The 144,179-nt window shown below is 45.2% G+C and overlaps 1 protein-coding gene across 1 annotated transcript; it reads right to left on the reverse strand.

Annotated features, from left to right (window-relative positions):
- Nucleotides 1-47,678: 47,678 nt before the first annotated feature.
- WNT9A (Wnt family member 9A) lies at nt 47,679-106,760 on the reverse strand. Its single transcript, XM_069859195.1, has 4 exons — nt 106,632-106,760; nt 65,702-65,961; nt 61,413-61,675; nt 47,679-48,618 (listed from the first exon to the last, which is right to left on the reverse strand). Exons 1-4 carry the CDS (start codon nt 106,724-106,726, stop codon nt 48,145-48,147), a joined length of 1,092 nt encoding a protein of 363 aa, XP_069715296.1. The 5' UTR covers nt 106,727-106,760; the 3' UTR covers nt 47,679-48,144.
- Between the last annotated feature and the right edge of the window lie 37,419 nt (nt 106,761-144,179).

Below are 144,179 nucleotides of genomic sequence, written 5' to 3' on the forward strand. Positions count from 1 at the left end.
GGAAGGGAGGAAGGGAGGAAGGAAGGAAGGAAGGAAGGAAGGAAGGAAGGAAGGAAGGAAGGAAGGAAGGAAGGAAGGAAGGAAGGAAGGAAGGAAGGAAGGAAGGAAGGAAGGAAGGAAGGAAGGAAGGAAGGAAGGAAGGAAGGAAGGAAGGAAGGAAGGAAGGAAGGAAGGAAGGAAGGGGGGAAAAGTTTTGTGGAGTCCTTATTACAGGAAAAGACAAAATCACCTCTTGCAAACTCAAGAACCCACAACAGCTCCTACCAAAAACTCAGTACTGCTGTTCAGTGCATCACAGTGGCCTCAGGAGTAACTCAGCTCTTTACAGAGGTGATAGAAACCAAATGTACCCTCTTAAATAGTGGTTCTCATTGAACGCTCTCTCCACTACTACTTTGCCCAAAGCTCCCTAGGACAACTTTTTTCCTTTGTCCCCAGCCTATTTCCTCACATTTTTGTACCCATTCATCAACCAAACATTAGTTACTGCTCTTATTTCACTTTCAAATATCATCACGCTTTAATCAAACAAGAGTCACTAATAGTTATTTTTATGAATGTGGAGCAATTCCACTCTTTGTTCACTGTAATAGGTGAGCAATGAGCTTGCTTATTTTAGGGGTTCAAACTACAAATTTGACAGATTGACAGGTAGATAGATAGATAGATAGATAGATAGATAGATCAATAGATAGATAGATAGACAGACAGACAGAGAGTCTTTGTTTACCAAAAGCTGGTGAGGGGGCTGGAGAACAAGTCTTACGAGGAGTGGCTGAGAGAGCTGGGGTTGTTTAGCCTGGAGAAGAGGAGGCTGAGGGGAGACCTCATTGCTCTCTACAACTACCTGAGAGGAGGTTATGGAGAGGAGGGAGCTGGGCTCTTCTCCCAAATGACAGGGGACAGGACAAGAGGGAATGGCCTCAAGCTCCTCCAGGGGAGATTTAGGCTGAACATTAGGAAGAAATTCTTCACAGAAAGGGTCACTGGGCACTGGAACAGGCTGCCCAGGGAGGTGGTTGATTCACCTTTCCTGGAGGTGTTTAAGGCATGGGTAGACGAGTTGCTGAGAGACATGGTTTAGTGTTTGATAGGAATGGTTGGACTCAATGATCCGGTGGGTCTCTTCCAACCTGGTTATTCTATGATTCTATCATTGCAATACTACATCTTCTGCCACAGATCCATGAAGCCAGCTTGTTCCAAGCAGTGCTGAGCAAAGCCCTACAAAATAAGTAGAAATGACCACAACTATGCCTATGTTTTAAATTGTAGATGAGTTGGCACTGCCTGCTAGTCTGCTGGTTGGAAAGGGATCAGCTAAACCTAAGCAACTGCAGCAAGGGGGGTGGATTTGCCAAGCAGTGCCTGGCACCCAAGCTAGTGCTGCAAAAAGCCATTTTCAAAAGTGGTCTTCATTCTACAAAGTGGCTTGGAGAAGCTGTATACTTCAAAGAACAGACACTGCTACTGTGTGACCTTTACATCCAACCAAAGCAGCTCACTAGGAGGGACCAGCCACTCACTAGCAAGTGATTCTCCTCCCCATCCTCTGCACTGGTGAGGCTGCACCTTCAATATTGTGTTCAGTTTTGGGCCCCTCACTATAAGAAAGACATTGAGGTCCTGGAGCGAGTCCAGAGAAGAGCAACAAAGCTTGTGAAGGGGCTGGAGAACAAGCCTTATGAGAAGCAGCTGAGAGAATTGGCATTATTTACCCTGAAAAAGAGAAGGTTGAGAGGAGAACTTATCTCTACAGCTACCTAAAAGGAGGTTGTAGAGAGGTGGCTGTCAGTCTCTTCTGCCAAGTGATAGGTGACAGGATGAGAGGGAATGGCCTTAATCTGTGTCAGGGGACGTTTAGATTGGACATTAGGAAAAATTCCTTCACAGAAAGGGTTATCAAGCACTGGCAGAGGCTCCTTAGGGAGGTGGTTGAGTCACCATCCCTGGAGGTTTTTAAAAGGTGGGTAGATGAGGTGCTTGGGGACATAATTAAGTAGTGGAGAGATATAGTTGTAGCTGATGATCTCAAAGGTCTTTTCCAGCCTAATGATTCTATGATTCTATGTGCTCACTCTCACTGTCTTCAGAGTCAAATTTGGGGCATTAGTTCAAGAAAATTATAACCCATAAAGGAAAGTGATGAAAGGCAGCCACAAGGTTATTCACAGCAGAGTGTTTACCCAGATCTAATCTCTTACCTTCTCTTTAAATACAAAGAGTTTGGGAAAATACACAGCACTTTTCTTGTGCATTTAACTCTGAGGTTGACAACCAGGACACCGGGGGCAGATCTGCACAGCACTGAGGACTATTATTTTTCTTTAGTAGGGATGTTTGCACATAGAGAACAAATGGTCATATTCCAGCCACTAGCTGCAGAAAGTAAGGCAGACACAGGCACCATAAACTCAGGATAGGGATTTCCTGCTCCTTTAGTTGTCTATCATTCCTCAGAATTTGGAGTTGATTCCCAAAAAGAGTAGCAAAGCCCTTAGATGTCAATTTAGAGACACCATTCTTAAATGAATGTAAGGTCTTTTTTCAACTATTTTAACACTGCAAGAAGCACCTACCACACCGTTTTCTGGCTGAGGAGTGAGAGGACACACTGATGCTTCCTGCTTCCACACTACAGAGTTGGTATCTTCAGTGGTTGCCCAAATTTAGAGAAATACTCTTTATTCCTGGCCGAACACAGAAAGATAACGTGGTAGCATTGATCAGGCTGAACTTTCTGATTCCACCAACACTGAAAGACATGAAGAAACTGGAGGTCTTTGATGGACTCTTTGAATATTCAACATCCATCTTTGCTCTGGTATTTCCATGGCAAAACTGCAGTCTTCACCAATGGGGAACATCTTCATATGCCTGTTACTCAATTTGGGAATTAGGCATTTTAGTCGTGACTAATATTTTTACTTCTCTCTGCTTCCTGTCTCCTAACCTCAAGAACATCAACCTTTTACACACCACTTGTGTGGACAGAGCTGAAAACCCATTTGTACTAGATAAAATATTTTGGATTGTTTGATACTACATTGCTGTGTTTCCAATTATGTTTCCTTGCTTTTATCTCCTTTGTGTAATCTATTCAGTCCCTCCCACTAATTAGAACCTTATTTGCCTTTTTTCTCCCTTTCAACAGTGTTTATCCTTCACATTGTTCCTTGCATCTCTGCTTAGCAAGATTGACTTCTGTTATCTTTGGTTTTTAAATATATGTTTAGATTTTATTGGCACAGATGCTGGTTAAGGCTATCCAACTATTCATTACAGACCTCATGATTTTCCATAGTAAATTTTCTAGACAATCAACTCAGATCAACATTATTTTTTGTCTCATTCTACATTTTCACAGAGTTATGTTTTATGAAAAGCCCAATACTTCAGATTGTTACATTTCATATACAACATTCCCTCAGAACCAGTGGATATCTGATGATTTTCTGATGGCTAGACCTCCAGATGTTTTATTTTATTTATCGCACTTGGCTTGTTTTCTAGGACCACATCCAAAATAGCCTCTAATCTCAGGGTTTGCTCAACAAATTCTGTGAGGGGTTGTGAAAAGATACTAAGGGGGTGAAAAATACTTCTGGAAATCCTAGTGTTGTCCTCATGCACTTAAAATATATGTTGATCAATAATGACCTTGTAGCAAGATTAATAAGGAATTTTAAAATGTACTTTTAGGAGGGCATTGATAAACTCTCAAAATAAACAGATTCCTTGCTGAAACAAGTCACGAAAAACTTTCCAAGTACAGCTTTTTGTATTTGTTGATTAGGAGTGTTTTGTGCTTATTTTCTGTAGCAGATGGCACTTGCCACTGCTCGAGATTCAGAACAGCTTCTGGATCTGTAGTCTGGGCCAGGATTGCTGTCTTCATGTCCAGAGACAAAAAAAAAGAATAATGACGAGAAGAACCAAATGTGTGACATGCTGCAAAGCTTTCCTGCCTGCATGGAGTTTCACAAGGCTCAGAACCAAAGAGAATCTTTCTGGAAGGACAGATCGCAGCCACCTGAGCTAAGGGGCATGCCTAGAGTGAAAAAAAAACAAAGGTAAGTGAAGACCCAGTGTCTCAAAATTAGAATAAATGAGCCAGTAAGTTTGCAATTAACAATTTCAGTGAGTAAAGATGTTTATCTTTCTGACAGTCAGGATGTGTGTTTCCATAGTAAAATGGTGTCTAGGAAGAAGCCATTTCACTCCACCCTATTTTCCCTCTAGTTCCAATCTTGGTTTGTATCAGAGATAGATAAGAGAACACAGAGGCAGGGAATTAAACATTTGGAGTTAGGTGGAAGGTGCTCATATCTATAGAAACATTAAGACTTCTTCCGCCAAATAAATCAGCCAACTCTACTAATGCCTGACACCATAAAAAGAACTTAGTGTTGTGGTTATCCTGAGAGAACTTGTTCTGCTTGGCAGTGCTATCAAGGCACCATCCCATTCTTTGGACCTAATGCTACCTGCACCACGAGCTGTGAACCTGCCGAGATAGTGCCTCTCCTTCTCCTGCCCATGACAGGGGAAAGGACAAGAGGGAATGGCCTCAAGCTCTGCCAGAGGAGGTTTAGGCTTGACATCAGAAAACAATTTTTCCTGGAAAGGGTCATTGGGCACTGGAACAGGCTGCCCAGGGATGTGGTTGAGTCACCTTCCCTGGAAGGGTTTGAAAGACGGGTGGATGATGAGCTGAGGGGCATGGTTTAGTGTTTGATAGGAATGGTTGGACTCAATGATCCGGTGGGTCTTTTCCAACCTAGTGATTCTGTGATTCTGACAATGCTAGAAGAGAATAAGTACAAGGCTAGGAGGAGTCTGGGTTGGTGCAGGTTATCAGTTGTCCAGACCCAGGCAGGAGGGAAACAAAAAAAGGTTTCATAGCTCCCAGTGTCATCTCACACCAATGCCACCACTATGAGACGAAAGCTGCTCTGAACAGGTTCCCATACTTTAGGTGAGGTCAGAGAAAGAGAACAAAAGAGAGATTTCCTAGTCTAATTTTACCCAAGCAATGTATTAAGCTTCTTTTTTCATGAGATCTCTATGTTAGTGAAGCAAATAAGTTTTACAGCAAGATGCTCTGTATGGCAGAACAATCATAAGCTGTTCTGTTCAATTTGTTTTACACAAAAGCAGAAATAGATGAGATTTCACTTTTCCAGTTCTTAATATAATCTTTTACTAGACCCAGTTAGGCCACTATTTTTTTAATTTGTCTTCTCTTCTACTCTGTTTCTTTCCATAACTATGATTTACTCATTTACTCACACACCAGGAATGCTCAATGTCCAAGTGGAGACCAGTGATGAGTAGGTCAGTAATGGGACTGGTGTTGTTTAACATATTTGTCACAGATATGGAGCAATCCTGAGCTCACCCTCAGCAGGTTTGTGGGTTACATCAAGCTCTGTGGCATGGTTGACATGCTGGAGGGAAGGGATGCCATGCAGATGAACCTTGACAGGCTTGATAAGAGGGCTTGTGCTAACTTCACAAAATTCAACAAGATCAAGCGCGAAGTCCTACACCTGGGTCAGGGCAGTCCCAAGCACAATTACAGGCTGGGAAGAGAAGGGAGAAGCCCCAAAGAGAAGAACTTGGGGTGCTGGTGGATGAGAAGTTCAATATGAGGCAGCAATGTGCATTTGTAGCTCAGAAAGCCAAGCGTATCCTGGGCTGCAACAGAAGAAGTGTGACCAGCAGGGTGAGGGAGGGGATTCTGCCCCCCTGCTCTGCTCTCCTGAGAGCTCCTCCAGAATCCTGCATCAGGAAGGACATGGATCTGTTGATTCTATGATTTCTGTGGAAATTACAAGTTCAGTGTCACAGACAAATCTCTGTTCAGCTGCAGGTAGGTACCTGCATGCTCCCTTCTTGATTCCTATGGGTCTTCAGCTGAAATCCCCAAGCATGAAGAGAAGCCAGACTAACCACATAACTAAGCACATAGTCTAATCTTGTCAACTTGTGCTGAGATGCTTCTTGTCAGTTTTATTATCCTTGGTTTCTTACAGCCAGGCTCTCCAATATCAGCAGTGCTCTTGGGAAAGGCAGTAACAAGACAAATGACACAAAACCAAAGAGAATTCTTTTGAGATTTCAAGGAACCTTTGAAACTTTATTTTTATATTAAGATTCCCTCCAAATCTCATTTAAATTTCTTTCTTTTCTTTCAAACTAAATTAAAAACTGACATGCTGAAATTCAGAATACAAAAAAAAAAAGTAGGAAATTTGAGCATTTTCCCACCCCACCCCATTTTCAACAGTTTCCAAACCTTTTTACTACGATGGCCTGAGAGGGCTCTTTATTTTTACAGCTGCTGCATACCTAGTTCTCCTCGCTGGAAGACGCACACGCAGCTCCAGTGATTCTAATCTTTTCATTCCAGGAAAGGAACCAGCTGTAAATCCACTGAAGTAAGATCAGGATACAGCACCAGGACTGTTGTTTTGGCCTCCTGCTGGTTAAGACTTCCCTTGAACTGCTCTCACACTCAGCCCTGTCGTGGGTCCAGGAGCCTCTGTTTTAAGAATCCCTCCCCACCTCCCAGATCTGACCTCAGTAAGCCTCTAAAGGCAGTGGTATTATGATTTTCATGATCTGATCAGACACCTCTGCAAAGCAACAGTTGAGTCAGATTTGGATCACCTGGGGGTGCTTGGTTTCTTCCACCCTTAAAGCACCTGAGAGAGGTGCTATGTTTGCATCCATTTCCAATTTCCAAACAAATGGTAGGGATTAAATTACTCCACGCACACGCCCTGTCCCTGGGTGATGCCGTAAATGAATTTGTGTGATGATGTTGTAGTACTCACTAGCACAGCTCTTTACCTCTTTCACTCCAAGCAGGGCAGCCACAATCCTTTCTGACATCATATCAGCCTTCCCCTGTATGGTAGGCCATAAGAACAACAAAAAAATCAACGTTGTTTGAAAAAAACCCAGATCAATATCTGCAAAGAGTGACTATTTCCCTTCACCCATGGAAAACTGTTCATGGAGTCACCCCAGGGTGGTGAGAACATCACCTCCAGGTTGGGTCTTTCCCAAATCTTTACGGTAACCTGGTGCCGAGTGTGTACAAACACTCACAATGACTGCTTAGCAACATCTCCTGCCAACCCAGGCAGTGGCAGAGCAAACAAAAAATGTATGCTGCACTCTCCAGCTATTTCTGCAATGAAAATATATCATCAAGGAACAGTAAAACTTGTGTTGGGCTGAAGGGGATGAAGTGGACCTGGACCTCCCACCCCTCTTTCCGCAACACTAACACAAGTCTTACTTTGTCTTCTTGGACTTGGCAACTCTCATTTGGGCTCCACAGAGCCTCATGTCCTCCATAAAAGCTGGCACATGTGAAAGCTATATATATTGTGTGTGTGTGTATATATATATAGTATGTAAATATATATATATAGTGTATATATATATGTTGTGTGAGGAAGAAGTTCTGCAGTGGAAGCCAGCAGTAGTTCCTACCACCTGAAGATCAAAAGATCTGCAAGATTTTTCTAGACATGGGCTGTCCCCTCTTGTTCTGTTTAGATCAAAGGTGGCCCACCAGGGGACACTATGGCTATTTGCCATGGAAGGAGACTGTTGCTCTCAAAGCCATGGAATGAACAGATTCTGAGACCAAAGGCCACAATACACCCCCATTAAATACACCCTATAATCTTCTGCAGGGTGTCCTTCAGTATTGTTCAGTGTATGGCAGGACAGGTCATAGAATCATTAGGTTGGAAAAGACCTTATAGATCATCACCTCCAGCGGTCAATATATCCCCACCTATGCCATGACTCATCTCAGGTTTTTCACCTTTGGGACATCCATTGCTCTTGATTTTGGTGGCAGCTTTGAAGATGAGAATGCCTGTGCCAGCCAGAGAATAACAACCCACAGGGTTCTGAGCTAACACGAGCATGAGCTAAGTGCATCCATGTAGTACAGTCCTTCGTGATGCAAAGGTGTTGACTCCAGCCTAAAAGCATACCGGCCACTTTGTGGGTAGGAGTAGGCTACTGATCAACTGCATTAAAAGGAAATAAAGTGTCTTGCTCCTAATGCTAACATTGTCATATTATAACTAGCTTGGGAGCAACTCTGTGCATTGCTGAGTCCTTCATTCTCACACCAAACCTCACCATAAAAAGCTTTTTCTTTTGTTTTCTGAGAGGCCAAGCAGAAGTTTCCTCACTGGAGGACAGTTTTGGGAGGTGGGCACATGCATCAATAGGATAGTCTCCGTTCGTTACCAGCTTAGCTGACACCAGACCTCTTTTTTTCCTGGACTCCCCTGACTATATTAAACTGGCTTAAAATCCAGCATTCAGTATGTAAAACCCTACTGAGTGGGTGTTAACGATTCCTAGTCAAAACTCAAAGACCTTGCAGTTTCTCAACAAGGATTTAATAAGCATAGAAACCCTTGTACACCATGTTTGGAAAAAGTCCTGAAATTTTTGGGACTTACAATAAATGACTGATGACTACTATTGGATAACTCTTCCTCTTTCTATTATTGTTAAATATATACCACTGATATTCTTTCACAGGTAACTTCTCCATGTCAAGATTGTGACCATAACACACCTCCAGAGCTAGAGAAGAATGGCAGGATCTCAGATATTCACCAGTTGAAAGGTGGAAACCTGTGGCAGAGCCTGTAATAGTGAAAATGTCTTCTTAACTGAAGTCATTTACATTTACTCCCATTCCCAGCAGTGTTTCAGCCTTGGGATTAATGTCTGCCTTAGCTTCAAGTGGCTAACATAACATAAGTCTATAAGAAGTGAATCTGGACCACACAATACATACTTTCTGGTCCTGAATAGACCAAACCTTTGCCCACAGTTTTTATTCCCTGCTCCTGCCTATGTTGTATGCGTTTCAGTTGTAAGAGCATCAGCTAAAAGCGACACCAGCTGCTTTACAAGCTTCAGAGGCAGTTTCCAAGCACAGCTCATAAATACTGTTTCTTATATTTGGCTTCATCTGAGTCTTTCTCACCATGATGCACTGTCCTGCTCTCCACGTCTGCAAGAATTCAAGTTCCCCAAAATGCCTGCCCCTCCCTATGTTCTTGATCCTTTTGTATGGACTGAAAAAATCCAAGCTGATATATAAAGCACGTGTGATACGTCAGCCTGGTAGAAGGCTCCTGCGCGTGTTAGCCCTCTTCTGGAGGGGTGAGATTTTTGTGGTATGATGCACAGAGCCAAACCTGCCAGCATTCCCTGAAAAGCAGGAATAAGGAGGAAAAAATCTGAGCTCATTATTTGAGATCTGATCATACAATTATTATAGATCTTAATTATTATATATATATCTTAATTATTATATATATATCTTAATTATTAAACAAAACATCCACCCAGCTAATTTCCCAGCTGCCACCCTGCAAAAAGGGCCCTGGGAACTGTATATTGGATTCAGGGAATATTGATCCACTTGAAGGGTAGGGGCTGGGTTTGTCCGTGCCGGTGAGCAGAAACATCTGGAGGAGAAGGAGGGTGCGTTCCAGAGCAGAGCAACAGCTGGCTGCCCGATGTGTCCACACCAGCCACATCTGGCACAGGCACAGCATCACAGCCACAGAGCTTCAGCCTCCCTCCACCAGCAGCGCTTCCACATGTTATTGCCCTCACATCATGTTCCCAGTTGTCTCATGAGCTGCTTATCACTTTAGACCATTCCCGCAGTGGCATAGCGTGGCCCTGGCCTCTGGCCCTTTGCAGCGTAAGGATACAGGGTGGTGGGGAGCCAGGAGTTGTATCATTTGCATCCCTGAGCCATGAGTAAAACCGTTTCCAAATACAGCAGCAACCTGCTCTCAAGGGTTGCAGGACCATTCATACCAGGAGCAGATGATTTGTGTATACTGTCATATGACATTATTAATTCTCCCTCCCAAGTGGAATACCCAGCCCAGCTGATATTTAACCGCACAAAGGATCCCTGTCAACTATCCCTCCTACTAAAGCTCTGACAAATCACTTTCCTCTCCCCAAGTTACAATAGGCTTGTCAATGCCCCCTTCCCAATACCAACCCAGAAACTCTTCTTTCCCAGTCAACCACTAATGGTCAGAACTAGCCCATAAAACCAGCTCCCCAGGGATGTGCAGATGACTTCTCTCTGAAAAAAATGCCCTTCTCACCACCACGCCACAGAGGAGGGGGTCAAGTCTCCAGTCCATGAATCAAGAGCCTCTTATACTTGCTGCAAAGCCACAGGGCTTCTGGATGATCTAAAGATTTCCTTAATTAAAACTAGAATTTCTTAAACTAACTATGATTCTATTTGGAACCAAATACCAGGTTGGATTTTGATCTTTCTAGTCAAACTGCCTCCTTCTCTTCCACTGAAAATCACATCTAGAAGCCTTTGGCACCCAGTGGAGCAGGCTTCTTATTAAAGTGCTGAAGAGCAGAACAATAATTCCTGAAAACTGAAATCATGGGACAGGAGTCAGTTAACTTGCTAGAATTTTAGTGCTTTTTGCCCGGCTTGCTAGATATGTTTATCAACATGAAGTGTAGAAAACTGGGGTGTCTCTGAAGTGCTAAAGCATTTCAGGCTCTCTGCCACAACATGCAAGTTCTAGTGACAATAAAGCAAAAACCAATAAAGTCATAGACAATATTATAAAGCAAAGGGGACTGTGCATGCCTGTTTTTTCATGTTGGGGAAGACAATTGACTTATCAGGAGGGTGTGGTGCCAGCTGGAGAAGATAAAAATGTCTCCAGTGGACTAAATCCCTCAGTTTCATTATAAACAAAATGATAAATGAATGAGTGGGAATGTTACTAACATTTACTTCTTCTCATTTCACCATTGGAACAGCCCCTAGGAAAATCTGGGCCAAAGAAAAGATGTTCCCAATCTCTGCCTTTACAAGATAGTAGGTAGAGGAGCTCAAAGACCTCCGATATATGTGCAATACAGATTATGTTGCCCTAACAACTGCAGTCTGAGAGTGGCCTGGGCATATTAGCTGTTAACTAAATCACCCATGCAAAGAACCAGGGCCTGAAGTCTAAACTCATCTGTCTTGGGGATAAATGTAGTGCACACCTTATTGATGACAGAAGTCTGAGAACAAAGGCTGGGCTTTAACAGCTACATTCCATCTCTACAGCCACCCCAACCTTAGAGTGGAAGGTCAGTGGAAGAGTCAAGGAAGTAATCAGGATGCTGACCATCTCTTAGCATGACATCCAGGTTAGTAGCTCCCTACTCCAACCTCCTAGTGCCAGTGTTAAATTCAGATGGGAATGGGAAAAGGGGAAAGGAAAGGCACTTAGGCCTTGGTGTAGGTATAAAAAAGACATCACAAGACAATAAACATCTTTTTCCATTCTTTGTGTTAACTCTCAAGTACCCTTAGATCCTCCTCCATCAAAGGAGCTCCTCTTGCTTAGGGATCCTAGGCCACAAATGGCTTTCTAACTCCACAGCATCTGACATATCTGGAGAACTGCTCATTGACTCTATTGAGCTTCACTGAAAATATTTGAAGTGCCAAGTGTTCATGGGCTTCCATGGACGTAGCACACATGTTGAGCTGATGGTTGTCAGACAACCAGAAACTGAGTTCTGAGTTAGTGACTGCCTTATCTTGGGAAGCATTTCCAGAATCTGATGGCAAATTCTGCATTCTACAAATTTCTCTTACAGAGGTTACTTCAAACTTTAAAGCAGTGACTTATCCCATGGCTTCCTGTTGCTTTCTTTAATTCAATTTGCTTTGGTTTTGCTAGAGGTTTAGAAATGAAGATGGCTTTATCCACAAACCAACACTTAATCAGGGTCAGAGCATCGTCCTTCTTCCCACTTCCCAACCACTGCATCTTCCTTTGCAACGAGTGTTAATTATCCCCCTACGCAGAGCAGGGTTTGGCTTCTCTGCTGAATACTCTGAGTATTAGTGCCAGCTGTTAAGGATGACACAGCCCCTGAGTGTACTGAGAAATGGGCTGAAACCACAAATTCATTTCATGTCAGTCACTGCTAGCACACTAGAGCCTTTGACCACTGCAGCCAAAATAGACTACACTCAGACTAGCCATCTAGAAGAAACAGGAGAGGGGTATTTTACATCATATTTTCCATAAGACAAGTGAATCCAACTTCTTAGGTGGTAGGGATTGGATGTCAATATTGGGACCCTTTCTCAGAAGCTCTATGAATGGGATAAAAGCAAATGCTGACCTTTATTTTCCGCTCAATTATATTCCAGACAGATGACAGGACGTATCATAGAATCATGGAAGGTACGCACAAGGATCATTGAGTCCAATTCCTGTCCCTGCACAGGACAACCCCAACATTCACACTGTGCGTCTGAGGGTGTTGTCCAAATGCTTCTGCAATATTGTCAGTCTTGGCACCATTACTGCTTCCCTGGGGAGCTGTTCCAGTGTTCCACCACACTCTAGGTGAAGAACCTTTTTCTAATATCCAGCCTAAACCTCCCCTGGCACATCATCCTGCTATTTCCCATTTAGCATTTAGCTGCTGAGCTCCATGCGTTGCCTGCACAGCCGTCTCTCCAAGGCAAATGCAGCAGGTTAGAGGGCATTGTCCTAGTGGCCAGCTCCAGCCCTCAAATCTCCAGCTGGGTCACTGGCTCACTGGCTCACTGGCACTGCACCGATGATCAAGCCAAGTTATCCAAGTTAGTAGCCAGTCCCCTGGAGATGTGAAAAAATCCCAAAGATGATCCTTTCTTTTTGTCTAATACGATGGAGCAAACAATATAACAAAGGGGTAAAATGAGAAATCCAGACGAAAGGTTAAGACTAGACTTAGGGCTGGTTCTTAAGAGCTGGTTCTTAAATTCCATGTGTTATGGGAAGCAGGAGACCGATCAGGATGAAAGTGGAGGTTTCACCTCACTCTTTCCATTATCCACAATGACTGCTTGGACTGTGGCAAGATCTATGTAAACTGATCAGAGAACGATGTAAGTTAATTTATGCAATTGCTCTGTGCGTTGATGTACACAGCTGTACTTGGGAACTGCAGTTATACCAAAGATATGTGGAGTTTGGGTGTGATCTGGAGAATTTTGAAGCAGAAGAGGCCTTTGATGGAAGCTGTGCCTGATGAACCATTTCTACTCACATTCTTGGATATTTCATTTTGACCCTCCTTTCCTTCTCTACTCAGGATCTTCTCATAGCCTTTCTTTTCAGATTCAGACATTCCATGCACAAAATCATCCCAGACAAAGAGTATCAATCATCATCAGGATGTGCTGTGCAAAGTCGTCTTTGCCTCAGATCCTGAGTTACGAACACTGGTAACTCCCTAACACATACAATGTACTCTTTTATCTTCTTTTTAACTCCTATAAAATTCCTACATGCTGAAGTTTTGTGGGAATCAGTTCCAGATTCCAGTAGCTAAAAGGGGACCTACAGGAATGATGGGGGGGCGGATCTTTATCAGAGAGTGCAGTGATAGGACGAGAGGTACCAGTTTTAAGCTGAAGGAGCAGAGATTTAGATTAGACTTTAGGAAGAAATATTTTACTCTCTGGGTGGTAAGGAACAGGCCCAGATCACCCAGAGAAGTCCTGGATGCCCCATCTCTGGAGGTGTTCAAGACCAGGTTGGATGAGGCTTTGAGCAACCTGATCCAGTGGGATGTGTCCCTGCCCATGGCAGGGTGGTTGGAACTGGATGATCTTGAAGGTCCCTTCCAATCCAATCCAAACCATTCTATGGTTCTCTGATTCTATGAAATGTCCTCTAAATATGCATGAACAACATTGCCATAGTTTACCAACACTACAAAATTTGCTGCAAAGACAAAACCTGTTGTCTTTTGTCTTCTCCCTTTTAAAGTACTCACCTTGGTCCATCACAGCTGAAACTGTTTGTCTTCGGTAGCCCCTGTCAAATTCCAAAGGAGATAGATAACCTAAATCATGCCTTATGTCAAATCTAGGACCCAGGTAGATGATATATATGGGGGATACTTCTGCTCTCTCTAGATAAGTAGTAACCTTTCAGTTACAAGTGGCCCAGTTAATAACCCTGACAGAATCTGAGTAGTAACCTTGAGAGGGAATCCAAGTAGACAGGCGATGGTAGCAAAAATTGAGAAAATTAACATGTTTTTTTGCCTGCAGTTCAGGTGTCCCTGCACCTGGACTGAATCAACCACAGTAGGGGAGAATGGAGGAGAGGTCCTTTGCTGTTGCTATGGTCTCTTAGTCATGTAGCTAATCAGAGAGTTTAATGTCTCCATACCATCAATACAGGACAATAATCTCACATTACAAATACATCAAACCCACGAACGTACACTGTACGCAAAATTCATAGAAAAACGAATGTCTCCCACACTAATAACTATTCCGTCATTCCTTCGGGTCTTGACATGCCATGGCCCGAGGCTCAGGTTATTTCATGTTCATTTGGCTTCTTTGTGGCCCTGTGTGAGGTCTTTCTGGAGTTTAAGCTGGAGGACAGCCAAGGTGTCAAAGGGACACCTTTCCTCTGAGCTGTTGAGTGGAATGTCTTCAGTTTATGAACACTGGAGTAATTCTAGGTATATGGCCCTCATGAGCACCGTCAATCATAGATTTTCATTTCAAACTCTCCTTGCTGTTTATAGCACTTCTCATGGCTGGGGAGGAGAAATGCTGTCACTCCCACCAGATCACTGCAGCTTACTGAAGTTGCTGAGCTGGGTGCTAAGTTATTTTTAATACCCTACTGAAGCCTGCAGCAGATTCCTGATGAGGATTGCGGAAATCTGAGAATGAAAAAAAAAACCTTTCAAACATTCCATCTCAATCCAACTGTAGGGTAAAACTAACTGTCCTTGTGCCTGTTGGGACAGGACTCATGTAACTAAGTGGAACTATGGACTGTTTCTCATGGAGGAATGTATGTATACATTCTGTAAAATCCCAGGGCAGTGATAGATTGGAGTCTGTGGGACATGGTGCTAACACCTCAGGCACTTTTGAATATACAGATTTCTCTCTTTACTGATTTATCTATCACTCACACGGCTCTAGAAATCACTATTGAGGTTACTGATTATCTCAGGGAACATTCTTATGTTAAAATACTGTAACCAAGAAAATAAACAGGCAAAAAACCTGAAATATCAGTTTAAGATTGTTCCAAACACCTACAGTTACTCATTCCCACACTTTAATGAACATGTTCAGATAGAAATGAATCACATACTTAGACACATCTCTCTGAGCATGTTATAGGAATTTGAATACCCAAACAGGCATGAGAGCTATCTAGTCCAGAGTAGGAGTAAGGATTGTTCTTTTTCCATGAAATTATTCATGGAATAACCAGAGCAGACTGAAATATTATTAAGGTTTGGAGGTATTATCATATATCAGATATTTTTGCCTTAAAAAAGTTCTGACCTCATGGAATCAAAGCATCTCAGTAGTACACGTCAATCATGCTCCAACTCAGTGGCAATTAACAAGACAGGTAGACAATATGTAAGTGTTTGTTGTCCACTCACGTAGAATTCCTTGGGAACTTGCTGGTGGGACACATCTTGGTTTCTAAGGGCTGCTTGATTACGTTTTTAATGTGAATAATGGCACAGAATCATAAAATATCCTATGCTGGATCACCAAGTCCAATTCCTGTCCCTGCAGAGGACAACCACAACATTCATACCATGTGTCTAAGAATGTTGTCCAAAAGCTTTTTGAATATTGTCACACTTGGCACCACGACTGCTTCCCTGGGGAGCTGTTCCAGTTCTTCACCACCTTGTGGATGAAGAACCTTTCCCTAATGCCCAACTTAACCCTCCTTTGGCACATTTTCCTGCCATTCCCTCAGGTCCTATAACAGATCACGAGAGAGAAGAGATCAGCGCCTGCTCCTCCTCCTTCCCTTGTGAGGAAGCTGTGACTTGTGATGAAGTCACCCCACGGTCTCTCCTTCTCCAGGACTTCCCCCAGGGAACAAGAAAATGAACCTTACCAGCTTAGCCTCCTCCCCATGCCAAGACTATCCTTGTCAGTCCAGAATCAAGTCCCAGAGTTACTGTGCAAAGTGGCATCAACAGCGTGGCATCTCAGGTTTTTCCTACCCTTCTCTTTTACACCAGCTCCTTCCTCTCCCTGCCTTCTGCTTAAACGTGCCTCGAACGATGACAGATGATGGATGAAATGGCAGAGGACAAGTTTTCCCACAACAAAGAGGGGCCCACTGCGGCGCCAAGGTACAGACAAGAATTTTCCCCAAAAGTGTTGTTACTCCTCCATCCTTCCCAGACATCCAGAGGTTCAGCAGTCTCCGTCTCCCAAGGCTACAGCCCAAGGAGCCAGCAACTTTGTCCAGCTACTCTGCTGCCTTGATGGAAACAAGGCGGGTATTTTCTTTACTTGTCCCTTAATTCAGTCAGCAAACATTCTCCACACAAAAAAAACTGGGCTGGGAAGAATTGATCAATGCACCATCTTGCATTTGCCAAATGGATTAGCTAGTAATTGCTGGGTGTCTCGAATGCAAAAGGGTTCCTGACTCCTGTGTATGGTAGGTCTTTATTTGATTTATTTATCATTATTACTTCCCTCCTCCTTTCTCACCCTTGACAAGACCCGGACCTGTTTCCTAAATCCCTTTTTTGGGGGGAGGACTGTGGAGCAGGGGAGGGGTATAAGACTCTTTCATTAGTGAGCCTAAAAGTGACTTTGGAAGACAGGATATTAACCTTTACAGCTCCTAAAGCTGCTTTACAATGGCTAATCCTGCATTCCAGGGAAGGCTGAAAAACAAGGAAAGGATGGGTAGAAGAGAAAATATCACTCATTTTGCAAAATGCATTCACTCCAGAGAAAACAGAAATCATTGCAAGGTATGTAAAGAAACAGGACAAAGAAAGAACCAAAATTTTAGCCTTGAGAAGAGGAGGCTGAGGGGAGACCTTATTGCTCTCTACAATTACCTGAAAGGAGGTTGTAGAAAGGAGGGAGCTGGCTTCTTATCCCAAGTAACAGGGGACAGGACAAGGGGGAATGGCCTCAAGCTCCACCAGGGGAGGTTTAAGCTGGACATTAGGAAAAAAAAATTCACAGAAAGGGTCACTGAGCATTGGCAAAGGCTGCCCAGGGAGGTGGTTGAGTCTTGATTGCTGGAGGTATTTAAAAGACAGGTGGATAAGGTACTCAGGGACATGGTTTAGTGGTCGATAGGAATGGTTGGACCCAATGATCCTGGAGGTCTTTTCCAACCTAGTGATTCTGTGATTCTGTGAAATAGACTTGAGTGGATTTTTCTGGGGACGCATAGAAACTTCCAAAGAGCAGAGGGGCCCAGGAATGATTCATTGAAATGATAATTTTACCTCCTTTCCTTGGCTTCACACTATTCCACGTGCCCTCCCAAAAGTTATCTGCTCATGATTGGTATTGAGCATTTATGACACTGGTGGTGGGGCCAGGGTAATAGCTGTCCTCACCAGAGATGGAAACGTGGATATCAGTACAGTTATGTGGTTGAGTGGGAAAGTATCACAATATAGAGGGGCTTAACAACGGCTCTCAGCAGCCATCCCTTCTGGACAAAATGTGGAATGACCAAAACTATTTCTCACTGCGGGATGAGTAATAATTCCATGAGACAAGCAAATCTCTTCCTCTGTCCATGTTAACTTGCCAGCAGGCTCAACCCGCCAGTCCATCTCAAACTGTGACAGCAGCTAGGATAAGCCAGCCCTAGGATAAGCCAGCTCTATCCCCATAGTCTCCCTGCTCAAATATTTCGCTCTTTATATATTGTAGTGATCATAGAATCATAGAATGGTTTGGATTGGAAGGGACCTTAAAGATCATCCTGTTCCAACTCCCCTGCCAAGGGCCAGGACACCTTCCACCGGGTCAGGTTGCTCAAAGCCCCATCCAACCTGCCCATGAACACCTCTGGGGATGGGGCATCCACCACTTCTCTAGGCAACCTGGGCTAGTGCTTCACCACCCTCACAGGAAATTATTTCTTCCTAATATCTCATCTAAATCTCCCCCTTTTCACCTTAAATGATTACACTTCATCCCATCCCTGCACCCCCTGATAAAGAGCCCCTCCCCAGCTTTCCTGTAGCCCTTTTAAGTACTGAAAGGCTGCTGTAGGTTCTCCCCAGAGTCTTCTCTTCTTTAGGCTGAACAACCCCAACTCTCTCAGCCTGTCCTCATATGGGAGCTGCTTCCTCTGGACTCATTCAAACAGTTCTGTGTCTTGTGTTGAGGGCTCCAGAACTGGATGTGGGATTCCAAGTGAGATCTCATGAGAGCAGAGTAGAGGGACAGAATGACTTCCCTCAGCCTGCTGATGCAGCCCTTGATACAGCTGGATGTCAGTCTGATTTCACAAGCAGACATGACAGAGATATAAGGTCATTAGACAATAGAAGTCTTACTTCAAGCTGCTGCTTTGCATACACACAATGAAGTGGGGAGAATAGGGACTTGGAGAGAGGAAGGAGAAATAGGTACTGAATAAACAATAAAACATCAGCCACAAAAGGAAAAAGAGAGAAGAAAGGAGGGTCAACACTTGAAAATACCTGCATTTGAACGTTAACTTCGATAGCTGTGACCTAAAGACCATTTTGAGGTTTTGATGTCTAATAAAACAGAACCTGAGCTTTAGCCAGTGATGTCTTCAACACCACTTTTTCTTTCCCCTGTGATGCAGAGGGAGTCACTACAGCATTGTCTGATGAGGGTTTGATTGGTTTTATCTGTGCTTTTTAACCAGCAGCATTGAAAAAGCAAGGAGCAGTGTAAAAATATGTTAGGATCTGGATAGTTGTTGAGCCCCTGGGAGGTTTTACTCTGGAATAGACTTTCAGGAAAAAGGGATGGAAATATCACATGGGAATAAATTTACTTTGATAACTTTTTTTTCCAGGAAAAGAAAAAAGAAAATAAAATTAATGCTTTAAGATGAAAATTTCCTTCTCTGACAAGTACAGGGTGGAATGATTCATGTTATTCAAGCAATCTGGAGGAGAGGGGGTAAGGAAGGGGATTAGCTTCTTGGTAAAGTTTACAGTGTTTTTTAAATTACAGAATTCTCTTCAAAGCCAAAACCAGATCCCACACATTTTGCATGCCTTCCAGTCTGCCCCTCTGCAGATGAATGCACCGATACATACCCATCTATAAACCCAGGCATCTACCTAATCATTAGATTTCATTACTACAGTCTCAAGAAAGTTCCTCGCAACTTGCTTAGAGACCTGACTCCCCATCAAGTCTGACAGCAAGTGAGAAAACAGAGGTCCTGGCTTGAGATCTGAGAGCCAGGGTACAAACACGTATTGAACTATCACTGCCAGCTGCTGTAAAATTATTCTCTATTCATGCTCCTTGATCACATCCTTCTTTTTTCAGACACCCCACTTTTAAACCACATTTCTCTTGGTTTATGTTCATGCAAATTAAACAACATAAACCAAAGCAAATCAGCCCTGTCAAGCCTTGGGTTTGCTTCCTTTCTGCAAGGCACACAGTAGGGCTTTGCTTACTGCATAGCCAAAACCCAAAGACAATTAGACTCCAGGTTCCCTTTTCAACTAAACATTCTCATCCAGGTCGCGGGTTCTGCTCCAAACCAGACAGTGAATCCACCAAGGGGTAGGTGAAAGAGTTCAGCGTTGTGGCACTCAGTCCCACAGCTCCTTGCAAACCACCATCATGCTACAGACTTCAGGGGCACTGACCTGATGAACCTCTGGGTCAGCATCTGAACATCTTACTTTTTCATCTAGGTCTGTAGATAGGGGAAGCATATTTGTTATTCTTGAGGACAGATTTTATTTATCTTTTTTTCCTGGATTCACAACAGCTAGCGAGGAGGAAAGAGGGTTGGAGAAGCTCGTTGCCTTGCTAATGTGTGGTTTGCAACAAGAGCTGCGGAAAGGCTTCTTGAAGGAAAACCAAACTGGCTTCAGGAATGAGCCAAACCGAAGTGTTTGGGAGGGATCTGGGGAAGAGGATGAAGAGTGGAGAGGGGAAGAGGTAAAGGAGGATAATAGGAGCTGTGTGTGGTACTGCTACATAGAAAATAAAGGTCTTGAGGAATGGATTTGGGATTCCTCCCTTTGGAAACAGTTGAAAAAAGGGAGCAGAAGCCTGCATTTAAGAAGGGGTTAGAAATGTTTAAAAAACAAATAGACCAAAAACCCAAAACCATGTCCTTGAGGGTTTTGCTCCCATCAGCCCTCCCAAGCCAGGAGAGCACACTGGGTAAGGCTACGTGACCAATGAATGCATCCTGACCTGAAACACACCACAAGAATAATAGATCTTATATATTCCTTCGGTAGAGTTCAGAACATTTTATGGGAAAAATTGTGTTTTCCACAAAATCTGATTTCCAACAGGAACTGGAACTAAAAGATAAAAACAAACTTTTTAGAAATTTTCCATCTAAAATATAAAATCTAGAGGGAAAAACCATTTGCGAGGGGGAGGGTAAGTTTTGTTTAAAACCAAAACATTTCACTTCTAAGAGGAAAGCCAAGGCATGGGGAGGTTAAAGTGGCTTGTCCAGAAACCCACTCAGGACTTACACCTAGATCTCCTAAGCCACAAGCCAGTCTGCCTTCAGTTAAACTGTAATGTCAACAGAGATTTTAGGCAAACATCGGAAAAAAAAAAGAGTGCAGTATTACTGGTAAAGTCGCCGGGCTATAAACCAGCCTCTTTAGAGATCTCTGTGCCCACACACGTACTATTCATCACTGATGTGTAACAGAAAAGTAAGGCAAGCTTTTCCCAGAGAGACCATTTACCCCTCTTATCCCCCTGTAATAACCAACCCACTAAAAGTGCGTAAAGCATTCTTTGCGCAATCTGCTCATCTGCTGTGTGTAATATCACACATACTATGTACATAAGGTCAAGCTGTACATGCACAAGCCATTCCCAAGGCTCTGAAATTCCTGCGTGCTCCACACGGGCAACTTCTGTGAGTGAATTCCGCTGAACGACACCAAGTTTCAGCCTCTCCAAGACCTCAAGATTTTCTCCTAAGCAAACAGCACGTTAATCCTGCATGGAGTTTTTACAGAGCACACGGATCATGTCACGTATGGAGACTCTCAAGATGTCATCTGCCACTTAAGAGGTACTAAGAGAGCCAAGAATAGCAGAAACCCAGAGCAGCACATACCCTTGGGTGCTCTACAGCTGTGCTCGAGTCTGGAAGACATGTAATTTTCACACCATTTCTCACCAACCTACATTCAGTCAACTCCATTTTCCCAGCTTTGTGGTCTAAACACACAGATCTCCAATTTTCACTTTGTCTTCTCAGTCTAAAGAGTTGGCAGTGCCTAGAGAGAAAATGCTTTCAGTCCACTGCGTTTCTGTGCTCTGATTTATGTTGGTTTCTGGAATTGGCTCCTCTAATAATTATTTAATTAAGAAGAGAGTGGTGAAAAAAAATCCAAACAAACAGACCTACCTGGATAGATTGATCAACATTAGTTGAGGGTTTTACTGCACAACATCTTGGAGTGAGAATGAGGTGAGACACTGAGAACTGAGATGGAAGAAACCACAACACAGTGAAGCAGAAGATGTGGCATTCTACCTCCCTCCCAGCTCCTCTTTTTGTGGGTGATGAAGTTTTTTCAACTGTCAGCCCTAGACTTATCCATCTCTTCAAGAAGCGTACACAATTCTCCAGCTAATAGAGGTAGAGAGGCTTTACCAGGGAGGTCTTTCATGTCACCAAAAAAAAAAGATTAAGAAAGGAAGAATTCATAATTTGGGGGGGAAATTTGTAAATTGACCGTTGTTAGTCATTGGTCAGTATCTCCATGATGACTAGATCAACAGGTTTTTCTTTCAGCTGGAACCAGTCACATACTATCAATACCCTGTCCAGAAATGAAGGAGGTCTTTTCCAAATGGATGGAGATGGATTTTATTAATTTTACACTTAAAACTAGCACCAGGTGCATCCAATCTGAACTGTCATCAAATTTGACAGTAGAGGCTGCAGAGAAACACCTTATAAGGTGGGTTTCTTTGCCTGATTTTGAGGGAATTGGAATGGAAATGTTGGATCTACAACACAACTCAGACACAAATCCAAGACTTGGTTTCCAGAGGGACGTATTGCACTGGTCTGAGGATGTGTTGTATAGCTGTAACAGCACTGCGTGATGCTGCCTGTAGGTTCAATATCCAAGGCTTTTAAACCCAACCAGATTTAGATATTTCAGATTGACTTTTTTTCTTGGGACTTAAGCAAGTTAGGCACTGAGCTCTCACTGAAAGCCCTTTCTACACCTCTTGGGGACCTCTGGAAGTTCCAGCTTTCTACTGCTCTACTCTCCAACTAGCTAGTGTCCAGCTTCATGGACATGCTGAAATACAGCCTGATAACAAAAGGGTTAACTCTATACCTAAGGCATGCTTTAAACATACTAAGAGATTAAAACTTAGGCTGCTGTATCATTTATTGGTAGATACAGTACTCAGAAAATATCATCCTTTACCAGTCCCAGTGGTCAATAACTCATTACACTCAAATCCTCTCAGATTCAAGAATTTCATGTATCGGACTTTTTGTTCATTTTCTTTTTTTTTTTTTTAAAGGATGGATCTACTACATAAGCCTTAAGACAACCTCCACACAAGGGAGAAAGCTGCCAGGAAATGACAACAAAGGGCAAACTGCAGATTAGTCTCTGACAGTCACCACATCTGTCAGATGTGCTCTCCAAACACCAGGTGATCAGGGTTAAGAGAATCTCTGTCTCCCATGATAAACCTGGCTCAAAACAGAGGGCCACACTCAAATCTATCCTCTGGCTCACAGCCCCCGTGTGGCATGAGGGATGACAGTCAAGTCCAAGGACCCCCGTATCAGAGGAGGAACATGTTGATGCCACTCAGGCAGCCCAACTGCTTACTGCTGCTGGTGCCCTCTCTGCAGACATGGGGCAAGGATCTGCTGTGGATCTGTTGTCTCCTTCCTTTCTTCTGCTTTTGGAGTAGAAGAGCTGGTTGAGCATCTGTTGAGCCAGTAGATGTTGGGTTGGGATCTAAAACAAATGGACTTCGCTCTTTAAGATCTTATATCTATCCACAAAGCACTGCTGTATGTGTCAGCTACCAAGAGAATGTATGGGGTAGATATGAAGAATAACAACTCATGAGAGAAGGTCCCACTGATTGGAATAAAAAAAAATATTTGAGTAATTAAAATAGGATCAGACCTGCTCAGAAAAAGCAACAAAAACAATCTATCCACATATGTACTTTTCTCTAAACCTTAAAAAAAGAGATAAAAAAAAATTCCTAGTTTGGCTTGGATTGAACTGAGTTGAGTATGAAGACCAAACCCAGTCACTAATTAACGGTGTCTGGTTTTCTGGTATTTACGCACCATAAAAATTAATAAGGGACTTCTCTGGGAAAATAAATGGTTAGCTAGAAAGCCAGATTTGGCTTTTGTTTTTTTCTGTTAGTCATAAGCTCTCAGTGAGATTCCTTGAAACTTCGAGCTGGTTACTTCCCAGGAACTTTTAGTGATTTCCCAAAGCTAACATTTCACATGAGGAACAGATGCAGTCTCCCAATATCAGCATACAGAGAGTGGGTGTAAAATTTAAATGTTCATGGTGGTTCCCAGACCTCATATTCTCAAGGTACACATATGCAGGAAGAGCAGGCACAAATTTTTTTAAAGTTGCATGTATTTTCAGACATAATTTCCTGGATGTCAAGATTTAGGCACCAAATGCTCCATTCTTAAGCAGTGGCCACCCCCTGTAGTGGTCATGTGGAGGTCAGTGGGTTAGGGTTCTACACAAAAAATTCCAAAGCTAGGGAGAGACTGACCAGTGGATTATGGAGCAGAGTTTTCAACTAAGCTCCATCTAGTCTCCTCATATAATCCAGTCAGGCACCATGTAGAGAAACTACCTTAATACTTTAAACAACATAGTGCATGAGTATGGTATGAAATACTGCATCTGAGCAGAAAATTTCTCCTTTCCAGTAGGGTCAGCTGGTGCAGAGCTGTGAAAATGACAGGAAAATGCTACTCAGACAGCAAATAGCAAATGTTGAGCACAAGCAAATTCTTGGCCTCACCAAAGCCTTGGCTATCTGGTATCACCCACTCTCCTCGTGGAGTTCCATACTTCTTATCAGCCTCCCAGTTTCTCAAGAGGTAAATCCATTGCACCATTAACATCCATGGAAGCAACATCTAGCAGCTTGTGTGGTCTGGAAAAGGATGAGCGAGCGCATTGCTTTCTGCTAAGCAGACCTTGGTGCAGATCAGCAGAGCTTAGTGGACATGGAGAATATGAACCCAAGAGCCCATTTTTAGGCTCTCATGAGAAAAAGCAGTGCTGACACTACCTCCTCACATAGCCACTGGCACCCTGAGATTGAAGGTTACAAGACAAATTTTCAGCTGGAGTAAATCAGGACAGCGTTTGACATTGACAGAGCACCCCTAATTGACATCAGCTGAGGATCTGGCCCTCCTCTTTGTTTTTGTGCTGTGGGTTTTATTTTTCTCTCTTTGCAACTCTTCTGGAATCTGTGACTTGAGCTTTCCACCCTTAATCAATCCATTTCTTGCACAGCGCAGCTTCAGAGGAGTCTTGTTTGGGCAGTTCTAGTCAGCAAGGTCTTCTTTAAGGCCTGTGGAGAGCTGCAGGTGTTTGGCTTTGGATGAAAGGAGAATCTAACAATGCTGGTTTATTCCTGACATTAGTCCTGATATTTTGATGAAGTATTTCAGTGATGTCAGAGCCAAACTTTAGGAAAAAAAACATATATAGTACACAGGGTTGGGACTGGTGGATGGATTAAAAGAACATGATTATTTTGATTACCTTGATTTAGAGCACCAGCGGTGCTGAATCATGTTCAGCCAAAGAAATATCACGGAGACAAAATTTACTTCTCTATATGCAGAAAAGCAGAAGAGGAGGAAGGCAGGGAGGAAAGAAAAATTACTCTGACTCAAAGGATGAAAATACACACCAGTTCAACATTTTCTTCTTGTAATGATTTTCTTTCTTAAGAAGGCAACCGCAAAACACAGAGATGTTTAATCCATTAAAAATGTAGTTTTCTGGACAGAATAATACGTGTCTAGTCAACCCACCAGCCTGCTTCTCACTGGGTGGGCTCTGGCTGGGGAGGGGGTACGTTCTCACTTGATTCCCTCAGAGCAGGTTGATGTGTCACAGGCTTTATGGATGGTATCTAACAGCCTTTGCTGGAAGTTTGTCAACATTAGCACATGGGAAAATAGATTTTTTTCAGACAGTAGCACAGATCTGATTGTCATCTGGTACCACGGTGGTGGAGGGGAGGATGACTTTTTGTATGAGTATGTACTTTGGGGAAGATTGAAAATATGGTTCTCTTTCAATGGTTTCCTTCACCAGTCATTGAGCTCTTCCGATTTTCCTCAAAGAATGGAAAGGAAGAAAGATCCCTCACTTTTTACAATGCATGGATGAATGGAGAGAGGTTTTGGAAACCTAGCTTGAGCCAGAGCAACATAAAACATTTATTTCATGAAGTATTAGCACAGGCAAGGGCAGTGAATGGATGAAGATCTCTCCTTCCCTTGCTCTTCTCCTCCGAAAGGCGGAGGAACATCAACAGGACCATTAGCATTACAGCACTTACATAAAAACAGTGGAAAATAGCTTGAGAAGATGAAGCAAAGGTCTCAGCATGAGCACAATCAAACTGTAACCCTCCCTCCAGCAGCTCTTGTGTGGGGCTGCAGCTCATCTTGAACACGAAATGTTTAAATCCAAATTTCAATATATCCTTAGTCACTCTTAAAGTTACAAAGGCTTTGGCTATTCTGTCAGGGGCCTTCATGTCTCTGTTATTTTGTGACGTGTGCCCAGGGAGCTCAGCTTTGACTCGATGTAAGAAAAATATGTGAAAGCTCACCAAAAAAGGTGGCACTTCTATTGTACTTGAAAAAAAAAAATAGTTTATTGCTCATGTTCTTTATACTCACTCTTTGCTTGCATTTGCACACTAGCTCACACAAATGTACAAGAAAGGTCTTGATGACACAGAGCTCAAAGACAGGTTGTCTCTGCTCCTGTTTCTGCTGAGCTTTCTGTGCATGGAGCAGAGCTCAGTCCATATGGGTTATTTTTACATCAGAAAGCTGAGCTACTGTAATATCACTGACAAAGCATAAGCAAACCTAGCTGTGATAATACTAGTCTAAGTACCTTCTTCTTTAAAGTTTTGTTTTCTTGCTTGTTTTAATGAGAAGAATGGGCTATAGAGTCAGAGGAATATGCACAGCCTCTCTTTTTAATTCACGCACTTAAAGAAGTGTTTGGTCTAGGTCTTTACAAAAGCAAAAAGATTTTGCCTCTCCCTCTCCTCTGGCCAAAAAAAAAAACCAGGAAACACACTTTTTCATCTTTTCAGTTAAAATTTCAGTTAAAGATTATTTTCTGATTAAAAATTAATGTGTTTCCGTCAAAATGACCATTTGGACTTGATCATCATGGAATCATAGAATAGATAGTGTTAGAAGGGACCTTCAAGATCACCTAGTTCCAACCCCCCTACCATGGGCAGGGACATCCATTAGACCAGGTTACCCAAGGCCCCATCTAACCTGGCCTTAAAACCCTCCAGGGATGGGGCAGCCACATCCTCCCTTGGTAACCTGTTCCAGTGTCTCACTACTCTCATGATCTCAAGAGTCTTTTCCAACCAAAAAATTATCATACAGTCTTAGAGTCATGGAATAGTTTAGGTTGGAATGGACCTTACAGATCATCTAATTCCAACCCTCCTGCTGGACCAGGCTGCTCAAGGCCCCATCCAACCTGGCCTTGAACACTTCCAGGGATGGGGCAAGCACAACTTCCCTGGGCAACCTGGGCCAGGGCCTCACCACCCTCATTATGAAGAAATTCTATGGTTTATATTCAATCAAGCGGCAAAAGCAACCCTTATATACGCCAAGCCCTGAATACAGCAGGTAGCTGAGGAATTGTGGGCCAATATGTGCTACATCTATAGGTCCCAAGAGATCTCCACGCTGAATCCAGTCCTGATATCTTCAAGTTAGCAGACACCCAGCAAAGCCCCTATGCTGATGCATCTCACTCTAGAAAAGGTGATGGATTAAGGAGTAAAGTAGAAAGGATCAACTGACAGAGGGTGAAGGCAGGGATTCCCTGGAAGGAAACTCAAGGAAAATCTCTTGCATGAATCTCACCCTGGTCCCAGACATCTGGTTGTGTGTCCTGCCCCATCAAAGTCATCCTAATCCTCTGCCCTGCATTTCTGCTTTCCTTTGGATGTGAGAGATACCAGGTTCATCCCACGCTGGAACGAGAACAGAAAAACAGACAATTCCTCCTGTTTTCAAGGGTTGGGGGTTCAAAATTGTCCCTCATCTTAGCTGTAATAATGCTCTGAACTAAATAAACACCTTACTGGACTTAGCAAACTATTACTGGTGACTCAAACATGCAGGCTTAGGACCACCATGTACAGGCACAAACCTGCGAGATGGTCCCAAAACCACATTTGAACACGGGGCTTTTCAAATATGGATCATATCTTGAATTATCCACTCAGTACCATGAGAAAGAGGTCTTCTTCTCCGAGGATTTTCCCAGAAAAGCTTCAACTGGCCCCAAAGCCCCATGCATTACCCAGGCACTAAACCACACACAAATTGAGGCCCAGAGTACATGGAGCTAACGGCTCATTTCCCAGAACCCTTAGGCAGTTTGTCGTAGGCTAATAAAAAGAATAATGGATCATGGGGGAAAATCATAATTAGGCTTACAAAACATACCCTAGGCTTCTGGTTCTCTTTCAAATATCAGTCCCACCAAAGTAGTATTTTGTGTTTCTAGGATTTCCTGAGTAAAATTGTGAGGAAATCGTAAAATGCAAAAAACACCCACAAATGGAAAGTCCTTATCTTGACATGAAAATATTATTCAGAATCTCTGCAGAGTGCTTTGCTAATTTCCAAAATGAATGATCAAATACCGAGTGATCCTTCTTTGACTGCCAATATTTTTAATAGGCATCTTAGTCAATGTTAGTACAGCTGTCCTTTCAAATCAACTCATCTGATGACTCACACTTGGATTCAGAGATTTCCCGAGGTTTTATCTGCTCTTGGTGGACCCGTCCTTGAATCCCGTCACATGAGAGAGCAGGAGGTGCCTCCTCATCCAAAACACACAACCCACTGGACAGTGAAAAGGACACACACAATTAAAAGTGGCAGGAAAGGAAGGGAAAAAAAAAAAGAGGGAGGCAGGAGGAAAAAAAATACAGGCCAGCAGGGTCATTTCATGGTCCAGCAGATTGGCATTTATATATAAAAAGCTCTTGGAAAGCCATCCTTCTGCAGCCTTACTTATGGCGAGCTCACATCACCTGTTTCCCCTTTGAGTCGACATTTCCAAGGACTTTGGCTTCTTGACATGGAGTTGGAAAACTAAAAGGCAAGAAAGTCTTCACATTCAGAAGAAAATATAGCTTCTTGCAAAGCCCCAAGGAAAGGTCAACAGCCAACAGAAATGAAGAAGGGGAAGCCATGAGGCACTATCCCTACTGTAGAAAATAACTGATGAATAAATATGAATTTAAGTAATATTATTTCTCTTCGATAAAGTTTTCCTATGTCAATTTGACTAAATAATGAAGGAGATTCAATAGTGCAGGGGAGAAAACATTCCCCTCTTAAAGGTTGTTGTTCAGGTAGAAAATTGATTTGTGGCCCAAAGTGTAACATAAGAATGGATTTTGTGTAGGTAACAGCAGTTTTACTACTGCCCAGATTGCTTTTGGTGCTCCTGGAAAATAAAAAATATAAAAAAAAAATGGAGAAGTCTCTGGGCTGAATACTTTAATTTTGAAGACTCCAGTAGCTTGAAATATCTCCAAACCTATTAAACCCTGAAACCAAAATAAACATTTTGTCCTCCCTTCATGGAAGCATGAAGAATGTCTTAAGTCAACCCGTCCACTCGCCTGCCAATACCAAATTGCCCTCAAGAACATATTCTCCAGGGCTTTGTCAAATCAGCTTTAGCATTCCTCAAGCAACAGGGGGTTCTACCACGTTCCTGGAAAGTCTATTCCACAACTTGTTCCTGTATCCTTTTTAAAAAGCAGCATAAAGTGCCTGTTACCTGCAAACATCCATAGCTGGAGAGGACTTGAATTTTCCATTCTGTGGTAAATCCCATGCTTTCAGATATCTTTCCAGTTTGGATCCAAAGGAAAGCAAAATATATTCAAAATTTCCTACTAAACACAGTTCTCAGAGAAAAGGATACTTGCAGTTGATAGAAATACTCATGTCAATTAAGACAAATTTTTTGATTGAGCTTGAGGTTTACTGCTTCTATAGAACCAATATACTATAGGAATTAAACTAAGAAATAGAAATGAAAACATGTTCCAAAATTAAAAGCCAAAACTCTTTTCTTAATGAAAGCTCATCAGAATTAACATTCGCAAAACATTTCAATTTTAACAAATTGGCTTTCTCCAACATGAAAAAGAGTCCTGCAGAAAATTTCTCATTGGCTCTCAGACAGATCTTTGCAATATCAAGGTCAGAAAGAGTGCTTTTTGTTTCTGTTCTCCAAGAATTTAAACTGCCCGACTATTCATTTCCAAGAAGATGCATTTCCTAGAAAATTGTTATAGGGCAATTTAAGGATGCCTTTAAATTGAAGAACTTTAAATATTTTAATCAGCATATTTAGAAGCAGTAGAAGACTTATGGTTAAATTCAAACAGGGCTTAGGTAGAGCCAATTCTTTTTATAGTCTCAGAATTTTGATTCTTGCACCCTTTGTTTATCCAATTAAGAACCTAAATGTTTCTTAAACTGAAGAAAGTGTCAACACACAACTAGAGGTGCTGCAGAACACAAATTTATGTCTGGGTTTGATGTGGATTGGCAAATATTGGAGAAGGAATCCACAGCATAAGAAGGTTGTGGAGCTGTTGGGATGGGTCCAGAGGAGGGCTACAAAGATGATCAGAGGGCTGGGGCACCTCTGGTATGAGGACAGGCTGAAAGCGTTGGGCTTGTTCAGCCTAGAGAAGAAAGGGCTCAGAGGAGATCTTATAGAGATTTTCCAATACCTGAAGGAGACCTACAAGAAAGCTGGGGAGGGACTGTTTACAAAGGCTTGTGGTGATAGGACTAGGGGCAATGGGTATAAACTTAAGAGGGGCAGATTTAGGCTAGATATAAGGAAGAATTTATTTACGATGAGAGGTGTGAGGCACTGGCACAGGTTTTGCAGGGAGGTTGTGGCTGCCCCATCCCTGGACGTGTTCAAGGCCAGCTTGGACGGGGCCTTGGGCAGCCTGATCTAGTAGGAGGTGTCCCTGCCCATTGCATTGGGATCTTGAAGGTCCCTTCTGACCCAAACTATTCTATGATTCTATGAAGGAGGGGGGGGAGGAAACAAAAAAAAAAACCTAAACAAAACCCAAAAAGCCTGACAAAATAAAATAAAACAAAACATACACACACACACACAAAAAACCTCAAATGGAAGGAATCTTTCCCATTAAACCTTGGCATAAGTAACATCAAGTCCTGGGTACGAACACAGGGCAGCGTTCATCCCTCTGCTCTTGAGATCATGTGTGAGCAAATACCTGACATAAACACATACCCCTCTGCAAAGCCCAATAACCCTTTTTCTCCCATCTTAAGGGTTTATTGCACACCCCTCACCACCAACCCCCCCAACATTGATTAATAATTGTTTGCAGAGGGAAGCTGCTTGCACTGTCAGCCTTTTAGTATTGATTAAGAAACGCTCTGCAAGGAAAGACAGGGTGGCTCCTGCTCTGGGAAGTGCCAACGAAAATAAGGCTGGTATTAGTGGTCCTCAGCTTCTTTGCTGGGGCTGAGAAAAAGGCAGTATTGTGGGCTGGGGGACTGCTCACCAAGGTGTCAGTCTTTGCCAGTTACCTAACAACAATAACAAGCATTGGATAAATAGGTGGGATACTCACAAGGGGAATCAGCAGAGGGAATTAAAAATGAGTAAAGGAAGAAAAAGGAGAGGAAAAAAAGGAGGGTGTTAGACTTTCCAGCATTCTAAGAGAACAAGGTTTTATCCTCAGTCGGGGGAAAAACAGATTTACTAAACACGGTGACCTCACTTGTTTGCTTAGCATTCGGTAACGTGTATTTTATTACCTATGATACCTCCATGCTTGCAAAGCCTTTCCAGCAGCCCTGTGAAGGATGCCGAGCGTATGGAAAAGAAATAAACCAGCTTGAGGAAGGAATGGCACAGCTGGGTGAAAAAAAAAAAATACAGGCTAGAACTAGTTGGGTGTAAATAACACTGAGTGAACACCCTGATATAAAACATTTCTCTCCTCTGCCCAGTGTCAGCTCAACAATCAGGGTCACTTGAACTTGATGATGAGGTGCAGATGATGGTGAGAAGAGACCTCTTACTTATCCTGCCTTACAATGTGCTCCCTGGACTTGTTGGGCAGATGAAGGAGACATGTTACTGGGAAGAGGCCAGAAAGTAGGGTAAGAAAGTCATAGAATGGTTTGGCTTGGAAGGGGCCGTAAAGATTATAGCGCTCCTTGCCATGAGCAGAGACACTGGATCAGGTTGCTGAAAGCCTCATCCAACCTAGTCTTATACACCTCCAGGGATGGAAAATCCATGACTCCTCTGAGCAACCTGTGCCAGTACCTTATCACCCTCACAGGAAACAATTACTTCCTAGTATCTAATCTAAATAAAAAATAAAAAAAAATAAAATCAAGCCATCAAATGACTTGTCTTACTCCTTACATTAGGAGAGCAGAGGCTCTGCCTGTTCTGTAGCAAAGATCATCCAGGAGTCACTTCAGGCAAGAAATCACCTTTGCTGTTATTTCAAATTTAGCCCAAATGGCATTTGGTCAGGTTGGACTCTCCTCTCCAACCTGACCAAGGGGTTGGGCACCAAATAATCTAGGACCTGCGTAGACCAGATCCATGCAACTGTGCATCACTTCTGCATCAGCTGATGAACTTGCTACTGCTTTACTAGACAGGAATGGAGGTTTGCCTGAACAGAACATGAATTGGAGAAGAATGGCTCTTTGAATGGCCTCCACTACCTGAGCTTCCCTCAGCCACCCTTGCTAAGTGTCCTGGCCCTGATGTTGTTCAATGTATTTTCTGAACTTGGGTCTCTCCCAGGATCCCACTTTTTCTTTGCCTTCCCTTTTGATATCTCTTTCCCTTCCCCTTTGATATCTCTTTCCCTTACTTCCTGGGGTTTGCTTTAACACGAGAGCCAACCTCCTGCCCTGAACCTTAGTTTGATATCACCCTCAGTTTCTCCATCTCCTGACCAGGAGCCTCCTTGAACACAGCATCACAATCTTGGCTCCAAACAGTAATCCAAGCTGCTGATCTGCTTCTCCTCATCCATCCTATGAACCCCTAACATCACATACAAGCCACAGGACCCCAGACTGACCTGTTGCAGGTAAATCGAGTCCTTTCTGGGGTGGCAAGTAGTCATGTTACAGCAGATATGGGTCTCATGGGATAAGCCCTGTCCAGAGGCAGATGACATTGATGCAGATATAGTACCGTGTTCACCTGTTCAAATCGTTTTCAGCTCACAATCCATTATCATCTGACCTCCCAAGCATGTTACTAGGGCAGACAGAAATGAGTTGACTTCATTTGTGGAGTCCTGGCAAACCTCAAGCAATATAACTCCACTGCTAACAATGCGTATTAATATCAAGTCTCATTAACGTTCATCAACACCAGGGTGAAAGTCACAAAGCAGCAGCTCACCAGGCAAAAAGAGAATGGCCACATCTGATTTTATTCATGCAAATCAGGCCTCTGTGTGACCATCAGACTGGGCACATGCAGTGTGGTGTAAGCGAGGGTGAGGGTAAAATATATAAGCTAGAGAAAGGAGAGGCACGAACAGGGTACTTTTAAGTGGCTCCTATAAGCTGTCAAGTGGTAGAAGCTGTCTCAGTGCCTACTCTGGTTAAGAGCCTCTTATAGATGGAAGAAGTGCGTCAGCACAGTGTTTCCATGCACTTTGGCTCAGGGATGAAATAGCAGAAGCAGTCAGCAATGCTGCAGCCATCACCTGAGCAGCTACTGAAGGAAAAGGGTAGAAGCTCCATGAGACTAGCTCGTACCTTGTTCCTGGCAAGCCTGGAGAGGCAGTTCCAAGCTGCAAGGTGACCACAGGCAGGAGCAAGGAACTAACCGAGGAGTCATGCATGAAATAAACAGTTACAACAGCATTCCATTAGCTGTTCCTCCCAGCCAATGGTCAGCCATGCCAAGGAGTGGTTGCAATGGCCAGATTTACGTCTCAGCAGGAGTTTGTTCTTTGAAAACGAAACCACACACGATTCCCCCCTTCTTTGATTTTTTTGGGGAGGAAATTTCTCAGTAAGAAAGACATGAATTTCCTGGGCTGGGATGAGTGGAACAAAAACAACCAAACAAAAATTCATCTTTTTGGTTAGCCACAGGGATTGCACAATCGCACCAAGGTGGTGTTAGTTGTCCTATTCCGAGGAGCTCTCTCCCAGCTCCACCTGGTGGCATAAAGGATGTTTGGGCTGTTTCTCTGGGCATTGGATGGGGCTCCAAGGGGACACAGACTGAGTTTCTGCTGCTGCCATCAGTCCCCCTTGTTCTGCATGGCACTGGTTTGCCTCCTTCCATGAGGTAGGAGCAGCCCTTCACTGCATAGGTGAGTAAAATTAGTCTCCTAGACGTGTGGTGGGGAAATCACAGCTAGGGGGAAGGCACCTAGCAAGAAAGCAAAGGGAGACTTGGGCTGGCAGCCAGGTGTAGCTGACACCTGTTTGTGGCATTTGCTTAGGGGCTGAATCACTCCTGACTATCAAAGATAACAAAGGACCATCTTGAGTCTTCTCTGAATGTGGTTAGAGCAGTGGTATCTTCTAGTTTGGTGGATGAGAGGTCCAAGGCTGAACTCAATTGCCAAGACAAAGGTAACTCATGTCCTTTAAGATGACCTAAAATGCCTCACCCGTCTTGCTCTCCTCCTCACATGAAGGAGTGCCAGTTGCATTGCTACCTTATGCTGGTGAAGGTATCTTCAACTCTATCAGTATATTTGATATGACTGTAATGATAATGAGTTTTAAAAAGACGAGATACAGATACAGACATACCCACATATTGCTGCATTATTTCAGGGCCCTTCAAAGCCTTGTTACCCTTTGAATAAATCTGATAACAAATCTTGATCAAGATAGCGCAAGGATTTGGTCATCTCCTGTTCTTACCACAAATTTCTCCAGCTACATCAATTAGAACAGCAAACACGATATCATTGTCTGTGTTAACTTTTGAGAGAAGGAAAGTAAAAGAGAACTGAATGGGGTAAGAGAAAGAAAGAAACCAAGAAGAAAGAAAAGTAAATCCCCGTATTTCCAGATGAGAAACAGAGCATCCCTCCCCTCAAAGCAGAAAATAATCACAGTTCTTTTTCAAAAGCTATATCAGGTATTTTAAAAGGTATAACAGAATATGTTTCCTAAGAAAACAGAGAGTAACAAAGAATAATGGAGTCTCAATTTTTTCTGAAATATTAAATATCTAATTTCTAAGCATTAAAAAGTATCAAAAATCATGAACTGGCAAGAAGTCCTGGGACTTACTTATAACTAATTAAGATGCCACAGATATGAGCATGTAATAGTGTGACTTCTAACATAAAGCTGATTACAAATATGGCTATTTATTATTGCTGAAAATACTCCTAGGAAGGCTGTGTGTATCCTTTGAGGATCTTCCACTGGCTTACAAGTAACAGGCCTGGCTTATACATGCCAGGAGCTGAGGTCACTGGTACGAGAAACATCAGGGTGTGAGAAGCAAAGCCTTTGCAGGAATTTATAGAAGCTATAGAGGGTTAATACTGAGTTCAGAAACACTGATGAAGTTGTATAGAGACAATACAGCATAAGGAAAGGGGGGATGGAAGGGGGAGGCAAAGCCATGCTGCCAATGCTTCCAAAAGGTCTGTATCCCGCTAAAATCCTGCTTATTACGTAAACTGCCCAAGTATATATTAAGCTAAACTTGTATGGAGACCAGCAAAGCAGATGTCCCAACCTAACCTCCACCCATCAGGATCTACAGGGCAGTTCACTGTGGCTTGGTGTCCTCCACCCATTCAGGCACATCCCTTTGGGAAGGGAGGGGTGCCAATATGAGCAGCAGCAAGGATGCAGCATGAAATCTGTATTTGGCGCTCTCCTAGGACAGAGGACAGCGTAGAGGACACTTCCAACCCAAGAAAAAGAAGTACAAGAGCTACGCTGTCTCCCCTAACTCCAGAATCACTTGGTATGTTTGGAAATAACTAAGGTGAATTCAGTAAATGCTTGTTAATTCCAAAGCATCTTTGATAGCTGTCATAATACAGAAAATCATAGAATGGTTTGGGTTGGAAGGGACCTTAAAGCGCACCCAGTTCCACCCACCCTGCTATGGGTGGAGCACTTTCCTCATGATCAGGTTGCTTAAAGCCTCATCCAGCCTGGCTTTGAACAAAACAAATTTCACAGAAAGGGTCATTGGGCACTGGAACAGGCTGCCCAGGGAGGTGGTTGAGTCACCTTCCCTGGAGGTGTTTAAGGCACGGGTGGACGAGGTGCTGAGGGGCATGGTTTAGGGTTTGATAGGAATGATTGGACTCGATGATCCAGTGGGTCTCTTCCAACCTGGATATTCTGTGATTCTATAATCTCCAGGGATGGGACACCCACAGCTTCTCTGGGCAACCTGAGCCAGTGCCCCACCACCCTCACAGTGAAAAATTTCTTCTTAATACCTCATCTCAATCTCCCCTCTTTCAGCTTAAAACCGTTGCCCCTCATCCTGTCCCTGCATTCCCTGATAAAAAGCCCCTCCCCAGCTTTCCTGTAGGCCCTCTTTGCCTGGTGGTAGAAATATTTTTTTTAAAAGAGGGCAAATTCCAAGTTCCAATGGCAAATTCCAGCCAATGCAATCCAGAAATAAAACTCAGTTATAAATATGCTCCCTCCTCACTACGCCCTTGTACAGCCACCCTGTGCTTCTGAGCTGGATACATATCCCAGTCATCTGTCAGAAGGAATAAAGGAAAGTTAACAGGCATAAGTGAGCTCATTCACACCTTGGGAAGGGTAAACTTTGGTTTTGTTGAGGTTTCCTTGCCTCAAGAGACAATAAACAGAAGAAAAAGAGAGAGGTTGCTCACAGAAAACATGATAGCAGACCAGCCTTGATGTTCAGGACATTTTGCCAGTCTAAAATTAACCAAGACACCAGATCAGGTAAAGGACCCCCACTAGTGCCTCAAGGTCTCCTTTATGCTTTTTTATTCTTGAAGACTTAGGTCCAATACTTCAATGTAATTGCTACCTTGTTAGAAGTAACTAACCCCACGTTTTCACCCTTAATACTTAAATAAAGCAGTAAAATCTCAGGCACACGCGGTCTTCTTAGACATCAGGAAAAAATTCTTCATCGGAAGGGTTATTGGGCACTGGAACAGATTACCCAGGGAGGTGGTTAATTCACCATCCCTGAAGGTGTTTAGAAGACAGGCAGATGAAGTGCTGAGGGATATGATTTGCTAGTGGACAGGTACAGTTGGACTTGATGATCTCAAAGGTCTTTTCCAACGAAGCGATTCTATGATTCTCCAATTCCATCCTTCTGTCTGAATTATCAAGTAGGGTTGGCTGATAGACTTTCCCAACAAACGCTGGGGGCTTGCCCAGGGCTGGGGGTTCTCTCCAGTTTACACCTCAGTGCTCAACCACCTTTGTTTTCTTTTTATAGCCTCAGCCTTCCCAGCGGGCTGCCCGGTTCTCCTGGGACATTGCTCACAGAGAGCCTGGTCCTGCTTTAACAAGTATAATCCCTTAAGGGATTCTTCCATGCAAGTGAGGGGGAGAAATCAGTGCTAATTCATGATGAGTGCCCTTGCAATTAGCACCTTGGAAAGTAATGCTGTCTAGGGAAGCTGAGAAGGCCATAAATGAAAACATAGCCAGAACAGAAGTGTCATTCTGATGCTAAGTCTAAATTCTTCATAAAGTCAGTGGGAGCTGGAGGTGGTGAAGGAGAGGAATAGCATAGCCTAGAGATTTGGACAAGGCCCCAGGCAACTAGGGGTCTGACACAGAGAGTGGACTGAAACAGATGCTCTGGACTTGAATTCTAATATTTATAACTGGTATTCTAATATCAGTTATGTGGATGTGGAATTTCACACACTGATCAGAGCCCTCTAGGGTCTTTCTGTTGGCTCCATAGGGTTTTATATCAGTCCTTGGGTTTGGCATTTTTGCAGTGCATGCTGCCAACCATTAAGCTTACATGATATCTGAATGTAAATACGAACACATATACACACACATACAGATAACCCAAGACGTGAACAGTCAAGAGAGAGAGAGTATATGAGAGGGACCACTTACCTTTTCTCTTATTCTATAGGTGTCATTACCTTTCCATTAACTACAAGTGGAAATTACATTCCTTATATAAGTACCTTATTAAATAATTAAAGGCTGCAAAGTCCTTGAGCCTGCTGAAGAGGCAGCAGAAAGCTATTCAGGGCCCACAAATAGTGATAGGTACACAGATTGATGACCCTTGCCTTGGCTTTTTTTTGGCATGAAGTCTTTTTCAAGGTCTGGTCATGTCTTATCCAAAAAAGTTACAAGTTTTGTGAGGTTTCGTTATAGTTACACTGCAGGAATCATTTCAGGAGCATCTGGAGATGTGCTGGAGCAGCTGTGATGGACTTGAGTCTCACTTTAGTCCTTGTCAACCAGGAAAGCCAGCCTTCCCCAAAATGTGCTTTCCCTAACAGCAGAATGAGAGAGCTGACCAACAAATACTCTGGGCGTAGCATGCGAGGACTATTTGTAGAGCACTTGAATTTCTGCATCTATTTTAGCAGATTTAAAGAGTGTTGAGGAACATTCCTGGGCACTGGAACTTGGTCAAATATATTGTTAGAATATTAGAAAATCCCAGGCGTGCTTTTGGCTCAGGTAAAAGCACACTCCCAAGCAATTCTTGGGCATGGTTCAAGAGTCAGCATGGGCCAATGACCATTCCTAGGAGACATTTTGCACAGAGCCACCTTGTTCTGGAAGGCAAGAGCATTTAACAGGTTGGATGTGGGCTGTTTTATGCCAGGTGGCATCAGCATCAGAGCTATGTTTAATTAACTAGGGGAGATGTAGCCAGAAAACTTAATCTGTTCCCTAAACTGACACTGTGACTCTTGGCAGTAGGAGCAGAGATGACTTGGGAGAGGACATAGACAGTGAAATGTCTGCTTCTCTTTTCTGAGCAACTGGAAGTATCTTCTCTCACTACCTGTATGTACCAGGTCCTGAGGGAAAAGCTCCATTTTGCATTTGACAGCATGTCTACCTTTTATTAGCCTGGCTACAGCCCACCAGCACTGTAGCCAACAGCACACAAGGGAGTAATAGTTATAGCATCATCTCCAGCCTGCTTTGATTCCCACTACAAGACTGGTAGTTGGCAGAAGTGGAGGAGACAGCTTCTAGTATAAGCATGGAGAGCCAGGCTTGAAGCAAATCCATAGGGAAACACGTGGATCATGCCACTATCCCATCTGCTTCCCATTGCTGAAAGGCAGGATACAAACTCTAAAGTGTAGCATGATTTGTGTATTTTTCCTGGCCACTGGTGGTACCCCCACATCTCAAATAGTGTTGAGGGCACTTACCCACTACGTGGTGGTAGTTCCAGTTCTCAGAATGACCAAGGTATCAGTTTGGGCAAGTCACATCTCCTTTTTAGCCCTCTTTCACCTCTCTGACTCCGTGCCTGTACTTCTATTTAGACTGAAAGAGAGTAGGCATAGCACCTGCCTCCTAAATAACTCACTTAAGACCTCTACAATGAGATGTTCAAAAGCACCTACGCAGCTTGATTATGTTAATGGCGAAGAAGAATCCATATGTGAGAGTTGACTTCCCCATCTCATCACTTGGTGATTAGATTTGAATTCTTTCTGTCCAAATAATGGTCAGATGTTCGTCTTTCACACCTAGTATTTCAAAGGAAGCTCTGTATAAAATTTGTCCCCTTGGGCTTTTTTTCTCTATCTCTCTCCTCATTCTGTTTTATGCTTTGCTCACAAAGGCACGTTCCTCTACACTCATCTGAGCGCAGTCATTATATTCATAGCTGGGTTACACTCACACAGTTCACACAAATCACATGGAATGGTTTAGGTTGGAAGGGACCTTAAAGATCATGACATTTCAACCCCCCTGCCCCAACCGTGGGCAGGGACACCTCCCACTGGATGAGGTTGCTCATAGGCTCATCCAACCTGGTCTTGAACACCTCCAGGGATGGGACATCCATGACTTCTCTGGGAAACATGTGCCAGTTCCTCACAGGAAAACATTTCTTCCTAAGATCTCATCTCAACCTTCGCTTTTTCAGCTTTCCTCAGATGCGTAGCGAGCAGCTTGTAACAGGTTCAGGCAAGTCCCCACTTCTTTCTAAGCTAAAGACACCGCTTTTTTTTTACTGGGTTTTACTTTTGTTCTTATGTTCCCCTCTGTTCAACACATCCACAGGTGCAGGCTGAAGCCACCTTATTGCAAAGACCTAGCAGTGGCCTTAGGAAAGCAATGAGAGAGAAAGGGGAAGGAAACCTTTCTATTTTTCTGAAGGTGAAGTCTCTCATCTGATACCCCTTTTTTCTTCCTTTATTTTTTAATCCCGGATTCTTACAATACACATACTAGCTTCACCCACTTCCTCTGTGGGAACAGCTGTCAAAACGCTGTTACATCCTAGGCTACTGCGGCTTTACGACTCACATTAGCAGCTCTTTAAGGGTCTGGCTGAGGCTGGCTGTGAGGTTTCAAGCCTGTGATTTCTCATTACCCAACTGCCAGGAAGTGTAAGGCAAGGTCAGATGGGAAGCTGAAGAAGGCAGGGAGGTACACTGCAGGGTTTGGTGGGAGGTAGACCAGATGTAGCTCCATGGATCCCTCATCCTCAATCCCATCATCTCCAATCATCCCCTCTTCTTGCTTAAAACTAGCTGGACCAAACGTCAACCGAAGCATCTGCCTAGTTCCTCAGAACTTCGTGCTAATCATTCTCATCACAAGAAGGGTCAAAGCAAAGCAAAAAGAAGAAAGTGCATTGGTTGTGCAAGTTTCTCACTGATTTACTGAGCATTTCCTGGGGTGGATGCTGTAGACAACAAGATGTGAGGAGTGTGACAGTGAGATAGGATAGCAACATCAGCATGATACTGGAGAAAAATACCACCATCTTTGTTTGAGGATGGACAGTGCTGATTCTGTGCTAAGCACTGAGGAGCTGTCTCTTAAGGAGCTGGTTAAAGGCCTGGATGTGATTGCTGCACCACAGCAGAAAATGAGATTGGAAGGTAAAATAAATGCAAGAATTTTGCTTGCCTGGGAAGGAAAGAAATGGACAACCAAATCTGACTTTGTGAAGCACCTTGGAGACACAAGCCAGAGTTTTTTAAGTGCTCCAGCTACATCAAGAACACAGTAGCCCTTGTTCAATAGTCTAGCTTGGGTTGTACAGCAGTCTATCAAGGGTACACTGAAAGGACAGCTGTGGCTAAAGCTCCTTCCAAGCTCAGATTTTCTATTACATGCCCAGTCAGCCTGCCAAGAAAGTTGGGTTGTCTGGCTGCTTGTTTGAATCATCTGGACTGCACTTAGCTGCCTGGACAGGGTGCCAAACCCTGAGAAGGAGTACCTGGACACATGCATGAAAGCCATTAAGTTATTCCAGGGTAGGAAGTTACTTCCTGCCAGCTGAAGTACCTTTACTGATTGTGTGCTTTTTCCTACCCCACCCTATGCAGATATTTTATGCTAACATGATTGCCTGGCCATTGAGATGGAGATGACAAGGATGCCTGTGCCTGGTTGCTTGCCTCAACAGATAGTGGCCCAGTAACCTAAATAGTCTCTTACTTAATAGTCCACCACATGCTATCACAATAGAGTCTTTCCTGACACAAGTTTTGTCTACCCCAGGGTTAGGTTTCGGGTTGGTTGGTTGTGTGTGTGTGTTTGTTTGCTTTAAACATCTTGAGCAGTTGGACCTTGGGTGGCTGCTGGTTGATTTCTCAGCTCTCTCTTCATCCACATGAAAAAGTAGCATCTGTGAACCCTCCCACTTCTGTGGTCCAGAGGAGGAGCATCTCACTGAATGCACCCATGAATAGAGTCACTGTGTTGTTGCTCAGAGGCCTTGCAAACCCAAGCCAGCCATGTTTGAGTCCTTATTAGGTTGTAATATGAAAAGCAACAGCCTCTGGTTATTTGAAGCTCAGCCGAAATTATTTTTTTCAGCTCATGGTAATACTATCAGGACACCGATGTTTAAACTTCTGCAACACTACATTCACTGTGATTGGAAAACCAGCACAAGGAGCTAAGATGAACAGATCTCAGAGTTCGCTTGGCAAAGGGTTAATTGTTGCCAAGGCTGGGCTTGTTAAGAACCTGTTTCCTGAGCCCTTGACTCTGCTTTCTGTAGGCACAACTACTGCAGAGAGAAAAGGAGAAGGCTTGCTCTGAAGGCTGCGAGCATCCCTTCCCCTGAAAGCCTAGGGCTTTCAAAGGGGAGAAGGTTGCGATGGGACCCAGTACATGAGCATCTCCACCACCCAACCACATAATGGGGATCATTTCCTCTCCCAAAGCATGGAGCAATCTCAGGCTGGAAATACACGAATCTACTCATGTAGGCAGCACACTTGCGACCCTACTAGGCTTGACAGCCTCTCAAAGACTAATATGAGCCACTAGTAGTCTGGCTCCAGTTCCAGAGGTCAGGAGTGGTGCTGAGGGAGACATAAGGGATCCCACGACCACTGAAATCAGAGTTTTTCAGTAGATGTTTAAAAAAGAGGAGGAGGCTTCAAGTATAATTTAAAATACATTTATTGTTTCATTTGTTCTGGCATTTTTTGTTATACAAAGATGTTAAATAACTTAAATACATTCTCAACAGTCACTCAGAATCAGATTTATACCTACAAGCTGTACATATGAGGTAGAGAAAAATAACTTAGGCTCCCATAAGACACTGGAGAAAAAAAAAAAAAGAAAAATACTAGTCCTTCATGTTAGTATTCCCACCTCCCTTTAAAAGGAAATGCCATCCCAAGTGTGCAAAACAAATCCTAAACTTTACATTCAGACCTCAAAGGGAATTGTTAGAGAGGTGGGGAGGAATGAGGTGAAATTCTGATGCTAGTTTTGCAATCACTGTTTCAGATGGACCTATGCCCAAGGGGATCTGGCAGGGTTATCCACACAGAGCCTTCCTTAGTCCCGAATTCATCACTAGCTCTATTAAGCTAGGTATCTATGTTTTTATCCCCTTGGTCTTGTCAGATTTTCCTACCTACCCACCAATACTAGAGATTCCCCCCATCACCACCTTTTTTTTTTTTTTTCCTCAGGAAAAATATATTTAAAAGCTATTCAATGGTAACAACCATGGCCATAAGACTTGACTGCTTTAGCCATGGACAGATTTCTACAGGCCTGATCTTGTGCTATACTGAGCCTCCTTCAAGTTATATAGGCAGTACTGGTCATAAAAGGCACTATTTCTCTTGCAGGAGAACTTTGCTTTCCAAAAATCATCTCCTAGTTAGCATCCTGGTAGCCAAACTCAACATAACTCAGAGCTGAATAAGCTAGGAACAAAGAGCATTGCTGCATTTGTTTTATCAAGTATAGAACTGACCCAATTTTACTGAGGAATTTTTCACAGGCACTATAATCCACCAGAAAATTACCTTAAGCAGTACCTTCTCCATGAAAGTACCCTTGAGAAACCTGTCCCTTCATCTGGGTTCTCATCCAACCCTCCTACAGTCCAATCAACCCCATTTCTCCTCACGTGTTGGCTAAAATAGCGCAGCTGAAAAATGATTAACAATGAAATTCAAGACCTGGGCTGAAGGAAGGTAGATGCGTACAAGCTGGCTGACCACAAATGGTCCTCAGAAATTATTTCACCCCTGCTCAGGTCTCCAAACCAGCAACCCCAAAAGCTCTTTTGAGAACAGATGGTCCATAACACATCCCCTGTTCCCAAGGTGAATGACAAGCTTCCTGAACCACAGCAGACCAAGTTCCTAGCTCCATAGTTTTACAATGCCCCATTCAAATAGTTTAAACTTGATTTTGTTAGATCAAGCCTGGAATTTGGTCCTTTTCATGTAACCTTCCCATATACTCAGATTATTTTCTTGTTCCCAAAAATATTTTTAAGAGTCGTTCTTCCCATGCCAACTGAGATCAACGGCAAATATCTAGTTATTGTAAATAGGTTTTGGATTTCTTCCATCCAGAACCATCTCAAGATCAGGATGCACAACTGAAAAGGGTAAGCTTGAGGTTTTGGGGTAGGTTTTTTTGATTTTTATTACAAGCTACTGATTCTTCATAAGTCATTTTTAATGTCAGGTATAATAATAGAAAAAAGTCTGTTGGATTAAAAATTGTTCCACCAATTGGAAGCTTTTTCAGAGCTGGAAGACAATGAGAACATAATGTTTAGGACTTGTTTTGCATGTCTCTACATCCGGCATATATGAATCAGTCACACAGAATAGAAGCTTGTTAAAAAAACAGATGACGGGTGCAACAATTATTTGTGTGGGTTTTTATTTCTTTTAATAGAAAATTCTAATATAAAACAGCAAACATTTTCAGTTTGCCTTGTTTACAAAAATATTATATATATTTTTTTATATTTCTGACATAACTAAATGCACTATTCAATAAAAATATTCTTCCATCAGCTAACTTCTCTTTTAAAAAAATTAATAAAAAAGTTATATAAATAATGGTTGCACCCCCCCACCCCAAAACTGATCTCGCAAGTCTTGCTTGATCAGCTTAGGAGAACCAACACTTTGACACTTTTGGGGGGACAGAGGGTGAAAGGGGGATCCAAAACCAGAGATCACCCCTACACCCATCCATCCTTCTCCACTTACATCTGCTGCAAAAAACTGTTCCTCTGGGGGGAAGAAAAAGGGAAAAAAGTTGCTTTGCGCTTTTTTTTTTAATATGAAATGATACCATGAAGGATTCAGGTACCCAAATCCACTCCTGTAGTAATTTTACAAAAACAAGCAATTTCTTTGAATTGCTCTGGAGATTCAATGGTGTGGTGGTAGAATTAGCCTCTCTGGAAAAATCCAGTTTCATAAAGCTGGAACAAAAAGGCTTCTACAAGACACGATTCAGTGTTTTGTAGAGGACTTGAGGGTCTCTTATCTATGGTTTTCTGAACTTGTGTATGGAGTATCACAAGCAGAAGCTCCTGCTTCATGGGTTAATTCAATTCCAACATGCATCTATCACGAGCAGAAAACTCAGGTCAAGCATTTGAGACAGTTTGACATCTTTTCTACCAGCTGCTACTTACAATCATAGAATATTTTGGGTTGGAAGGGACGTTGATGATCACCTAGTCCAACCCCCTTGCAGTGAGCTGGGTTATCTTCAACTAGATCAGGTCACTCAGGTAGCTATTTGTTTCATTCAAGCTCCACTGGATTTTTCCAAAAGGAGGCTTTTCCCCCCATTCTTTCTTCAAAGATAAGGCAAACATTGGAAAATGCTGGAACTAAATACCCCCACACACTCAAAACACACACAATGTGGGGGGGGGGCAGAAGAAAACCCACATAGTTTTACCACCCTAGGTCAAAAGGCCAAGAAGACAAGTTCTCCTGATTTCAGAGTGTTAGTATATTTTATACACTGCCTATACATTTAACACATGTGCCTCGCTACTATTTAGTTATTTATATTTTTTTTAACCACAGGAGAATAAACCTTGCTATTTACAATATATAACAGGCAAGTAATATATCCACATTAACATAAATACAATTTGTTTTTTGCGTGTTTTTCTTTTCTTTTTTTTTTTTTTTTAAATACTTACAGAAAGCATCCAGGCTTCAGTGCGTGAGTTATAATACACAGAAGAGCTCTTTCACTCAGTAGTTCATTCACTCTTTGCCTCTTTCTTCTAATCAAGCTTCGACAGTCTGCCTTATTGCCCACCCATCTCTCTCTCAATCTCTCTCTCTCCCCGCTGCCAAACACACCAAGCAACCCTATCCCACCTGACCCAGGCATTTTCTCTGCAATGATATCGATGCCACCACCGCCCTCTCTTCTGCATCTAGGGACTCATTCTCCTCTCACACCAGTGCAATGTGGGCTTACTCCAGCGAGGTCAACGGAGACAGAGACACCAGTGAAAAGGAGGAAAATGAGGCCCTTGGTTTAAATATAACAACAACAATAATTAATAATAATAATAATGCACATAAATTGTGTCCCATTCTCAAATTAAGAACAACTTAAAAAAAAAAAAAAGAATGGGGCCAAAAATATTAATTCAGACCCAAAAATCCTCATATTCTGAGCGGGTTTGATCCGGCCTTACTTTGGAGGGGAAGAGCTATTCTAGCAAACACATAAAAATGTAACAGTGAGTTTGCACATACACGTGAGAGAGAGAGAGAGAGACAGAGACAGAGGAAGAAAGAATTTAACATAATACCACATTGAAACCATAAGAAGGTCCTTCTGAAGGGCTTTACAATAAATAAATGTTTGTTCAATATTTATACATATATATTTATGTGTCAGCATGTGTGTATGTATATATACACACATGCACACAGTGAATAATAGGTTTCTAGTCAGTTTATTTTTTAAACCATTAGATAAACTGCTCATGGGTGAATTTCAAGGCGGTGCATCTCCCAGAAGCTACGAGACCTTCCTGCAAACTTTCTGTGCAGAATGCACCACCACACCTTTGCTGTGGTGGAAGGGATAAACACCATGTGTGGATTCTTTCTTCTCCAGCACTACCACAGTCTCCAGAATTGTACAGCAAATATCAAAAAAAGAGACAGTATGCTTCACCTTGCAGGGCCATAGCACTGTTAACAGTAACATCCTGCTCCTCCCCATACCTCCAACTCAAGATTTGATGCCAACAAGCCAGGCTGGACTACAGGTATTAATTACCAAGAAAAATATATATATATCTTTTCTCCTCCCAGTAGATGCACATGAACAGCTTAAATATTAGTGGCTATTATTTGGGGGGAGAGGTGGGAAAGAAAAAAAAAATAAAGAGAAAAATAAAGGTACAAAAGAAAAACACCTTAAAAAATAATGGTCCATCTTGGAAAACTGCTCTCTTTTTGCTTGGCTAACATCTACTACTAGAAAAACTCCAGCCAGCTTTCCTCTTTTGAGAACCAGAACAATGGCTTATACAAAATTGATGGAAATTGCTACTACTGGACAATCAAAAATTGCTACCAAAAAAAAAATAAAATGCCCGCCGCTCTCCAGTATTTCCTTAGAAAGCTTTGTTGAGGCATTCACTGGCTGTTTCCAATCCACTTCTGTATGACTGAAGGATATTGCCACATCAAGTCCTGGATTGTAAGTATCCTCTTCAAAGGAAAAAAGAAATGCTGAAGGTTGTCCTCTATTTCACAGCGTCAGAGCGGTCTACCACTGCAGTCAATTTCTGGCTTCCCTGGCCACTTTATATTTTGTCTCTGCATCGATTGGTTGTTCCGAATCCAATAGTTGGTTACTATTTAACAGTTGTATTTTTAAAATACAGTTTTCGATCTAGTGGTTAAAAAAACATCTTAAGGTCATAGGGTTTACATACAGCTTGTGTCATGTACCATTGCCATGGTTTAGAGTAAATGGAATGATGACCTAATAAAAGCAAAGTCAACTCCTCCAGAGGTCTGATCTAGTCCAAAACAGCTGCTTTACAATGCAAGATAGAACTGTGTTCCAAGATGCACTGGAATTTCTCTTGTCCTACTCAGAAATTCACGTTCAAATTCTGGCATAAGCTGGCATAAGAACTAAAAAAGTTCCAGTTCAGATATCTGAAGAAGTTACCACAGGGTGAATTCGATTAACAAGAGGTGGGAAGAGGAGAGAAAAATAAATCATGAGTAAAGTGAAAATAAAACAAAAGTATCTAGTGGTTTTTTTTAAAAAAAAAAGAAAATTAAGACAGCAATAGTGCTAAAAAACTGCATGTCAAGAAATTGCTTTTAAAAAGGAACATTTGATGGACTGAAGGGGACAGGGATGCCTGGTTTTCTATTGTCTTCCCAACCTCTCTCTTGAATATATTTCTGTTGGCAACATAGTGGACTCAACATTTTTTGAGCTGTATTTAGTGATAAAAGCATGCGGATATTGAGCTGTTGTTAAAAATCTTACCCTCCCAGTGGGTCTCTTTGTCAGAGCCTTGTTTGCTCGATGTGCAGAAACTCCACTAGAGGAACCATCAGGGCCGTTCCTGCTTACCCCTACGCACTCCTCTCCAGTTTCAGAGAGGGAAAACAAAAATTGGCCAGTTCCCGTACCATAATAGTTGGACTCGATGATCCGATGGGTCTTTTCCAACCTGGTGATTCTATGATCTCATTCAAAGCAGAAAGATTGCTCTTTCTTATCTTTCTCTCTAAACAGTTGGGTAAGCTTCAGGAATAAAGTAGTATAAGTTATTTACGCCAAAGAGAATATACTAGGAGTTAATGGAGAATTGGTGAAATGATTAAGATGTTCCAAGGACAAATGGTCCATCAAACTGCATGGATGACTAAGGTGAAGGTCAGCTGGTGTCTAACACCAGTGTGACAGGCACATATTTCCACATGGTTGGACCTCATTAAAATTCAGTCTACATGAAAATAAAACAAAAACAAAACAAAAAAAAAAATCCCAAAACAAAACAGCAACACAGCTGGGTCACCTGTACCCTACAAAGTGCTTATGTCTCAACATAGCTTTCAGATACCAGAAGGTCAATCAAACCCTGTTTGTCTCCATATGTAGTTCTCATAGATCTCCACTGCCCATCACCGAGGGTTGCCATCAAGCAGAAGATGCGTCAGTCTTTGCAGGTGTAAACCTCTTCTCTCTGGGTGCACTGCTTGCATTCCACATAGCAGCACCAACGGACCTGGCACTGGCACGGACGGGTGACCACCCGGCTTTGTGTATTGTGCCCTCGCCCACAGCAGATGCTATCACAGTTCTTGTCTTTGTAACATTTCCTTCCCGAAGTCCCAGGTGAGTATCTACTCATCATACAGAAGCTTGGGGAATCGTCAATGTAGACAAGATCCGTAGTCCTTGGGATTTGATCACTGTGACCAGGGATGGACTTCTTGGGTGGGGAGATGTCTCCTTCCCCTGTAGCCTCATTCGTAGTGCTGCCCACTTTGAGCGATGTCTCGTACTTCTGCTTCAGCTGCTTCCCTATTTCATGGAATGGAGAGAGCTGCCTCCAACATGTTCGGACGGTACAGGATCCAGATACTCCATGGCATTTACAGGTTGTCTCCACTCCAGCTTTGATGACCTGCAGACACACATGGCCCCAAAAGAAAATCAGTTACGGGGGAAGAAATCAAGGCACGGAGCAAAAAAACTGCCTAGAAGACACTCCTGGAACACAAAGTTGGTGATAACACAAAAACTATCATTTGGAAGAGTACAGAAAACACACTACAGGAAATACTTTGTTTAGTATGGTTCCAGTTTCCGTAAAGGTGACATTTATCTGCAATAATATTGCTTTATTGACTGGGCAATGATATGAGTGAAGTATACAAAGGCTGTTTGGTGCTGACACTCATCTCTGTAGACAGAGGTCTGAAGCTGAAATACAGCTAGGAGTTACAGAGATATAGATATTTTAGATATATATATATGGCTATTTTAACACCTATTTACATATTTTAAAAGAACAATATGGTAAAATATAACAGAAGTGGTTTAGTGGAGAGAAGATGAAGGGTGGTGTTGTAACACACAAACACACAGGTGGGATGGCACATACTCCAGTGGCCAGTTGGAACTTTTCTCCATGCCACAACACATAGAATACCATCTTAAACTCATGCAGTTCCCAGTTAGCGACACAGACCCAGTAGAAACATGGTTAAGCCATGCTGTTTCCACCAGTAGCAACTAGGCATAGATAGCATCCCACCCAGTTCTCTTTATGACTCAGGAAAAACCTTCATGTAGCTGAAGTACATACATATGAGCCTTCGAGAACAACAGCCTGAATCACCACCACTGAAACCAGCAGCTCCAAAAAAATCCAGATAGCTTCTACTTCTCTAGCCTGCATTCAAGATCCTCTTCTGGAGTGTAGTGGAATGTTCAAAAGGATCTGCCTATTTCTTTCAGCTAGGAGTGAAGAAGCCTACATGTGCCGCTAAAAACAAAGGGCTTGCTGGTCAAACACATGTTTAGTGAAGAACATTTTCACACGAGGTGAAGCCCAAAGTTGCCTTGGTTTCCTCTGTGCCCTCCCTTTCTATGAAAAATGAAGACGTGAAGAAATGGAAAAGAGCCCCATGTGTGAAGGGCTTCGTAATCCCAGGTGCTTTAATGCAGCCTGCAGGATTTACTCTGTCTGTGGCACCAGCTGTAGACAGCTTGGAAGGTTGGCTTCTCACCCAGAGGGTTTCAAGAAGAAACAAGTGTAATCTGGGTTGATGCTGCAGTGAGGAGAGTCCATCTCAGTGGGTACAGTCCTCAGACCATTAGGCAGTGGGAGACTACAACAGGGCTTATGGCTGCAGAGAGGACTAGGGGAGCAGTTTTCAGTTTTCAAGCTGAGAAAGGATGTGGGGCAGCCACTCTTCAAGAGGACAATCGGCCTCTGAATTTTCAGTTCTGGCCATGGAAACAGATTTCCAGCACTATGTGCTGCACCATCTCCTCATCATGAGCAAGCAGGAGCTGCCCCATATCAGGATGGAGAACCTCAACTACTGTCTTCATGCTCCAGCAGCACCTTGGGGTGAGCAGGTCTTGTGATTTGATCAGGCAAGACAATGTGCAAGACCACAGGCATTCAGGAGCTGCTGCATCCAAATGTTGTTGACATAAGCCACCACCCAGGGAGGAACAGGCTGCAAGTTTCAAGTCCCAGGCCAGCATAACTTCTATAAAGTATTGACAGAACCATCTATAAGGTATTTTCAACTAGGATGGAAATGTATATTTTATTCACTCCACAAAAAAACCCCAAAGTACTTACGACCAAAGTTTTCAAAGTCAAGTGAAAAAAAAAGGAAGACATTTAAACCCTTCAAAAAAAACATCCCTGGAGGTGTTCGAGGCCAGGTTGGACGGGACCTTGGGCAGCCTGATCCAATGGGACGTGTCCCTGCCCATCACAGGGGGGTTGGAAATAGATGTTCTTTAAGGTCCCTTCCAATCTAAACTATCCTATGATTCTATGACTCTGTCCCCTCCACACCAGGACTCTTATGTTAAACTTTGTGCCTGGTTATGCCTCTTGATTACAATTATCAAGGGCAAGGCTTGGTTTCAAATCCTTTTTTTAATTATGCTTTTACTGTTATTGTTTTAAAACTTAAAACCTTGCAGTAGGTGTTGCAATGACAAATAAATTTCATCTTGCAATTGACTAAAGTAGTGAGAAGATAACTTGTTCAAGATAACAGAAAGTAAATGTGCACGTTTGACTTTCATCTGCTTTGGGAATAAATCAATCTCCACACAGGAAAGCACACAAATCTTGCTTGGGGATAGTTTGCATGGAAATAGTTCTCTTCAGACCACCACAAAGCATAAATACAGAAAGAAGAGCAGAGCCAGTGGAACTACAACATCAATATAAAAGATGGAAAGAAAAGAAAGAGAAAGTTACTTTCAACAGAAGCAGCAGCATGGAAAGGAGAAGCTGTATCAGGAAGGGAAGAGAAGAAAGCAAAGAGTCAATGGTTATTCATCTTGAAGAGAAGCAAAGATGGTAACAGCTCCTCAGGTGCTGTAGAGGATCCCATGCCCGTCAACAGACTGATGCTAAACAAAGATTTCAACCTTTTCGAATCAGACTGTGATAAAGATACTTCATAGCACAAAAGCATATCCATCTCCTTATAAACAGCATCTGAATGTTCTCCCCCACCTTTTCCAGAGGTAAGTTTACACTTCAGACTCCTCCACAGGCAAGATGAGAGCAGACACATTATTTGAGCAGTCACAGATAACCTGTGTTTTGTCAACAGATTATAAACAGATATTTATAGCTCTAGTTCTCCCTCTCCCCTGCCCCCTTCCCCCAAAACAAGCTCATCTTGACATTAAATGGGAAAGGTATAACCACCCCTTATGAATAGCAAGTAAGAACAGAGTCTGTTTTACAGAGCTGCCTCCTGTCAAGCTACTACTGAAAGTGCCCTTCCCCTGGGCATCTACGGTATCTAACAAAAAAAAAAATCAAAAAAAAATCTCCCCATTATGGCATCTGCCAACATTATGGCCTCATGACAGCAGAAGACTGGCTCCGGTCCATTTCCCGACCATCCGGTTCTTAATTATTTGGCTGTATGACTCCTGCTGAGCACCATGAGCAAATGTGCAATAGGTCATGGACTCAGAAACTGGGGTCTGGCCCAATCCTGATATTACAGAGACATTTTTAGAAAGGCACTATGCATAATACGGCCTTCAGCAAAGCCTGGCCAATGGTCACACTTCATTCCTGTGACAGCCAAGACCTTTTCAAATGCAATCCAATAATACACAGTAGCATTCAAACAAGTGATGGGTTACAGAGAGAGATGTGTTACTGCTTATAGTACTCAGCTGGACGGGTTTGGTTAGGGGCTGTCACGCTTTGCGTGCCAAAGTGTCTAGCCAACTCTGCAAGAAATCCCACAATATTAGACAAGAGCGTACAGAACACATTTCAACACCAAGGCGGGGGGAAAAAACCCCTCACTCATACTGTCCCTCATGTAAAGTCACATTTCACTGGCTGTCCACAAGTGAGAGTTGAGTTCATGTGTAACAAAGCTCCTATACCTGATTTCACGCCCAGACCATCAGTAAACTGGGCAAAATTGCTGAGATACTTGCAGAAGACCTACACACTACAGTCATTCATCAGTTTAAGTTTTTCTCAACCCTTCCACCTCCCCCAACCCGTCCGCATCTGCTCCACCTGGAAATGAGACGACCACCATCGTACAGTAGATGGGAAAGCAAGATACCAACAGGAATTGGCTTGGCTGGTAGGCACACTCCTGTGCACAGGCTTGACTGCATTTAGAGCTGGTTGAACCAGGCACAATCGAGAAATGGAGCCTGGACACAGGGTTGTTCTCATCAGAAGCCACCTCTCCAGAGCTTAGTGGGAGAGCTGATGTTGCAGGTGAATTCTATCCAATGCAATCGCATGGGGCTGGTAGACATGGCAAAATGCACGTCAGAAATCCAGACCCAGATGGACTGGCAGCTAGCAGATGGCAGCAGACATTCAGCCAGGAATATGCATGTAGTTTTAGGCACCTGAATCACCCCACCCAGTCAGGGTTGACCTCGCTGAGGCAGACTTGAGTTTAAATGCTTACATTCGAGAAAAACCTCTAAACTCCCATCTGATTCATTGCAGCCACAGCAGGCAGGGGATCCTGCAGCGAAGTAGACTCCTGCAAATGCTCAGCTGAACAGCTCTCCAGGCTCCACCAGCCACGCTGACCACAAGTCCACCCACAAACAGCTCATGATGAGGCACTTCAGTTTAATTATCTTAACCTGTAAGCAGAATGCCACCCCCTAGGCAGAATTCTGATATCTAATATCATCATCCAGCATTGTTTAAGGTACAGTGAAAGATTTCACCAGCTGCCCCTCCAAGGAGCATAAAGGCCTCTCAAAGGGTACTAATGTGTATATTTATGTGATTGAATCCTACTCCTCTTGTCTGTGTTTAAAAAGCAATGAACAAAACACTCCAGTCTTCTTTTATTTTCCTGAACCACTTCTAGCTCCTTACTAAGCAGTGGCTAGGAAAGCTTAGATGTCAGGCAGTGGTAGACCAAAGCATAAAAGGTTTCCATTGTCCCTGTTCTCATGAATGCACCAGTTCATGAAATCGAGCATGTTGATTTTCATATGGCCACTGTGCAAGCGTGGTGCATCCCAACAGCCCCATAAACCTTCTCCTTGAAGGGCCGGGAAGGGTTCAAGAATGTTATAAGGCAGTTATAGTGAAAATCCTAGAAAAACTTCTTCCCCAGCCAGCCTCCCCTGCTGCTGTCAGTCACAATGCAGCTACTCAAGGCAACGTATGATGGAAAACTGCTGCCTACATGCTTCTAACCACCCACGAGCCAAAATGAATCTTGGCGAAGCTCTTCTGTTTCCCATCTCATTCCCCAGCTTCCACAAAGACCTTCCTCTTTATGTTTCAGGCTCTTGTCAGAGACTCTTAAATCCACTTCATTCTTCCAGGAAGCAGAACAAGAACTACCCAAGTCAGCAGGTTGCTTGGAACAATGTTGGAGAAACCTTTCCTGGCTGCGCCCTGAGACAAATGGATAAATGTCTAGCTCATGCTTTCAAATGTGGAAGAACTTCCAAGACAGAATAACTTTGCTTTTATTGCCAAAAGTCTAGGGTACATGAGACAGGACAAGACTTAACACAAGTTTCTCATTCCAAGAGCCATAGGTAGCTTCTATTTTCTTTGCAAGTCACATCACAGTTCAGAGCCCCATCTCACACAGTCTTGAATCTCTTTGGAACACAAGCCCTCCTACATTTAATAACCGTATTTCATCTATACCACGGCAAGTGATCACATGAACGGTTTTGCCTTATCACAGATGTGAAGCAAAATGCATTAGCTTAAATCCAAACCATAAAACTCTTCATGCCCCCTGTGGCTTAAATACCCTCAGCAGAGTGGTAGTAACTCAGGAATAACAACTCAAGGGTGCATTTGAATGCTTATTGTGTTATATGCTGCAGAGAGCTACTACTACAAAAGCAAAGTTGAAGACAACTATACAGTCTAGGATACCATCACCCATTGAAATTACGTCTTCCCACTGTCCTCTGAACAAGCGCCTGGTTGAGCAGCCTCATAAATAGGCGAGCAGTTTGGGAGGAAAATAGTTTTTTGAACAAATTAGTTTGTTTGACTTAGGAACAAAGTCCCATTGATTTAGTTGTGAGAATACCAAATACTGACAAAGGCACAATGAGGAAAACTATCATGATCGAGAAAGACTGAACCGCCTTTATTGGTGCTCGCTGCTAAGAGGAAATTAGATAGCACGGCAGGACCGCCTGCCCAAATGGCTTTACAAGAGCCATGGGGAAAAGGGATCACAGCAGAGCATTGCTATGCAACATGTAATCCTTCCTCACAACAATGGTTTGCTACGAAGCTCAGACTAAGTGCCCCCGTAATGATCAGTCTCAGACATGCTGCAACACACAATTTCTCAGTGTTTTAGCTGAAACACTGAGGACAGATTCCCATTCATTCCCAGCTGGGTCACGGGGCTCTGGCAGTGGTTTTTCAGACAACTCTTGTCTGGGCAGCAGCAGTCCGAAGCGGACACGCAGCCGTGGGAATTCCTCGGTTAGAGCTCCGCTGTCGTCATGGCTAGTCTGCGGCTTCAAGGCTTCAAACCATTCGCTATGGTTTGGGAGAGATGGAGCAGATGAACCTCCTTAGAGTTAAGCTTATCCAGGAAAAAGCCTGCCCTAGCCTACTTCAGAAAGGGCTTTGGGATGCTTCGTTACAAATCAAATCTCTTCCATCCTCTATATACATATCCTCCTTCAATTTAAATAGGCTTAGTTATTCTCTCAGCTCAAGTATTGATGTTTGTTTGGACAGCAGCCACAGTCTCAATTTCATCACAGTGCCCACATGACGAGGAACCAAGCTTTTCTCTTAACATTGGCCATCGTCATTGGTTGAATTATAAGTTTCACACATTATTAGAAGTTTTATTTTTCCTTCTCTATTTTCTTTTATCTCATTAAAAAAGCCTCTTCTCATTTTCTTTTTTCACTACTCTTCCTTCTTTAAAAATATGATCATTTTAGTGAAATATGCATTAAAAAAACCAAACACTTAAACACAGAATAACATAATGCAACTTTAAATTGAGAACTTTAAGAGTACTTTTTTCCCCTTTGGTATTTTTAGTGTGCTTCACATGTTAAGAGCACTCTACATAAACAACTAACTGCAATTAATTACGGGACACAGCAAGCAATTTTTTCCAGAGTGTTGATTTCCAGGCCTTAGAAAGACTTTGGCTTAGCCAATCTCAGGCTGAAATAAGGAGGGGAAAATTCAGAGAGTATGTGTATGCATTCCTACCTGTCATAACCTGGAGTAATTAATATTAGTGGTGGCTCTACAAACTGATCTGTGTGTACAAAGTCAAGGTCTCATCTCAGAAAGGCTACTATTAGATAGATTTGGTAAAAGTGAAAGTGTGATGTTAGATTTCTCAATGCAAGTTTTCTTCTCTAAAGAAACTATCTAAAGGATGCATTTTGTCTGGTTTGTTTTTTTTTTCCCATGCACCAACTGTAAGCTCATATAGATTTGTCTCATCAAAAAGATGAATGTACAGAAAAACAGAAATTAGCATTTAAACTTTCTGTTTGCTAGTAGGAACCATGAGGTAGGACGGCCAGTGCTTGTAAACACTGTTTCTGCAACAGGAGACCAGGGTGCAAGTCTGTGCTTTGCTACGCCTGTGTGTGACCTTTAGTAAGTCACTTAATCTTTCTGGGTCTCAATTTTCCCCTCTGTAAAATGGAGACACAGAAATGAAGAGGGTGGCATGCTCTGATAACATGCTATGTGATAGCTTGTGAAGTTCCTCAGACAGATGATAGCTGGGCAAACATCTACCTGATATGGAGAGTCCGTCTCCAGCACAGGAGGCATGATCAGCCCTTGAGACAGAACTCTGCCAGCACTGCCTAAGTGGAAAAGCCATTCCCTGCTTGGACTTCCAAAACAAGCAAGTCAACAGCAAGGAATAGTCCACGCACCTCCCACTATCCTCTCCAGAGCATCCCATACGGTTTCAGGGATGCAGGCTTAACGTGTCTCAGGGTGGGTCTGTAACCCTACAGCCACAAGGGTGACGAGGATCCTTCAGAAACATGTAAATTGTTTGCGCAGACCAAAATGCCGTTGATATTGTGCAAAAACAATTTAGGAAACCTCATGAAGGGAATCAGTTCAAAGGGGGATATTGCCTAAAGAGAGACTTTTCAAAAAGAGAGAAATTTTCCCGTTCTCCATTTCTGCCCTCCCACAGTTTTACACTAAATACTCTTGGCTCATATTAAGGAGACTGTGGTTATATCCCTCACTTCAGGGTCCTGAAGGTAAAAGCTTGCTTGTGTCCCTCCTTTTGGAAGGATAAAGGGAAAAGGGAATGAGAACATGACAATTTTTGCTTGGGTAACAGCAGCCCCCTTTAATAGCGCCCCTTGGATCTGTAAGACATGCTTGACCAGACATACCTCTGGAAGAGGTCAGCACTCCTGGGATTAAGAAACTTAGCAACGCTCCAGAGAGGGAGTTGGAAAGTCATGTTTAATGATACTTTGCTGAGAAACTGGGCAAATTTAATTAAAACATCACTTACTCGAGCCCAGTGGAACTAATTGAGTGCTCTAATATTCCGACTTTTCATTAATGGGTTACAAAAGAGGGCTGCACTTGTGTGTACAAGAGGGGGGAAAAAAGAGGGGGGGTTATAGAGGAGAAGAGAGCTTTAGCAAAGCTGCCTCTGCTTCATTTAATATAACCAAGAAACTTCATTGCTGGCAACGGAGCTTTAATACAGTTGACTTCTCTCAGCACCACCGCCCCCATCCCCTTGACGCATAGACATCTCCCCCCAACACACACCCTCTCCACCCAAGACCCCTCTGAAAGAATAGCTGAATGAGCAAGAGTAGATTTGGCAAAGGAAGGGAAATTGCTTTTTTAATAAGTGGTCTATTCAGAGCTCCTACTTTTCAATAAAGAGAAGGCTGGAGAAGTCCTGGTCTAATTACCTCATCCTCACACTAGACAAGCTCGCCCTTTCATTAGCGATTGAGGTCATATCATATAACTTTGTGAGCCATCACAGGCACAACATGTTCAGTGATTATTTCATTGGTGGTGGCAAAATTACAGTCGGCCCATCAAGGTTGTTAAAAAACAGAAGTAAAATAATAATTAAATGAGAACGTCTACCAAGAGACACTAAAACTAGGCGGGATAGGATAATGTCACCCTCGTAGAAATACACAGATTGTTTGCTAGTGTGACACCATGGAGAAATAGCCACGTTGACCAGGAGGGCACAGCGTTGGTTGCCAAATCAGTCAAATAAACACACGTCCTTTTTTCGCTGGGTCTCCTGGGACTATTTATACATTTTGCCATGGTTGGGAATAACGAGACGGGAAGGATTATATGTTGTTAAGAATCAGTGAAGAGACCACCAAGCTTGTGCTATATCTTTAATAGATATTCCTCCATTCCCTCAGTGAACACACACGTGCACCTCCTTATATGCACTATAAGTACCCACACAGCAGCAAGCGCCTGCAGCAAACCAAAACACTGAAAAAAAAGTCTTTTTCCATTCCTAGCCTGGTCCAAAGCAGTCTGTAGTGCACCAGAGGTTTCAGTTTATGCATGTATAGCTTCGTTAACAGACAAAATCTGCAGTTTGGTTAGAAAAAAAACATAGTGGGTGCCAAGTAAGAATTCAGGAGAGCTGGCTTCAGTCTCCTGCTCCATCATCAGCTTGCATAACCTTGAGAAAGGCATTCAGTTTGCAGCTCCTGTTCAAAACAGCCATAATCATCTTTTTTTTTAACTCTCAGGGGCATTTAACTCATTAAAGACCATAAGAGCACCTTAGTTGTACAATAAAAGGTTCAGTTCAAAATTGTTCAGTTCCAAAAAGGCAAAAATTAGCACTCGTATTGCCTTTGATCCACGTCAAATCAAATACGTAAGAGTTATTGCCCAAATAACCAAACTAATTTAGTTTGAAGTGGTTTCAAACTATCACAGTCACTAGGGTAGCAGCTCTTGCTACTCAATGGTAGGAAAGTCTATAAGGCAGTAGTTGGTTGACGGACAGCTTCTTTGGAGAAAGATGAGTAGAGGAAACATGCTGAGTTTCATACTTAACCCATTGACTTCATCAAGGAAAATATCAACAAATTCAGCAAGGAAATCTCGTACCGCCTGCTGATCAAACTGAAGGAAGTAGACCGAACCTGATATTAGAATCATAGAGTGGTTTGGGTTGGAAGGGACCTTAGAGATCATCCAGTTCACACCACCATGGATAGAGACACCTCCCCCTGGATCATGTAGCTCATAGCCTCATCCAACCTGGCTTCTAGGGATGGGGAATTCATGACTTCTCTGGAAAACCTGTGCCAGCGCCTCACGATCCTCACAGGAAAGCATTTCTTTCTAAGATCTCAACTAAATCTCCCCTCTTTCAGCTTCAAACCATTACCCCCTCACCCTATCCCTGCACTGCCTGATAGCCCCTCCCTGGCTTTCCTGTAGCCCCCTTTCAGTACTGGAAGGCAGCTATAAAGTGTCCCTGGAGTCTTCTCTTCTCCAGGCTGAACAACCCCAACTCTCTCAGCCTGTCTATACCAAATAATCTATACGGAAGTGTGAGCAATGTCAGAGACAATCCATCAACCACACCAAGGCCAACATTTGGTCTTCAAATCAGTTTCCATGTTTGGAAACCTGAAGCAAGTTTTGACCTTGCAATTACAAGGCCAGCCTGGGTTCACATATCTGACTTGAACACCTCCGATCATCCTCCTACTGTCACCATGTTGTGCTAATGGTTTTGGTCCACACAACCTGCCTATATAGATGTATGTTCTCTTGTTCTTCAGCCACAATCCTCCTAAAAACTTCTCAGTATGCAGTTTGCTTGTTCTCTGCCTGGCTTCATGGTACTTCTGCAAATCTGGTGGGCTGCTTGGCTTGTCTTTCAACCAGATTAAGGCACAATTATTCTAGGAGCATAAACAAAGAAATCATTGCAACCACTACTGCAAATGGGCAAGAAAAACTGTCAGACAGCAATACCATCTTGACAGACGTGGCGTGAGTGGACAAAAATAGGAACACCAGATCACTGACCTGCAGTAAAGGTCTTTGACTTGGATTGCCATGAGGGCTCTCGGTGTCTGGACAACCGTCACAACTGTTACTCAGCTGTTTAGCTGCAGATATTACACTAGTGCTTACAAACCACTGCCAATGACCAGGACCTGAATGTGCCAAGTAGAGGCAGAGGATGCAAAAGAGTCTCTGACATCTCCCCTGCTCCTGGGAACTAGCTCTGCGGGATCAGGACAAGAAATGGCAGGCAGAAAAGGGAGATTCACTCCCTCCAATTCATCCCTGTAGTTTGATTAGCTCAAAATCACATAGACAGTGTAAAGTAAATAAGGGACCTAACCTAAATCCAAGACTGGGTTCCAACCACACAGGTATTCTGCCTGCAGCTGCTGGGGTGGGGAGTACTAGGGAGTTAGGTCAAATCCCTCAGGAAAATTTTTGAGCTCCACTACTGCTGGAGGGGAGATGTTCATGCAGTTACAAGTATACGTCAATGGCATCTAAAGCCACATCCATGCAGGTTTTGAGAAGACTGTGTTATATGACTCTGGAAAGGGAGGAGAGCTGGGACATCTCAAAGTGCTCTCCAGCATGAAATCATGGCCTCCATGGACCACCTTCTCCATTTTCAGTCTTACTTGCTACACAGCCAACTCCAAAGAGTTAGGACAGGCCCTTGGGAACAACCAAACACAAGGATTAAAATAAATTTCATCACCCTGCAAAGCCTGTTTCACACGCCAAAGAGCTGCAACAGGAGTTCAGAGGCACTGAGCCTTTTAATCCAGAGGCAGAAAAGCTGTCAGCCAAAGCCAGACACCAGCTAAATCCAGGATATTTCTAATCCTGATCTCAGCACTGTCTAGGAGCATCTGGTGGTTGGGAGAGGGGGAGACTTTTTGCTGGCCAGCACTCACTGGTGGCATTCTCCAATGCCCCAATTCCGTCGCGAGGAATGACATTTTATGCATACACACAGGAACAACTGAGCTGGAGTGGTGATTCCTAGAATGCACAACTGGCTGGGCTGCATTTGCCTGGGAAACTGGAGACCCAGGTCCCCCATCCCAGCCCCAACTCTCCATCCAATCACACGGACAATAACAAGGCTCAAAGGCTATTTATAGCCTTACAGTATGTCCCTCTTCGAGGTTGGCGCAATGAAACACTGATCCTAAGCACCTGTGCTGGCCAATCTGAGGGATTTTCGTGTTTGAGCAACTCTAGGCTAGGTACAGCCAAGTAGATTATGGGAGAAGGTGGAAAGCCCCTTCCTTTCCCCTCTCTTGCTGGAATAACCCAGTAATTGCAGTCACTTTGTCCTTTACGTCAGTCCCACAGGGAGGCCCGCAGGCAGGAGAGTAAAGGCTCGTGGGAGGAACAAGGGGTAAAGAACAGAAAGTCCTCCAGCAGAGATAAGGATTGAGGGGGTGGAGGAAGAAATAAAGGACTATAAACCCAAGCACTGTCAGCGGCAAACTCAGCAGCTCTAGGTGACATGGAAGGCTTCTGCCAGAAAACAAGGCTGAGGGGACTTTTAGGACTGAGGTCAGTCAGAGAATATCTCCACCATGGTTCCCTGCCAGTTGTTTGCCCAGCCAGTTTTAAATAAACCTGGCTATGAAGATGCTACAGTATCCATGCTCTACTGAACTGCTGCAAGAAAAGCACCCGTCAACCTGTGTGGAGGTGGCATAAATCTCTTCCTCCTTGTCGTGTCTCCTGTAAGCCCGGAGCACCTGCCTTTCCATCCCTTTTGCACCATGAATCACCTTCCCTGGAGGTGTTTAAGGGATAGGTGGATGAGGTGCTGAGGGGCATGGTTTAGTGGTTGATAGGAATGGTTGTACTCAATGATCCAGTGGGTCTTTTCCAACCTAGTGATTCTGCGATAACACTCTCTCCTCCTGTAGAAAGCCAACAATATTCCCTTCTACTTCAAGTTTTTGAGACCTATATAGTCCTATTTCTTTCCCTCTGGTCTCCTATCGATGGTTTTGGACAACTCTTGAAGCACATTCCCTTAACCGAGTCTTCACCACTCCAGCAGAAAAATCATTCCATGTGTTTTGTATCCAACATTCCTGTTTCCACACCCAAGTGCAGGACCTCATTGTCCCCTCAGATTCCACAACAGCGTGAACCTCCACCCTAAGCAGTCTACAACGTACCTTCATGCCCACGAGGTTATTGTGGAAGTCCACCCTGGCTCGCAGGTCCTTGTTGGGTTTCCTCCCCAGGAACTCCTTGACAAACTTGTTGCTGTATTTCAGGTTGTCACCGCAGCCGCCCCACTGCCAAGCCTCACGGTTCTCCAGGTCAGGTGCCTCGTCGCAGGTGCAACGCTCCATTCTCCCCGCACTGCACGCCTTGGCCATAGCGTGTGTCAGCCCCGCCGAGGAGATGGCATACAAGAAGGCTGTCTCCTTAAAACCTGCAGGAGAGAGGAGGAGGTGGTTTAATTGCAGCAAGGCTCAAGAAAGAGAAAACAGGGAGGCAAAACCCATTGTGAGAAGAGTTTGAGCGATGCCAAAGAATGCTGAGCTCTATGTGCATCACTGATAGTGGAGAGGACGATGGAAGGCAAGGAATGATGGATTCAAGAACACAAATGAAATCTGGCCAGCTCTGTGGCTGTCACTCTCCAGTCAACCTCTGCCTGAACACAAAGAAGTAAGAAAAAGTCAGACAGGCCATGGAGATACCATCACCACAATACACCACCACTGCTACCAAGGGGACACCAAAGAGCAGGAACCCAGACAGACTTCCAGTGTGATGGCTGGGTTAGAAACCATGAGCACTCTGTATCCTTCCCTTTCCCCCTAAAAAAACTCACTAGGTCCTACTCCAGTCCAACAAAGTTGTTAACAGAAGTCACCTGAGGGCTTGGAAGACACAGCAGCCAGCCTGTCACCCAATGCAGGACCTCACTCAAATGCCTCAAAATGCATTTAAACCTTAAATCTTTCACACGCAACCCTTTTTTTATACCTCTGTGCTTACCTGCAGGGATGCAACAGCATCCACACCCCCCAGCAGGTAAACTGAGGCTCAGAGAGACCCATGATTTAGATCTAAATGATAAAATACAGAAATAAAAAGCAAACATACCAGTATTTATAGCTTCTCATTCTCCAGCTATGGAAGCCATAAACGACTGCATATTTGAGATGCAATTCCAGAATGGCTTTGGATCTGATTCAAGAAATCCCCCACTCAAAAATAACACAAGTGGATGGTGACAGTAGTGGATATATCTGTAATCTGGTGTGTCAACCAAGGACATGTGGAGACACTGCCAGGTCATTTTTGGAACTGTTCCTTGGGAGGTTCATGGTAGTCCAAGCAAGTTCATGGGGTGCAACCCTGGCCCATCCCCAGAGCCTTCCCAAAGCACTCCCCAGGTGCACAATGATGAACTTCAGTAGAAGACTGATGAAAATACAGTCCAGGAGACTGAAGTTTGGTCCTTCCAAGGAGGTTGACTCAAACTAGATTGTGATAGGAATTGTCCAGCCATTCTGTCTCTCATTTGGAAAAGAAGAGCAGGAAATATTCCCTCATTGGAAGGAATGTTAAACTAAAAAAGGCTGAACTTGACACTTGCCAAGGATACTCCAGTGGTCAGGGTTGAGAAAGCAAATTTGAGGTGTTTCCCTCTTTGTTTTCTCCCTGAAATTAGACTATGTCCTCTGGTACCCCAGAAACATCAACATAGCAAGATCTCTTATTGGGAATGAGGCAAGAATTCTTTACTTAATTAACACAACAAAAAGTCATGGATATGCAGACCAAATTCCTTTGGGGGAAAACAAAAAACAATAAAATAAAAATTAAAAAAAAAAAGCTGCTTCAAAGCAGCTTTCATCTTCTGAAGGCTAGTTCAGCTTTTCCTAGGTTACACCTTAGGTCAGTCAGAGGGATGCCACTGCTAGAGACAGATGTTCACAAGCCTCTGTGCTCCCAGACTGCAGAATTGGCCTCTTAGAATCACAGAATGGTTTGGGTTGGAAGGGACCTTGTTCAATCTCCCCTTCAGTGAGCAGGGACATCTTCAACTACATCAGGTTGCCGAGAGCCCCATCCAACCTAACTTTGTGCTACAAAGTGGAGAGGTACCAGTGGGCTAACAGATGAGCCTTGATGGAATAGGGTTTGCAAACTCTCCTCAGAGTCTGAGACGCTACAATTAGCAACAAGCAGTCTGGATGTGGCCACATTTAGTAGACAGCCCAGACCTAGAACACGCTTGAAGCCTCCTGGTTTAGAGCATTGAATTCAGAGTGGTTGTGAAATCTCAGCGGAAAGTCAACGCCATGAACCACAATGCATACCAGGTTTGACAGAAAGCCAGGAGGAACGGTTCATTTGCCAGCTTCTCCCCCTCCATCAATCTCTCTCCATCAGCTTCGGCTCTACCTCCTCCCGTTCTCCATCACTGAAAGCTTCACAAATTCCCGGTGCCCATCAGCACGGGTATCATCTCACCCGCAGGCAGCTCAGGCGGCTTCCAAGCAAGTCCATGTGACATTTGGCTCTGGCCAGATTTAAAGCTATCTCTGCCATGCACTATTTGATTGCACCAAGATATTTTGTAACAAGATAATGAGGTTTAAATCAATGCAGGCATTCTAACCCCCAGTGCAGCGACAGCCTGCCATCCACAGCTATCCAGTTTCAGCCATTTCCAAAATTGTTCACGAGTATCCAAAGAGGATAACAAGTCCCTCAAACAATCCCCTGTTATTTTAAGAACCAGGCTGCATCAGCCCAAGTTGCAAACCAGCAGCCAGACCCTTCTCATGATCAAGCGTAAATATGGAGGGAGAAACTTCTCTTCAGCGAAATTTGGGAAGTTTTGCCTTTTTATTTTTTCCTTTCCTGTCCTTAAAAAGTGCAAAGGTACGGGAGGAGAGGAAGCAAGCCCACACCAACATAGCTGTGTCTTAATGGGTGATGCATGTGCCCCTTTGCCCTCGGCTATCACTTGCTGCAACGCTGAACCAGGAACCAGCAGCTCCCAGAGAGGAGGAGAAAGATTTACAGGGCAGTGTGTTATGCTGCAGGAGCAACATCTGAAGGATTTACAGTATTGGTGGAGGGCAGAGATGTTCCAAGGGCATAAAACATGGAAGAATGAGACAGCAGACAGAGCCTTGCAACCCTCAGAGCTACCATTCATTACATGCAGTCCTGACAAGGTGGAGAGGAGGCAGTTCTTCTTGGTGTTTTAAGGCAGCTGGACTTAAAGGCTGCTTTGAGGGCTGCCCACGGGGGCAGGAGCATCTGAAGGAACAAGCTGTGGCCTCCAGGTGTCAGCATGAGAAAGTGCTTGGCTTTCCCAAGGCCTCACTCACTAATCCAGGAACTCCTCTGGCATGCAGGGATATTTTTAAATGTCTTGCAGCTCTGGCTGGACCTCTAAGGTTTCATAAGGACTTTCCTTGTTTCCACCACAGTCAGTGACATTGCATTAGTTAAGCCCCAGAGCTTCTGAATTACTCCTCCTCACTAATTAGCGAAGGAGCGCACTTCGTGAACCTCTGCTCTTATCTTTGAGCACATCAGATGCTGGGTTTCTAGGTCCAGCTCTGTTGCTGAGCATGGGACTTTCTGAAAGTCACTAAAGCCCTTGAGATCCCATGCAAGTTACCTGTAAAATGGTCCTGCTGCATCATTAGCGTCAGTCCAGAAATAAGAAATGGATTTTACTGGGAGGGTGTTAGAAAATGGACTACATGAGGTAGCACAAAGGAGAGAGATAAAACATACCACTTGCTCCTCCAATACTCTCTCAGCCTCTGGTCATGTCCACCTGAGCTGCTGGGAAGGGGTTTAGCATTGCCCACCACTCACACTGGATTTAGAATTGCCCATCACTCTGGGGACCTTTCCCCTGCGTAGGGCACAAACATCTACAGATTTTGCCCTGCACTACGAAGGGCTCCCCTTGTCCCCATTAACAGGACAGCACAGAACAGTCCATATTGCCTTATTTCCCTTCTCATTGTCTTTCCTGCAAGGTTGACACAATAAATTAAAAAAAAAAAAAATAAGAAAGAGAGGACAGCTCCAAGAATTTCAACACCTTCCTCTCCAGCAACAGCTTGGCTTGCAGCAGAAGTGAGGAGGAACCATAGCTACTGGCTGCAGACACACAGACGGACATCTCCAGCCTCCAAGGAGAGGAGCCATGGCCAGCAATGAGAAGCTGTTCTGGGTTGCTTCATTAGTTCAAGCACATAAGTTACTGCCATACAGCATCTTCTTTGCCTCTGCGCACTGTCATGGATAAGCTGAGCCTGGCGTTGTCTACAAGCTCTTTTTGGACCTCTGGGGAGGTGGTTGTCCACCGCTGGCAAAGGATGCTCCAGGATGACCACTGTGCAAAACACCAAGGACGATGATGGGTGCAAGAGGTGCCATCAAGCCACACTGAGACCCCTTGCTCACTCACCTCTCTTTAGCAAGCTGGCCCGGTAGCGACCCTCAAGGGTACAGTTCCAGCGCTCAAAGCGAAACTGGTATTGACACTCCAGTGCGCTCATGCTGATCGCCTCCATCAGGGTCTCGGCCACACCGGGGTCCCGCCGGCACATCCTGCGCTGCTTCTTCTCCAGCTTCAGGCGGTCACAGACTTTGTAGTGGGCTTTGACGGCAGCTTCCTCCATTTCTGAGGTCAGAGGGAGGATGGTCAGGGGTTCGTTCCCCGTCAGCCTGCAAAGGAACAGACGGACACAGTGGTGAGGACAGAAATACAGCCCATGGTAGAAATGGGGGCTGTGGTGGGACTGGGCTTTCTCCAGACAAGCAAGGCTTTTACCACAAGGTTTTCTTTGCAGTGTGCACACAAGGTGGGAGCAAAAGGAGATGTGTAAGAAGCAATATTTGGATTTATGTCCTCTACTACCTCTCACAGAGCTCGTTTGGACACAACACCTTGGCAACATCCACCAAAGGATTGTGTTGAAAACTGAAATGGGGAAGAAATAATTGAAGGTATAACTACATAAACTTGGGAAACTAGCAAAAAGAGAAGAGCACTACAGCCACTCACGAGGTCATAGAGAAGTCTTTTCAGTACATCAAGCAGAACTAGCTTGTTAAGGGGGAGAGGGTGATTCAACCCACCAGTCCCCAGGACACACACTGAGAAAGCACATGCAAACATTCTGCCCTCAGCAGAAGAGATCATCACATAAAACCTAGCAAGACACAGCCTGAGGCTTTGAGCAGGATACACTTTTACAGGCAATCCTGCCAAAAGCTTTTACAAGAGTGAACAAGCTCCAAAACCTAAAAAATGACCTGAAGAAATACGTGTCCCCTTGCCTTCTCTGAGCACAAGGTCCCTGACTCGTACAATGTGCAACAAAAGATGCCAGCGTACTGTTCCCAGTGTCGAGTGACGAGCTGCTGGAAAAGGACCAGGCTGGCATCAGACCCAGGGAGCAAAGAGGCTGCAGGAACATCTGCTGGGCTCATGAGCGGTTTGTTGGCCAGGCTGCCCGCACCCCACTCTCCTGGCTCTGCCCTTTTCCGGCAGGGTGCCAGTCCAGGCAGTCAACGGGAATCACTAGGTAGAGTTTCGAAGGACCTGAAGACGCATTTCCCCAGCCAAACAGAAAGATCTGCTAAAAGCCAGAACTGAAAACATGCTGGAACACTGCAATGTTGCAGAGATGAGCACAACGATGGATTGCAGGGTCAGACATCCCCATTGCTGCAGGACCACCTGGATAAATGGGGTGGAGGGCATAGGAGGGGAGAATACACTCCATCCCCTTCACTGCACACAGAGGAATCCCAGAAACCTTTAAAACCCCACCTGCCCTGCAGAAGCAGAGGTTTGTTGTCTCTTCTTTTAATGAGGATTTCTCTCTAATCATTGGGATACGTCCTGCCAGGAGCACAGTACTTAAGGTTAAGTACCTAGGATGCTTCAATTTCAAACCTCTTTGCACAATGGAAAAAAAATCCTCACCTGAGGCATAGCCAGCAGCATCCTGTATAGATTAATAATTTATTAATAATAATTTAACAAAGGGGTTTAATATAAGATCTCTAAAGGAGGGAGAAAAAAAACTGGCTGGGTTTGGATTGTTAGGAGAATAAGGAGATGTTCTCCCTCAGTTACCTTCAAAACTATTAGGATTTAAAAAATAAAATCTGCAATTGTAAAAACAAAGTCAGAGTGGTTTGTGGGAAAACATGGAAGACAAGTGTAATCAATGTAAATTTAAAAAAAAAAAAGTATCCCCAAATTCTGTTCCCACAAAATGATAGAAGCATTCAAAAGGCCAAACAGCAAGTTCCATCTGAAGCATCAACAAACATTAACTCTTATGTTTTTACTCTGTCTGGACTGGGATGGAGTGTGGACTTGGGCTTGATAGCTGCCCAAAGAGATGGGACGTGACCCAGCCCTGATGCCTCGTGAACTGAAGCTCCAAGCAGGCTTGTTCATGAGAAGAGAAAAATCTCCAGGACATTAATTCCTGGACTTGAGCCAATGGATGGAATGTCCTGGGAAACAATAGAAAACTGAAGCATTAGATGGAACCATTGTCATCGATGGCCAATTTCACTGCTCAGTACAAAAGGCTTAGGTAGGAGTTCACCAGCTCCGATACACGGGACACATGGGTAACAGCCACAGTAAGCTAAGAAAGCTCGACCAGCATGCAGACACTCATCTCACCCTTTTGAGAAAACAATCCAAAGACAAGACAAACACAACATTCTTACAGGGAAGGCAGAACACCGTTTTCCACCTCCTGTTTCCTGACTCAGCTCCTCCCTGTCCTCACCCCTGAGAGAAAAGGGGACACCTGGAAACCCAAACTGGTGAAAAAAAACCCAAAAAATCAATGCCATGTACAAGGGGAACAGAGATACATCCACCGCTGCCTGGCTTATTGCTTGGACTGATTTCACTGGCTTTCAAGCTGGTCTGAATTAGAGCACGGAAACTGAACAAGGAAAGCATCTCTCGAACAAGACAAGTAATAAATATAGGGGAAAGCGGCCCTTCTTAGACAACAAGCAATAAGGTGAAGACCTCCAGGTGAAGACCTCCATGAGCAAAAGCAGCACATATGCACATATGCATAGGTTTTCCCCCACCAGTGCTGGATCCATACCCAGTTCAGCAGGGGGGACCAATGAAGCAGCCTTTGCTTGGTACACACATTCCAGCAGCCCCAGGAAGAAGGGTGAGGTGGAACTTTTCAGAGCGTGGCATCAATAATAAACAAGCCCAGAAAGAGCCAAGGAGAGCCGGTGCCCCCACCTGAAATGCTGCCTTGGAGCTGCCACTGCATGAAACCTTTATAATTCTATAAAGCCCTTTTATGCAATCTAGGCTGAGTGAGGTCCCATAAGGCAACGGTGTCAGAATCTGATGCTTTCTCAGCTCCTCACAAAGACTGAGCTGTTCCTTCCAATGAAGTTTTTCGGGATGGGGGAGGAGGAGCAAGTTCGTTTTATTTTTTAAACACTCAATCCACAACAGTTACAATTAAACTGCAAGCCGGCACTTGGTGCAATTGTATTAATCTGGATCAAGGGGGCTGAGCATGAGATGAGCGTGTGTTTGTCCACTAGGAATCTGGAGAGAGACCAAACAGCTCATTGCTCACAACCAATGAAGCTTTAACTCTCTGGAAATAAACTTTGGCCTCTGAGAGCAATATGAATCTACAAAGTCAATACTCATTCTGCTTCAGACTTTGACCTAATCTTCCGTGGACCTTGCCTGACTTCTGCTCTGTGTGGCACACTTGCACTGTCCAGACCTCACCAAGTGCCAGATCCACCTCCTCAGTGCTATATCCACCCATTTGAGAGGAACCTTGCAACATCATTTGCTGTGGTCTCCTTCCAGTTCAATCTGTCACTAGTCTGTAGCCAGGAAACCAGAAGATTGTTTTATCACCAGCTGTAAATAGCAAGACCTGTCCAGTTTGTACAAACACTACTGGTAGCATTCGGTTGCCTTGGTTGTGAACTTCATGTCAAACATTGCTAATTGCTTTGCTCTCCTGGAGTTCAGACTGCATCACCCAGGCTTGGGAAAGATCCCAAACAGCCCCTGCCACTGCACAACTCGGACCGATAGCTGCACAGCCAAGTTTTACCTATAGCACCATGGGACTACTGCTCTTCCAGAGAGACAATTCATCATGCGCCCTGCTTCCAGCTCAGAAGTCAAGAGTTTTTATTGCCTCATCAGCTCACACTTTCATCAGTGTCCCTGTATTTTCCCTTGCTTAACTGGGGATTTTCCTGATGAGAAGATGAGCGGGACAAGACAGAAGTAAGGTGCCTTCATAGACCTGCGAGGACACACTCTCGATTTTTGATATTTCCTTTGCAAGTGCCACCAGAGACACAAGCCAAGGTCAGTTGCTTTCCTGCAAGGCAACACCTCTGCTGTACCCACCTGGAATGACAGACCTGCTGAAATATTGCCCTCCTATCCTGGTGCTTCCTTCTCTGATGAGAGATTTATCTTTGGTACATCTGTACAAAGACTGGAGTGATTCTGTTTTCACATTTTACATGAATGTTTCTCCTCTTTCCATCACTTTTCCTCTCCCAATAATCAGAAAAGTTTCCGAAAAGTTGACAATTTGAATACTAACATCTAAATTAATGGCTCCACAACTCCAAGAGTCAGAGTTATGCTCAATATCAGGCTTGTATCATTATTATTTTTTGCATCCTACAACCTTCAGTTGCCCTACCCCCCACCATCACACTCCCACACAATGAAGAAGCTTTCCTAAATTGATCTACTATGGTCCTCCCCATCCCACAGATGCTAGCTGCCCTTTGAAGCATAAAAAGCCAAAAGTCCACAAAAACTGAATACCACAGTGAGTGACAAAGACTTGATATTTGGAGATGAACATGGAAGAATCAACTAACTAATTTGGCACTGTGTTGTGTGGTGTTTTTTAAAGTTTTCAAAGGTACAACCACCACTATCATGCTTACACTAACTTAACATCCTTTGGAGGAAACCACCTGAAGAGCACTCACCACCCTCACTTCTGCTCTTCCCAGAGCTGTCAGAAGCATTGGTGGACACCCAACTCATTTGGGATCAAAGAAGCCTTTCTCCTCTTCACTGCTAAATAACAAGTTCTCTATTTTCTTTCTACCCCTCAGAGTCACAACTAAGCATTTTTGCTCCAAGATGCAGTGCTCACCCCAGCATTCAGGCATTCGTGTCTATTGCTACCTTACTTAGAGCACAAAATCCAAAGCCACACATGTTAGTTTCAAAATTCTCTGCAGTTCTCTGAGTGACAAAGCCAAAGTTTTCCTACTTTGACTCACATCTATGCATGCAAAACAAATCCCAAGTCCCCTTCAGTCCTTACAAAAAAAATAAAGCAAGGTATTCTTCTAATCTCAGCAAGGATTTCTCAGCTTATCTTGCCATCTCAGCAAGTTTTAAGACCCTTCCGTGCAGATTGTTCTGTTATTTACTCCTAGCTCAACCCTTCTTCTGTGTAATTTTCTCACCTATCTCTTCTGGCATGGTACTGAGACCTTGTGGGTGTCCTAGAAGGTAATAGGAGGAAAAGTGATTCCCTAAGTCCGAGAAGATGTAGACCATCCAGAGCTTTACAGGACAGAGCTAAACAGCCTATACTCTACCTACAAATCCAAAAGAGTTTTGCTAAAACTCAGTCTATCTTATCTCCTTGCAAGGCTTCAACCCCTTGTCATCATCCACAGAGAGCTGTCCTTCATGCATGTGGTAGTTCTTTTACTTCAAGGTCATTCCCAACCAATTGTCTGCTTTGTGCTCACCTCTCCTTTACGCTCTCAATAAACTCCATAAACTTGCTGTTGGAGAAATGGCTATTTTGATCCTTATCTTCCTCTCAATAGCATGGTACACATGCAGAGCTTTTCTTTAGGTGGCAACCTATCAAACAAGGGCTTCCTCATTACTCAATAGTGCCCAAATCTCAGCTGCGGCTTCTACTTGCAAAGAAACAAGTAGCAGCCCTCCCGCCACTGAGATCACTACAACATCATACGCTTCCATCAACACACGATAGGAGGAACAAGGTATTGCAACCTTGCTGTATTCAGGTGGAAATCAGCCATACCCTGTGTTCATCGTCATAGAATCATAGAATGGTTTGGGTTGGAAGGGACCTTAAAGATCATCCAGTTCCACCCCCCTGCCATAGGCAGAGACACCTTCCACCAGACCAGGCTGCCCAAGGTCCCATCTGACCTGGCCTTGAACATTTCCCAGGAAGGGGCATCCACAACTTCCCTGGGCAACCTGTGCTAGTGTCTCACCTCCCTCATAATGAAGAATTTCTTCCTAATGTCTAGTCTAAATCTTCTCCCTTCTAATTTAAAACCATTCTCCCTTGTCCTATCACCACATGATGGAGAGCATGTGCTTCACACAGAGTAAAAGAGGTCTTGGATCTGCTTCTGAGTGGTGGGAACTAGGAGGACAGAGAGGAGAAAAGCTACAGCACGGGGGAATTTCCACTCCAATAAATCCCACTTAGGATGGAAGGAAGCATCAGTCTCCTGATGAAGTATGCTTAAACAGATTTTCTGCTTTTGGGAAACGAAGACTCTTGTAGGCTTCAGTCATTCAAACCTATCTTAAATCACTCCTCTGCCTGGATAGATCTATAAAGCCATTTCATAGAATCATAGAATCACCAGGTTGGAAGAGACCCACCGGATCATTGAGTCCAACCATTCCCACCAATCTCTAAACCATGCCCCTCAGTACCTCATCCACCTGCACCTTAAACACCTCCAGGGAAGGCGAGCCAACCACCTCCCTGGGCAGACCCTTCCATTGCCTAATGACCCTTTCAGTGAAGATTTTTTTCCTTATGTCAAGCCTGAACCTCCCCTGGCGGAAGTTCCCTCTTGTCCTGTCCCCTGTCACTTGGGAGAAGAGGCCAGCTCCCTCCTCTTCACAACCTCCCTTCAGGTAGTTGTAGAGAGCTCAGGTTCTTCTCTGAAGATCTTGGGCAAGGAAATGGAGGAGAGGGCATGTAGAGATCCTGCTACACATACCCACCAGGCTCTTGGGTCCCATCAAGAGTTGCTTCCAGCATCCAATGAAAAGAGAAACAACAGCTGCTTCTGAAAGAAAGAATTTGCTGGTGCAAATCTCCAGCTTTTTCCTTTCTGACACTGTTCTCCTGACCATTTCTAACATTCACATAGCCACTCTGATCCCAAATAATTAAACTCTTTTCAGTCCCAGGTGTTACAATAGAGATAATTTATGCCTGAGTTTCCCATCTTAGCCTTAGCTGAAGTTCACACAAGAGTCAGAGGACTTCTCCTAGGCTGCTGAACACAGCATTCCAAGCAAATTAAATCTCTCCATACCAGCTGTCCTGTATTGAGAAGAGCACTGGACCCCAACATCCTTACAAAGCAGTTGTCACATCAGGTCAGAAGGGATTTTTTCTGTGAATGGGGTAGAGACACAGATGGTTGCCTCCCAGATACAGAATGGTTGCTGCATGTATAAATAAGCTTCCATGCAATTTCCTGCCAAAACATTTCCTCAACTTCTCCTGCAAATACTACCAACAAAAAGTCTGGCCCACAGTATATGAGGGCAAAACTTAGCAACCAAAGGAAAAAATACTTCAGTGAATGAGCAGGGACTACGTGACTCAGTTGTCGAGAGCTGGAGATGTTCTTGTTATGGTGCATTCCTGAGCAGCACCTATGGGACCAAGTTGCCATGAGGAACAGCTATTTTTGCACTGTGGCAACCAGAAGCACCACAAGCAAATACTTCACGCTGCTGCAGCATTTCCCACTCCTGCAAAGAAGAGTATCTGCACAGGTTGGGAACTGCATCTGTAGGTAACAGCACTCCACTGAAGTAAGGAAGCATTGCCTTCCCTTCTGCCTCCCTTCACCCAGCGAGAAGGGCATAAGAACCACAGAGGAACCCCACAGCACAGGAAGGAATCAAACTTGGGTCTTTCACCGTAATGGTGTGCCTGAACCACAAGGCACTACTCCTTGAACCACAAGGAGCTACCTCTCCTCCTTTCCGCCTCTACCTACAATCAACCTTATTCAAGAAGTTTCCAGTCCAGCAGAGCAAAATCATTTTTATTTTAGTCAAATATCTCAGAGTTCATAGAATCACTAGGTTGGAAAAGAGCCACCATATCGTCAAGTCCAACCATTCCTATCAAACACTAAACCATGTCCCTCAGCACCTCGTCCACCTGTCCGTTAAACACCTCCAGGAAAGGCGACTCAACCCCCTCCCTGGGCAGCCTGTTGCACCATTAAGATTCACCAGCAGGGAAACAATACAAAGAGAGAGCAAATCCCAGGACCGGCTCTACATTCATAATATTCCCTTGCCATTCATGTGGTTTGTGCTGAATAATTCCAAACACAAAACTAACTTTAGAAAACACTGCTATGATTTTGAGGAGGGAGTGTTAGTTTTTACAACTCAATGACTATTGGCTGCCCTTGGCTAGGAGGTCCCAGGTTGTTTGGCCCCAAGAGCTGCCAGCAACCTAATTCCACTGGAATAACCCATTTTGTCTGTACATGAGCAGAGGTAGAGAAAGGGGACAGGACAAGGGGGAATGGCCTCAAGCTCCACCAGGGGAGGTTCAGGCTGGACATCAGAAAAAAAATTTTCACAGAAAGGGTCAATGGACACTGGAACAGGCTGCCCAGGGAGGTGGTTGAGTCACCATTCCTGAAGGTGTTTAAAAGACAGGTGGACGAGGTGCTCAGGGACATGGTTTAGTGATTGATGGGAATGGTTGGACTCGATAATCCTGTGGGTCTTTTCCAACCTAGCGATTCTGTGAAAGGAGGCAGAGAGCAGGGAGAAGAGGAGGGGAAGGTTGTTTCCTCTCCCCTTCATCCTCTTAAGAATGAAACAGCAATCAATGAGATTTATGAAGGATTTTCAACCCAACTTAAAACTGGCCGGTGAACCGCGGTGCCAGTGGAATGCACAGGCCAGGCAACAACAGGGGCTTTTGCTCCCGATTTAAGACGGCATTAGTTTTGTCCTTTGCAGCCTGTGCCAGGAATTACACCCTGCTCCGCCCACAACCCCTTCCCAGCAGGACAGCTCCCAGACCCCCACCAGACCCCCAACCCCACCACCGCTCCTTATCCCAACCAGTGCTGACTTTCATTTCACTTTTCTTTTTTTCCAGCTTAACATCATTTCTTTTGGCGTGGGTCCCACTAGACTGTAGGCAACTTGTAGCTTTGAGTTTTGGTGCAGGGAAGCCAAAAGCGAGAAGAAATGTGATGGAAGAAAAGGAAGAAATAAGCTCAGAGAAAAAAGTGAAAGGCTTTTTTAACCTGTTTTCAGAATATTTACCATGATGAATTGGTGAGAGACGCACACATGTCCAACATATCTGTGCTCTATAGTAACACCTCTTCAAGCAGGAGGACAAAACTACCATAAGTTATGGGAAGGTTGTTTGATTGTTGTGGGTTTGGGGGTTTTTGGTGCTTTTTTTATGTGGATTGAGGGGTTTGGATTTTTTTTTTTTTTTTGTGGAGATTGTGAGGGAGTAGTAGTTTGTTTTTTGGATTGTTTTTTTTTTTCTTTTCACTACTGCAAATCCTGCCATCCTGGGATCTCCGATCCCTGCTATAGTAAAAAAACAGTTCAGCCCCATCCCTAACGTGGAATTAGAGCAGCAAATTTTAATCTAGAATTGGGCCTAAGAGCTATCCATGATGTAGAAAACAAGGGATATTTCTGGATGACATATACAGAAAATATACATAACCAACCCTACCCCCTGCCTTGCTTTTGAATTCTTTCTGGCAGAGTTGAGGACCAGGAGAAAATCACAGATGTAATGGTTCATACAAGGAATCATAGAATGGTTTGGGTTGGAAGGGACCTGTTTTGGGTTGGAAGACCATTCAGTTCCATCCCCTCTACCATGAGCACCTGGATCAGGTTGCTCATAACCTCATCCAACCCAGCCTTGAACACCTCTGGGGATGGGGCAGCCACAACTTCTGTACGCAACCTGTGCCAGCGCTTCACCACCCTCACAGGAAAAAATTCTTCCTAATATCTAATCTACATCTCCTCTCTTTCAGCTTAAAACTACTACCCCTGCACTCCCTGATAAAAAAAGCCCCTCCCCATCTTTCCTATAGGACGCCTTTAAGTACTAGAAAGCTGCTATAAGATCTCCCTGAAGAACATAAGGTTGCACAGTGGAATAATTTACACCAGACTTTAAAGACAGCAGACCAAAAGAAAAAGGCCAGGTGCTCCGTGGCATGATTTTCTCGCAACAGAGTGTTGAGCCATATAAATGCTGTTATATCAGCTCCTACGATAAAGCCCAAATTCCCCAAAGCCAGAAAATCATCTATGCTACAAACCTGCAGCAATAGCTTCAGTTTTCTGTTCCAAGCAAAAGGAAATGCAAGTTCTTGGTCTTTGTTAGCTTCTCTTGTCTGGGAAGAGTTGCACATAGGAAATGATATTCAGCATTTTAAATATAAACAAAGAACAAAAAAGTGCTCATTGCACTTTTTGAACTGGGGTTGCTTTACGGTTATTCCAGCGCATTTATGAAGGCAGCATCAGAAAGCATCACACACAGGGTAAGGACACTCCACCACAGGGGCAGTTCCAATGCCCAAGACATTTCCCATCTGTCCTTCTCTCTCTCTCTACAGCTCAAGCTGCTGATATGAAGCCTAACCAAGTCCTGCAGCTCTGCCCAGGGCCGGGGGCTCCATAGGGAGCACCTTGCTCAGGGCAACGCAGGGATCAAACCTGCTGAGTCAGGCCAGGCGCAGCAGTAAAAAAAAAAAAGTAATAAATGCAAGAATGGAGCCTGTTTTCCAAACAGTGCATCATTAAATTGCAAGGCTCATTGCCATCGGATGTTGTGAAGCCCAAAAATATTAACAGATTCCAAGAGGGATTAGACAGATTCAGGAAAGGGAGGTTCACCCAGGTGGGTGATGAAGCATGAGGGCTTGAACACAGCCTGTGGCTCAGGAAGCTTCTAAACCACTGACTGCCAGGAGCAAGCAGGATATGCCAGGAGACACATCACTTCTCCCATTTCTCCTTGGCTTCCCCAGATGTCCATGCCTGGCTGAAGAAACCTTGGGTCTGACCTCCTGCAGCAGCTATGTTCTCAGCACCAAGGCAGGCACCTGTATGAGATGCAATGCAGGACCCCGCTTCGGCTGCAGTATTTAAGGCATCTACACTCTCCAACCCTTTGGATAACAGCAAGAACTGCCCCAGTGGTGTCAAGCACGCGCTGCTTTGCAGCGCTGGGTTGATAGATTCATACAGCCGGAGCACCCTGCTCTCAGAGAGGCTATTGCTGCCACACTCGCTTTTGGCAGCCCCACCTCCATGGGGTCCCAGCAGCAATCCTGCCACGTCCCCAGCAAGCCTCCCACCCACGGCAGCCCTCAGCACGCCAGGACGTGGGCATGCCTTGCACGGTTCCAGCGACAGCGCGGCCAGCCATGTGTTAGTGTCAGTCTCTCCCACCCGCTCCTGCCAGGGAACGCATCTGACTTTGCAATGAATCACCCATTTGTTTCCTTAACACCTCAGCCAGCTCTTTTGTTAAGCCTTTATCTCCAAAATTTAACAGCTCCACAGCACGCATCATGCAGCGGGACTTGGCCTCTTGCTTTCCCCCTCCCCATCCCGTTTAGCTGGATAAATCGTGCTGTCCCTCCAGAACACTGCCCAGTCTGTTCTCGGCAGATGCTGCAGTCACATAGCTGCCCTTGCCCAGACCACAGAGACTGGCAGCCAGGGAAGAAACTCCTTGTAGCCAAGGCAGTAGCTTCCCTTGCTGCCTGGAGATATCCCTATGCACACACACTCAAACTCAAGTAGCACAGCAGCTAAAGAGAAAATGAAGGTTACTCTCCAGACACAGAAGCTGGGGGGGTGAAATTGAACCTTTGAGGGAATCACAGTAAATGTAAAGAGCTTCTCGAGTTCATTGGGACAGAACAACAACTCAAGAATAAGCCTCCTCCTTGATCCCAGCCCTAGCTTTTACAAGCAGGACCCGGAGGTCTCAGCTGGAAGCAGAGACCGAGCCCTAATCAACTTCTGAATAAACGACAACTTCTAGAAGCAAGCATGCAGATTCATGCAGAAGGAGGTTTTCACCTCCTCCCCTCAAAACATCTTACCCAGCCCCTATTTTATATCGCACGGAGGTCAGCTCGTGCAGTATTTAGATGGTTGGGCGGTTTGACACATCATCTGAGCTATTTCGGGAGCAGTTTACGGCTCTGCAATTCCTCCCCTGCACAACAGCGATAGCTTTTCCACTCTAATGTCATATTATCCTCGTGGTGGGTTTAAAATCTAAACAGGTGAAAAAACAAACTTTCTGGGCACTAGAGAGAGCAGGATGCACGAGAGAAACGTTATGGCGAAGTGATGGTAGAAATTTATCCTCATTCTAAGCCCCAACAGAGATTGTAGAAATGAACTGTGGAAGTAGAGGCTGGTTCCTTACAAAACTTGATAGCAGAATACTCAAAGGCTTTTGCATAATGGTCACTTCATGATGAAGGATGTATCATGAACATCTTTCTAAAGGAACTTTGTGGTCCTGAGGTTTTACAAGCCTCAAATGAAATCTCAACAGTCAGATCTCCACCTAAACAAGCTCTCTCTAGCCAAGGTTTCAGATTCATCAGATAAGGATAAATCAGTGCAGGAGATGACATTCTCTGATGTATGCTAAAACAGATTCCCACAAAGCCAACCAACATCACAAACCTTACTGTTTTCAGCTTCAAATGCAAGGTCATTGCAAAGTCCTTCCCTCATTGCCAACCACTGAACAACTCTCTTCCCTTCAATCCCAAAACATCACTCCTCCACAGCACAATTTGTCCCAGCAGGAGGAAGACAGAAAGACAAAACGATGTGAACATCAGCCATCAACACCTTAATGTCCATTCACCACCATGAAGAACGGCCCAGGTCTCACATTGTTACAGGAATGATGCAAACCTTCCTCTAATGATTGAATCCTTGCAGTTTGTGGAAGGGAAGCAGATCCTGTAACGGTGGCTAATTGCAGGTGATGAATAAATTGATACTGACAGCCAAGATGCCTTTAGCAGACCTGTGCTGCTGGCAGGAACCTCACTTACCTTTGCAGGTGACTGGGCTACTGTGTCTTCTGTAGCCTTCTCAGGCTACAGAATATACATCTTTATTATACTATATAGAACCATAAAGGGTTTCAAAAGGACCTTAAAGATCATCCAGTTCCAACTCCCCTGCCATGGGCAGGGACACCTTCCACTGGATCAGGTTGCTCAAAGTCCCATCTAACTTTGTCTTGAACACCGACAGGGATAGGGCATTCATGACTTCTCCAGGCAACCTAGGCCAGTGCCTCACCACACTCAGAGGAAAACATTTCTTCCTAAGATCTCGTATCAATCTCCCCTCTTCCAGCTTAAAACCGTTCCCTCTTGTCCTATTCCTGAACTTCTTGATGAAGAGTCCCCTGCACCTCAGCTTTCTTGTAGGCTCCTAACAGTACTGGAAGGCTACTCTAAGGTCACCCCAGAGCTTTCTCTTTTCTAGGCTGGGAAAACCCATCTCTCTCAGTCTATCCTCATATGATCAAAGAGCCATATTAACCAAAATACTACAGCCCAAGGAGATCCAAGGCTTTGTTCTTTGAGTGCTGCTGAACAGATGGGACTGCATATCATCCACCTTCAAAGTAATGAAAAGAAAAATCCTTTATGCATTGTATTAAAAAGGCATGTGGGACACAATTAACCAGCATTAAGGAAAGCATTTCCTTCTTGTATTGATCATCCATCTATCCAACTAAGTTGCATTAAAAAGGCAGGGGGGAGGACAACAAGCCAAGTGTTATACATAGCAAATTCTGATTAGATTATGAAACTAAGAAGATCTTAACAAGTGGACAGTGTGCATTTTACATAATTAGCTTGTTACTTATAAATGCCTTCCATAGTGCCAATGGCAGATTTTCACCACCTAAAATAGCCTAAAGCTCCTGGATTCAGGAACTCCTGCCATCCCAATTTAGATCAACTCAAATACAGAAACCACGAGGTGGTTTCGTTACACCAAGATTAAGAATTGAATCGGCTCTTGTGTGCCTGGATGTTGGAAGGGGTAAAAGATTACAGAAGGTAAAGACATATTATGTCACACCGCACTTTGCCAGCCCAATCCTCACCAAATATGAAAGCTGTTCCTCACAGCATTTTGACAGATTTCAAGTCACTTAGGTGGGGATAGAGCCTCACTTTAAGACTGGACACAAAGATGCAGTGTTGTGGGATGCCACAACTGTATCCATATTCATTTCACGGAGAACTGCTCCCCATCTTCATAAGACACACATTTCATGAAGCTGGGATGGTTTCGCCTCAATTCCAAGAAGCAGCTCAGAGCAAGCCTCAAGTTACAACCACTGCCTGTAAAATATGACCTTGGAAGTAGCAAACCAGGTGAGGAAATCATTTGATTCACAAGTCCCAACAAATGCATAACTGCATAGTAGTATTCTTACACCAATTTTTATGCCAGTCTTGCCCAGTGCCTGCAGATATCCATTTTTATCTAATCAAGAAGTGGGATAAAACATGCCAGACAGCATCTTCAGAAAAAATCATCTCATGGGAAGAGGTATCCCAGCAAGCAAGCATCATTCGAGACACTAAAAAAACTATGCAAGGTCCCATTTTCTAAACCACACACCAACAGCTGGCAAACCAAGCAGAACAGTCAGACAGCACTTAAATCATTGGTAACCCAAAAAAGCCATGGAGGAAAGCTATGGGCTGTATGGGTGCACATGATATGATGCCCTATATTCACCTACTGATTAGCATAGAACCATAGAATAGTTTGGGTTGGAAGGGACCTTAAAGATCATCTAGTTCCAACCACCCTGCCACGGGCAGGGACACCTCCACTGGATCAGGCTGCCCAAGGCCCGTCCAACCTGGCCTTGAACACCTCCAGGGAAGGGGCAGCCACAACTCCCCTGGACAACCTCTGCCAGTGCCTCACCACTCTCATGGTGAAGAAATTCCTCCTTATGCCTAGTCTAAATCTGCCCCTCTCCAGTTTATCCCCATTGCCCCTCATCCTATCACTACAAGCCTTTGTAAAAAATCGCCCCCCATCTTTCTTGTAGCCCCTTCAAGTACTGGAAGGTCTCTTCTCCAGGCTGAACAACCCCAAGTCTCTCAGCCCGTCCTCCTATGGGAGGTGCTCCAGCCCTCTCTGGACCCATTCCAACATTCCATCTCCTTCTTATGCTGAGGTTTCCAGAACTGGACACAATACTCCAGATGAGGTCTCACAAGAGAGAAATAGAGGGACAGAATCACCTCCCTCGCTGCACTCGCCACACTTCTTTTGATGCAGCCCAGGATACAGTTGGCCTTGTGGGCTGTGAGCGCATCAAGAGATATATAAAAATACCGTGTTGTAATATTAACTATGTCATTTCATATGACATATAATGGCCATTCCCAAGGACTGAAGGGGAAGACAGTGGCCATGTATCTAATACAGCCCTAAGGAATTTGGGAAGTGTTTTCCTCTTTCTTCATTCCCCTTTATCTTAGTAGTTTTACTCCTTAGACCCCAGAAATACCATTGGGTCCTCTCTCCTCAACAAAACTACAGTGCAGAATTTGAATCTTTTCCTTTAGAAAGTTTATCAAGTTACAGCTGAACAAATGGCACGAGGTTTCATCTGACTATGAGAAACTATAGCAAAGTCAGAAGCTCCAACTGAGAGATGTCCCATTCACCTATACATTTGGGAAAAGCCAGCTTGAAAGAAGAAAACCCAACCAGCACACTTCCTGCACTGAACTCTACAAAAGTGACCCAGGTTGATACTTTCTTACTGAATAATTTGTTTGTGTCTGAAAATACATGATCAATCTCCCAGTCTCCCTGTTTGATCAGTTTTTCCCAGGTTGACAGAAGATGTTCAGTTAACGTCTCATTTTAAGTAATTATGATCTCTATTCCTGAACTCCTCTAGAATTTAAAATGCTTAAGGGTCCACCTGCAATCCAAAGACAAAGAGATTTAGAAGTTTTATGTCTAAATTACTGCATGCAAACTCCTTTGAGAACCAGAAGCAATTTGGCCACTCAGGGGCCAGGAAACACCACCATAATTATACGCATGCATTAGGAAAGCAATTCTATCTAAAAAATGTTCTACAATCACATTCTACAAAGGAACATGAGACAGATATTCTTTTTCAAATTCTCATCCTGTCTCCATTCTCTCAGGATCGAGGAAGGAGGCAGGGGACCATGGGAAGAGCAAACTATCCTATGAGCGTCCTGGTTGAGAATTAAAATCCATTCTAGCAAGCCACAAGAGAGGGTCTGTTCAATCAGACAGCTTTTACAGTTGCTCAGAAGCCCTAAGCATGCCTCATTTTCCAGATACTGAACATTTGGGTTTCCCTAGTGATGACAACTAAACACTGAATGACCTGTAATAATGCTAAATACTCAGAAGTAATGAAAAGAAAGCTGACTTTCAGCATCAGAGAGGATGCTGTAGATTAGCAGACCCTTGATATGCTGTCTGTGACACAGAGCTCAGAGAAAGCTCTTAAAAACACCCATGAGGAACCAAATGTGTTTTCCATCAAGTACAAAACCTGGACAATGTGTTCTAAATAAGCCTTGGGGCCACACAGTTAATGAGAGTGTTAAAGAAGAATATTTAGTAATTGCCCATTGTGTATTAAAAGGCATTAAATCACACTGCTGCTAGATTCACTTGCAGATGCAGTTCGGTACTTACACTTAGTTTTCACATTTGCCAGAAACTGTTCAGCAATACAAGGGATGCACAAATTGCAGGTATGCCAACCTATACCTAGGAGGTATATGTATCAGGGAAATCCAGCAGCACGTATAAATCAGAAAATAAATCTATATGTGACAATGCTTTAACGCGGGTGGAATTTGTCTGACATGGAAATACCACAAACAGGAAAAGAAAAATTAAAAGACACATTGGGCACATCCTGTAAGATTTGCTGTATCTCTTCACAAACAACCTGTATGTTCCTTTTCAATTTAGCCCTTCATACCCTAACATGATCAGTAATAAATAACGCTGAGGACCTTCCATTCCTCAGGACACTCCATCAACAGATGCTCATTAGAGCTACTCACAACCAGAGCAGCTCCAGCCTGAAATGAAGTTTCCATCTGTCTTCAAAACACATGTGGGCTTGCTTTACAATTCCATCATCCCACCTCTTTCAATGAGTCTGGAGACTGAGCCATCATCCCCAAGATGATACAGGGCACAGCAACATGGAATCTATCAGAATTAGAGCCTAGGGGCTAGTAAAAACAATAAATAAAATCAGCAGAACTTAACTCTATTTTGAAGTGTAACAAAGCTGCTCAGCTACACAGTGAGATGTCAAAAACTATTAATAGTGAACTATGAATATGAATAGCACCTTGAGTACTGTGTGCGGTTTGGGGCACCACAGTATAAACAGGATATAAAGCTACTGGGGAATGTACAGAGGAGGACACGAAGTTGGTGAAGGCTTTAGAGGGAAAGCGATATGAGAAGCAACTAAAATCACTTGATCTTTTCAGTCTGGAGGAGACTGAGCAGAGACCTCACTGCAGAGTTTGCTGCTTCCTCACAAGGTAAGGAGGAGGTGCTGATTTCTTCTCTCTTGTGACCAATGACAGGAATCGAGGGAATGGCAGGAAGATGTGCCAGGGAGGGTTAGGCTGGACATTAGGAAAAGGCTCTTCCCCTAGAGGGTGGTGGAGTACGGGAACAGCTCCCCAGGGAAGCAGTCATGGCACCAAGCTTGACAGTATTCCAGAAACTTTTGGACAACGCCCTTAGACACATGGTGTGAATGTTGAGGTTGTCCTATGCAGGGACAAGAGTTGGATTCAATGATCTTTGCGGGCCCCTTCCAGCTCAGGACACACCCTATGATTCTATGGTACTACAGCCAAAATATACCTTTTCAAAGAAAAGAAACAACGTGCCGATGAATAAGTCTTCCCAGCAGGTTTTCTCACCATATGGGAGAAGCAGGACCAGAGCTGTCCACTCAATGCTAAATAGCATACAGTAGACAAAAGTCAGGGGAAAAAAGTTAAAAGCTGGCTAAGCCACCAACTGTACCCTGCTCACACTCCAATTTAGCATGAGTTATGTTCTCCCTTGAATTCTGTGGCAAAGCATATTTGAAAGGAGGGGTATGAATGCAAGTTGAAGGGAAATAATTAGGAGGTTCAAGGAATTTTTCAGTTTGAACAGATACATACGCCAAGATGAGATATCTCTTTGCCCTCTTCTACAAACGTGAACTAGAATTCCCAGTGCTTCAAGCAAACGACTGCAAAACAGCATTGCTGAAGCAGCAGCTGAAACCTTATAGCACCACGACAAAACTTGGCTAAGCCCTTCTCTTCAGTTTTACGTCTTTCCCTGGTAGACGGTATCACATTCCCCTCCCCGTTTTTTCATCTGTGCTTGAGACTTTCCAGTTGGCCCCATGTCAAGAAAATTGTCCCACCCCCAGTCTTCATCTCTCATCCTTCAAGACTGCGTGCATTCTGCCAAGACTTCCACCAACCTCCCTGGCTCCCTCCAGCCCTCCCTGAGGTTACAGAGACATCCAGCATCCCCTGACCTGCGTCCCAAGGGATGCAAACCCACAAATCTCACACCTCACTTCCTTGACACCCCACAAGCATGGGTTACGCTTTGCAATTCTGCAGGCTGAACCACAGGAACAAGAGAGGCAGGATCTCATTTGCTTTGCCAGCTTTCTCTTCACCATGATCCTCAGTGTGACGCTTCATTTTCTTGGTGGTGGAGAAAGGAATTCCTCTAGTTTACCCCTCTCCAGCCCTAAAATAGCAGTGGTTGAAAGTGTCTCAACAGCATATAACGGGCATATGCAGCTGGAGCAATAAGCAGCACTGAAACTAAAATCAGAGATTTTGTAGCAAAGGAAAAACTGAGAGATATTCACTTTTCTTTGTTGTTACAGGCCAGCTACTGAGTCTCAGGACAGAAGGGAACAAGAATAACCCATCCTAGCAAACCACCATTGCCATTACGCCTCACTAGAAACACTATTTGTATTCATTTCTTCCACCCTGTGTCAAAAAGTTTAAACAAGCACTCAAGACTGGTTTCTCATGCTCATGATTTCCCACTCAGCTTTCTGCTGAGGGACATCTTGTTGATAGTCTTGACATTTCAATAACAAAATCTGATCTATTCTGGAGCTGTTGAGAAGCACAGCCAACTTCATCAAAGCAAATGGCAGTTTCGGGGAGGAAAGTAAGGCCCAAATAACACAAGGATGAGAGGAAGCCTTCCTCGTGGAGCTCTGTAACATGATTTTTTTGTGAATCAAAATAGCATGCTTCACACCAGAATTTTTCTCCAAGTCAAAGAGGGCTTGCAACTAATTAAGGAAGCCCTCCAAGTTTCCAAAGTATTTTGAGTGATAAAACCAAAGTTATAGCCTGAAAATAAATCATAACAGTAATATGTACACACTTGAGAGAGGGGAAAACCAGATATAAACCTACACTGAAAAAAATCTTACACTTAGTGCAGCCAAAATGCCAGTTGATACATGTCACATTTGGGCGCTCTAGGCGACGCTATCACAATGGCTAATACGGGCAGGCAGAGCTCCAAGATGAGTGTCCGAAGCCCAAGAGGACACACAGATGTTCCCCAGAGCCTTAAAGAACAGCGATGGCATCTCAGGCCTTTTGCTGAAGCTTCCACACACGTTTAGCATCTTGTGCAGTAGAGCAAGTCAAAGCAAGGCTACGACCTTTCAGACGCTGTTACCGGCTAATCCTTCTTGAAGGAGGGCCTCAGAAAACATTTAGATTGAAGTATCCATGAGATTAAGATGTTTATCCATCTTGTATTTTGTACATTTATGATTTCAGCGTCTCCTGGCTGCAAGAGCTCAGGAGGACCAAGGGCCAAGAAAGAAAGAGAACGACTCAGGCAAACGGAAAGGATAGCAACGCTAAAAAATGCTTCGTGTGTTTGCTAGAAACCTGTCATCAGTCTGCAAACAAAAGAGTAAAACAAAATTAGGGGAGATGTTTCCCCAGATGGAAATACCTTGTGCAGCCAAGTTGACAGATCTATGGGGCGTAACGAGAACTAAGAGCATAACTTGAGAGGTGCTCCCTGCTAAGATTTTCCAGGTGTCTATATTTGGCATCAGCCAGGAGAATTGCAATGAACCCCTTAAGATCACCCCAACCTATCAACAACTCAAAGTCATCTCAGCACAAATGCTAACACAGAGGTCAATTAAATCCCGCTGTAGCTAGAGATACTGCGTTAGCAACCGCCTGCAGAAACAAGGGCCTTCCATTCTCCCACCCCAAACTAGAAGAGAGTTCAGAACCAGAGTCTCCATGGGGAAGCCTCATGGAGACAATCAAACCCCTGAAGGATCACGCTAACCCTTTCCAAACAGCTCATGCTACGGGAATAGAGATCTCCAAAGGAGCTTTGGCCACCTACCACAGAAAAACATAGTTTTTGACTGCAAAAAGGAGAAGAATCACAGAATGGTTTGAGTTGGAAGGGACCTAAAAGATCATCTAGTTCCAACCCCCTACTAAGGGCAGGAACACATTCCACTGGATGAGGTTGCTCAAAGCCTCATCCAGCCTGGACTTCAACATCTCCAGGGATGGAGCATTCACAGCTTCTCTAGGCAACCTGTGCCAGTGCCTTATGACCCTCACAGGAAAACATTTCTTCCTAACATCTCATCTAAATTTCCCCTCTTTCAGCTTAAAACTTTTCCCCATTGTCCTATCCCTGCACTCCTCAATAAAGAGCACCTCACAAGCTTTCCTGGAGATCCCCCCTTAAGTACTGGAAGGCTGCTTTAAGGTCTCCCTGGAGTCTTCTTTTCTCCAGGCTGAACAACCCCAACTCTCCCAGCCTGTCTTGGTATGGAAGATTCTCCAGCCCTCAGATCATCCTTATGGCCCACCTCTAGACTCGCTCCAACAGATCCACATCTCTCCTGTGCTGAGGACTTCAGAACTGAACGCAGCACTCCGGGTGAGGTCTCATGAGAGCAGAATGACCTCCCTTGACCTGCTGGTCACACTTCTGACGCAGCTTAAGACATAGTTGGCTTTCAGGGCTGCAAGTGAATGTTGCCAGCTCACGTAGAGCTTCTCATCCACCAGCACCCCCAAGTTCTTCTCTTCAGGGCCACTCTCAATCCATTAAGAGTTTGGGTAATAGAACAGGAGGGAGGGGAGTATAGAGGCACAGCAACAAGAAAAGAGTATTCTTCGCAATGCACATGGAGCAAGGAATACAGAGTTTTATAGCAAGACAACAGATAAAGTCCATTTTAACTCCATTTGCCAACTTCATCCTACAATAACAACTATTTGTGTAGTGGAAGTAACACAGCTTGCAAAGTCCAGGCTTGGAGGCTTACACCAAACATCTTTGGACACAGATAAGACATTGCTTTGCTTCACCACAGCAAAGCCAAACTGAGCTACAACTGTGCAACAGAAACACGCCTTTGAGTAGGATACAGCACAACAGGAGTTGCATGAGGACAGGGTATAAGTTATCCAGCAGTCTGTGAAGTTTCTGGGCTCAATACCTATTGTGGGTCATTTAGGATATTGGGGAGCTGCTCCCAGGCAAGGACTGTCCCTCACAGTTACGTGTTTCTACATGTCTGTTTAGAACAAAAGAGCAAGTAGATCAATGGAGGGAGGGAATTTCAGGACAACGCTCAATATCCCCCAGGCAAGGCTTTACAGCCCCTCCAAAATAATCCTCATTGGTTTCACACCAAAGGCCCCAGCGCTTGCGAGGCAGGTTTAATTTTAGAGCACACATCGGATTTGCTTACATAATTTTCTTGGTTTGGAAGGCTTTTTATTTTCCTTAGTGAGAAAAGCTGTCCAAATTTATCACATTAAGCAGGGGGGCTGCTTGCCCTTAAGGATCTTTAAACACATTGGCTGCGATTTTACTTTTAAAATTTGCATATCACAATTAGGGCAATATGGAATTAGAGCAGCTTTAAAAAGTGAGGTGGGAAAGAAACCATTAAAAAGGACAAATCCTTTCCCAAATTATACTGGCTTCTAAATGCAATGGGGCCCACATGGTGTCCAGAGGCAGCTGAAAACAGGGCAGCAAGAGATCAAGGAAAGTTCCAGTCTGAACCCACTAAGCAGGTTGTATAAAAAACCCACAACAGGGATTTTTATTGATTTTAAGACTTTTCAGTAATTTTAAGAGAATACAGTCTTTCTATTAAAGATACAGTTACAAGCATCAGAGAAGATGTTGGCCTCACCATCTAACTGGAAAAGGGCTTAGTCTGCAAAGAAATCTCTCCTTTGGGTATCCTGTAAACCAGTTCTCATAGCTACAGAGTCAGAACGTGGTAGCGGCCTGATACTACTCTAGATTTAGTTCTGTTCAGCTCCTCCATCCAGTTGTCCTCTTAGTCGCAGAATCACAGAATCTCTAGGTTGTAAAAGACCCACTGGATCATCGAGCCCAACCATAACTATCAACCATTAAACCTTACCCCTCAGCACCATATCCACTGTCTTTTAAACACCTCCAGGGAAGGTGAATTAACCACCTCCCTGGGCAGCCTCTGCCAGTGTCCAGTGACCCTTTCCATGAAAATTTTTTCCTGATATCCAGCCTGAATGCAGGTGCTGTTCTGAGCTGGTGGGGTTTATGGCTGTAGATGTGGCTTTATCTTTCTCTGGGCACTGGGTTACTGTAACACTGCTCACTTTGCCTTAGCATATCCTCATACCCTGCCTGCTCCCTGTATTTCTTGTTATTTACATCAGGCAAATAAAGGTAATAAGATGTCTCTCAAGACTTAAAGTGAGGTTCAGGGCTGTCATCGCCGGTATCCAAATGGCAGTACTCGATCTCAGCTTGCAACAAAAGAAGGCCAATGGCATCTTGGCTTGGATCAGAAACGGCGTGACCAGCAGGTCCAGGGAGGTTATCCTCCCTCTGGACTCGGCACTGGTGAGACCGCTCCTCGAATCCTGTGTTCAGTTCTGGGCCCCTCACCACAAGAAGGATGTTGAGGCTCTGGAGAGAGTCCAGAGAAGAGCAACAAAGCTGGTGAAGGGGCTGGAGGACAGCCCTTAACAGTAAAGGCTGAGAGAGCTGGGGGTGTTTAGCCTGGAGAAGAGGAGGCTGAGGGGTGACCTCATTGCTCTCTACAACTACCCGAAAGGACGTTGTGGAGAGCAGGGTGCTGGCCTCTTCTCCCAAGTGACAGGGGACAGGACAAGAGAGCACCCACAGCTCTTGTTGGAGAAGTTCTTCAGGCCAGTTCATCCTGGAAGGTGCCCCAGCTCCTTAAGTCACCTGTTCTTGCTTTTAACAGCTCTGTTATGAGAAAGGTGGGTTGATTTTGTGTGTGTGTGTTGCAGAGAGGGGTTCTTGTGGTTGTGTTGAGTGAGAATTCAGCTTTTGAGGTTTGTACTTAACCTGAAATCACAAAAAGCCACAAAACCCTTACAGCGATAACTTGTTTGATCGGTCATCCACTCTCTATCATTTATCCGCAGTCATGGGGGTCCCAGATGACAGGAGGCTTGCCAGTGTGATGCCCATTACAAGAAGGGCTGGAAATAGGATCCAGGGAACTACAGGCCACTCAGCCTGATCTCAGTACCAGGGAAGATTATGGATTATCCAGTTTACAGCCTGTCACAATCAGTGTTCAGTTCAATGAGCTGGATGAGGGGAACAAGTGCTCCCTTAACTTCATTGAAACAGTGACGAAGCATTGGGACAGGCTGCCCAGGGAAATGGAGTCTCCAACCCTGCAGGCGTTCAAAAAAACATGTAGATGACAATCCCACACACAGAATCACTAGGTTGGAAAAGACCCACAGCATCATTGAGTCCAACCACTCTTATCACACACTAAACCATGCCCCTCAGCACCTCATCCACCCATCCTTTAAACACCTCCAGGGAAGGTGACTCAACCACCTCCCTGGGCAGCCTGCTCCAGTGCCCAATGACCCTTTCCATGAAAAATTTTTTCCTGATGTCAAGCCTGAACCTCCCCTGGCGGAGCTTAAGGCTCTTCAGGATGTGGCACTTTAGGTCATGGTTTAGTAGGCACAGTGGTGTTGGGCTGATGGTTGGACTGGATGATCTAAGAGGCTGAAAAAGACCTCAATGATTACTCCCACTTCTGACACTGACTAGCTCATTTTTGTAGAAGGAAGTTGGGCTTTTCCAATAGCAGATGTTTCCCAATTCTATGGATGAGCTGCAGGGGTCAACTTAGGTAGCCTGAAAACAAAGCAAGGAAACCCTACAAATCCCCCATTAGTGCCACAGGCTAGAATCGTTCAGACTACGGGCTCACGGAAAGGAGAATTCATTTCAGATGTTTACAGATTTCCTCACCTACTAAAAACTCATTTTCAAGGACCAGCGCCAGCATCTCCTTTATCATTCTGTCCAATGATAACAACAATGCACAAATGGAAGAAGCCTCATCTCAAACAGAATAATTTCTTTTAGCTACAAATTGCAGTTCACAGGTCCATGCAGGTCTTGCACTTGGTTTTCCAGCACTCTTGATATTTACAAGAACAGCCCTGGAACTCCCTGCCAATATCCTAGGAAGCCCGAATGCCTGGAAAGCCATGCTCTAAGTTGCTTTTGATGTAAGCAATTCCCACTTCACAAAGGCAGCTTCTTAGCCTCCCTCCTTTAGGTGATGGTTAAAAACTCCATGTCAGCTGTCTTCAGTCATTGAAGTCTGAATTCTCTTGGCCACAAGCTTTGAGAAAGAGTCACACTCCCAAGACAGAAGCAGGAGAATAATTAGCTAGAGCCAATCCAACTTGCTGCATGAAGAGATGGCAGTTCTTCAGGAAAATTGGCCTCTTTTCTATCCAGATACCTTTTCTCCCAGAAGCTGTAACCCTATTTGTCATCTTCTGCCACAAAGCTTCCTTCCTACAAGCATGGCCTCAACAGCAACTTTCAAAGAGCTGTATTGGACAGGTCCCCTGGGTTGTCCAGGGACCTCTAGGAGAGGAAGAGGTTTTGCAGATGGCATAGTTTGGCAGGAAATATTAATTCACCTCTTTATAGATAAAGAGGCTGGAAAAGAACGTCACCCTCCAAGTCAAAAATTGCACCCACACAAAATACCTCCTTTCAATCCAATCTTGGTGTTTTCTCAGGAGCAAAGTTACAAGCTGGCTGCCTACACAAAAGTGATGTGAGCTCAATCGTCATAGTTTTCAGCACTGCCCAGAGCAATAGCCCCTATAAAATCTTGACGTGCTGCAAATGAAATTATTGGCCTCATGTCTTGAAGGAAGAAAAACCAACATCTACTGGAGATAAACTCATTGAGGTCTGCATCAAAACTTAGCAAGACAGAGCTCTTGCTTCAGGTAATTAAAAAAAAAAAATGATGCTATAACACATTTATAGGATCAGGTTTTTTTCACCCCATACTGCTAGAGAATACTCCGAGTATTTCTTTAAGTGAGTATTCTTTGATCAGGAATAAAAGGGAAAAAAAAAAGTCCTCTCAAGACCTGCCTGCTGATTTCATCAATTTATATTACCACTCTAGGAAACTTAGAGAAACCAGATTTAAAACACAACTACATCAAACACCCATGTTGACATTGCTTGTGCCCACCTCACAACCAAGCCTGAAGGCAGCCAGGGACGGAAGAGCAACACAGTGGTGTTCTTCATCCATGCACAAGCTGCTATATAGAAGGAAGGAGGAGCAAAAAAATAAAATAAATCCACTTATGAATCAGCCAGAGAAATTTCCATCACCTGTTAAAGGAAAGAACTTTATTACTAGGAAGCAAAGCGCTGATTGAAGCAGCTGGACTTGCAGTGGAGTATTTTCTTTTTTAAAGGTTGGTGTGGGAAAGTGCCTGGCAGGGATTGTTCAGACACTTGAAATAGGGGCCTTTTCAGACTCAGTTTATAATCCAGATGCAGCAGATTGCTGTGTCCTTCTGACTCTGCAACAGGTCGTGAACATCACCTGGTTAGGAAGGGACAACTGGCAGCTTCAGCTGTGTCTCTCCACCATCCCCATGGCCATGAGATGCAGGCTTTGCACAGCAGCACACCGGGTTCTTTGAAGGATTTCAGAGCTGCAGCATCACAGCAAAGAGCAGTCTCACAGCCCTGGCACAGCAGGGCAGCAGCATCTGCATCCTGCTTGCGTGCAATGCCTGTTCCCTTCTCTACAGCCTGTGGGGCATTGGGGATTTTCATTAAAGCTATGCAAAACCTGAGCTAAAAGAAACTGAAAGCCTGTTCCCCACCCTGAGACAGCAGCTCATATACCTGCCAGCTGCTCCTGTGACCACCCAAACCGCTCACCTGTTTCTTAAGTGACACTATACTAAGTAGAAGAGCTGAAATATCATAAGCAGGGTCGGAGATGCAAGGAGAGAAGAGTGAAGTCACACAGAGCTATTAGCAAAATAAATTTTAGCAGGCTGACACACATTTCAGCCATCAGATTTAACCCTTCCTTTCCTCAACCACCATCTCTGTGAAAGATGGTTGAACTGTGCCAAATAACCACCCCCTCCCCAGTAGGACATCTGCCCAGTAGGGATTAAATTTGGACCCAGAGCAGCAAAACAGAGGGCTCAGGTGAAGCCCAACAGGTCAGGATGGTATAAAATCATTTAATGGACTGCAGGGATAAAGGCAAGTTGAGAGCACCTCAAATGCAGAGGGGTCACTGCTACATCTCCCCTTTGGAAAGCAGAGCCAAAATGTTTGAAATCCATATGAAGGCAAAAAGTTACGCTGTCATAATTTGATCTCCTGCTCAGAGATCTTCTCATTTGGTGCTAGCAGGATTCCTCTCTTATTCAGCACACACTTAAAACACAGAAGAGAACCCTTGTCCTGCCCAACTCTTTCCAAAGCAAGAATTATCTTGCCCACTTGCCCAGGGCATCACAGATGTAATGACTTTTCCACTTAAGCTTCAGGGAAACAGAGACCAAACTCTCACAACCACAACTCAGCTTCAACTGGAGAGTAAAATTACTGAGCTATGAGGATGAAGTCCTGCCATTTCATCCAGCAAGTTAAGGACAGCAGAGACAAAGTGATGTGACTCACTGCCCTGCATTAAGTGAAAAAGCAAAGAACGTGGTTTGAAGAATTGCAAAAGCAAGATGTGAAAAAGTAAAAAAAAATCAAAAAAAAAAAGGAAAAAAAAAAAAGGGAAAGCAAACAGCTCTAAAACACCCCAGCTGGGCAAATTTAAGCACCAAATCAGCAGATGCAGGAGCTCTTCACAGGAACCAGTTCTCACATTAGCCTAGGCTAATGTGTTTGCAGCTTTATATCTGAGAGGCTGCCTGTATTAGTCATCTGTAAGGGGACACTTCAGCAATGCTAACGGGAATGAATTGAGCACAGGAATGCAAAGTGGGGTGGTTAAACCACATCAATTTTGAAGAAGTGCCTCCACACAAGGCTCTAAAGTGCCCTTAATTCAGTTTAGCCTGATTTGCATTGAAATAAAGTATGTTGAAGTGAATTAAGGATCTTTAATCCCCAAGGAGAGTGTTTCCACTGGGGCTAGTTAAGAGTAATTGAACTAATCCACTTTAAAAGTCAGTTCAGATTAGTTGTGCTAAGTGGCTGTGCAGATGAGGCCTGGGAGCACAGGGACTGTCTCTACCATGCAATAATCACATCAATCTGCCTCTGGGGCTGCTCTGCGAGGACAGCTACAGCAGGGCTGTTTTGCTATCCAGAGGCTGGGAGTGGTCCAAGACACTCAAATAAGAACACTAATAGAAACATCTACTTGTGCTTGACAGGTGCCATCTGGTTGCAACTGAAGGCATTTTCCACATGTATTTTCTGTACATACCATATATGCTGGGTACAGCCAAGGGGAAGCTGTTTTTATGAGCAGCTCAGGGACCAGGTTACTTGTCCAAAAAGTGCTGGCAGCATGTGTCATGTTCCAACCATGCTTGAAGCTCACATACCCTCACTGAGATATGAAATATAACTTCGCTGGTCTCTACTACCCCTGTCCCAGAGATGTTAGGAGGGGTACTGCAGGCTTTGTGGAGGACCAGCAACTATTTCCACCATACGCTGATGGCTGAGGGTGGTTGGTTTCTCTGTTTAGAGCCATCACTCCCACCCCACTCTTCTGCAAGCTCCCAGAGCATTACCCACTTCCCACTGGTTTCAACTGGTTAAAGCAAAACTTGTTCATCCCCACACAGAAATAAGGAAAAGGTAGCTAAAAGAAGAGGCAACAGAAATCAAAAAGAGAGCTAACAATCACCCCAAGCCCCATCCACCCCAGTTTCTACTGGGGATCCAGCCCTCCCCAGACCAGAGAGCAGCACAGAGCAGCCTCAGCACAGGTTTTACCTTTCTAGGAAAGCACCGAGCCCCTCTGATCCAAGCCAGTTCTTCCCCAGCTAAGAATAATCCCCCCAGCTGCTGTTTGAGTTACACATTACCATGGACGCACAGTGTTTTTTATCTGGTAGATATACAGGGGGAGAGGGAGCGAGTCTGCGTGTGTTCGCTCTAGTTAATGTTTCCTGTGCGGTTCAGGCCGTTGTGCCTACAGGTATGTTTATTCCACTACTTTAGCAAACCAGCAGACTTTTTAATGGAACTGTTGATATTTTTCCTGGCTGATCCTCCTGGAGAGGCGAGGCAGTGTACAAATGAAGTTCATTCCTAGCTCCAGCCTGAAGCTACTTGTCTCCTGGGACCGCAGGGAATTGAAGGTTTCCATTGCACTGGTCAGGTTTCTTCCTTCTCCAGCCTTCAAGTTTTAGATACATAAACAGAGGCACTCAGGCAGCTGACAGTAGCAAGAGCAATGTGTGGCTGGTGCTTTATGCACAGGCAGCAGCTGCACTGAAAATCCAGCCGTGTATCTTCCAGCAAGGCTCTGGAAGAGGATAGCGGGTGTAAAACTGCACCCCTAAAATGAAGTCTCAGTTTCGAAGTCTGATCTTACAGGCTGAAGCCAGGGGTTTCCTGCTTCCTAGCATTTCAGAAATCACTAAGCCACCAGTAGATTTGTCTTTATTGCACCTCCATTACTGCTGCAACAGGAGCAGTAACTCTAATCCCCAAGGGCTCTTCTGCACCAGGCACCTATAAAAGACACTTTTAGATGTGGTTCATAGTCCAACAGTCCTTTGGGGACCTGAAAAGAACCAAGGGATGTGCACTAAGTCCCTGACTCAACCTGCTTTCCCCAGGAATAATCCAGGTTTACAAGCTCAAGTACCCTGAGGTTAATTGATGTGCCCAAAGCCATGCAGATGCCTGGCAATTACTCTACTCCCTTCACCCCCATGGAGCAACAAGGTAAAACTTATCCTAGTCCTCTGAGCACATCGGATGGATCAGACATCAGCTCTTGAGTCACTTAAATTGAAAGCACTTAGAAGGGCTCTAAAGACCTCTGGTAACAGAGTAAACAGCCCCACGCAAGCAGGCAAGAGCATCTGTTTGGACAAGGCTACACAACCGTCCCTGCTGCTGACCCTGTGCTGCCAATTTGACCAACAGCAAGTGAAGCACAGCATCCCTGGAGAAACCTCTGGGAGCAGATGGGGTCACCATCCACCTCCCTGACAAACAGTGGCCCTCCACCTAGAGGATGGTCTGCAAGCAAGAGCATCCAGTCCCAGCCAGCTGCTAGGGGGCACAGTAAAAATACAGCCTGTGTCACCACGTAACAGGGTCATCGAGCCTGGTGCAGTCCCAAACTGATGAGTCAGAAAAGGCCAAGCCTTCAGGCTCACCTCCCTCCTGCCAGTGCCAGGTCCAGCGCTCAGATTTTCCATGAGCCTTGCAGCAGCCCGAGCAAGGGCCTCAAGGGATGCAGTGCTGAGGGAGGATGCCCTTCTCTTACCCTGGCACCTCCCACCAGGCAACATCTGGGAGAGCCCACAGGGAACCCAGTCTGTGTGCTGGGAAAGACTGGGAGCATAAGATCCCGAGAAACAAACCACAGTTAGTTTTAAGGCATTTCTACTGCATCAAGTGAGATTTGTTTGTGCACAGTTGTTGATCCCTCTGCAAAAGCTCAGGAGGTGAATGCAGGATTACACTCGGTCCCAGTCCCCTCCAAATGCTCTCTCTCTGGCCCAGCCTGTTCTGCACCTCGCAGAGACAAGTCTCTGCCTATAAACATATTTTCATCAGCTACAAAAGCCAGCATGGAGATTATGGCTTGTAAGACTGACCGTAAGGACTGCTCAAAGCCTTGGTTAGTCCAGTTCACACTCTCCCAAGAACAGCTCTTCAACTTCAGTCCTCTCTTCAAACTCACACTAAGCCTCTGGATTTCCAGAGTCAACATGGGACAAGCCAGAAGATAGAAATAGTCACCAGGGATGTAACACAGCCGTGCTAATGAGCCAAAGGAAGTGTTGGATCTTTGGTTAGACCCTGTAATTCAGCTCAAGTGGCTGTTTCACCTCTGGCCTGTCAGATCAACTTGCTAACCACAGACTGGGAAATAGCTCCCCACTAGCTCCCAGCAGGAGATTTATCTTTGGCAGGGTCTGAAAACATCCCTACCCCCATCACCTTTGATTACGGAGAGGCCCAGAGATGCAGAAAGACCTATGCTATAAGTTTGCCAGGTATTTCAAGATCTCACCTTACACTGGGAGGGGATTAGTGCTAGAAAAGAATTTTGTCAAGATTAAGCAAAACAAGTCAGTTCTTTTAAATAAAGTATCAGTTCTGGTGAACTCTCCCCAGAGGAGTTTGAGCTCCAGGATAGGGTTTCTTGTCAGAGGAGATGGGCAGAATTGGAGAGCTGTAGCACAGCAGGGCTTGCAGCAGAACAGTAAGCTGAACTGTGTCACTAAGCTGGAAAAGCTCCACTGGTCATTGATTGCTCTGGGAGAGGTCCCTGTAGCCAAAACCAATGGAGCCAGCCCAAAACGATCTGCACAGGTTGGATCCTCATCCTCAGTGCAAGCTGTTTCCCAGGTACCCGGTCCCACCAACTGCCCTGGCTCCCAGGTGAATACCCCACCCTGAGCTGAACTTGGCTCCCAGACCGTGCTGTTGTAGCACACATCATCGCTGTCCCATCACGACTTTCACCTGAGCAAGACCAAAGCTGGTCCCACACAACAGAGAAGCTCAGCTCTACGTGCAGTACTGCTGCAACAGGCAGGGGCACATAACACCGTGAAAATGACCCTTGTCAGTCAGGTATAGATGCTCCTGTACCTAAAGGGGAGTAACTGGATGTCTCCCTTGATGCTACTGAAGGAGTTATCCCAGCCTACTCAGACCTGGATGGGTTGGAATACTTGTGTTTGAGGACAGAGACCAAGAGGATGTAAAGAAGCACCAGAACAGTGTCCTTCCTAGGCTAAACTCAAGTGGGAGCCTATTTCTTTGCTTGCACGAGTATTTTGCAATGCTTCGGTGTGCCCTCAACCCACACTCCTCATTGCTGAAAGGCACCACCTTAGAAGAAGCTCTGCACCCATAAAAGATGGAACCAACTGGTTCTTCATGGGAACTGGGAGACATTGAAATCAAAGCAAGATTTAGGGGAAGCAAGCCATCTGTGAAAGGATCTGGCAGCCTCCTGCAGGCAAAACACCTACCATTCCTGCAGGCAGAGTAAGGAGCTTCAGTTGTTAAGGCCAAGCTCCAGAGAGCTTGGTGTTTACTAACAGTAACCTAAAAGGTGGAGCTGGAAAGCCCCACAAGAAGTCATCTTTGGCGATATTCATAGAATCATAGAATAACCAGGTTGGAAGAGACCCACCAGATCATCGAGTCCAATCATTCCTATCAAACCCTAAACCATGCCCCTTAGCACCTCGTCCACCCGCACCTTAAACACCTCCAGGGAAGGTGACTCAACCACCTCCCTGGGCAGCCTGGTATTGTAACAGTCTAAAAAACCTGCAGAGAAGACATTATAACAAGGATGCTTAATGGTCTTAGCTCACCACAACGGTGAAGGCCAGTCAGTGCACCCAACTGGGCAAGATCTACACTGGGAATTAGCTATAGGCAGATCACGGGGTCTAGGGCACAGCAACACCTCTGTGCAGTTTCTTTTAAGCAGTCAAGTGGGGAAGCCTACAAAGATAACAAGTCATGAGAGCTTTTGGAGCCAAGTCACAACCAGGTCCTTTGGGAAAGAAGTTGAGGTGCTTAAGATACTGAAGCAAGAAACCCAGTGCCAAGTCATGGGCTCTGTGCATCCAAGTAATCCATCTCAGCAGCCTGTCTCACCTACCTGCATGTCACAAAGGCATCACCCAGGGGTCAAACTCAATACACCCTTGTGTATCTCAAAGCAAACAGGTTTTCTAGACATTAAAGATGGAGAAAAAGATTAGGTAATCCAAGAGGCAATGGGAGCTAATTCTTCAGCTTATCAGCTGACCTCTTCGAAAAGGACTTGGCCTTGAAGGCAGCAGTTGCTTGACCCTGCTTGCTTTGGGAAGCTGCTCTATAGTTTGATTTGAGAGGTTTAGTAACAGCAAAGCAAGGATCTAGGCTAAACTTCTACCCATTCTTCCCAGGACTGCCTTAGATGGAGCCATTTAAGAGGGGTCTTTTAAGCAAAGCTCAGATATACTGAGCATCTCAGTACAACATTGGCATCTCCAAGGTAAATCACGTGTTGGTTCACGTGAAGCACAAGAAATTACCTCCTACCACACACTGTAAATCTCCAGCGAGGCTCCTTCAGCCTCTGTGAGGCTCACAGTAGTTTTCCCAGAAAGGAAACTTTTGCTACAATTGTGAAACTTGTCCATTCAGTGCACAGCAAATGCAGAAGTCAGAAAACTAGTTTTGCCCCCTAACTCCATAAGCATCTGCCTATCCAGTTAAAGCTATTTTAATCAGCTAGGCCAAATGAATCTGCTCCTAAAATTAATGCCAACTCCCATGCAGCCTGACATCCCATCAACATGAACTGCATGCTCCATGCTACCTTCCAAGCCAGCGCAGACTCAGCATTAATGTCAGATACTGTTGAGTTTGCATGTTCTACAGTAGATGTATAGAAGAGCTGTTCTGCTTTGTGCTCTTTCCAAAGAAGAGTTCAAGTTTTTTTAACCTATTATTTCCCCTTCCCCCAAAAGAAATCCTTCAGCAATTGGATTAATAAAATACTCCCCACATCTTACAGAAGGATGATTTAAGGTCACAAGCAGACTGGAAGACCACACGCCATATGCAGGAGCTGCTTGATCCATTTGAAATAAGAGTTCCCAGGAACAGCTAAGGTGGGGGGGAATAGATTTTTCTATCAGCTAGAGCAAATCCTGCAACTGCTATGTTTATCCATGTAGTCAAAATACTCCCTGTTCCACTTAGCACAGTGCAAACACACATTACAATAAAACGTAAAGCTTACTGAGCTGATAAACTTTTTATAAGTGTATTTTATGACAGTATCTCAAGAGATAAGACTCATTAGCACTTACAGCCATGATCTGAGGGAACCTTAAAAAACACAGTTAAAAACAGGGCAAGAAGAAAAAAATTAGACAAAAACAGCTTCTTAAGAGTTAACCCTTTCCACACAGTGTCATCATAATTTCTACCTCCTACTCAACTTGACCTGAGCTGGCTCCCCAGCTCTAGGTCCATAAATCAGGAAAACTTATCCAATTTGTCCTGCTGGCAGCCAGACGGTGTGGTAGTCCAGGACCTGCCGCACCAGTATCCCTGCAGCCCCATTCTGCAGGAGGAGCAGTAGCCTGACATCAGCATTTAACAGTGCAAGCAACAGGCTCTCTGCTTGAGAAACCAATTGCATTAACACAACCCAAGTCACTAGAGAGCTCCTTTGGCTGCAGAGAGAAAGGCTGCTATGTTATGGAGGCAAGCCAGAGGCTCAGCATGTTTGCAGCCTGGAAAACCAGGTACATGAGACTTCTTGGATTGCTTTAACACACACCCTCCGAGAAGCACCAGGAAGCTGGCAGGTTTTTTTTTTTTGCTACCTGGACAATCAGGGAACTTAAGGTTAAAGAAGTTAGTCTCTAATACAGGGTTTTAGTCCAAATTAAGCAAGCGCCATCTCATCCAAGAATGTTTTCTCCAGGAGACAGCGGTACTTGCATGGTTAGGCAGAGAGAAGACTTTACATATAGCAGATCAAGACTGTTTGGATACATTAAGCCTGCTCTTCTTGAATGCCTCAGGCAGAAAACATTAGTGTAAGAGCTGCCCCTTTTGTATTCTACAGAAGTCAATTGACCAGGTAACCCAAGCCCTGAAGTTGACACATCGCTCCATGTAACTAGAAGAGAAGATCAATATAGAGCTTCTGGAAGCAGAAGTCCTTACACCTCTGGTGGCCTGACCTAGGAGACCACGCTCACAACAGTCTTTCCTATGGGGTATTCCAATGCAGCACCTTCTCAGTAGCCTCCAAAGAAGCTTCAAAAATCCATATCCAACCCAAGTCCCTCTTCTTCGAGAGCAGCTATGCACAGACATAAGGCTAGATAGGGCAAGCGAGTTGATCTTCAACTCATATGAGCTGAGTTTCCTAGGTCCCACCACCCCTGTGCAGCTCTTGTCAGCTCTGTATCAGAAACTGCCTCACACAGTGATGATGCTCACAGATTCAGCACCCACTGTGGCTACTGAGACTCCTCCAAGAGTACAGATAGTTTATTTCAGCAGTGTCTTCTGGCTTGGCTTTTCCACAAGAAATAAATTCAAGCAGCTTTTAAATATCAACATTTCACCAAGAAAAGCACCAGGAATAAAAATACCGTCAGCATCTACCCAACTGAAGTGAATGGAGCATCCCTGAGTCAGGAATATCCTCTCTGGGAGACTGTTACATCAAGTTTGCACACACAGTGGATTAAGCAGATAGAAAAACAATGAAAGCAAAGACTGATAAAATCCAATCTAGTCAAAGATTCAAACTAAGGAGCATCACATCGGCTTCTCCAGGCAGCTTTCTAGACCTTCCATCTAACCCTCCCCCTTCCCAATCCCACAACCTAATTCAATTACCCACCACTGAATAAGCCTTAAGGCAATTCTCATTACCCTGCGATAAAGCGCAAGGCCTTTAATTATTAAACACTCATGGGCTTTCTGGGTTGAGGTTGTGGGGCTGGACTCCCTTTTATTGTTGTTAGCAGCTTCCAGAAAGCCAGTTAATCATTGACCAGGCCTTTCACCAGGAGACCAGAGTCCCATGGATTCCTGGTCTCTAGTTCTGCATCACCAGTCACACTAAAAGTCACTGGCCTCTTCCTGCTTTGCTAAATATCACTTAATATTCTCTTAGCAAGCCATCTTCTTCCCCTAGGGAGTCATCTGTGACACTGGTGGCCTCTGCCAATTTAAGAAGTGGTATTTGGTAAGCATTGTATGCAGGCACTGTATCCATTAACAAGCTGAGGTCAGAGGGATGCTCCTTCAATGCCTTTCCAAGTAAGGGAAACTGAGGCACAAGGTAGGAATTCACAGGTCTCAAGCAACACTGTCAATCCAGTACATGAGTCCAAGATGTACAAATCCATGTCTAAATCAAGTTTTGCTCCTTTCTCCAAGCACACTGCAGATAGAAGCAACTTTCAGGTACCTTCCAGCCCAACTTGGGAGGGATCTGGGTCCCCAGGACTGAAGACACAGGTCTGGTGGACTTTGATGCATGCATCTATTTCTCAAAATGCTCCTGGGTTTATCACCACCCTTATGGCACTTCATCAATTCCAGCACCGCCTTCAAGTATCTACAAAGCAAATGCTTCTTCTGAGTATGGGGCCCCCTTTTGCAAAGGGATGGAGGTTAAACACTGCTTTCAATTGACAACTTTGAGCAAAGCCAGTCAGGACTCAGTCTCTACATGAGTATTCACCCAGCTGAAAAGGAACAGGGGGAAAAAAAAAAATAAATAAAGCAGACAGGCACACCCTTCCTATTCCAAGGAAAGCCAGCAATCCAGCACCTTAAAAACCAGCGTCACCATCTAGAAAAACCAGAACACAGCAGGGTGGGATGGCAAAGCCACCCTCCCAGCCTCAGGAGCTGCCTCCTTCTGATCCAGCTGTGTTTGCCTGCGTGCTGCATTCCTCCCTCACCACCCGAGTCCAGGTTTTGTTTTTTCGGGTTGTGCTGAGAACCAGCTGCTCCATCTCACACACGCCAGAGACGACCGGCATGTCTGGAAAGCCAACATGCTGTGGCCTGGCTACGCAACAGCTTCCCGAGAAGTTCACACGCCTTCGGACAAAGCTGCAAACGCAAGCGTCTGGCCCCACACTACCATCAAGTGACAGGTACAGAAATTCTTGATATGCAAAAGCCATGTTAGCACCAGGCATATCCCACAGGCTGGAAAAAACAGGCAGCAAAGCCTGCCAGCAGCAGTGGGCTTGTTTTTTATTGGAGATGACATTCAAGCTGATGCCACAAACTTGCAGCAATTGAGTTCAGAAACTCATGCTAACCCTCAGCCCCCTTAAGAGCTATCAGGCAGGTCGCAACCCTTGAATATCCTTTTAAATCCAGTATTCAGATCTGTTCTGAGCCATTTTAGCAGAATTACACCCTGAATTGCAGGGCGTATTTCTACCCCAGCAGCTTCCAAAGCATACCAGGGTACCTATTCTGCACCTGCCAATGGCAGCAAAAAATATATTGCACTTCCCACACCAGAAAAACCCTACCATGCTGTAAGGAACCTGCTCTCGATAGGGATGTGTTGGTAAATTAGGGCAAGCTATGCTTCCCCTCCCTCCCTCTCCCCCACGCAAGCATTTAAGGGTTCCTGTTGCCTGCGTGCAGTGTACAGATCAGTTACATTTATGAAGAACATTGCAATCTGTCAATATAAACACTATGTAAGCAAGAGCCACTTGTAACATTACTACTGTCTTGACAAGCGTTTGCAGAGGGAGCAGAGCTGCTCGGCTCTTTCCGCGGCTGGAGGAAAGCGGAGCAAACTCCAAGTTGCAGAAACCAACACTTCTTCTAGCAAAAGGAAAAGGAGGAGGTGCATTAAAACAGTCAGACCATAAATCAGAACACCCAGAAAGAAATAGAAGGGGATTGATTTATGGTCTGGGCAGGCTGCATAGAACAGGCAGCTCAGGAAAGCACTAAGCTCCTACAGTCGAGTTTGCTGTCCCGCTAGCACCAGGGCACAGCAGGACCAAAGTTAATCAGCCTGCTGTCACTCCAGCGTGGCTAATCTTGTCATCTGCCACTTCCAAAGCCCAGCAGTGCAAGACCCAACACAATTCCCAGATACCCCTATGGCATTTCCACCACTCCCCAACCCCATCTGAGAAGAGGGGGTACCCACACCCAAAGCTTGTCAGGCACAAGAAAAGCAGAGAGGGGAGGAAAGTGAAATGCAATGCTTTCTCAGGGATCCCAGCAGTCTGGGACCGCTCCAAACTACCCCACCAGCCAGTTGTAATACAGCACAAATTAGTTTTCAGACAGCCCAGCTGCAGAGGAGATGGCTGAACAAAAAAAGCAGGCTCACTTTTAGAGCAGCCAGTGCATCTCAAGCAGCCAGTCTTAGCTGAAGCTTATCACAAGGCAATGCTTCCCCCTCTGGTACAGACTCGGCCAGTAACAATCTCCCATATGCACTCAAACCCTAAAATGCACTCATTGGGCATCCTGAAGGGCAACTCAACCTTTCTTCTCTCTAGCGTCAAGAGGTCTCATATCAGAGAAAGCTTTGAAGCTGTAGCATCACCACATCCCTGAAGGCAGCCTCTTTCAGCTGCTTTCCAGTAATTAGTGCCCCTCCTCAGTAGGCACCTACAGGGACTCAGCGCTGCTCAGTGCTACACATCAGCATCACTTCAGGCCCTGCCTTTGACTTTTTCCCTGAGAAAAGCTCTGCATTTCACTTCTCCCCCTTCTCTGCTTTTCCTGTGCCTGAAAAGCTTTGGCTGTGGGTACCTCCCCTTCTCCAGGTTGAGATGGCACCTGCTTCTCTCCTGTACCAGGGAGGAGGTCAGCAACACCCAGGGACAGCACTGAAGCTGCCAGCATAACCCTAGGCAAGGGACAAGCCTGTCCCTCCCTTCACCCTGAGCAGTGAACTATTATGTTCAGCACAAGTCCCGACCATGCACCTTAGGGATGAAGCAAGGCAGCAGCAAGAGCCCCATCTGCACCAATGCTTTATTTCACATACATCAAGCTCTACTTCCAGGGGGCATTTATCACTTTTGGCTGCTTGCACATCCAAGACACCAGAGCCAGACACAGAAGCAGCAGTTTCCAGCCATGGTCTTCCCACCCCAGCATCCTCTCCTCCTCCTTCACTGTCCCAGTGGGGCAGAGACAGACATAACTACATGCTGACACAATCTTGTTATCATGTAACCATGCCCAATTTCTGTCCCCATGCACTAATTCCCCTCCAGGCCACATATTTGGAGACACTGAATTCTTTCCCTGAAATAAGGCATTGGGGATGGGGTGGAAGGGATCATCCACAGCTGTCCCTATCCCCCACCAGACTGCGGAACGGAGCAGCTAAGCTGCAGCTACAGCGTGACATCTGTTTAACGCAGCCGCCTGCTGCGCTCTGGGCCTCACCACCTCCTCCGACAGCACCCAGGGCAGAGGGTCTAGCAAGCCACCAAGAGGTATCGGGGTGGCTTTCATGATGCCTTGGACCAGGAAGGAGTATCCCTTCTTCTGCCTAGGAAGGGAGTCCTGATAACTGAGCTCACTGCATTTCAGCTCAGCCCCTGCACAAAGAGCGATGCACCCAGGCTTTTCGAGGTTTATTGTAATACAGATGTGCTTCCCCACCCTGGGGAGTTCCTCCACATGTGGCTACCTTTCTAGGCATAGCAAGAAGGGATAATACCCACCTTCACGGGGCACTTGCAGAGGAACCAGGACCATACAGCTTTTACCAGGAAAGATTTCCTTCCTTATCAATATACAGAAGCTCACAGCAAGGAGGGCTCAGCTCTTCCACACACTTGTTGGATTGCCTCTCGCTGGGGATTAGCGGGAACCTCAGCACTGACTATTCCCCCATGTCCTCAGCATCTCAGCAAGTGCAATTTTTGCTTTATGCCTCTTGGAAGAACAAAGAGGAGATGAGCAGCAGATGCTGCTGCTTCACTGTGGCTCTAACCATAGAGCAGGATGCTTTGCAGAAGCAAACTTCGGTGCACACCGCAGCAGCCCCGGAGCACTTGGAGTGCACATCTGGCAGCATCTTCTCTCCCCTCCTTATTGCCAGAGAATGAGTCTCAGACCTGAAACAGCAGCCGTACTAAGACAGAGGGAATAAACCCAAAGCAGCCAGGACAGAGCTAGCAGCACACTTGCCTCAGCTCAGCACATTCATTCTGAAGTTAAAAAACTACACCAGCCACACAAGGCCAGAAAAAGAAATCCCAGAAGCAAGCAACTGGAACGAGTTACCTGCTGCACTACAGCAGATACCAGCACCGCGTGGATTAACAAGAGAGTTACAGCCAGACTCCTTACAAGCCCTGACAGTCCCCGAGGCACAGTACAACTGCACAGTGCCGGTGGTCTTTGGCAGACACATGAGCTAACGGGCTTGGTACAGCCTTCTGTGTGCTGCTGCGGGAGAAGAGGGCTTTTCCTAAAAGCCTACGCACACAGGACAAGCTCTTTCCTCACAAAACCAGCCCCAGAAGCAGGAAGTTAAATGGTTTTTGAGTTGGAAACAGAAGATGTAAGTAGCACTGTTTGGAAAACTTTGCCAGACCACAAGCAATGGACAAGCCTCAACACCAGGATTCGTTTTACTGGAAAGAGTGGGGGAAAAACCTCAGGTCTGCTAAAACATTCTCCAGGGCTGGTGCAGTGGCTCCTACCAGCGGTCACAACACAGCATCCCAAAAAGAAGAACCATTGCTCTTGAGTAAAACTGACCCCAAAAGCCTCAAACAGGTGACAGCCTCAAGTTGCAGCAGATAGGACATTAGGAAAAATTATCTTCACCAAAAGGGTTCTCAGGCACTGACACAGGCTGCTTAGGGAGGTGGTGGAGTCATCACCCCTGGGGGTGTTTAAAAGATGGGTAGATGAGGTGCTCGGGGATATGATTTAGTAGTGGACAGGTACGGTTGAGCTTGATGGTGTCAAAAGTCTTTTCCAATCTAGTGGTTCTATGTGATTGCATCCCACTTCCCTCACAAATCAGCCCCGTTTGGGGACAATTCTTTAAGAAAAAGAGGCTCAGAGGCAGCTACAAAGTGCACCCTGGGGTAACTCGAAAAAAACAAAGAGGGGCTGCACAGATGGAAAGCCAAGGCTGCAGGTGCAGGAAGCCTAAAGAACGAGGGGGTGAGCGCGTTTATTTGGCTCATCCGAATCGATCCCCAGCCCCAGCCCAAAGAAGGGGGGATGAGGGGGCTCAGGGAGGGAGCGGGATCCACCTGCGCGGCGCGCAGCGGGCTGGGAGCGCTCTCTGCCGGCTGCGCGCTCGCACCGCGCACAGGTGAGCGCAGCGGGATGCGGGGGGCTCCGCGCTTCTCCCAGCTCAGCTCCCCCTCGCTTCTGCCCGAGAAAAAAAAAAAAAAAAAAGCCTTGCACTGTCCCAGGCTGGCGACAGCAGCGTGCACACCCCCAAAAAAAAAAAAAAAAAGGCAACAAACACAACAACGCCGCTGGGGTGATGCCGGGACCCGCTTGCCGGGCCCTGGTGCTGAAGCATGCGCTCAAATTGGGGGAAAAAAAAGTTTTTTAGGGACTGTGGGGGGTGCAGCAGTCGCCCCGAGCTGTGCTGCCTGTTTCCCATCAGCAAAGGGCAGAAGAAAATCCATCGCCTGACTCGCGGAGAAAAAAAAAAACAAAAATAAAGCGGAGAAGCCCCCGGCAGGCGACAAGCTGTGACTCCAGGAGAGCCCAGCGGTGCCAGGATGCACCCCGAGGGGATTAAGGTCACACGTCTATGGGGGGGAGAGGTACTTCGGTCCCGAGAGGAGGGATGCTCGGTCCCGAGAGGAGAGAAGGGGATCCCCCCATCCCGAGAGGAAGGGGATGCGGGGAGCCCGGTACCCACGGGGAGACGGGGAGCCCGGTACCCACGGGAGACGGGGAGCATCCCCACCTCGGGCGGGACGGATAAAGCGCGACCCCCCCCCCCCCCCCCCTTTTTTCTCTAAGAAATAACCTAGGGGGAAAGTTGAAGCGGAGGGAGCGGGGCACCTACCCGAAGTAGGCGCCGCACGGCCGCGGGGCGCAGGCGAGCAGCCCTAGGAGCGCGCAGGAGCCGAGCCATCCCAGCAGGACGTGTCCATCCAGCATCTTGCAGCGGCGGCTCCGTCGCTGCTCATCTCGTTCCCCCGCTGCGGCCCCGCCGGGCGGCCCCGCTTCTTATAGCGCCGCGGCCGCCGAGCCCCGAGCCAGGGGGCGGGGAGGGGCGGGGAGGGGCGGGGAGCGAGGGAGGACGGGGGGGGGGAGAGGGAGGCGGAGCGGGGAGAGAGGGAGAGAGGGAGGGGGAGAGGAGAGAGTGTGGAAGGGGTGGGTGTGAGAGGGGTGAGGGTGAAAGAGGTGAGTGTGCGAGGGATGAGGGTGAGAGGGGTGAGTGTGCAAGGGATGAGGGTGAGAAGGTGAGTGTGAAAGGGATGAGTGTGCAAGAGCTGGGGTTGTTTAGCCTGGAGAAGAGGAGGCTGAGGGGAGACCTCATTGCTCTCTACAACTACCTGAAAGGAGGTTGTGGAGAGGAGGGTGCTGGCCTCTTCTCCCAAGTGACAGGGGATGGGACGAGAGGGAATGGCCTCAAGCTCCACCAGGGGAGGTTCAGGCTGGACATTAGGAAAAAATTCTTCACAGAAAGGGTCACTGGGCACTGGAACAGGCTGCCCAGGGAGGTGGTTGAGTCACCTTCCCTGGAGGAGTTTAAGTCACGGGTGGACGAGGTGCTGAGGGACATGGTTTGGTGTTTGATAGGAATGGTTGGACTCGATGATCCAGTGGGTCTCTTCCAACCTGGTTATTCTGTGATTCTGTGAAATGAGGGTGAGAGGGGTGGGTGTGCAAGAGATGAGGGTGAGAGGGGTGAGGGCGAAAAGGGGGAGTGTGAGAGGGTATGACAGCCAGCATACAAGGGATGGGTGTTACAGGGGTGAGTGTGCAAGGGATGGAGTTGAGGGAGTGAGTATGAGAGTGGTGAATGTGAAAGGGATGAGTGTGCAAGAGATGAGAGGGGGTGGGTGTGTAAGGGATGGAGGTGAGGGGGTGAATGTGAGAGGGGTGAGTGTGAGAGGGATGGGGGTGAGAAGGTGAGTGCGAGAGGGGTGGGTGTGCAAGAGGTGAGGGTGAGAGGGGTGAGGGTGAAAAGGGGGAGTGTGAGAGGGATGGGTGTCACTGGGGTGAGTGTGCGAGGGATGAGGGTGAGAGGGGTGAGTGTGCAAGGGGTGGGTGTGCAAGAGATGAGTGTGAGAGGGTATGACAGCCAGCATACAAGGGATGGGTGCACAGGGGTGAGTGTGCAAGGGATGGAGGTGAGGGAGTGATTGTGAGAGTGGTGAATGTGAAAGAGATGAGTGTGCAAGAGATGAGGGTGAGAGGGGTGGGTGTGCACGGGATGGAGGTGAGGGGGTGAGGGTGTGCAAGGGATGGGGGTGAGAAGGTGAGTGTGAAAGGGGTGGGTGTGCAAGAGGTGAGTGTGAGAAGGTGACTGTGAGGGGGTGGGTGTGCAAGAGGTGAGGGTGAGGGTGAGTGAAAAGGATGAGTGTGCAAGAGATGAGGGTGAGAGGGGTGGGTGTGCAAGAGGTGAGTGTGAGGGGGTGAGTGAAAGGGATGAGTGTGCAAGAGATGAGGGTGAGGGGGTGGGTGTGCAAGGGATGGAGGTGAGGGGGTGAGTGTGAGGGGGTGAGGGTGTGCAAGGGATGGGGTGAGAAGGTGAGTGTGAAAGGGGTGGGTGTGCAAGAGGTGAGTGTGAGGGGTGAGTGAAAGGGATGAGTGTGCAAGAGGTGAGGGTGAGAGGGGTGGGTGTGAAAGAGATCAGTGTGAGAGGGGTGGGTGTGAGAGGGTGGGTGTGAGAGGGGTGGATGTGCAAGAGGTGAGTGTGCGAGGGATGAATGCAACAGTGGTGAGTGTTCAAGGGATGCGTGTGAGAGTGGTGAATGTGAAAGGGATGAGTGTGCAAGAGATGAGGGTGAGGGGGGGTGTGTGCAAGAGATGAGGGTGAGAGAGGGTGAGGGTGAAAAGGGGGAGTGTGAGTGGGATGGGTGTGACAGCCAGCAAACAAGGGATGGGTGTCAGAGGGGTGGATGTGCAAGGGATGAGCATGAGAGATGTCAGTGTGCAAGGGATGAGCATGCAAGGGATGGGTGTGGGACAGCTGGCAGACAAGGGATGGGTGTGAGAGGGATGAGTGTGCAACATACGGATGTGAGGCAGCCCAGCAGGCATGAGAAGGGTGTGCAAGGGATGGGTGTGCAAGGGATGGGTGTGAGAGAGGTGGATGTGAGGGATGGGTGTGTGAGGGATAGGCTTGCAAGGGATGGTGTGAGGAGAGTAAATGTGCAAGGGATGGGCATGCAAAGGGCAGGTGTGAGACATCCAGAAGGCAGTGGATGAGTGTGCAATGCATGGGTGTGCAAGGCATGGTCTGTGTGTGCAAGGGATGGGTATGAGAGGGATGAGCTGGATGTAAAACAGCCCAGTAGACACGGGCTGGTTGTGCAAGAGATCAGTGTGCAATAGCTGAATGTGCTAGGAAAGGGGTGAGTGTGCGATGGGTGTGCAAGGGATGGATGTGCAGGAAAACTGAGGGGCTCTTCATCAGGGAGTGCAGGGATAGGATGAGAGGGAACAGTTTTAAGCTGAAAGAGGGGAGAGTTAGGTTAGATATTAGCAAGAATTTTTTCTCCTGTGGGGATGGTGAAGTGCTGGCCCAGGTTGCCTGGAGAAGCTGTGGATGTCCCAACCCTGGAGGTGTTCAAGGCCAGGCTGAATAAGGCTTTGAGCAACCTGATCCAGTGGGAAGTGTCTCTGCCCGTGGCAGGGGGATTAGAACTGTATGATCTTTAAGGTCCCTTCCAACCCAAACCGTTCTATGATTCTATGATGTGCCACATCTGGGCAGTTGTGAAAGGGCTGGATATGCCTGGGATGGGCAACTGTGCAAGCACCAAGTGTGCAAGGGCTGGACAGCTGCGGCAGCACTGGGCATGCAAAGGTTTTATGTGCAAGGACTGGCCATTTGTGGATGGACAAGACATACAAGGACCAACCAGTCATGCAGACACTAAGTGTGCAAAGGCTGGGTGGTCACGCAGGGGCTGTGGTTGCAAGCACTGATCCATCATGCAAGATCTAGGCAGTTGTGCAAAGGCTGGACAGTTGTCCAAGGGTTAAACATCCTTCTCAGTAGTTCAAGACATCAGTGGAAAGGCAAGATGGGCAAGGGCTGATCCTGCATGCAAGAATCTCTTGCTCTCTACAACTACCTGAAAGGAGGTTGTGGAGAGGAGGGTGCTGGCCTCTTCTCCCAAGTGACGGGGGACAGGACAAGAGGGAATGGCCTCAAGCTCTGCCAGGGGAGGTTTAGGCTGAACATTAGGAAAAAAATTTCACAGAAAGGGTCATTGGGCACAGGAACAGGCTGCCCAGGGCGGTGGTTGAGTCACCATCCCTGGAGGTGTTTAAGGCACGGGTGGACGAGGTGCTGAGGGACATGGTTTAGTGATTGAAAGGAATGGTTGGACTCCATGATCCAGTGGGTCTCTTCCAACCTGGTGATTCTATGAATCTGTGATCTGATCGGGGGTGCAAATGCTGGATGTGGAAAGGCAGAGGCATAACGCACGCCTGTACAAGAGCGATCACTGGTGCGGTGGAAGGGAGCACAGAGACCCCAACACACGGACAGGACAATGAGCACCCCAGTTAATGTCCCAAATGTCAGCGCTTGAGGCCAGTGTTCTGTGTTCAGTGACAGCTTTGTTCCAGGTGCTGCAAGTGCTGGGTAGTGTCACTCTCATTGTCATGCTCAAGGCAATTCCTGCACCTGCTACCACCCAAGAACAAAAAAAGGTTTCCCTCCAGAGCATGTGTGTGCAATATAGCTGAAGTGTGATGAGTTCTGTCTCCATGGGACAGAGGCAAGAGGACTCCCAGGAACTTGCCACTGGACTCTCATCCCAAAAGCCACCATCCCCGGAGGTTTACACTGTTCAGCTCCAAAAAGCTGTGCCCAGCATAGAATCATAGAATCATAGAACCATAGAATCATAGAATAACCAGGTTGGAAGAGACCCACCGGATCATCGAGTCCAACCATTCCAGCAGGTGACAATCAGGTGCATGATGAGACAACAAGACCCTCAGATAACTGTAGCGGGGCTGTTTGTGTTTCTGACCCCCATAATGTGTTGACAAACCGATTCAGGATCCAGACAGGGAGTGAGTTAATGAGAATGAACCTTTTGTCCTGGAATAGCCCCTGGAGCGACAGCGGGGGCTCAGTGAATTTATTCTCACTACGGGCCATGCACTCAGGCATTTCCAGCCTTCCCAGCACTGCATAAACTATTTGAGTTCTGCTTATTTTCAGAATAAAAGTGGGGGAGAAAGTGTGAAGCTGCTTTAATTTTTAATGTGTAAAATATCCCAGCCCAATCCCGGATCAAACCGTTGCAAAACACCCTTGTGGAAAAGCATCATGAAAGCTTCACACATCCACAAGCTCACATCATACATGCAGCTTGGGGACTCCCAGTGTGGCTTCGCATCACAGACCACAGCACCCCTTGGGGTAGGAGCCGAAACATGTTGGGGGCGGCGTGTCACATCCCATCCAGCTTAAGGCTTCCTCAAATCTGCCTGATTTACCAGGATCTGGGAATATCTTCGTTCCCTTATCCCGATGGTTGGGGTGAAGTGGCACCCTGTGGGTGCTGGGAAGTGAGCAGCTCCCAGTCTTCACAGGGGGGTTGCAGCCCAGCTGAGGCCAGTAGCAATATTGCATTAAAGCCCCATCTAGAGGCCTTTCATTAAGGAGAGTTGGGGAGATGAGCTTTGCAGGGGTGTTGGGTGTCCTTATCCTCCCACTCAAGCAGTTCCAGCTTAAGAAAAGGCAATAAAGGATTCTGGATGGAGGGAAGACAAGCAAGGTTTTATATATATATGTGTGTGTATATATATATATATAGAGAGAGAGAGAGAGATGGAGATGGAGATGGAGACGATAGAGATGGAGATGGAGATGGAGATATAATTGAGAGGCCTTGCCTGAATATTCTCTACTGAAAAAGACAGTTTCAGAGTCATTCTTCATGCACATCCCCAAGAACCTGGTGTGCCCTGCATGTGGAAGGAAACTCCGGTTACGCCAGGCAGCCCCGAGGCGGAGGTCTGGGACACACAGCTGGTTCTGGGTCATGGAAAGGCAGCACGACCCTCACTGTTACCCTCGCTGTTACTCATTTCCTCGCTGGAGCGATGCTCTGGGGCATGCATGACTCTTTCCAAAGTGAGACAGCACCAAAAATAGCCACCACTTCTGCTTTCAGCTGGGGGAAAGGGGAAGCCCAAGCGGGCGCTGACTCCTCCAGGGCTTTGCTGCCTGCGGATTCTGCTTGTCATGCCTGAGGACCAGCATCCTGGGCACAGCATCCTCCTGGAGCAGCTTTGTGGTTTCCAGGTCCTCCAGCAGTCCCCAGAGGGATAGAAAAGCCTGGTGTTTTTGCTCAGCAGCGGTGGCCTTGGCTGGTGTCCCCACAGCCACTGACAGCAGAGGGCAGTGCCACACAGGAGCAGTGCTGCCTTGTCCAGGGCACTGTAGACATGCTGGAGTGCTTTTGGCTTTTAAGTGGGTATTTTTGAGCAGGTCGTTTCGTATCCAGCATGGAGTGGACACACCGTAGCCAGAGTGGGGCAGCCGAGTGGCCAAGGAGTTTGGCGTTTAGAATAGGATAGACTCATAGAATCACCACGTTGGAAAAGACCCACCAGATCATCGAGTACAACCATTCCTATTAAATACTAAAACATGCCCCTCAGTGCCTCAAGTGACAATTTCAAAAGGCCATAACCACAACAGGCTATGGTGCCACTGCCAGCACAGTGCCGTGTTCTTTAGGATCAAAAGAAGATGCTAGGGTACAAGGCGAATGGTGAGCAAGGAATCTCGGAGTAGTTGCCATCAGACCTGTCTCTGCTTCGGCATCAGTGGAAAACCTGCATCTTCTCCCTAACGCCGACCCCACTGTTGTGCTTTTGTAACATGCTTTTGCACGCAGGGCAGCTGGGGGAGCGATAGTTCAAGGATCCCAGCAAAGAATATGTCACCAGGCAAAGGGTCCTGGCATCCTGCACCTGCTGCTGGGGGCAGCTCTGCCTCCCAACCCCACAGGTCACATCGACAGCCAGCAAACATAGCTGATGGGACACCCTCAGACAGCACAAGGCTGCTGCAGTCACTCCATCAGGCTCTTCTCAGGCTTACTAGACCACAGGGGGTGACTTCAAGTTTTCCTTCTCCATGACTCAGCTCTCGAGTGGCTCCTGGGACTCATCCTGCCTGCATCGCTCCAGAGGCTTCCCCACCCCAGAGGAGCCCTCGCCACCATCCTTGTTATGTTTTTGTTCAGGAAACCCAGTGATTTTTTTGCTCAGGGTTCCCCATCCCTCCCTATGGCATTGCTCCAGGTACTCCTCTGCAGCACAGAGCTGGGCTCCGTCCAGCCTCAAGCAGCTCCCAGGAGGGAGGTGAGGGCTTCAACCAGCTCGCGAGGTCTCACTGCGTGAACCAAAGCTCTCCAGGGCAGCAACTCCAGCTCAGCGGGGTGGTTGAGTCATTGGAGTGTGAGAAGGAAGGAAAATACCCATGAGGTCATCTCGTTCATCCCTCGCTGCCAGTCCTGCATGGGTTCCCCACCAGATACTTGGCACTCGCTCCCAGATTGGAGTAACTCAAGCAAGGCAGCGAGAGGTGGGGACCTCACTAGGCTCAGTCTGGGCTGGGTATCTGAGGCTGTGCCTGGGATAGCTGAGAAGCCTTCAGCTGTGTTTCCTCCCGACAAATTGTCTCCAAGACGAGCCACTCACATTTCCCTTCCTCAGTTTCCTTAATTAGAAGTGGGCCTGGCATTTATCTGCCCTCCGGATACAGTCTGAAATAACAGACAAGACCCGGGAACACCTCCTGCCCACGGGATGTCATTTATTCCACCGTTTTCAGGGATCACCCTGTGCAAGTGCCCCGCTGTCACCACCGCCTTCATTTCCAGTTACTCTTTTTTCACCACCACATGTACTTCCAGGGTGTTTCCTCCCTCCAAGTGATCACACGTGGGCTCAAAGCCAGATTCTCACTTCTTTTCCATCAGGCTTGAATGCAGTCAGAGTCACCACAGGGACAACTCTGAGTTTTAGGGGATGTGGTCTTGTGTTATACGGCCATCCCTCTCTCCTGCCAGCACTCAGCCCTCCAGTCAGGGCCAATGATTTCTGAGGGTTAGAGATGTGGTCAAAATATACCTATTGCTTTTGACTGGGCTGCCGAGGGCCAGTCTGAGAACATCCCTGCTTCCCCAAGGCTCTGGATAGCGCAAATCACTGTGAATAAGGAGCAGTATGGTCCCGATTGTCCTCATCCACCCTCCTGCCCCGTGTCTCCGCACGATTCCAGATGAAGAAAAGGCACAGAAGCCAACTGCAGTCCATTACTTCAGCATTACTAAAGGCAAAATGCAAAGGAGAGCCTGTCGTGCTATGATGGGCGGCGAGCAGTTCTCCATCGTGGAGCCCCCGTTTCCACCCAGGGCAGAGCTGGGAGCACAGACATGGGGGTACTGCAAGGCTGTGTGCATCCCCAGCTGCAGAAAGTGGGGGACACCAGCTTTGTTCTGAGATCCACCTGCTATGAGGACCGTGCTGGAGTTGGAGCCATAGCTCATGGGCTACGCATGTTGAATTTTCACTTATTCCTCTCTAAGTCTAGCCCCAAATAAGGCAAACTGATGGAAAAAGAATCAGGCCAGGGCAGCATGGAACTGACCCCTAGCAGGGCCCCTCGAGCCAAATCTCAACAAGCCATAGGTTTCCCTAAACCTCAGTCCCATCAGAGATCCCCTCTCTTAACTGATTACAGGACTCATATTAAAATACTTTGAAAGGGACTTAACCAACAGGTCCCAATAGGCATCTGTTACACAGCAGCTAAATCTTATTAAGCATTAGCAAGCACCTTACTCCTGGCCCACGGTAACAGGCTCACACAGCTCCTTTCTGAGCATTGCCAGCTCTCTGTATAATCGGGCAATCTCATAAAATATGTTTACAAGGGGCCTCAGGAGGTCATCTAGTCCAGTCCCCACTCCACAACAGGAGCAGCTCCTTTATTTATTTTTTTTAATCGCAAACAGTAAGCATTTTTTCTCTCCTGTTACACCACTGAGACAAAAGAGAGACGAAAATTTTCAGCTTTCCTAAGGCCCTTCCAAGAATTGTATCTCATACAAGCAGAGCAAGGAGTGATCTTTAGGGGCATTCACCTCTTTTCCCTCAATGTAAGAAGCTGCTGCTTGCAAGTAAAGCTGAAGGAAGGACAAGTTCATCACCTATTTGTATCAAACAAGCTTGAGGTGGCTGCACAGATTTTCCCCAACAGGCATATGAACACTGCATGCAGGTGGAAGTGCTTGCAGCTGGTCTTCCCTCATGCATCCTTTGCAAGGACCTAACAAGAGTCGAAAATGTATGATTGCAGCTCAGAAAGTGAACTGAATCCTGGTCTGCAGCCAAAGAAGTGTGACTGCCAGGGTGAGGGAGGGGATTCTGCTCCTTTTCTCCACTCTCCTGAGACCTCACCTGGAGCTCTGCGTTCAGTTGCACAGGAAAGACGTAGAACAAGTCCAGAGGAGGCCACAAAGATGATCTGAGGGCTGGAGCAACTCCCAGATGAGGACAGGCTGAGAGAGTTGGGGTTATGCAACCTGGAGAGGAGAAGGCTCCTGGGAGACCTTAGAGCAGCCTCTCAGTGTTTGAAGGGGCTGCAGGAAAGCTAGGGGGGAGTTCTTTATCAGAAAGTGTAAGGATAGGATGAAGGGTGATGATTTTAAGCTGAAAGAGGCCAGATTTAGATTAGATATTGGGAAGACATTTTTCATTGTCAGGGTGGTGAGGCACTGGCACAGGTTGCCCAGAGAATTAGTGGATGCCCCATCCCTGGAGGTGTTCAAGGCCAGGTTAGATGGGGCTTTGAGCAGCCTGAACCACTGGAAGATGTCCCTGCCCATGGCAGGGGGGTTGGAACTGGATGGTCTTTAATGTCCCTTCCAACCCAAACCATTCTGTGGTGTGTATGAAAGAAAATGTTTTAAAACTTTTTGATTTTCAATTGCTCTCCATCGTTAAAAAAATGAAATGAAATTATATTTCACATCTCCCACTCATGGAATTCCTATTAAATACTCCTCTCAAGATCCAGTTATTTCTCTCTGGCAGCAAAGGATTTCTCTTTTCACTGATGTTCCTAAGAGATAGAAAAAAATGATAAAAAAATAGATAAAAACTACCTAAAAGTTGAGATTTTTTGCCTCCCGCTTCCATGCCTATCTTTCCTGATTAGTGCTCTGCTCTTGCAAAGCTTTTTCCTCTTAAGCACACAAGTACTATCAAAATAGCCCTTCTGAATAAACCCAGACAGGTTGTTCTTTTCATGGAAATCAACTTTCTCCTGGCAATTTCACAGAGAATCGGCAACTTCATAGTCTGGACCAAAATGATTTTTAATACAATTTGTCCCAGTGCAAAATAAGGTCCTTATTGTCCATATGACAATCAGGCATGCTAGGAATTAATGTGTTTATGTTAGACAGAACTGCAGGAGGTATTTTTTTAGGGCTGAAGGAATAGTGCCAAGGAAGCAGGGACCTCTTTTCACATTTTTCCTGAGCCTGTACTGTAAAACACAGTGATTTACCTGCCATTATTTGAGGGCTTTTGATGACAATTTGCTTCCGTACTAAAATGAGATAGAAGAAAGAGACATTAATTCATGCACGGTGGAGGGACAGGCCCCTGTGTGAGTTCAGCAGCTCCTTTTTGCTGATTAACACTGCTAATACGGTGCCAGCCCTGAAGCAGCTCCTGGCCGTGCTGCCTGAGGGTCAGGTGTGGGGGTGCTGGAGGTGGAAAGGGAGTGATTGGAGGATGAAAACTGGGAAATTGAGGTTGTGCATGCAGGGGTAGGTGTTAGGGGACCTGAAGGTGATGCAAGGGTTACTGTGAGGGCTGATATCAGGATGCTGCCTGCAGATCTATAGGAGACCCCATTAGCTCTGCTCCTGTAGGACCTCTTGTTTACCTCATCCTTAGGGTGACAGGTGCCCTGGGGTAACCTATTGCTCTATCTTTAAGGTCACCCACCTTGTGTCTGTATCTTATGGACTGATAGAAATGACCAGGGACATGCTCAAGTCAAGGGTCTTTGACCTTGAACATTCATTAAACCAGTTAACTGCAGGACATGCACGGCCCCAGAGAAGGAAAGGGAGAGATATGATAACGTGAAAAAGAAGAGAAAGGAGGAAAAAAAAAAAGAGAGAGTGAGGAACAGTGTCTAGCTGACCCCTGTTTCTGTGTCCCTGGCTGTGGTCATTACTGTCCCCTTAGAGAGAGTTTCACAGAAACCAAATTGATATTTTTTGTTGTTGATGATGTTTTGTAGTAGTTTCTAGCCATTCCAGTCGTCTGTGGATGCTGTCATCCATCATAAGTTTTTTTGAAATTTCCCTAATTAATTGCTGCTCTGATAAAATGAAAAAAAGTATCCTTTTACTGATTTCTAATTTCTTGCCACCATATAATTTTGGGTTTCTCCTTGATAGAAAGTAACAGGTCATAGGGGGCCTAGAAGAAAGCTGGGGAGAGACTTTTTACAAGGTCATGTTAATAGGACGAGGGAGAATGGCTTTAAATTAGAAGAGGGAAGACTTAGACTAGACATTAGGAAGATTCTTCAAAATGAGGGTGGCGAGGAACTGGCACAGGTTGCCCAGGGAAGCTGTGGATGCCTCATCCCTGGAAGTGTCCAAGGCCAGGTGGGATGTGGCTTTGACCAGCTTGGTCTGGTAGGAGGTGTCCCTGCCCATGGCAGGAGGTTGGAACTGGATGGGCTTTAAGGTCCCTTCCAACCCAAATATTCTACAATTCTATAGCATCTTCTTATCCTGGGATGCATTTATGCCTGTGGGTTGCAATATGGGACCAGACGTGGCTGAGATGGGCTGGTGTGTGTTGAGTGTCATCACGTGGTCATAGGAAGTGAGGAAGAGAGCAAAATGTTTTTCAGTGGATGGGACTGGGAATACTCATTCTGGATCCAGTTCCCTCCATTGGCTCCATTGAAAAGGGATGCAGGATGTTGGATCAGTTTTTGACGTGGCAATGAACAAGAAATCATAATGATAGTGGACAAGGAGCGGGCCTGAGTAATGTCTCTTTTCTTTTTAATAGGGTATTTTCTGGAAATGGATATTATAGAGGAACAGAAGATATTCGTGAATTCATGCTGAAATTCTGTGAGCTGGAGAAAAGGTGGGAGAAATGATACATTTCCCTGCAACGTTCTCAAGGCAGGTCCAAAATATCAACAGGTTTCCTGGGATATTTCAAAATATGACCTTTTTGTTTGAAAATTACATGCTCTTTAAAGAAAAAAAATCCCTGAGTGCAAAGGAAAGGCAGTTAAGGGAGGAGTGAAATGTCCTCAGAAGGAAACAAAACCAGCAACTGAGCTCAAATGGACTGTTACTAGCTGAGCCAAAGGACATTTGCTCTTCTCTGATTTCATTTATTTTTTTGTTGAAAAGCCTGAAAAAAAAGTAAAAGACCCTTTGGCTTTTCCAATCCACCTGAATTTACTTCTGACACCACTTCTCAGCCCCTCTTTTTTTGGGTTCAGCCTCCCTTTGGCTGTTCTTCCGGAGATCCACCTTTCTTCACCCCACTCTGGGGCCATGGCGGAGAGGAGCCAAGTGCGTTATCCAAAACCACTCACCGCCAGCTCTTGGATGGCAGACGTCTCCCCAGGGACCTGTCCTCCCGTGCTCCTCCGTCCTGCGAGCAGCCACACTTATTTAAATGAAAGGAGAAAACTGCTGCTCCTTGGTCCCGCTACGCCCTGTTCGAAACTCCCGAAGCAAGACGACGGCGTTGGCTGTATTTTAAGCAGTTCTGGGAAGCTTCTCTGAAGCTGTTGACAGTTACAATGGTTCAAAACAGTGGGATCTTTCTAGGACATTTACCGGGGGGTCATTTCCTGAGGCTGGAGGCACCAGTGTCTCTTCAAGCCATATGGGTAAGCTAGCAAAGCCATCTTATTGAATGCTGAAGCAGAAAGGATCCGGCCAAGAGATCTGGCAACCCATCAACTGCGAAACAGCCAGAAACAAACTGAGCGAAAATATTTTTGTAGTCACAATGTCAAGCCCACCCATTGAATGTGTGTCGGGTATTTTCCAGCACTGCTAAAAACTCTCTTTGCTTTTATTTTTAGAGGAAGGGTGATTTTGGTTATGTTATTTCACTTTTTGGACATTTCATGCTAATAAAAGGATTTTATTTCACACTGTTTATCCTTCTTTTAACATGGGACTTCTGATTTACTGCTGTAACTGAGATGTCATTGTCTTGAAGGTTGTCACCTGCCTGCTCTTCAGCCAAAAAGTCTAGGAGCTGGGTGTTTTTACCTGTGTTAGTGCACGAGTAGACTGCCAGGTTTTGGCTCCTGAGCCCTGAGTTGGAGGAAGCTTCTCACAAGTTACTCCCCACACCTGTGAGCAAAAAAAGATGACTATGTCTAGGTGGCTGAATCCCACCCCTTAACAACACTGAATATTGCCATTAGCTGTAAAGGAAGCAGGGGACACAGAGTGCATGTAAAGACTTAAATATTCTGAGAATTAGGACTGTCTGAGTGGAGAGTACAGGGTCATTCTTGCTACGCTACCCTTCTTTCTGCTTGTTTTCTTTATATTTAATGCCTCCCTTCACAGCCAGAGTGATGAAATAATCATTTTGCCATGTGCCAGTTGCTACTCAGACTCTTTCAAACCTTATCCCACCCACCACATCTCTGAAATCCTTAACGACTTCTTTCCATCTAAGTAACAGAATAAGAATGCCACATCTCAATAGGTAACTCACTGCTGGGGAAAATATGAATATCAGTACTGAGCTACCTGGTACAGCCAGGGTGGTCTCCAAATATCGCTGTTGCCATGACTCAGGGCTGTTCATATTTAGGCATTCGGAGACCACTAGTGGTGGGATGCTGTTATGATGATGAAGGATGATGACAGCATATACTGCTTGATCCAGTGTAAGCCCTTACAAGCACACCGTCACACTAAGCAAAGCTATTTCCCTGTTTCCTTCTGTTTTCTTCCTTCTCTGTCGTCTTCTGTCTAAGATTGCAAGCTTAACAACTAATAAAGCCTGAGAGACAACCTGAAGCCCTTTCATCTTGCAGCATCCAGCTTTGAGTGTCCATCAGCCTCGTACAGAGGGGCTGAGCGTATCCAGAGTCCAAACCTTATGAAGAGTCCCAGGCTATGTTGTCTGGTTGATGTTCCCGGTGTGACATTGCGATGTGGGCTGTTGGTAAGCAGAGCACTGAAAAGCAGGGCACATCCACACTGGCAAGCTGTGATCTGCATACAGTCTATCCTGGATCATTTGAGAGGACCTGCATTATCCAAGACACCAACATACAGCTACCAGATATGATCCAGATCCACCTGTAGGCTGTACAAGACTGACTGAGATAACATCTCTTGCTTTCCTGAAGGACAGGGCTTGACAGCCAAAATATGCTTAATCTCTTACAGAGCAACTTTGGTGGAGTAGCTGATGCCTGAACTGAGCTGGAAGTGCCCTTAACTCTTGCTGTTCCTGTCTTTGAAGGACACGCATACATCTGACTGAAACAAAGCTGGGCAAACGTTGTCACCTAAAACAAGGGGGAGTTGTTGGAAATTACGATTTTCTTTTATTTTTTAAGGATGTTGTGAGGGGAGTGGAGATGAAGCTCAGTATGTAGAAAAGTTTGTCTTTATTTGTTTCAAATAGATGTTCTGTTTCAGAGTTTCAATTCAAATGCTGGACTTCCATATTATTTTTTTTCACTCTTCTTCCCAGTCCCAGTCAGATCTTTCATATTCTATTTTCATCTTTAGTATACTAAATACCTTTGGAAATCTGATTCTTAGGTAAATATGAGGTTCTCATACTTAGTTCTGCCTTTAGGGGACATCCAATTTCAGTATTGCTGGGAACTCTGAGATACACCAAGGAATATCCCAAATGTACAGCTTGTAGAATACCTACCAGTCTAATTGCACGTACTATTATGAGGAAAAAGGTGTCTTCCCAACACTGTGTCTGATCTTTGTGTCACATCATGATTTTGATGACATCTCGATGGAAAAGATTTCCCCTTCATATCATCACATCACCAGCTTTCCTCCTTTTTTGAAATGAAAGAGGTGGGAAATACAGTTTCCTAAATTTCCAGTAGCACCCACCAAGGAGAATGACAGGTAATAAGTACTGGATAGCTGAGTGATTAGATAGGTAATTCATCTGACAGGCAAGGCAATGATGGTATGCAATGAATGGATTTATTAGTAATGATAAGCTAGAAATGAATGATTAATTCTGTCTCATGCAAGGAGTGAAGGGATAGGGCAAGGGGTAAGGGTTTTAAGCTGGAAGAGGGGAACTCTATTAGATCTTAGGTAGATATTTTTTTACTGTAAGGGTGGTGAGGCACAGGAACAGGTTGCCCAGAGAAGTGATGGCTGCCCCATCCCTGGAGGTGTTCGAGGTGTTCTTCCACCTGATCCAGTGGAAGATGCCCCTTCCCATGGCAGGGGGTTGGAACTGGATGGTCTTTAAGTTCCCTTCCAACTCAAACCATTCTATGATTCTATGACTGATGGATGTTTGGCCAGTGCCTCCAGATGAGTAAATTAGTGTACTTCAGTGGCTCCTAAATTCTGACGTAGCATTTCTGCGACACGTAGACACATTGCACGTAAAAGTGAGGGTGAAAAATGAGTGGCAGCTCTTAAGTCTCCTGGGGTTTGACACAAGGCATGATTTTGGGCAAGATTAGTTTCCAAGGTCAATGCAGTGCAGGTGAAAATGTGGGGAGCACCAGCCCCTGGCACGAGATTTGTTGCGTGAGAGCCTGAACTGAGTCATTACATCGCAATATCCACACGGGTCTGTCAGCAGCGGGACTGACGAGACGGACAAGTCGAGGTGCTTTCTGTATGGGACCCATTGTTCAGCAAACCAGAGGGCCTTCCTATTTGGTTAATGGGTCAGCAAACTCTGTTGCTTTAGTGGTTAATCATCTACTCACATTGTTCAACAAGTAAACCCACGCAGATAATGCTCCTTGCCTACAGTTCATGTGACAGGCCGACTTCCCAGCTGTGAGCAGGGAAAGCGTTTGACACTGGGAGAATAAGAGAGAGGAGAAATGCCAGGCTGTGCAGCTCTGACTTCAAATTGGTGGAAACTATGGGAGTCATAACACACGTAACTACATGTATGTGTACATACACACAACTATATCATAGAATCATAGAATCACAGAATAACCAGGTTGGAAGAGACCCACTGGATCATCGAGTCCAACCATTCCTATCAAACACTAAACCATGCCCCTTATATGTGCATGCATAAGCAAAAATATGTGAATAAACAGACACAGGCCCACACAGAGACACACATAATGTGAATATTTCAACCCCAGACCATTTTCCAGCAATTAAATTAGCTGGCTATCAGATGGACATGCAAAACTCACTCCAACTTTTCTAAGCAGTAAGTCATGTTGAGGGCCATCACCATTCAGGGTTTCAGAGTCTCGATAGCATCTCTTAATCTGATTGCTTGAACATCAAACAACTTCAGACTTCTGAATCCCAAGCTCTCACATCCTACCGCTGTGCTTTGTTCTGTCTGAGTAGATCCAGCAGAGATGATGTGGACCTTGGAGTCAGGTGGCCAGATTAGAATTGTAGAATCATAGAATCATTAGCATGAAAAAGGCCTTTGAGATCATCTACTACAACTGTACCTGTCCACTACTAAATCATATTCCTAAGCACTTCATCTACGCATCTTTTAAACACCTCCAGAGATAGTGACTTATCCTCCTCCCTGGGGAGCTTCTGCCAGTGCTTGGCAACTTTTTCTCTGAAGAAATTTTTCCTAATGTCCAACCTGAACTTCCCCTGATGCAGCTTGAGGCCATTCCCTCTTGTCCTGTCCCCTGTCACTTGGCAGAAGAGACCAACACTCACCTCTCTGTAACCTCCTTTTAGGTAGTTGTAGAGAGCAATAAGGTCTCCCCTCAATCTCCTCTTCTCCAGACTAAACAACCCCAGCTCTCTCAGCCGCTCCTCATAAGACTTGTTCTGCAGCCCCTTTACCAGCTTCATTGCTCTTCCCTGGACGCGCTCCAGGACCTCGATGTCTTTCTTATAGTGAGGGGCCCAAAACTGAACACAGTATTCTGGGTGTAGCCTCACCAGGGCTGAGTACAATTCTACCCACTGCTGACATTTTGGAGATGTCTTGTTTGGACATGTCTATCACAGGCAATATACCACTACTTGCACTCTTGGAAGCACCTGGAATTACCCAGATGGCAAGTCAGAGCTTGCCAAGGTCAAGGCAGGAGTGACAGGCTCCAATTTTCTGATTTACTGTATTCAGGTTATCAAACTACATAATTATGTCCTGACCTAAAATACCTCCGTCTCTATGTGGCAGTGACAAATATGCACTTTAGCTCATTGAGAGTAATGATGATTTCATTCCAAGCTCCCTTGATTTGACAGGAGTTTAATTCTACATGTAGTCTAAACTGAGCATCCAGCCCCACTCTCTTGAGATGATCACTTCCAGAGCACGATCCGTCCCTTTCCAAGACAGGTGTATGTAAGTTAATGGGAGGAATCAGTAGCCGGCAAGATGCTGGGGAGATCATTAAGGTTGGAAAAGATCTCTAAGACTATCAGGTCCAACCATGAGTCCAGCACCACCATGCCTAATAAACCATGTCCCAAAGTGCCAAATCTACCAGTTTTTTGAACACCTCCAGGGATACAACTCTACCACTCGGGCAGTCTGTTCCAATGCTTTACCTTTCTTTCAGTAAATAATTTTTTCCTGATAGCCAATCTAAACCTCCCCTGACACAACTTGAGTCCATTTTCTTTACAACTACACTGGATACATTCCTGTTCTTCTGAGTAGGATGCAATGACTTTCCGACCTGCTAAAGCACACAGCCAGGCAACCTAACACTGGCAAAGCCACTAGATGAAAAAAAAGACACATCTCAGACAGTACAGGTGAACAAACCAGACACAGGACTCCCCACAGCGATCCTGAAACCCTTGTGACTCCATATGGTCAATACACTTCAAGTCCACGTAGCAACAATGGCCTTGGCTTCATGTCATCATCTAGGGTGGTAAGAGGTAATAGGAGAATGATCTACAAACAGTTGGAGTGTTTGTTCCTCCCCGGTGGATACTTGTCACTTAAGAAGTACTTCCAGCCTTCCAGAGCATGGGTGGGTAACCTTTGAAGTAAAGGTCCCTTTCCTATCTGGAGCGGCACATCAACTCTTCAACCTCACAAGATTCTTTCGTTGCCAAGCAGCGAACATTGAGATGGATGGCAGGGAAAGGTCATGTCCATGATGTCAGAGAAGAGGACAAGCAACAGAAGATTGTCCCTGCCTCCAGGAACAAAACATTCTTACCTTGCATCCTAAAACTGGGGTGAATGGGACAGTCCGTAGTTTCTCTGCAAGTAAGTAGATTCAGATAAACACAAAAGGCCTGAGCTGGCATGGATCTTTTTGAATCATAGAATCATAGAATCACAGAATAACCAGGTTGGAAGAGACCCACCGGATCATCGAGTCCAACCATTCCTATCAAACACTAAACCATGCCCTGGTTTCAGGCATGAGTGCCTCCACTTGCCCTCATGCCAAAAGTTTCTGCACTCCTGGAGGATCTCGTGGGACCACACCTGCAGCCCAGACACTCCTGATGGTCCCGCTGCCTTGGCCGAAATATCCAACCCCACTGTGAGTAAAAGGTAACAAAAGATGGATCTTCCTCCTATTCTTTCTCAGGGACCAAGAGGCAGAGCCCTCTCACCCTGTAGTTCTGGATTTCACCTATATCTTCTCATTCCAGCACAGGAATCTACATGTCCTTCCAAGCCAAAATGAGTCTCGCCTTGTCCCAGACTCTCCACTGCTTCAAGGAAGGATGTGTCCCCTCTAGAGAGGGTCACAGGAGAGCAACTGAGATGGAAAGAGGTCTCAAAAGAGGATCTATGAAGGGCAACAGAACAGACTTGTTTGGTTTAGGGGAGACCGTGAGTTGTTGGGGTCAATTTATCCACTTGCGCTAGTGGGGAAGGGAGAGAATAAACTATTCATCTAGAGGGAAGGATACAACAAGCTCTGAATGCAGTGACACAGGCTGAAGTTAAACATTAGTGTGACCTGTCTGCTGGCCCAGCTGGCAACAACATGGACCAGGCTCAAGTGTGAAGGGGTCACTCAGAAAACACCAGCCTGGGCCTCCATCCCCAGGAACCTGAGGACATAAAGCAAAGCTCTGGTGCCTGGTGAGCTAAAACAGATAGAAAAGCAAAGTAACACGCAAACCCCTTCACAAGGACAAAAAAATAACCCACGTAAAATAAATACTATTCACCTCTGCCTGTTTATCCCTCTTATTTTATATCTCTCTCCCTGATGCCAACACACCCTCCTGCATATGGGAACTTGTCCCCATTGAGGACACCTGTGATGAGTTGGTTGCTTTGCCTTTCAAGCCTTGGTTACCAGGCTTACGTTTTGTAACTGGGAATCTAGTTAAAGCCTGGAAACAATTGGCCTGTGGACATCCTTGAGGGCACTGCTTTGGGGAGATGTGATGCTGTCTTGGGGCAGGATAACAAAGTGGGAGGAATTCTGAGGACTTTTTTCCAGCCTGGCCAGTTATAGCTTTGTGAAAGTCACCCCTCCCTTTTCTAAGGGCCCTAACCCGTGAAATTCAATTCAAATTCAAATCCCACCTCGTTCCTGCTGATGACATCTGCAAGACATCAAAAAAATAAGCAATTGAGATATCCATGGTTTCAGTACAAGATGGGGGATGATGTGATTGAGAGCAGCCCTGCAGAGAAGGACTTTGGGGGTGCTGGTTGATGAGAAGCTCAGTATGAGCTGGCAATGTGTGCTCACAGCCCAGAAGGCCAAACGTATCCTGGGCTGCATCAAAAGGAGTGCGGCCAGCAGGGCGAGGGAGGGCATTCTGCCACTCTATTCCTCTCTTGTGAGACCTCACCTGGAGTGCTGTGTCCAGTTTTGGAATCCTTAACATAAGAAGGATAAGAAACTGTAGGAACTTTCCCCAGAGTGGGGACACAGAGATGATTAGAGGGCTGGAGCACCTCCCATACGAGGACAGGCTGAGAGAGCTGGGGTTGTTCAGTTTGGAGAAGAGAAGGCTCTGAGGAGACCTTAGATCAATCTTCCAGTACGTGAAAGGGGCTACAAGAAAGCTGGGGAGGGACTTTTTACAAAGACATGTAGTGATAGGACTAGAGGGAATGGCTACAAATTGGAGAGGTGCAGATTTAGACTAGACAGAAGGATGAACTTCTTCATGATGAGGTTGGTGAGACACTGGCATAGGTTGCCCAGGGAAGTTGTGGGTTCCTCATTCCTGGAATTGTTCAAGGCCAGGTTGGATGGGGCTTGAGAAGCCTGTTCTAGTGGGAGGTGTCTGTCCATGGCAGGCAGGTTGGAACTGGATGATCTTTAAGGTCCCTTCCAACTCAAACCATTCTATTATTCTATGCATCAGTCATTTCTAACAGGATACCTGCCTGCAGACCACTCTGCTGCTTCTTGTAGTCATTCTCCAGTTCCCCTATTTGCACTTTTAAAGCTTGCTCTCTCCTTCACATTGTCTGAAAGAGCAGAAACCAAAATGCACAGCTTTGCCAGAGAAGAGAGAAGCTGACAGTGCCCCCAGAAATACTCAATGCAGATCATTGCAATGCAATGCAAACAACTATCAGGTCTCTCCCCACTCAGGTATCTCTTTCCAACAGATCCAAGATGTTTGCTGCACTAATTGTCAGCTAAGAAAAAAGCTTTAGAGTTTAAACTTCCATTTCTTTACAATGTGGTTGCTGCGAAAATAGGTTGGGTAAAGCTCTTGACATTAATTCTCGGTGGTTCCCCTTCTGAATGTCCACCACTTTCCTGTAGGAAATGGTTTTGTTTTATTGCTTCTTAAGTGTTCCACGTGAGCTCTGGGGCTGTCAGGTCTATGCCCCAAGGCACGACTGGCAGCAGCCCAGGATATCTCACTCATAGCTAGCCAGGAGACTGCTGGTAACAGAGCTCATGCCCAGGAAAATGATGCAGAGTGTGAACATCCACTTCCAGGTCCCAGCTGCCAGATATTCACCAGTTTGGTTTTCTTCTTCCTATTCACCGCTGACTTTAGAGCTCTGCTGATCATAGGAAGTATTTGAAATATCCTTCACCTTGAAAGGGCTTTAGGAATGGGATTTGGCTGCACATTGATGCACCTGAATTTTGGTGTCTCCATCTGGAGGCACAATTCAATTGCATAAGCACAGGTACCTATTGCCATCTAAATTGCTTTGTGGGATGCCCCACCAGCCTCCAGCTGCCAATCCAGCTGCTGCAGTCCTCCAAAAGGTCCTGTCTCCTGCAGGCCAGGCTCACGTGGATGTCTCAGATGCCCTAGGATGTCAGCTACATTGAGGCAGATGACTCGAACTTCCACATATCCATTTAAGTGGACATCTAAGCTGCCATTGCAATCAATAGAGATCTGATCAATAGGAACAGTGGAGGGTTTGAGGCAGCCCCATGCTGATATCTCTGAGTCTCTTCCTCCAGCACAGAAGGGAGCAACCTGAGTTGATGTCAATGAAGAGGCATCAGCTGCCATGGCACTTACCACCATCGCAAAACACGTGGGCTGTCACTCAATTTGGCAGACATATAGCAACTGCTTATCTCCCACATATGTGCCGGGGATCCTGTCAAGCCACATGGAATGACCTGAATGTACAGAAATGTTATCTAAATTTGCTGGATTCAGCAAAACACTTTTTTTCTGGGAAGCTTCGGAGGTCCAAGCGTTCACAAGGGGCGGGTTAATTTTCACATCAATGCCCGATATCCTCAGTTTTGACCTGGAATGAGAAGTAAAACCTGGCCTTGGAAGAAGCCACAAGACACTCATTGTGGTTCTGCATTTACATGCTTCCCATCCTGCCAAGGAGGTTATGGGAGCCCTCACCACTAGTTTACAGTTTATCTCCATGTTACTTTTATTGCCATCTTCTTCTGAATTTTCTGGGTGATGGGTCTGGCACACAAGTCTTTTGAGAATCGGCTGAGAGAACTGGGATTGTTTAGCCTGGAGAAGAGAAGGCTGAGGGGAGACCTTATTACTCTCTACAACTCCCTGAAATGAGGTTACAGTAGGGTGGGTGCTGGTCTCTTCTCCCAAATAATAAGTGATGGGATGAGAGGAAATGGCCAGGGGAGTTTTAGATTGGATATTAGGAAAAATTTCTTCACTGAAAGAGTGGTGAAGCATTGGAAGAAGCTGCCCAGGGAAGTGGCATCACCATGCCTGGAGGTGTTAAAAAAAAGTTTATGTGGCACTTAGGGACCTGGTTTAGTTGGCATGTTGGTATTCTGTTGATGGTTGCACTTGATGATCTCTGAGGTATTTTCCAACCTTAAAGATTCTATGATTCTTTGTATATGAGTATGCAACTATTTGCTGGAGACTCTTATCTTCCAGTGCATTTATGGGGAAAATGTGATTTTCTCAGGACCCAATTTAGGGCAGCCACCTATTTGGAGGGATGACATCATGCCAGTATCTGGATATGTTTGCACTATGCTGCTTGCCCTCAGATGCAGAGAACGTGCTCCAGCTTGTTTTATCTAGTGGCACAGATATTGTCACAAGGGTCCTGGCTCAGACCTCAGCTTGCTGGGCTAACATGGGCAGGACTGCAGCCAGCCTGGCAGTTCAAAATGCAGTGCAGCATTTTAAAATTGCTGCAGACATTCACATGTGATGATCAGGATTCACTCCAGTTCCCTTTTGCTTCCGATTCCTCATCGCCCATCTGCCCTCTTCTCCCCTGTTTTGGTTGCTGCTAAGCCTCAATGTGGAGCAAGAAGGAAGCAATCTACTCTTTCCCCTCACCTTGCACAGCTGATGGCACTGTACCTGAGCAGCAGGACCTGCCAGGGCACCCCAGGGCATGGAGGGGAATGCATAACTGCCAGCACACAAGGGCATTTCAGACCCTGTGAGGTGGGGATGGGGGGGCAGCATGCAAACCACACCTGGCCTGTAAATTATTGTCAGCATTCACATGCATTAGGTCATAGTTCAGGGACTAACCAATGAAGCATCCACTTTCAAACATGCCATTGTACCTCTAATTTACGAGCAATCACAGCACAACACTTCCAGGATGGTTCCCTGTGCAAGTTCAGAGGGGTATCAGGCTTTAGCATGAGATATTTTTACAGAATCATAGAAGCACTAGGTTGGAAGAGACCTTTGAGATCATCAAGCCCAGCTGTACTTGACCCCTACTAAATCATATCCCTAAGCACTTCATCTGCCTGTCTTTTAAATACCTCTAGTTTCTTCTGTGGGTATGAGGAGATGTAGCTTTGTCAGATTCAGATGCCTCACTCACAGAAAATACTGGTTTCACAGCAGAGAAATTACAGAGTGCACATATATCATGTGTCATGAGTTAACTCACTTGACCACAGCCACTACATGACCAGGCTTTCATTCTTGTGATTTGTGCAGGCAAAGCATGGACAAAGCGCAGTACATCGCAGTCCATCGGCTGTATGACACAGGTCTCCTTCAGGTTACCTACTAAGAGATTTTGTGCTTCTTAAGCACAGAGTTGATTGTTAATATGAGCTAGAGCCAGGCAAAGAGTGATGTGAATGCAAAACACAAAGATCATCATGATCAGCTTGCATAAGCCTCTCAATCCCGTTCTTAACCTTTTTCTCTGTTGAGGCCTTTTCTTTCTGCTATTCCCACATTATTTCTGCATCCCACCTCCAGGCCAAACAAGTGTCTCCCATCCATCTCCCCACAACATTTGTCTTCACCCCTCATTTAAGCAGACACCTCTTGAGATCCCTACCAAGCTGAACCAGTCTGTCTTTTTGAAATTAGCATTAATTGCAGTCCTAACCCCAAACCAGTTAGGACATGGGTTTCCATGCACCATGATGGTGGCAGGAAAAGGCTGATGTGTATCAGTAGGTCCATATGATCCCTCGTTAAGGGAAGGGTGCAGCAGTTATGCTTTTTGCAGAGAGGAGTCTGTGTGCCTTTCATTCCCTTCATTGTGGCATGTTAAAAAACCAAAGGCATGTGCAGCTTCTAAGTGCATGTTTCTGCTGGCCTTTGCTGTTGGGCAGATAAAAGTAATTCTCATCTCTTTTACCTACTCGCTTTAAATCCTCAGAAGTATGCATGAGCTGGGCAAAGTTTGTTGGCACTTTTAATACAGGCTGGACCTAGTCCATCCTTCCTTCAGGTTCTGTCTTGAAGAAAAGTCATCTTGAAATTTGTAAGGGCTCATGCAATTGCAAGTTGCAGCAAAGCCTGGAACTGGCAAGCCAAGCTGGAAATTGCTGAAAGAGATCAACAGCAGCAGATATTTTTATGATAAATGAAAGTCTAACTGCTCAATGTAGCCTTGATGCTGAAAGTAGGTGTCCTTTTGGTCTTGGTCAGAAGCAACAGTAGGAGCCCAGAGCCTGGGAAGAGGCTTTTGGGTGAACCAATTGGCCTTCAGAGAAGATGAAGAACACAGGGACTGATGGAAGAGAAGAACATCTGGGTTGGATGAGGCTTTGAGCAACCTAAGCTAGTGGAAGGTGGTCCTGCCTGTTTCAGGGGGGTGTGGAATTAAATGAGATTTAAGGTCTCTTCCAACCCAAACCATTCTAAGGTTCTAGGATAACACAGTATTTGTTATAGTACAAAGTTTGGATATTTTGTCCCTGAGAAGCTCAAGGCTTGATCTTCTCTCTGAGAAAGAGCAGGAATAGGTTTTTTTCTTATTTCTGGGAACCAGGAGAATTCCTTTCTCCAGAAAAGTTGGAAAGGTTTCTTTGAAACTTCACCTTTCCCTGTTCTGGAGGAGCAAATGCCATTCAGTCCTCTAGGAAGGGAGGGCTTCCTCAGCCAAATCTCATCTGTGGTGTGCAGATGTTCACAGAGACTTACAGCATTGATAGGATACCTGGTCTTACAGGTCCATATGGTGTATATATATAAGAAGCATATGTCCCAGGCCATCTTGTCCTGTGGAAATTTCCAATGGACACCAGTACCATGCTCCTCTGTTGTGCTCTGTCTTCTGAACAACAAGCATGATGCTGTGGGGAGAGTTGATACAAAGCTGGAAACAAACATACTTCTCCAAGTGTGACTGGCAGTATGGTTGTAAAAACACAGGACTTGCACTCACCTGTGCTGCTGGATTACCGTTGGTTGACTCAGACATGTTCTGGATTAAAACTGAAGCTTGCTGCCCTATTCATTGATGTTGGAGGGGGTTTGTTCATTTTGGGTGCTTTTTTAACCCCCAAAGGACATGAGCAATAATTCAGAGATCCAGACAATGAAATCCACACACCAGAAGGTAGCCAGCAGGCCAGAACAAGTCAGAGCACTATTCTCTTCCACTTGGCCTTTGCATCATGTCTAAGCGCAAATAATCTAGTGACCTTCGAGTACCTTAAAGGAGCCTACAAGAAAGCTGAAGAGGGACTACTCAGAATGGCTTGTGGTGACAGGATGAGGGGAAATGGGTATAAACAGGAGAAGGGCAGATTTAGACTAGGCATTAGGAAGAATTTCTTCACTATGAGAGTGGTGGAACAGGTTGCCCAGGGAAGTTGTGGCTGCCCCATCCCTGGATGTGTTCAAAGCCAGGTTGGATGGGGCCTTGGGCAGCCTGATCCAGTGGCAGGTGTCCCTGCCCATGGCAGGGGAGTTGGAACTAGATGATCTTTAAGGTCCCTTCCAACCCTAAGCTATTCTATGATTCTATTCTATGATTCTATGGTTATAATCAGCAGGAAAATTCTGCTGTTGGTGCCTTTATTTCTAATTTTTACGTCTTGAGATCTTAATGCATGAGTCATTAAAAATGGCTATTGGAACTGAAGTAAAAAAGGAGTTACTGTCTTCCTCTCCAGTTATTGTTTCACCATTTTCCCTGCTTTTGCAGATGTAGAACTGTTTTATTCTGCCACGCTGATGGATACACTCCTGGCTCTGGATCCCAGTCTGGGAATCGTGTGGTTCATCGGTGAGCCTCTGACCTCCTCAAAGTGCCTTGAATCACTTATTTATTAATAGCTTAATTTTCTCAAGGTGCAGAGAAGCCCTGCATCACTACAGGTAGAAAGTTCAAGGATGGAGTGGATGCGTTGCTTTGGCCCTGTTGGGTGAGGAAAACGTTGGGAAAAGCTCAGTGCTCCCTGTTTTGGCAGGAGGAAAACATGCTGCCCTCACGTAGTTTCTCGAGGCTTTGTTAGGAGAATCAGCAGGTTTTTGCCATGGGAATGAAGTGGAGCAACAGGAGGCTTGCTCCTGCCTGTCTAATGGACTTTTGCAAATCATAGAATCATAGAATCACCAGGTTGGAAGAGACCCACTGGATCATCGAGTCCAACCATTCCTATCAAACACTAAACCATGTCCCTCAGCACCTCGTCCACCCGTGCCTTAAACACCTCCAGGGAAGGTCACTCAACCCCCTCCCTGGGCAGCCTGTTCCAGTGCCCAATGACCCTTTATGTGAAGAATTTTTTCCTAATGTCCAGCCTAAATCTCCCCTGGCAGAACTTGAGGCCATTCCCTCTTGTCCTGTCCCCCATCACTTGGGAGAAGAGGCCAGCTCCCTCCTCTCTACAACCTCCTTTCAGGTAGTTGTAGAGAGCAGTGAGGTCACCCCTCAGCCTCCTCTTCTCCAGGCTAAACACCCCCAGCCCTCCCAGCTGCTCCTCCTAAGACTTGTTCTCCAGCCCCTTCACCAGCTTCGTTGCTCTTCTCTGGACTCGCTCCAGGTGGAAGGATGGAAGAAGGAGAGCCCAAGCACCGACATTTCTCCCGACAGCATTTCCTAACCAAGGACCTGGGAAGCCTCCATCCCACGGACACGGGTACCACCTCCCTGTGGGCACTGGGAGAACCTGCTCTTGTGGACCTGAAGGTAGTAAGTGTGGAAATGGCTCCATCTATTGGCCACAAACCTGATCTGGAGCACAATGACCCTCAAACCGTGCTGAAATCATCCAAAACAGCTCATCTGGGACTGGGTAACAACCTTCAATCTCCTGCTCCTCCCATGATCTCTGTGGTCCTCTCCAGGCATGGGCCCATCATCTGCTGGAATGAGCAGATGTACTTCTCCAGTGGTTGCCACCTAGCAGCAAGTACGGAATAGCAATCAACCTGAAATTGTCTTCATCCCTGCCAAGCAGAATTATTTCAGGTGCTTTTTCTCCTTGAAAAAAAAAGCAAGGCTTTGGGAGAGGGGAGTGAAATAACATGGGAATTAAAAAGAGATGGGTTTTTAGTTTGTTTACAGTCAAGAAGTTCTACCTGCAAGTTCTGCACTTATTATGTTAGAAAAGATGTGAATCTCCAGGACCTGGGCTTTTGTCAGGCAGGGATAAAGCTGCACTTATATTCCCGATGTTCTGGGAACCCGTAAAAGCGTCTTGGGAAAGGATTTAACCCAAGCTGAGAAGCATGAGCGGCTGGGACGGATGGGGATGCACCTGCTCCCGCATGCAGCTCCATGGAGAACCACTGCCATCTTCTGGCAAAGAAGACCTTTTCCAGCCTCGCACCCGCAGGCGAGCACACAGCCTGGGGATCTCTGGCCGGCCAATGTGAATTTGGGGATCTCTTTGGTCAGAAAGCTCTCCAGAAGATGCACTGACCTTGTATCACTGCCACACTTAGAATTATAGAATCACAGAATCACCAAGTTGGAAGAGACCCACCGGATCATCGAGTCCAACCATTCCCATCAATCACTAAACCATGTCCCTCAGCACCTCGTCCACCTGTGCATTAAACCCCTCCAGGGAAGGTGACTCAACCACCTCCCTGGGCAGCCTCTGCCAGTGCCCAAGGACCCTTTCTGTGAAATTTTTTTTCCTAATGTTCAGCCTAAACCTCCCCTGGTGGAGCTTGAGGCCATCTCCCTGTCCCCTATCCCTTGGGAGAAGAGGCCAGCTCTCTTCTCTCCACAACCTCCTTTCAGGTAGTTATAGAGAGCAATGAGGTCTCCCCTCAGCCTCCTCTTCTCCAGGCTAAACACCCCCAGCTCTCTCAGCCTTTACTGTTAAGGGCTGTCCTCCAGCCCCTTCACCAGCTTTGTTGCTCTTCTCTGGACTCGCTCCAGAGCCTCAACATCCTTCTTGTGGTGAGGGGCCCAGAACTGAACACAGGATTTGAGGAGCGGTCTCAGCAGTGCCGAGTCCAGAGGGAGAAGAATCTCCCTGGACCTGCTGGTCACACCGTTTCTGATCCAAGCCAAGATGCCATTGGCCTTCTTGGCCACCTGGGCCACTGCTGGCTCATGTTCCTGATTGCAGCTGTGTTTTGCTAGGCTGTAGAACAAGAGATTGTCCCTGTTTGGACAAGGAGGACATCCTCCCCGTTCCCTTGTCCGTGCAATATTATGTGATTACACAGTGTTGTTCTTGCTTAGGTTTGGACTTCTCCTCAACACTGCAATGGAGAGCAATAACACAGTCTCACTGACTTTCATATGAATGATCTGGGAACAAATTATAATTTCAGTCTCCTTTTGATAATCTGCTGACCCAGGGGCAATTGAAAGAGAAGCTGAAATATGGGGTTGAAGAAGTGGGCTCTTTTTCAGGGGTTGTAGTGATAGGATGAGGGGGAACACTTTCAAGCGGAAAGATAGGAGATTTAGATTCAATATTAGGCCTGTGAGGATGGTGAGGCACTAGCACAAGTTGCCCAGAGAAGTCATGGATGCCCCATCCCTGGAGGTGCCCAAGACCAGGTTGGATGAGGCTTTGAGCAACTTGATCCAATAGGAAGCGTCTCTGTCCATGACAGGGGGATTGGAACTAGGTGATCTTAAAGGTCCCTTCCAACCCAAAGCATTCTATGATTCTATGATTCTAAGTGACTTGGGACCATCCTGAAGGTAATTCATGGGATGCTGAGTATGAATGGCTAAGAAATAGACCCCTGATATCACAGTCCTCAACAGTGTATCTCTCTTATACTGCAGAAGAGGACACTATCAATTAATTTAATCACTTTAATGCTCTCTTAAGTGAAATTGTTGGATGCACCTTTGCGGTGTTCTAGCCTGAGCCAAAGGGACAATAACTGCTGATAAGACACTAGCTGCATGCATCTCCTAAACCACCCTCTCTGGGGTTACAACAGCTTTTGCTAAGGACAAGAACAGCTAGTTGAGGTCTTCAGAGATGGAAGCTGTTTAGGACACTTCAGTGAAGCACATATTCCCTTCCCACCTGCTCAAGAAACAGCAAACCAAAGGACAATGAAATGCTGTCTAGTGGTGCAGTCCCAAATTATCTTGCTGTGTGCTTACACATAGGCTTAGGGGGCTGTGTCCAAGGCCAACAGTGTCATCTTTCTCATGGGCCCTTGCAAGGGCTTCTGAAGATGATGGGAAAGGAGTTTCCCAGGAGATGTGAGCTGTTTTATGGTCACTAGGTGGCAGTGACTGTTTAAATTTGGCAGCTCTTGACAGGTAAGGGTTCTCTAAGGGTGACAAGAAATGAGAAGGAAGGAGGATGCTGCCCATGTAAGCTCGCTTCCAGGGCAGCACATGAGCACTGCAAACCCATGGTGGTGGTCATCACCATACAGACAACTCTGGGAATGGAAAAGAATTTCTTTAAAACAGGCTTTTCAACAGTTGCGGAACATAGATGCCATTCTCCACACCTGAGATGGAGTTTTAAAACAAAAATCATTAGAATCCAAATAGGTATTGCAAAAAAAACCACTTGTAAGCAGTCCCACAGAGTAAGGCTGTGACAGCAACCAGGACTGTAAGGATCTACCCTAAGAACAATGAGAACATTTGTCTTTTCACGAGGTGGTTTTCAAGACAGTGGCACATTTTCATATCATAGAATCATAGTCCAACCATCAACATGATACCAACATACCCGTTAAACCATGTCCCAAAGTGCCACACCTACACATTTTTTTAATACATTCTGGGATGGTGACTCCACCACTGCCTTGGGCAGCATCTTCCAATGCTTTCAGTAAAGAAATTTTTCTTAATAACCAATCAAAACCTCCCCTGCCAGAACCTGGGGCCATTTCCTCTCATCCTGTCACTTGTTAGTTGGGGAAGAGACCAACACCCACCTCTCTACAACCTTGTTTCAGAGGGTTCTAGAGGGCAATAAAGTCTCCCCTCAACCTCCTCTTCTCCAGACATCAGGTCCCTCAGATCTGACACCAGACCTCACTGTGGGCACCTGCTGATGGGCATAGGAGTGTGGGTGCTCGTCTGGGATGGGGATTTTTTATTTTGGATGTAATATGCATTAATATTCTACAATTATCCCTTGTAGTTAATGAACCCTCATGTACCTGTAAGATGAGTGTTAGGGGAAGAAAGAGAAATTTATTTGCAAACTCATCTCCATTTAATCTGTTTCTGTGATCAAGTGCCATCACTTTGGGAACCACAAAGCAGCCTCATGGATACTAGAAACCAGATCCAATGCAAGACAAGCTTGAACATCCTTGAGGGACCTCTAGTGAGACCCAAAACAGAGAATCCCAGTCACACTGGAGGTGTTATTAAAACACTTCTCCAAAATATACTCTAGAATTATTTGATTTATCAGAGCATAAAATTGCTTTTTCATTTCTCTGGGATTTTTTTTTATCTGAATCTTGCTAAATGCCTGTGCTGTCTTGTGGCAGTGAGTTCTTCAGTTTAATAATTAGCTATCTATATAAAAGCATCTGCTTTTACTGGTTTTAATTTTGTTGCTTTTAATTCCTTTGGGCTGGTATCATGAGTCAGAACAAATTATACCTTCTTGACTGATTTCTATCCTGTTCATTATGTTGTACATCTCTTACTCACCGCCTCTCGGCAATGAAACCCTGATATTTTTTAATCTGCTCCTCTCCTCTTTTTTGTTTTTTTGTCTTTTGTATTTTGATGAAGAGTGACTGGAGCTGAATAGAATCGTAGAATCAGAGCGGTTTGGGTCGGAAGAGACCGCGAAGGTCATCTAGTCCAACCCCTCCTGCAGGGACAGGGACTTCTTCAGCTCAGTAAGGTTGCTCATAGCACCACCCAACCTGACCTTCAGTGCTTCCTGGGATAGGGCATCTACCACCTCTCTGGGCAACCAGAGAGTTGTGCCAGTGTTTCACCTCTCTCAGCGTAAAAAAAAATCCTTCCTAATATCTAGTCTAAACTAGTTTAAAATCGTTACCCTTTGTCCTATTGCTACAGGCTCTGCTAAAAGGTTTTTCTCCATCTTTCTTATAAACCCCTTTAGGAACTGAAAGGCTGCAATAAGGTCTCCTGAGAGTCTTCTCTTCTCCAAGCTAACCAACCCCAATTCTCTCAGCTTCTCTTCATAGGCAAGGAGTCCCAGGTTTTGATCATATTTGTGGCTTCCTCTGGACCAGCCCATGTTTTTCCTGCGCTGAGGGCTCCAGAGCTGGATGCAATATCCCAGGTGGGGTCTCACAAGAGCAGAGTAGAGGGGCAGAACCCCCTTGCCCTGCTGGCCACGCTTCTTTGGATGGAGCCCAGGATATGTTTGGCCTTCTGGGTAGCAAGTACATATTGCTGGCTCATATTGAGCTCCTCATTCACAACATTAGGAAAAAATTTTACATGGAAAGGGTCATTGGGCACTGGAACAGGCTGCCCAGGGAGGTGGTTGAGTCACCTTCCCTGAAGGTGTTTAAGGGACAGGTGGACGAGGCGCTGAGGGGCATGGTTTAGTGTTTGATGGAGTGGTTGGACTCAATGATCCGGTGGGTCTCTTCCAACCTGGTGATTCTATGATTCTATGTCATCCTCCACAGGGCTGCTCTCAATCTCTTCATTTCCCAGACTGTATCGATGCTGAGCATTGCCCCAGTCAAGGTGCAGGACCTTGCACGTCGCCTTGTTGAGCCTCATAAGGTTTTCACAAGTCCATTAAAGTTCCTAATATTTAACTAATCTCATTAAGTACTCCCAGCATAATTCCCGCTTCCTTCCTAGATATTCTGACTCTCTTTCTTTCTGTTTTCTTGATCATTCCTGCACAGGGAGGTGTCCATTGAGGAAAACATTGCTTTTCAGCATAGCAGCAGTACACGAGAAGCCCTGCATAGTGACCACCAGTTTAGGTTCATCAAAGACATCATCACCTGCTACCTGCACTGGATGCTAACACTCAGCCTCACTTGCCCAATACAAATTTTTGACAGTATAAAAAGATTATCAAGCTACCAGAGAGTGTCCAGAAGAGGGACACAAAGTTGGTGAAGGGTTTAGAAGGGAAGCCATACAAGGAGTGGCTAAAGTCACTTGTTTTTTTCAGTCTGGAGAAAAGGAGACTGAGGAGGGACCTCATTGCAATCTATAGGTTTCTTATAAGGGGAAGAGGAGGAGCAGGCATTACCCTCTTGGGTAACCAATGACAGGACCCGATGGCATGACAGGAAGATGTGCCAGGGGAGGGTTAGGTTTGGTATTAGGAAAAGGTTCTTCACCCAGAGGGTGGTGGAGCACTGGAACAGCTCCCCAGGGAAGGGGTCCTGGCATTAACCCTGACAATATTCCAGAGGCATTTGGCCAATGCCCTCAGACACATGGTGTGAATGTTGGGGCTGTCCTACGCAGAGACTAGAGTTGGATTTGATGATCCTTGTGGGCCCCTTCCAATTCAGGACATTCTATAATTCTATGATTCTATGAAATCAAACACCGATTAACCTAAACCACCATTAGATTTTTATCATTTTCTTGCCACATCCATAAGCTATGTTTTAATAAATATGTTTTACTTGGATGGATCCTTCTTCCTCTACCTCTTTTAACAGGAACCAACATTTTTCCTCTTGCTCAGATGTTTTTGCCTTCCCTCTTCCCTGTTCTTCCTAACTCTTAATCCTTTCCATTTCCCTCAACAGAGTCCAGTATTTTCTTTGTGCTTTTGCATTTTTTTTTTCTTTTGGACTGAGCTGCTGGTTCCTTCCTTAAGCCATTCTTCTCCTGGACCCTGAGAAGCCTATCCTGTATTTCAAGGTCCATGCTATTGTAGTAATCTTCAGTTTAAAGGAGGTGGCAATCCACTATTTTATATTCAAGATGATGCAGAAAGCTTGAAAATGCTTAAGAAGCCTTTTTGCCAATTGTTGGATGTCGTTCATGATGCCAGGGAGGAGGTGTCGTATGGCATCTGTTTAACGATGTCATCAGTGATTAACTGCAAGAACTGAGCAATGATGGACCTCCTATGTTGATGGACCACAACATGGAGAAGAGTTATCAGGCAAACCCTAAAAGCCTGAGTTTAAAGTAGATTCAAATGATGTGCTGTGGTGTTTGATGGTGCAAAACTTATAAGAGCATTTTTCCCCTAACCATCCAAGGCAACATTACATTCTATGATTCTATGATTCTATGATTCTATGATTCTATCATTTCTCAACCCATACAGGTCCAAGAGACCTCTCATTTCTTGCAAACCCTGTACAGGAACAGAACAAAGGTTTTAAACCTTCTCTTATCACCTACCCCTCCCTTGAAAAGCTGCTGACTCCTTTCTTCAGTTGTAACCTTACACTTGGAAATACCCTCCCTAGCTTTGAACAAGGTCACTGGGGCCTTTGCTTTAGGGCATTTTCCAGCTGCTTAACTGAGATGATAACTTCTTTCTGCCGACCCTCCTAAAACTCTTTGCCTCTTGTATCCAAGGCTCCAGGGTTTGTCATGTTCAAAACCACTCAGGAAGTGTCAGGCACTTTGGATGAGGGGGAGGGATGGCAAAAATCCACTTTGGACAAGGTAGTGTTTTGTCCTCCCCCACCAACAGGTCTCCTTATCTTCCTTCAACTGGCCACATCAAGTTGGTAGGGACTTCCTCCAATTGCTCCTTGCCCACAGACCTTCAAACTTGCTTGTATTATATTGCAAAAAAATGGTTGGAGCAGCATGCAAATAGAATTTTCTTCCAAAATAGAAAGATTTCCAAAAATTTGCATTGTTTACAGCCAGTTTTCCCTAAATCTTCCTAATACAGCTGTCACTTTTTCCATCTCATATGCTACTCCCACTGCTTGTACCTCCAAATTAAGTTACAAAATATCTCAATATTTGATGGGGATTTGTGTTTTTCCTTCTCCATGCACCAGCCTCTGGAGTCATTATTTTGTGCAAACATGCAACGAGTTTCATGTTGTGCAAAATACCTCAGAAACCATGTTGGCCACCTATTTTGAAACTAGAAAGCAATTCATGACTCCAAATATATTTGATTCCATGTGAGTTCTGGGAGGAGGAAGCCGAGGCAGAAAGAGCTGACTCCTGATGTCTGGAGTGCCAATGGTTTATTGCTCAATGTCTTCTGAATTTACAGGTTCAAACTTGTGCAGCTTTACCTCCGAGGAGTCCACTGAGGGAGAGAGAAGGTGAAGAAAGGATGAGGAAGCATCCCAAGGGAGGACTCAGCAGCCATGAACTATCTGCAGGACTTTTCTAGCAGGTGGCTGAAGATCTCACTCCTCTCTGGGCAGGAGCTGCTACAAGGCAGTATTGCCACTGTGCCCCAAGGCTGGGAGCAGGTTCATGGACTTGGAACTGCAGAATTGAAAAGTGAATCATATATTGGTTTGGGTTTTAAGGGATCTTAAAGATCATCCAGTTCCAACACCCCTGCCATGGGCAAGGGCACCTTCTCCTGGATTAGGTTGTTCAAAGCCTCATCCAGCTTGGCCTTGAACACCTCCAGGGATGGGGCATCCATGACTTCTCTGGGCAACCTGTGCGTGTTCCTCACCACCCTCACAGGAAAAATTTTCTTCCTTATATCTAATCTATATCTCCCCTCTTTCAGCTTGAAACTATTTGCCCTCATCCTGTCTCTGAACTCCTTGATAAAGTGCTCCTCTTCAGTTTTGTGTAGGGCCCCTCTAAGTGCTGGAAGGATGATATGGGTGACCCATGAAGGTCTAAACACTTTTTCTACCCAACATGGCTGCAGAGAAATAGTATTACCCTTTTTTCTTGGAGATGGATGGATGGATGGATGGATGGATGGATGGATGGATGGATGGATAGATAGATAGATAGATAGATAGATAGATAGATAGATAGATAGATAGATAGATAGATAGATAAAAACTGCACAACTGCCAGTGGGGCCAAGCACTGCAGATTTTACTCCCTTATTTCTCCACAGAGTAAGGGATTTCTGAGTAGGATTGAAGCCAGACAGGGTTGTTAGGAGGCAAAGTTCTTCAAGCCCTGTGATTTCCTTGCCTTTCCCATGAAAAAAAACCAAAAAACAACAACTCCACCAGAGCTGGCTCTGCTCTCCTGCAGAATCCAGCCAAATACAACCCACATTAAGGGAGTTGTTCTACATTCATATTGAAAAGCGGGTGCTTGCCAACGCTATGTGCCTTCAGCTTCTTGTTTTAAACTCCCAAGCACTGGCCTGGGGAAAGGGTTGTGTTGAGGAATATGTTCATACAGTGCCTGGCACTGGGGGAGGCGGGTCTGGCTCATGACTGGAGTTTGTAAGCACCTCCTACAGGACCTGTAATGCTCTGTAATGCATTTGGATGCCTGGTTTCTTCGGGAAACTTGGTTTAGCTAATTATGTTCTGTGTCTCTATCTGATTGTTTCCTCTCCTACAACTTTTGGACCCCTCAGTCAATCCCAATTTGGCAGACAGATAAAATTTTCAGAGAGATTAAGTTGTATGAAAATAAGTGTACAGGTAGCAAAGAAAGGTCTTATTACTGCATTTCCCTCCTCCCTGCACCGGGATTAAAGAGCTACAATGTAAGCTTAACCTTTATCAAATACCAGAGAGCCCACAGAGGAAGGAGGAAGGTACAGGTGACACTGCAAGCATCCTTAGCAACATTTCCCACTGAACTACTTGCTGATTAAGCCACTTTGCTTTATACCCAAGGCTTTGAAAATACCTTGTAAAGCAGTGTGAAGAATGGGAGGACCTGGATTTAATTTTGAGATGGCAAACCAGAGCTACACACCCCCTATTTTTGCTTCTATACATCACTGTCCTCCAAAACCCCTGGCAGACATCCCCCCCTTACAGCACTCAACATACATGACCCCATCTGGAAGCACAGCCCTTCCTCAAAGCATCCCATGGTCTTTCCAGACACATCCACCAAAGTCTAGGCTTCACCATTGCTTACACCAGAGCAAAACAGGCACAAAAAACCTGACTCATGCCATTTTGCCCCATCTTGACACACAGACCTGGATGCTGGACAAGAAACCATCTGCAGGTGTCACTCCTGCACTTGAAGAAAATGCACCAGAAGAAAGTCCAAGACAGGTGGCCACCCGGCAACTGCATTAAGACATCATAACTTTGACTAATTTGTAAACAGGCTGAAAGAACATCCACCCTCCCTGGAAGGGGGAGAAGTGTCTATTTAAACCCTGGGGATATGACCTCTTGTCCTCTCTGTTTATAAGACAGAGGGGAAGGGGAAAAAGAAAAGGAGGGAGAAAGGGAGAGAAAGTCAGACTTGTTGCCGGTGTTAAAACCTCCCCCCATCAGCTTTTGTGATTAAAATCGTAAGGGCCACTCTCCAGTGCCTGGTTTTCTCTCTTTGTCATTCAAGCTTTGCAAGGGAGAGCTCCTTTCTGTTTATTTATCAGCTTGGATACCTTGTCAACACTTCACTTGACTGAGGTTTTAGCACCTTGGTGGAATTTTGTGGGGGGTTTTATTAACTCTCTCCGCCGAATCTCTGTTCTTTTTCCTCCTCTGAGTGCAGGTAGTTCTTTTCTTCCCTTCTTTTGCAAGAAAACATCTCTTTTCTTGGCATGAGAGTCTCCTGCAGCAAAACATCAGTCAGTTCTCCATCCAGCCTTGTCCAGCCCTCACTGATGAGAGTGATTTTTGGAGTGAATGAGAGATGTCTATTAGAATAGGTATTAGGAAGAATTTTTTTACTGTGAGGGTGTTGAGGCACTGGCACAAGTTGCCCAGAGAAGTTGTGGATGCCCCATCCCTGAAGGCGTTCAAAGCCAAGATGGATGAGGCTTTGAGTAAAGTCACCTAGTGGAAGGTGTCCTTGCTCACAACTGGGTGATGGAACTGCATGATTTTTAGGGTCCTGTCCAATTCAAAGCATTCTAAGATCCTATGATATTTTTGCTTATTTCATTATTTCTCACCATATGGCAAAGCTCTGTCCCAACTCATCAGCCTCCCCATGCTCTCCTCTCACACGTGCAGAGGGCTGGTACCCAGTGTGACACATCATGACAATGTTGCTGTCGTCCTGTTTCATATTAAGCTATTTTAAAATAAACACAGTGTCAAACAATCAGATAATCTAAAAATCTTGATGTTCTGCATTTTAAAAACACATTAAAAAGGGATTTGAAGGCTTTAACCTGGGCACTACTGCAATACCAGACAGTAACAGGAGTGCCAGTCTAGCAGATGCTCCTGTGTTTTCAAATTGTTCCCTATTATTGGTTTTAATGTATCTTAATTAGCCTTCCTGTGTGGTTGAAGAGAAGACACTCCAGTCAGGGTAGTTTTTCAGTCCAGTGCTTGTCAGCATCATAGAGTAATCCCTATTTAAAATTCATATTGTTTTGCTAGCACAAATCATTCGTCTCAAATGATAGTATCGCTTGGCTTTCAAAGAGGAGTGTTACGAGCAGATGCACAAAGGGATAAAACCCTAGTTTCAATTTTAATTTTTCTTCTTTTGTTTACACCTGCAGCAGGAGTGTGACTGGCACTTTGAAAGAGGTTATTTGAGTCATATGTTAGAATGGGATGAGAAAGTTTCAACATCAGTGCATTGGTGACAATATATTTAATATAGTCAATATTTAATTGAATATAATCATATAACTGTTTTGATTATTGATCTTCCTATTCCATAAACACTTGCTTTTCCTCTCTTTCTTTATCAATACAGTATGTATCCCCCAAAAATCATAGAATCATAAAACAGTTTGGGTTGGAAGGGACCTTAAAGATCACATAGTTCTGACACCCCTTCAATGGGCAGGGACACCTCTCACTAGATCAGGCTGCCCAAGGCCCCATCCAACCTGGCCTTGAACACCTCCAGGGTTTGGGGCATCCACAACTTCTCTGGGCAACCTTTTCCAGTGTCTCACCACTCTCATCATGAAGAAATTTCTCCTTATGCCTGGTCTAAATCTGACCCTCTTCAGTTTATACCTATGGCTATCACTTCATTGGATGAAGCAGAATAAAGAAATTACAGCTTAACAAGTTGTCTGAGACTTGATGAGATG

Source organism: Phaenicophaeus curvirostris, chromosome 6 (assembly GCF_032191515.1).
Source record: "Phaenicophaeus curvirostris isolate KB17595 chromosome 6, BPBGC_Pcur_1.0, whole genome shotgun sequence".
Lineage (NCBI taxonomy): Eukaryota > Metazoa > Chordata > Aves > Cuculiformes > Cuculidae > Phaenicophaeus > Phaenicophaeus curvirostris.

Excerpts from the sequence above, each read along its gene's own strand:
- WNT9A (XM_069859195.1), bottom strand. The coding sequence starts at position 106,726 with ATGCTGGATGGACACGTCCTGCTGGGATGGCTCGGCTCCTGCGCGCTC. Across the intron at positions 61,676-65,701 it reads GGCCAGCTTGCTAAAGAGAG|GTTTTAAGGAGACAGCCTTC; the intron begins GTGAGTGAGCAA and ends TCTCTCCTGCAG. Across the intron at positions 48,619-61,412 it reads ATAACCTCGTGGGCATGAAG|GTCATCAAAGCTGGAGTGGA; the intron begins GTACGTTGTAGA and ends GTGTGTCTGCAG.